Below are 144,179 nucleotides of genomic sequence, written 5' to 3'. Positions count from 1 at the left end.
TATCCCAGGTGTATTAATGATACAGTTATGCCATTATCCCAGGTTTATTAATGTTACCTTTACGCCATTATCTCAGGTGTATTAATGTTACCTGTACGCCATTATTTTCTAACATTCTAAAAATATATTTACATAGGAAAAGACTCGAGTTAAAAAATATTATTTTAGAATTACAACTTCACAGCTGTGAGGGGGGGGGGGGGTGGAGGGGGTATGTTTATAATGAAACCAAACATCTTAAAGCGATTCATCATGTGATGAAAAAAAAAGAAACAATTAAAAAATTTATTTGTTTACATAGACCACAACGAGTGTGTCATTCTGAGTATCCCATAATTTCAGCGCACTTACCCGATTGTTACATAGACGTAGTTAACACACCATTGTATGTCAGCGTGTACGTGATTATTTTAATGGGTCATACAGTGGCGTGTCTGTGTCACATTGCCCCCCCCCCCAAACTAACGATGACATCATCACTACATGTACACATGTTCTGTATGACGTCATCTGGCTGGTTTCTGCAGTAACTGTCGTCTGGCTGTAGTTGGGCAGCACGTGACACATCTGACCCCTGCTAGCACGTGACACACCTGACCCCTGCTAGCTCATGACACATCTGACCCCTGCTAGCACGTGACACACATGATCCCTGCTAGCACGTGACACACCTGACCCCTGCTAGCACGTGACACACCTGACCCCAGCTAGCACGTGACACACCTGACCCCTGCTAGCACATGACCCCTGCTAGCACGTGACTCACATGACCCCTGCTAGCACGTGACACACCTGACCCCTGCAAGCACGTAACACACATGACCCCTGCAAGCACGTGACACACCTGACCCCTGCTAGCACGTGCATCTTACGTACTTTCATCAGCACGTGGGGGTACTCAACCACTGATCGGGCATATGATGAAAGCTCGAGCAAGAAACACGTGACCCCGAGGTTAAGGAAGAAACGAGTTCTCACGTTTGATTTAAAAGTAATTAAAATTATTTTTCATAAAGTCAGGCCATTTCTTTCGTTGACCCCCCCCCCCTGCACACCCTGGCTACACCACTTCCCATATTTCCTGTACGTTTTTATCAATGACCTTTTGAAGGTCACCGTACGATGTTTTGATAAAGTAATTGAAAATAAACAAATCTCAACCTTAACAATGTGGTGAGTTTTTATTGTGACGTCATCAGTGGTGAGAGTGGACGTCTCACCTGGCGGTAATTACAGCAGGTAGACAGCGTTAGCTGATTACATCTCTGTAATGATTACATCATGTTAGCTGATTACATCTCTGTAATGATTACATCATATTAGCTGATTACATCTCTGTAATGATTACATCATATTAGCTGATTACATATCTGTAATGATTACATCATATTAGCTGATTACATCTCTGTAATGATTACAACATCTAATCCTACACCTCAGACCAGATGGTCAAAATATACAGGCGTGAGTGAGTTGTGTGTGTGTGTGTGTGTGTAAATGTGTGTGTGTGTGTGGGGGGGAGGGGTACTGTGACACCAATCAGAGAAAAAATGATAACATCCAGGATTTTAACACGTCGTTGATGGGAGGACATGGTAGGACATGGGGGACATGGGGGACATGGTAGGACATGGTAGGACATGGTAGGACGTGGGGGACATGGGAGGACGTGGGGGACTGAAGAACAAACAGGTTAGGCTATAGGGGTGTAGGGTAAGGCAGTTTGAAGGGAGGGACTGGGGGAGGAATGCAAGTTGATGGCTGTGGGGGGGGGGGGGGGGGGGGGGCTTAAGTTGAAGGAAGGATGCAGGTGCACGCTGCATCCAACAAGGGAAATCATCATTGTTATCTTAAAATCATCATTGTTATCTTAAAATCATCAAAATGGCGCCGTTCTCATTGCCAGCGAGTAGATGTGTTGATGTGAAAATAGATGGCAAAATGGACGAGTGCCCGGCATGTTCGTGGAAGGGGGGGGGGGGGTCACGTGGTGGTGTTTGAGGGGGGGGGGGGACTCATGGGGGTCAACAAATACATCCTGGTTGAAAGTAAATGTGAAAAAAAAACGCTTAGCATTTGACGATTTATTTGGGCTGCGGTCCGAAAAATCCGATGAGAGAAGTCGAGAAAGAGAAAGCTCTAGAAAAAGATGATTTATTTTTGTAATCAGCGCAATCCCCTCCCCCCCCCCCCGTCTCTTCAAATGTTTGCTGATGTAGGCAGCGTCAAGCAGCGTCGGCGTTCAGCAGGTCCTGGGTAGGTCCTGGGTAGGTCCAGGGTAGGTCATGGGTAGGTCCCGGGTAGGTCCCGGGTAGGTCCTGGGTAGGTCCAGGGTAGGTCATGAGTAGGTCATGGGTAGGGCATGGGTAGGTCCTCGGTAGGTCCAGGGTAGGTCCTGGGTAGGTCCTGGGTAGGTCCCGGGTAGGTCATGGGTAGGGCATGGGTAGGTCCCGGGTAGGTCCTGGGTAGGTCATGGGTAGGTCATGGGTAGGTCCAGGGTAGGTCATGGGTAGGTCCAGGGTAGGTCATGGGTAGGTCCTGGGTAGGTCCCGGGTAGGTCCTGGGTAGATCATGGGTAGGTCCCGGGTAGGTCCAGGGTAGGTCATGAGTAGGTCATGGGTAGGGCATGGGTAGGTCCTCGGTAGGTCCCGGGTAGGTCATAACAATGGCTTAACAAACCCAATGGCTTACACAAAAGTTTAAAGTCAGTTTTTTAAATGAAGTATAAAAGTAATTTAGACAGTGTTGAATACGCCATGAAGGAATAATTGCAGTCAAACGTGTCAAAGTCATGTTTTAAAGTCACCCTCACGCTATCTAAAAGCTTCCTCCAACTTTGTGTGACCTTTGGTGACCTTTAATGATGTCACGAACAGGGAAATAATCGGACGGTTAATTGGATCAATCTTCTGACACCTTAACCAACGGTCGTTATTTTCTCTGGAACTAGATCACTCTAAGACAGGAACCAGGTAAGTATAGAACCGGGTAAGTATAGAACCAGGTAAGTATAGAACCAGGTAAGTATAGAACCAGGTAAGTATAGAACCAGGTAAGTATAGAACCAGGTAAGTATAGAACCAGGTAAGGGTAGAACCAGGTAAGTATAGAACCATGTAAGGGTAGAACCAGGTAAGTATAGAACCAGGTAAGTATAGAACCAGGTAAGTATAGAACCAGGTAAGTATAGAACCAGGTAAGTATACAACCAGGTAAGTATAGAACCAGATAAGTATAGAACCAAGTAAGTATAGAACCAGGTAAGTATAGAACCAGGTAAGGGTAGAACCAGGCCTCCGTAAGATTGAAACGTACCCACAATTCCATTCAAAAAAACATTAAAAAATACAAGATGGCGGCTGAATGCTTACGGCAGACGTGTAGTCCTCCCCCCCCCTACTGCAGGTGGTACACGTGACTCCAGAAACAGGCTGTGCAGGTAATGGCAGGTATGCAGTGAGTATGCACACTTTTACTTTTTAAAGCTGGTAACCGTCGAATACTTGAACCAGACGAGAGATTTGACGAATTTTGGCTGGAGGGCGGTGTTCACAATGTTTCAATAAAATCACATTCAGGGAGTGTTCACAATGTTTCAATAAAATCACATTCAGGGAGCGTTCACAATGTTTCAATAAAATCACATTCAGGGAGTGTTCACAATGGTTCAATAAAATCACATTCAGGGAGTGTTCACAATGGTTCAATAAAATCACATTCAGGGAGCGTTCACAATGGTTCAATAAAATCACATTCAGGGAGCGTTCACAATGTTTCAATAAAATCACATTCAGGGAGTGTTCACAATGGTTCAATAAAATCACATTCAGGGAGCGTTCACAATGTTTCAATAAAATCACATTCAGGGAGTGTTCACAATGTTTCAATAAAATCACATTCAGGGAGCTTTCACAATGCTTCAATAAAATCACATAGAGGGAGTGTTCACAATGGTTCAATAAAATCACATTCAGTGAGTGTTCACAATGGTTCAATAAAATCACATTCAGGGAGTGTTCACAATGTTTCAATAAAATCACATTCAGGGAGCGTTCACAATGTTTCAATAAAATTACATTCAGGGAGCGTTCACAATGTTTCAATAAAATCACATTCAGGGAGCGTTCACAATGTTTCAATAAAATCACATTCAGGGAGCGTTCACAATGTTTCAATAAAATCACATTCAGGGAGTGTTCACAATGTTTCAATAAAATCACATTGAGAAAGTGAAGTGGTCAAATAGTCTCAATAATATTACATTTAGGGAGTGTTTAAATACAATCTGATTAAAGGAGTGTTTATAATGTTTAAATTTTGCAATGTTTAAAAAACAAGTTAATTAAAAAAGTCTAGTGACATTTGTGCGCAATTTCCTTATGTTATCTAAAAATAGCTCTGACGTATAATGTTGGGGTGCGTTCAAGCTAGAAGAACAATCGGTTTGTAGGTGTTTATGTAATTTTAAAATTTGTGACCGAACGAGAGAATATTTTTGAAAACTTTCTTCGGCAATATTGTTCTAAATTATGACAGGAATCGATTGGTACATGTTTCAAGTCGCTAAGTGGTCTGGTTGCCGAGATATGGGCCAAAAACTGCTTTTTTTCGAGATTTTTTGGCTTTTCTGGGAAATCCATGAAAGAAACCCGGAATTTTTATGGCCTATGTTCATCCTCGTAACTTGCTTAACATAATTGCTTTTGGAACTAGTCATCGATATTGCTTCGTTGAGGAGGAGATACGACTTAAAGCTGCGGACACACATTCATCCATCCATCCATCCATCCATCCAGAAATGACGGGTTAATAAACGCAATTCTCCAGAATGGAAATTGCGCTAAAAAGGTGTTTTGAAAAAGTGTAACCTCCATCAATTCTATATATACCTTTCCCAGAGGCGTTGCGTGTGTGTGTGGGGGGGGGGGGGGGCTGGGGATGCGGACAGCACCGGGTGACACCATTTAGGGGGATGGGTGACACCATGGCAAAAATTGCAAAATGTACAGAAGAAAAATGCTTTTTTGCCATTAATGATTAATTAAAGTTAAATAGTCATTAAAGCACAAATCGACAATTACTACAAGAGAGTGTGAGTGACGCCATGACGTAAACGTGCTAACTATAGAGAAAAACAATGCTACATCCAACTGTATTATAAACTGACTAAAGATAAACATCGTTACTATACAGTCTGCAGTGATAAAAGCTTATACGCATACATGTACATGTATGTGGCCTATATTTAAAATATAGGCCTATTTAGACCGACACAGACACACACACACACACACACACACACACACACACACACACACACACACACACACATATATATATATATATATATATATATATATATATATATATATATATATATATATATATATATATATATATATATATATATATATATATATATATATATATTACGTCCACAGGGGTGTCTATATTTGCGCAAGTCAAAGCACAGACTGATTTGTTTGAAACAGGTGTTGTGTGTGTCTGTGTGCGTGTGTGTGTGGTGTGTGTGTGTACGTGTGTGTGTGGTGTCTGTGTGTCTGTGCGCGTGTGTGTGTCTGTATGCGTGTGTGTGTGGTGTGTATGTCTGTGTGCGTGTGTGTGGTGCGTGTGTGTGTTGGTTAATACACTTGAAAACCCCAGAAATGGCAAATGGCTGCAGCTACACAACACGTTTGTAAGGGGTGGAGGGGATAAGGGATAGCTGTATGGCTGTTTGCTGTCTGGCTGTTTGCTGTCATGGCTAAGATAATGGAGAGTTGTATGGCTGTTTGCTGTCTGGCTGTTTGCTGTCTGGGTTAAGACAGCTGTTGTTATCCCGAGTCAACTGTTTGATGTACTAGACCTGGTGCAGAGAACATAAATCGGTGCTGTTCGAATGATGATTACCCCTGTTAATTATTTTTTCTGGTAAATTAAGAACAATAATTAGCGATAAGACACCAGGTAGCGATGGTTTCCGTGTGTTTAATTAAGGCTTAATGATTTTTTAAATACCCGTGTCATGCAGCAATGGACCCTGATTAAAAAAAAATAGTTTGTAAATTTTTTTAAAATTTAGAAATTCGTCGACTGAAAAAAAAATTAAAATCTACTAATTAATGAAAAAATAATCTGCTAATTAATGTAAATAAAAATAGAATCCACAAATTTATGAAAAAAGAAATATAATCTACTAATGAATGAAAAAAATGAGAATCAACTATTTAATGAAGAAAGTATTCTTGTAGTGGAGAAAAGCAAGCTATTTATAGCAGACGTATGCTGTATGGCCAGGTAACGTTTGAAAGATGCCAGACCGACAGGAACCAAGAAGCAGTTATTTCCCCTGTGATAAGCCAGCAGACGGTAGATACAAGCAGACGGCAGTTGCAGCAGACGGAGGAAACCCGAGCCAGTGTATCCGCTCGTAGTCCCAATATAACCCAAACCTTCACGTTATATGCAATTAAAATGTTCGCGGGATCTTCACGTCGTTTGGAGTTCCTAGTCACGTGATTTGATGCTCGAGTAATTGGGTCAAGACTCCACCTACACGTCGTAATTTGTAAGTGACGTCATCTCATCAGGTGACCAAGCATTAATGGACACAGTCAGCAAGTGTGTCCATCGTTGAACACAGTCGCTACACACTACACGCTTGACCGGAAGTCGTTTGTGTGTTAGTCAAAGGTCACAATGAGTTGATGACCGTTTTGGTTTGATATTGTGTTAGAGCTTCTCCGCCCACCCTGGTACCAGTCCCCCTGTCCCCCACTCTGGTACAATTCCCACAGTCCCCCACCCTGGTACAAGTCCCCCAGTCCCCCACCCTGGTACATGTCCCCCACCCTGGTACAAGTCCCCCAGTCCCCCACCCTGGTACAAGTCCCCCAGTCCCCCACCCTGGTACAAGTCCCCCAGTCCCCCACCCTGGTACAAGTCCCCCAGTCCCCCACCCTGGTACAAGTCCCCCAGTCCCCCACCCTGGTACAAGTCCCCCACCCTGGTACAAGTCCCCCAGTCCCCCACCCTGGTACAAGTCCCCCACCCTGGTACAAGTCCCCCAGTCCCCCACCCTGGTACAAGTCCCCCACCCTGGTACAAGTCCCCCACCCTGGTACAAGTCCCCCACCCTGGTACAAGTCCCCCAGTCCCCCACCCTGGTACAAGTCCCCCAGTCCCCCACCCTGGTACAAGTCCCCCAGTCCCCCACCCTGGTACAAGTCCCCCAGTCCCCCACCCTGGTACAAGTCCCCCAGTCCCCCACCCTGGTACAAGTCCCCCAGTCCCCCACCCTGGTACAAGTCCCCCAGTCCCCCACCCTGGTACAAGTCCCCCACCCTGGTACAAGTCCCCCAGTCCCCCACCCTGGTACAAGTCCCCCAGTCCCCCACCCTGGTACAAGTCCCCCAGTCCCCCACCCTGGTACAAGTCCCCCAGTCCCCCACCCTGGTACAAGTCCCCCAGTCCCCCACCCTGGTACAAGTCCCCCAGTCCCCCACCCTGGTACAAGTCCCCCAGTCCCCCACCCTGGTACAAGTCCCCCAGTCCCCCACCCTGGTACAAGTCCCCCAGTCCCCCACCCTGGTACAAGTCCCCCACCCTGGTACAAGTCCCCCAGTCCCCCACCCTGGTACAAGTCCCCCACCCTGGTACAAGTCCCCCAGTCCCCCACCCTGGTACAAGTCCCCCAGTCCCCCACCCTGGTACAAGTCCCCCAGTCCCCCACCCTGGTACAAGTCCCCCAGTCCCCCACCCTGGTACAAGTCCCCCACCCTGGTACAAGTCCCCCAGTCCCCCACCCTGGTACAAGTCCCCCACCCTGGTACAAGTCCCCCAGTCCCCCACCCTGGTACAAGTCCCCCACCCTGGTACAAGTCCCCCACCCTGGTACAAGTCCCCTACCCTGGTACAAGTCCCCCAGTCCCCCCACCCTGGTACAAGTCCCCCAGTCCCCCACCCTGGTACAAGTCCCCCAGTCCCCCACCCTGGTACAAGTCCCCCAGTCCCCCACCCTGGTACAAGTCCCCCAGTCCCCCACCCTGGTACAAGTCCCCCAGTCCCCCACCCTGGTACAAGTCCCCCAGTCCCCCACCCTGGTACAAGTCCCCCACCCTGGTACAAGTCCCCCAGTCCCCCACCCTGGTACAAGTCCCCCAGTCCCCCACCCTGGTACAAGTCCCCCAGTCCCCCACCCTGGTACAAGTCCCCCAGTCCCCCACCCTGGTACAAGTCCCCCAGTCCCCCACCCTGGTACAAGTCCCCCACCCTGGTACAAGTCCCCCAGTCCCCCACCCTGGTACAAGTCCCCCAGTCCCCCACCCTGGTACAAGTCCCCCACCTTGGTACAAGTCCCCCAGTCCCCCACCCTGGTACAAGTCCCCCAGTCCCCCACCCTGGTACAAGTCCCCCAGTCCCCCACCCTGGTACAAGTCCCCCACCCTGGTACAAGTCCCCCACCCTGGTACAAGTCCCCCACCCTGGTACAAGTCCCCCACCCTGGTACAAGTCCCCCAGTCCCCCACCCTGGTACAAGTCCCCCACCCTGGTACAAGTCCCCCAGTCCCCCACTCTGGTACAAGTCCCCCTGTCCCCCACCCTGGTACAAGTCCCCCAGTCCCCCACCCTGGTACAAGTCCCCCAGTCCCCCACCCTGGTACAAGTCCCCCACCCTGGTACAAGTCCCCCAGTCCCCCACCCTGGTACAAGTCCCCCACCTTGGTACAAGTCCCCCACCTTGGTACAAGTCCCCCGCCCTGGTACAAGTCCCCCACCCTGGTACAAGTCCCCCACCCTGTTACAAGTCCCCCACCCTGGTACAAGTCCCCCTGTCCCCCACCCTGGTACAAGTCCCCCACCCTGGTACAAGTCCCCCACCCTGGTACAAGTCCCTCAGTCCCCCACCCTGGTACAAGTCCCCCACCCTGGTACAAGTCCCTCAGTCCCCCACCCTGGTACAAGTCCCCCACCCTGGTACAAGTCCCCCAGTCCCCCACCCTGGTACAAGTCCCCCAGTCCCCCACCCTGGTACAAGTCCCCCACCCTGGTACAAGTCCCCCAGTCCCCCACCCTGGTACAAGTCCCCCAGTCCCCCACCCTGGTACAAGTCCCCCACACTGGTACAAGTCCCCCACCCTGGTACAAGTCCCCCACCCTGGTACAAGTCCCCCAGTCCCCCACCCTGGTACAAGTCCCCCAGTCCCCCACCCTGGTACAAGTCCCCCAGTCCCCCACCCTGGTACAAGTCCCCCTGTCCCCCACCCTGGTACAAGTCCCCCACCCTGGTACAAGTCCCCCACCCTGGTACAAGTCCCCCACCCTGGTACAAGTCCCCCACCCTGGTACAAGTCCCCCTGTCCCCCACCCTGGTACAAGTCCCCCACCCTGGTACAAGTCCCCCAGTCCCCCACCCTGGTACAAGTCCCCCAGTCCCCCACCCTGGTACAAGTCCCCCACCCTGGTACAAGTCCCCCTGTCCCCCACCCTGGTACAAGTCCCCCAGTCCCCCACCCTGGTACAAGTCCCCCAGTCCCCCACCCTGGTACAAGTCCCCCACCCTGGTACAAGTCCCCCACCCTGGTACAAGTCCCCCAGTCCCCCACCCTGGTACAAGTCCCCCAGTCCCCCACCCTGGTACAAGTCCCCCACCCTGGTACAAGTCCCCCACTCTGGTACAAGTCCCCCACCCTGGTACAAGTCCCCCACCCTGGTACAAGTCCCCCGCCCTGGTACAAGTCCCCCACCCTGGTACAAGTCCCCCACCCTGGTACAAGTCCCCCTGTCCCCCACCCTGGTACAAGTCCCCCACCCTGGTACAAGTCCCCCACCCTGGTACAAGTCCCGCAGTCCCCCACCCTGGTACAAGTCCCCCACCCTGGTACAAGTCCCTCAGTCCCCCACCCTGGTACAAGTCCCCCAGTCCCCCACCCTGGTACAAGTCCCCCACCTTGGTACAAGTCCCCCACCTTGGTACAAGTCCCCCGCCCTGGTACAAGTCCCCCACCCTGGTACAAGTCCCCCACCCTGGTACAAGTCCCCCACCCTGGTACAAGTCCCCCACCCTGGTACAAGTCCCCCTGTCCCCCACCCTGGTACAAGTCCCCCACCCTGGTACAAGTCCCCCACCCTGGTACAAGTCCCTCAGTCCCCCACCCTGGTACAAGTCCCCCAGTCCCCCACCCTGGTACAAGTCCCCCTGTCCCCCACCCTGGTACAAGTCCCCCTGTCCCCCACTCTGGTACAAGTCCCCCAGTCCCCCACCCTGGTACAAGTCCCCCACCCTGGTACAAGTCCCCCACCCTGGTACAAGTCCCCCTATCCCCCAGCCTGGTACAAGTCCCCCAGTCCCCCACCCTGGTACAAGTCCCCCAGTCCCCCACCCTGGTACAAGTCCCCCACCCTGGTACAAGTCCCCCACCCTGGTACAAGTCCCCCAGTCCCCCGCCCTGGTACAAGTCCCCCAGTCCCCCACCCTGGTACAAGTCCCCCAGTCCCCCACCCTGGTACAAGTCCCCCAGTCCCCCACCCTGGTACAAGTCCCCCAGTCCCCCACCCTGGTACAAGTCCCCCACCCTGGTACAAGTCCCCCTGTCCCCCACCCTGGTACAAGTCCCCCACCCTGGTACAAGTCCCCCACCCTGGTACAAGTCCCCCACCCTGGTACAAGTCCCCCAGTCCCCCACCCTGGTACAAGTCCCCCAGTCCCCCACCCTGGTACAAGTCCCCCACCCTGGTACAAGTCCCCCACCCTGGTACAAGTCCCCCACCCTGGTACAAGTCCCCCACCCTGGTACAAGTCCCCCACCCTGGTACAAGTCCCCCAGTCCCCCACCCTGGTACAAGTCCCCCAGTCCCCCACCCTGGTACAAGTCCCCCAGTCCCCCACCCTGGTACAAGTCCCCCACCCTGGTACAAGTCCCCCACCCTGGTACAAGTCCCCCAGTCCCCCACCCTGGTACAAGTCCCCCAGTCCCCCACCCTGGTACAAGTCCCCCACCCTGGTACAAGTCCCCCACCCTGGTACAAGTCCCCCACCCTGGTACAAGTCCCCCACCCTGGTACAAGTCCCCCAGTCCCCCACCCTGGTACAAGTCCCCCAGTCCCCCACCTTGGTACAAGTCCCCCAGTCCCCCACCCTGGTACAAGTCCCCCACCCTGGTACAAGTCCCCCACCCTGGTACAAGTCCCCCACCCTGGTACAAGTCCCCCACCCTGGTACAAGTCCCCCACCCTGGTACAAGTCCCCCAGTCCCCCACCCTGGTACAAGTCCCCCAGTCCCCCACCCTGGTACAAGTCCCCCAGTCCCCCACCCTGGTACAAGTCCCCCAGTCCCCCACCCTGGTACAAGTCCCCCAGTCCCCCACCCTGGTACAAGTCCCCCACCCTGGTACAAGTCCCCCACCCTGGTACAAGTCCCCCACCCTGGTACAAGTCCCCCAGTCCCCCACCCTGGTACAAGTCCCCCAGTCCCCCACCCTGGTACAAGTCCCCCACCCTGGTACAAGTCCCCCACCCTGGTACAAGTCCCCCAGTCCCCCACCCTGGTACAGGTTCCCCACCCTGGTACGAATTCCCCACCCTCTGTTGCTGCCAGTTGCAACTGTTCTAGAATGTTCTCTTGGCTGAACCTTGTAAAAAATGACGTCATCCCCCTAATTTCGAATGAACCCTACACAACTGCATGCGCTTAAGTTTTTCCCACAATTCATCTTTCTTTTCTTTTGTTTTTTGCAATTTCGGGATTTGTCTGTCTGTTTGTCTGTCTGTTTGTCTGTTGATGGGTGGTTGAGCATGTGGTCGCATCAAATAAGTTTCAAGAAATTTTAAAATAACAAGATTTTTAATGCAGGAAAAATAGGAAAATAAAAATCACCAAAACATTAAACTTAAAAATGTTGGTCTTACAGTATAGTGAAAAAAGCAATCAAATTATTTATACTTGTTTATGTGCTATAGAAGTATAGAAAGTATAGAAAGTATAGAAGGTATAGAAAGTATAGGAAGTACAGAAAGTATAGAAATTATAGAAAGTATAGGAAGTACAGAAAGTATAGAAAGTATAGAAAGTATAGAAATATAGAAAGTAAAGAAAGTATAGAAGGTATAGAAAGTATAGGAAGTACAGAAAGTATAGAAAGTATAGAAAGTATAGAAATATAGAAAGTAAAGAAAGTATAGAAGGTATAGAAAGTATAGGAAGTACAGAAAGTATAGAAAGTATAGAAAAGAAATGAAAACACAACAGCGTTAACTCGACAAACTTGACCTTCTGGCTACTTTATATCTCTCAATGGTATCCTCTGTTTGTTATGTAGTGTTGACTGACCCCCCCCCCAACCGGCCCACCCCCCATTTCCCAGCAAAAGAGACCCTCCCCCCCCCCCCTCCCCCCAACACACACTCCAATAAAAACAAATTTAACTTTAGCACTTGCCGGGATAAACCTAAAACTTTGTGGGTAAAGATAAAACTATCTCAGGCGTTTTGTTTCGCAGGATAAAACCTTCCTAAATTTAACAACAATCTCAAACTTTTTTTGTTTAGGGGTGGGGGTGGGGTGGGGGTCGGGGGTTGGGTGGGGGGGGGGGAGATAACCCTTCCTAAATTTAACGCCGATGAGAGTTGCGTGGAGAAACAAAAAGCCAGAAACAAAATTTTATGGCTTTTGTAAAGCCATGATTGGCTAAACGTGAGACCGCTACAACAGCAAAGACCGTGGTCTTAAGTGGAAGCAAATGTTATCTCAGGTAGGTAGACTGTCCAACAAAAGATGCATGTTAGACCTAGTCCAACAAAAGATGCATGTTAGACCTAGTCCAACAAAAGATGCATGTTAGACCTAGTCCAACAAAAGATGCATGTTAGACCTATTCCAACAAAAGATGCATGTTAGACCTATTCCAACAAAAGATGCATGTTAGACCTAGTCCAACAAAAGATGCATGTTAGACCTATTCCAACAAAAGATGCATGTTAGACCTATTCCAACAAAAGATGCATGTTAGACCTAGTCCAACAAAAGATGCATGTTAGACCTAGTCCAACAAAAGATGCATGTTAGACCTAGTCCAACAAAAGATGAATGTTAGACCTAGTCCAACAAAAGATTAATGTTAGACCTAGTCCAACAAAAGATGCATGTTAGACCTAGTCCAACAAAAGATGCATGTTAGACCTAGTCCAACAAAAGATGAATGTTAGACCTAGTCAAACAAAAGATGCATGTTAGACCTAGTCCAACAAAAGATGCATGTTAGACCTATTCCAACAAAAGATGCATGTTAGACCTATTCCAACAAAAGATGCATGTTAGACCTAGTCCAACAAAAGATGCATGTTAGACCTAGTCCAACAAAAGATGCATGTTAGACCTAGTCCAACAAAAGATGCATGTTAGACCTAGTCCAACAAAAGATTAATGTTAGACCTAGTCCAACAAAAGATGCATGTTAGACCTAGTCCAACAAAAGATGAATGTTAGACATTGTCCAACAAAAGATGCATGTTAGACCTAGTCCAACAAAAGATGAATGTTAGACCTAGTCAAACAAAAGATGCATGTTAGACCTAGTCCAACAAAAGATGCATGTTAGACCTAGTCCAACAAAAGATGCATGTTAGACCTAGTCAAACAAAAGATGCATGTTAGACCTAGTCCAACAAAAGATGCATGTTAGACCTATTCCAACAAAAGATGCATGTTAGACCTATTCCAACAAAAGATGCATGTTAGACCTAGTCCAACTAAAGATGAATGTTAGACCTAGTCCAACAAAAGATGCATGTTCAACTGCAGATTGTTAATGTATAAAATCACACCACACTTTTCAGAGTTCTACTTTTTACACCCTGACTTGGGAGGGCGGGCGGGTGTGTGTGTATGTGTGGTGGGGGGGGGGGGGGTGTATGAAGCAAAGGAGGGGGAGGGGGGACATGTGTGCCAAGTAAAAAAAACCTTAAAAATAAATTCTTATCCGTCAGGCAAGCCAACAATAATTGAAAAGGGGAGATAACCTTAGAACACTCCAAATATCAGGGAAGACAACACCACGTGATGCAGAAATCTAGCGATGGAAATTAATTTCCTTTTTTTTTTCTTCAAGAAATGCGCTCAATGTGGTGAACACCCATCAGGTTTAAACCGCAACCTATAGGTTTTATAACAGCTCGGTCGATCAGGTAGACTAATGAGGTTGGCAGCGAGGGTGGTTGCATTGGCTGGTTGTTACTCCACACTTGATTGGTTGGTTGTTACCCCACACATGATTGGTTGGTTGGTACCCCACACTTGATTGGTTGGTTGTTACCCCACACATGATTGGTTGGTTGGTACCCCACACTTGATTGGTTGGTTGTTACCCCACACATGATTGGTTGGTTGGTACCCCACACTTGATTGGTTGGTTGTTACCCCACACATGATTGGTTGGTTGGTACCCCACACACAATTGCCCACCACACGATAGCCTCGCCCACTGACCACTGTCCAGCCCGAACCGACAATGTGTTGATTCACCTGAGTACGTACAAATGTCACGTGATTCACCGTGTAACTCCACATAATATTAGATGGTCAAGTAGCACCCTCTGGGTACCCCAAACACCCCTACTTCCAGTGGGTTCCCCAAACCACCTTACCTACGGAACCAGCTTAAAACGACCCACCTACTGGTGCGAACACCGTACCCGTCCTGAAACAAAGTTGCTAAGTGTAAAACCTTGTTCAGGAGATAAATGGTAATTAGAGCTATTAATCACAAGTAATTATTAGTTAACGTTCGCTGGGATATATCTCTTTGATAGTTCGTATGTGAGGGGTAGGGCTGATTTGGTCCATCGTGACAGGATACAGTCTATAGTGGTTATTGGGTGGTTATTGGGTGGTTATGGGGTGGTTATGGACTGGTTATAGGGTGGTTATTGGGTGGTTATGGACTGGTTATAGGGTGGTTATTGGGTGGTTATGGGGTGGTTATGGACTGGTTATTGGGTGGTTATTGGGTGGTAGGGGTAGGTTTAGATCACACTGTTTATCTATTTCTTATAGAACTCAATACGGCTGTTGGGTGTAGTGATCTAGATGTAATGACGACATTGATCTGATTTAGAAATCCAAGTATCCCATGATGCAACACAAAACAATTAAAGGAATCCATAGACCCACCTGACCGACCTGTATAGACCCCCTCCCCTCCCCTCCTCGCACCCCCACCCCCACCCCCACCCCCATCCTCTGCAACAACTAGTGTGAGTGACTGAGCTTCTGGGTGGTCCGTGCAACCAATGAACCAATCACACGCGGGTTAGCGCCGCGTGGGATAAGATTAATTGGCCGGTGATTGGTGGGGTACCGTCGAGTGACTTTCTACGTGGTGGGGGGGGGGGGGGGGTAGGGGGAATCCTGAGTCTGTGGCTCACATCTATTGTTGTCACCCCCCCCCCCACCCCCGACCTAGTGTCACTGAAATCAATCGAGAATTAGAGGATGGTATCATTACACATAATGATAAGAAACTGATGGTATCAATTCATCAAATGATAAGAAACTGATGGTATCAATTCATCAAATGATAAGAAACTGATGGTATCAATTCATCAAATGATAAGAAACTGATGGTATCAATTCATCAAATGATAAGAAACTGATGGTATCAATTCATCAAATGATAAGAAACTGATGGTATCATTTCATCAAATGATAAGAAACTGATGGTATCATTTCATCAAATGATAAGAAACTGATGGTATCAATTCATCAAATGACAATCAAATGATGACAGTAATACACAACAGGTTAACTAATGTTGGCCTTCACGCTTCATCCATCATACACCCCCCCCCCCCCCACCTCACCTGTTACAACAACACAAACGTAACACACCATTGATTCTATTGTCTTGTCTGTAAAAACACACACCGACAAAACACCCAGAAAAAACCCCTGAATTCTCCCCAGTAAAAGCGTGAGGCGGCAACACAGTTTTATGAGGCTTGGGGTGGGAGCGGTGCCAGCCCACTTTAAACCCCTGTGTTTTTGTTCCCATACCACAGGCTGGGGAACTTTCATCAGAGCAAAGTTTGAAGTCTTCTCCGTTTTTCTGCTCGAGAGAATAGACCTATAAGCCAATCACTTTTTAAAAAAAATATCAGCCTAAGTCAGTTTATGTAGGTTTTTTTACTTTCTCGTATACAGAGTATAGAGGAAGTATTGTAATCGTGCACAAAAGTCACATGAAATTTTGACAGTTTACATAGTTTTACACCTCAGTATTTCATCATATACGGAGTATAGGGGACTTAATTTAATCGGGCAAAAATAATAAATACAGATTTTTCAAAATTTCGTCGCTCTATGCGTTATTCAGTCGAAAAAACTGGGCTGTGTAATTCTGTCCATATGTCTGTGTATGTGTATGTGTCTGTAAACAAGTACCATTACAGCAAGGTTGATGAAATAATTTCATATATAAGTATTATATCAAATTTGTAGATCCATATAAACTTTTCAGCAATATCCGATAACCGGAAGTGGAACATATTCTACTTTAAATTTTTCAAAAGCCTATAACTTGAGTACTATTTCAGAAAGATAGATCTTAATGAAATTTCAACTGTAAGTCAAATTTTGAGTCATTTCCGTTGACTGGAAGTAGTAATTTACGCTATTTCCAATTTTCAAAAAAAAAACGCATGTGAATTTATAAAGTACTAATAATCGTTCGCACTATTATACACATATTGTTTGGCGTTCACACGGTAAGCAGTTCTTTTTTTCTACGAGAATCTATTCTACTTTAAAAAGTTTAAATAATTAAAATGGATTAAAAATATTGTCTATATGCCGAGTTGCCATCCCCCGTAATATTATATAAGAATATTCGAGAAAGTTTAGGGGAGATCACTCACGGTTTATTTTGTATCTAATCTACACGCAGGATGCCACAGATATTATGGGTGGATGTATTTGTTTGTCTTTAAGGCTGTATTGACATTCATTCTGTGGGACCTACACAGATAGTATGTGGGACCTACACAGACAAGCTGTTTGACCTACACAGGCAGTCTGTGAGACCTACACAAACAGCCTGTGAGACCTACACAGGCAGTCTGTGGGACCTACACAGGCAATCAAGAGACAAGGATCAAATCATAGGAGGAAAGAGAGGGTTTGGCGGAAAAATCACTGGACATCAAACCTACGCAAATGCTTGTCTATATGACTACATGAATATCTTTCTATTTGACTGCCTGTCTACATGACTGCGTGTCTACATGACTACCTGTCTACATGACTATCTGTCTATTTGACTGCCTGTCTACATGACTGCCTGTCTACATGACTGCGTGTCTACATGAGTGCCTGTCTACATGACTATCTGTCTATTTGACTGCCTGTCTACATGACTGCGTGTCTACATGACTGCGTGTCCACATGACTACCTGTCTACATGACTGCGTGTCTACATGACTACCTGTCTACATGACTGTCTGTCTACATGACTGCCTGTCTACATGACTGCGTGTCTACATGACTGCGTGTCCACATGACTACCTGTCTACATGACTGCGTGTCTACATGAGTGCCTGTCTACATGACTATCTGTCTATTTGACTGCCTGTCTACATGACTGCGTGTCTACATGACTGCGTGTCCACATGACTACCTGTCTACATGACTGCCTGTCTACATGACTGCGTGTCTACATGACTACCTGTCTACATGACTGTCTGTCTACATGACTGCCTGTCTACATGACTGCGTGTCTACATGACTGCGTGTCCACATGACTACCTGTCTACATGACTGCGTGTCTACATGACTGCCTGTCTACATGACTGCGTGTCTACATGAGTGCCTGTCTACATGACTATCTGTCTATTTGACTGCCTGTCTACATGACTGCGTGTCTACATGACTACCTGTCTACATGACTGTCTGTCTACATGACTGCCTGTCTACATGACTGCGTGTCTACATGACTACCTGTCTACATGACTGCGTGTCTACATGACTGCCTGTCTATTTGACAGTTTCTAGCAGCTTCCGGCAACAATCATCTAAAACATGACTTCCGGTTTCAAAAAGCACACATCTTTCAAGTCTTTGATGCCAATTACATCATGCAACATTCTCCATCGTTCTAACTGCGCTCGTCTTTGATCTAACAGTTAGACAAGACATTCACTACAGCATGCTGGATGGGGGTGGGGGAGGGGGAGGGGGGGAGGGAGGTACAATTACGGTTTAACATTAGCAGCCAGTTAGAGACGATGGTTTAACATTAGGAGAAAGTTAAAGCTGATGGTTTAACAGGAGAAAGTTAAACTTGATATTTTTGTATTGGCATCGTGTAGCCAGCTGGGGCGGGGAGGGACTGGTATTGTCTGAATGCTTGTACACACAGTACAGCACACATGTGTACATTAAGATGTGTACAAAACACACGTGTACATTGCAGAGATGTACCAGTGCAACATCAGACATCATCATAACATCACACAGCTGATAGTCAGATATGTTGTCAAACAGCACGATTTTCTGCCTTCTGGAACATCAGCACAACACCACTGTAACACAAACCACAACACCACTGTAACACAAACCACAACACTACTATAACACAAACTACAACACCACTGTAACACAAACCACAACACCACACAAACCACAACACCACTGTAACACAAACCACAACACCACACAAACCACAACACCACTGCAACACAAACCACAACACCACACAAACCACAACACCACTGTAACACAAACCACAACACCACTGTAACACAAACCACAACACCACTGTAACACAAACCACAACACCACTGTAACACAAACCACAACACCACACAAACCACAACACCACTGTAACACAAACCACAACACCACACAAACCACAACACCACTGTAACACAAACCACAACACCACTGTAACACAAACCACAACACCACTGTAACACATACAACAACACCACTGTAACACAAACCACAACACCACACAAGCCACAACACCACTGTAACACAAACCACAACACCACTTTAACACAAACCACAACACCACTGTAACACAAACCACAACACCACACAAACCACAACACCACTGTAACACAAACCACAACACCACACAAACCACAACACCACTGTAACACCAGCACAACACCACTGTAACACAAACCACAACACCACTGTAACACAAACCACAACACCACACAAACCACAACACCACTGTAACACAAACCACAACACAACTGTAACACAAACCACAACACCACTGTAACACAAACCACAACACCACTGTAACACAAACCACAACACCACACAAACCACAACACCACTGTAACACAAACCACAACACCACTGTTACACAAACCACAACACCACACAAACCACAACACCACTGTAACACAAACCACAACACCACACAAACCACAACACCACTGTAACACAAACCACAACACCACACAAACCACAACACCACTGTAACACAAACCACAACACCACACAAACCACAACACCACTGTAACACCAGCACAACACCACTGTAACACAAACCACAACACCACTGTAACACAAGCCACAACACCACTGTAACACAAACCACAACACCACACAAACCACAACACCACTGTAACACAAACCACAACACCACACAAACCACAAACCACAACACCACTGTAACACAAACCACAACACCACTGTAACACAAACCACAACACCACTGTAACACAAACCACAACACCACTGTAACACAACAACAACACCACTGTCACATAAACCACAACACCACACACCACGTGCCATACTACTTCATATTGTAGACGGAAGTGACGTCAGCTAAACCACTATATGCAGCATTCTATGGCTGATAACCTAATCTAATTAATCTAATTAATGCAGGCAGTTCCTCTCCACCCTGCATCTATTTGGTATGTTAATGAGCCGCTAATTTCTACCTGGACAGTTTTACCTGTCGCAGGTGTTTACCTGTCGCAGGATTTTACCTGTCGCAGGTGTAAAAAAACTTTCCCGTGGATGTTATTTTTAACGTAAACAAGTGGCATTAAACACAGTGAACACCTTGGCCACCACCCCAACACCTTGAAGACACCAACAAGATATTTTAAGTTGGGCCATTCAGTCGTGGCGCTAAAAATAACAGACTTTCTTCAGTAAATGATCTAATATTTCATGACATAATTGGCAAACATTGAACTAATGAGTCGACTTTCAATGAACCCCCTATCATTAACATCAAACTAAGCGGTGTGGAAGCGTCCAGAATGCTAGAAGATTGATTGTGAGGTGTACTTTCTCCCCCCCCCCACCCCCTACTTATAGACTTCCTGCTGTTTTCTCTCCTACCCACCCCTACTTACAGACTTCCTGCTGTTTTCTCTCCTACCCACATAACGTCTACTGTCACGTGACCCAAGTCCAGATGCCAGAGACATGTGAGTACCAGTTAGGTCTGGGTCGCTCACCCCATAGCACATCTTGACCCCCCCTCCCATCCTCACCCCACAGCCCATCTTGTCCCCCCTCCCATCCTCACCCCATAGCACATCTTGACCACCCCCTCCCATCCTCACCCCATAGCCCATCTTGACCCCCCCCCCCCTCCCATCCTCACCCCACAGCACATCTTAACCCCCCCTCCCATCCTCACCCCATAGCACATCTTAACCCCCCCTCCCATCCTCACCCCATGAAACATCTTGACCCCCCCGTCTCCCATCCTCACCCCATAGTACATCTTGACCCCCCTCCCATTCTCACCCCACAGCACATCTTGTCCCCCCTCCCATCCTCACCCCACAGCACATCTTGTCCCCCCTCCCATCCTCACCCCACAGCACATCTTGTCCCCCCTCCCATCCTCACCCCATAGCACATCTTGACCCCCCTCCCATCCTCACCCCATGAAACATCTTGACCCCCCCGTCTCCCATCCTCACCCCATAGTACATCTTGACCCCCCTCCCATCCTCACCCCACAGCACATCTTGTCCCCCCTCCCATCCTCACCCCACAGCACATCTTGTCCCCCCTCCCATCCTCACCCCATAGTACATCTTGTCCCCCCTCCCATCCTCACCCCACAGCACATCTTGACCACCCCCTCCCATCCTCACCCCATAGCACATCTTGACCACCCCCTCCCTTCCTCATCCCATAGCACATCTTGACCACCCCCTCCCATCCTCACCCCATAGCACATCTTGACCACCCCCTCCCATCCTCACCCCATAGCACATCTTGACCACCCCCTCCCATCCTCATCCCATAGCACATCTTGACCACCCCCTCCCATCCTCACCCCATAGCACATCTTGACCCCCCTCTCCCATCCTCACCCCACAGCACATCTTGACCACCCCCTCCCATCCTCACCCCATAGCAGATCTTGACCACCCCCTCCCATCCTCACCCCATAGCACATCTTGACCACCCCCTCCCATCCTCACCCCATGAAACATCTTGACCACCCCCTCCCATCCTCACCCCATAGCACACATTGATTCCCCCTCCCATCCTCATCCCATAGCACATCTTGACTACCCCCTCCCATCCTCACCCATAGCACATCTTGACCCCCCGTCTCCCGTCCTTACCCCATAGCACATCTTGTCCCCCCCCTCCCATCCTCACCCCACGGGTCTAAAATGAAGCGAGACAACGGGAGGTAAACACGAAAACACCACATTCCTCCCGTCTGCCTCCCCCCTGCAAGGAGCAGGAAATATTTGTTTTGGCGGATTTGTGTTGATCCTGAGCCCGACCCCCAAACCCGCCCCACCCTACTCCCTCGGTGAAATATCTTTGTCTGATTAGCAATGTTTTCTTGCCAAAGCGGTGCTCGTGTTTTGTACGGGTCAAGGGTCGGGCGAGTCAAGGGTCGGGCGTGAGTGGATTGGGGGGGGGGGGGGGGGGTTGTGAGTCGGGTGGCTCTGCCCAAGAGTGTGTTCACCGGACTAAACCCGAACCCTGGGGTTTGTTGAGATCTTCACCTCAGCCTTAACAGGTACCCATCATTAAGGTTGTCATAACGCATCAAACTACAGCTTCCTCCGCACATTTCACTTGACAGCCCCTCCACACAATCGCCTGACGCCCCCCCCCCCCCCCAGCCTTACAGTACATCGTGAAGTCTGGATTGATGTGTGCATAAATCAAATAGTTGCTCACAGAATGGGCTAGGACTGGCGAAATCGCTCACCAAACTGCTGATCGCGATAACAGACGTAGCACGTGCACCGCTCGAGTCATCGCTAGACACGCGCGCTTGAACGTGAGTCACACACAGGAATTTCTGGGGCCGCATCATTCGGTGTCTTGGATGTCTTGGCCGCAGCGGGTCTAGGCCGCACTGGGCCGCACTGGGCCGCACTGGGTCTAGGCCGCACTGGGCCACACTGGGCCGCACTGGGTCTAGGCCGCACTGGGCCGCAACATGCCGCATGGGCCGCACTGGGTCTAGGCCGCACTGGGCCGTACTGGGCCACACTCGTCCGCAACATGCCGCATGGGCCGCATTGGGCCGCGTTGAGCCGCACAGTGTCTAGGCTGCATCAGGCCGCACTTGACCACACCGGGCCGCACTGAAGCCGTCACCACCATCAGCTTGAGACGCCGACATTTCGCCTAACACAACAGCTACCAACCAACAGAAACAGTGTGGTGTGGATACACTTGGACAAACACAAACTGAACTGCCCTCCACACATTTACCGAATTCCTTTTGTTTTTGAAACTTTTAAAATTAATAATCCCTCCCACGCCAACTTTCGTTTCATGATTTTTTTTAGTTGCATTTTTTTATGACTACGCATCCGTTGCGGATTGGTGTGCTTTCATTAAGGTGAGTGTGTAGCTATATAGTTGGTGTGTTCGCTTTCAGGTATGTAGCTATAGGCTTGGTGTGTTCAACCTATAGTAGGGTTAGCGACGCGATAAACGTTGATCTTTCAGAGCTTGCTATAAACATGTCGCATTGACAAGATTTTTTTTAGATTTTAGGATCGTCACTAGCTGTCTAATTCATCAGACAAGACAGGGGCTAAAGACAGGCAAGACACATATTGTCCCCTCAGTATTATCTTGTTCTAACTACAAATTTTGTTTTTTTCGAAAAACTCGACCCTATGATGTAGAAAAGCACTACGTTCAATCTCCACTTATCTACGTGACTCTAAGTCATCTGCTTCCTACCAAACTTTTCAATTTCACATTGTTCTAACTACAAGTTGATGCATTTGGCCAGTATAATCTTGTTCTATGTCAATTTTATAATATGATTCTGTTCTAACAGTATATATATTATATGTGCATATTTCCGAGTTAGTCTCAGTGTATGTGTTTGTGAATGTGTCAGTGTATGTGTTGTAAAGGTGAATGTGAAAGTTTAACATTGTGAGGTGGGTATGTCACGGTGACATTAAATTAAGACACCAATCAGGAGATGTTAATTACAAACAAAAATAAAATCTGACTTTCCAACACACAAATAGCACTATGACGTCAGCCGTCTGCCAAACGTTTGAAACGATGTCAGGTGAAACGTGCAGGCTCTAAAGATCAAGGTCATGCACACTGTAAACATACAGGAACCAACACGCATTTTTTTTTACGTTTCCAGAAGTTTCCAGAGATACGGCGTTACGGTTGGGTGAGCTGGTATCACTCGTTATGTTCTGACGTCACCCGTCATTGAAGGCACGTGCTGGGATGTACTCACTCTGGATAATCTTGACTACTGACGGTGGTGGCTCAACCTGACCACTGACGGTGGTGGCTCAACCTGACCAAAGTAGGGGCCCACCGTCAAATGAAACTGTTGGTCGTTGGTCAACTTGACCACCGTCAAATGACGGGTCAGCTTAACTGTTGGTGATTGGTCAACGGTCAGTACTAGCGTCTTGGTTGACCCCTGAGTACTGGCTCACCTGACTGTTCCACCAATATCTAATTGTCTCCCATATTATTGCACATTATAATCCTGAAAACGATTTTTAATAACTAATTCAAAATCTAATTAGACAAGTGATAAATTGATGCGCTCTCATTAGAGATGCAATAATCTGGTAAACAATTCGCTCAAGTAAAATTGGATTAGAATTGGGTTCTAAGATTTGACCACAGCCAAACAACTGGACAACCCAAAAAAAACCCGGTTAACTAAACAAGCCGGTAAAACTTGACCTTGACCTTAGTGAGAGTTCCATTCAAATATCCGCCATGTTTTAACCAGCTCTGGAAGCTGCGACCCCTGACCCCGCCACTGACTACAAACGTCCCATGACCCCTGACCCCGCCACCCACTGACTACAAACGTCCAAACGTCCTATTGAAAGTTCCAGAAAGTCACAGCGTCTGTCACAGGATCTGTCACGTGATCGACCTATTGTTTACTCACGTCGCCGTTGATTGGAAACGTCTGCTGAAGTCACGCCCCCTCCCCTAACTTGCCCAACTTTCTTGACAGGAGACGGTTGCGTAATATGGCGGGTTACTGCACGTGGTTTGTTCGCGATTTCAGTTATTTCAAAGGTCACTAATCTATTTATAGATGCACGAAAAGAGAATGCTCTAGACCACTGGTCTGATCGCTGGGTGGACTTCATGTAGGTAGACCAACGGCTTGATCGCTAGGTGGACCTCGTGTAGACCAACGGTTTGATCGCTAGGAGGACCTACTGCGTGTTGCCAATAATCCAGACAATCAGCGTGATGCCAGAAAATCCGTGGATTGTATCAAAGCGCCAATTATCCTAGCGGCGCCCCCAGTTTGCCTGTCTATATATCTACCTGAGTGTCAAGTCAATGAACTTCAGGGAAGTCAATATAACCTGCTTGCGTCATAAGCTAAATAAAAAATACCCCCCCCCCTCCGGCATTCTACCAATAAGTAGAAATGTTTTTTTCTTAGAACTGTTTTTGAGGAATGTTGCTGTTATATGTGTGTGGGAGGTGTGTGGTGGTTTTGTGTGGGTGTTGTATGAGCATTGTGTTGGTTTTGTGTGGGTGTTGTGTGAGTGTTGTGTGGGTGGTGTGTGAGTGTTGTGTTGTGTTGGTTTTGTGTGGGTGTTGTGTGGGTGCTGTGTGAGCGTTGTGTGAGTGTTGTGTGGGTGGGTGGTGTGTGAGTGTTGTGTGGGTGGGTGGTGTGTGAAATGGGTGCTACCACAACACCACTCCCCAAACAAAATCACCAAAAGTTTTTGTCTTTGAGTAACGTGGGCATGTTGTGTCTGGGAAATGTGAAGTGCCAGATAAATTTGTGGGTTAATTGCCACGTGACCACAGCAGAGTGTCAGAGTTCAAACACACAGCTTGACAACACAGTAGACGGCCAACACGCCATACGCCTGATGGACGGCCATCATGACGGATCGACGGCCAACATGACGGAAGGACGGCCAAACAACGCTAGGACGGCCAACATGACGGAAGGACGGCCAACACGCCATACGATGCCTAGTTAAACGGCCTGCAACTTCTCTACCTACAACTAATATTGGACCATGGCCGTCTAGTGTTGTGACAGAACTTGACGCTTCTGATTGGCCCCTCCCAACACCCACCTCCATCACTCTAGTAGACCATAACAGCAATGGAGGCTGGAACCCAACCCTCTTGTCGGTAGACCTTAGGTCTAATACTACACCATCAACCTGCAGGAGATGTAGTTAGGTGGGGGGGGGGGGGGGGGTAGAGCGGCGGACCTGATGACCCCGGCACCACGTGACAGAGGAAGACAAAAACTGTTTGTGGAGTGACTCACGTATCGTCTGCCGGGCAAGATCAGACGACTTAGAAACTTCTAGAAATCTTAGACCAACATTGTTTCAATTTCCACATCCCAGAGGAGCCCTGGATGTGTGAGTACATACAGTGTTGGTGTCATGCGCGTGAGTACTCTCTCAGGTGAGGATTAGAGAGACTTCCGGGGTGAGCAGGTCGAGGGTTAGATTTGTCATAGGGAGGGTCTGTGAACTCTTTGACCTCGACCTAATGATGTGGGGAACAACATCGTGATGTGGAGAACAACATCGTGATGTGGAGAACATCGTGGTGTCGAGAACAACGTGAAATCAAGAATGGGGGACTGCCTCAAGATGTAGGTACACACCCAGTTGCTACAAAAAACAAGACCACTGTTTTGTGACCATTAGTTTGCTACCCTGCTTACACTAAGCACTATTGTAAGCCACACACTATACATTATATTATATATTACACACTACACAAACACACCAGACATCACACACTACACAAACACACTACACATCACACATCACACACTACACAAACACACTACACATCACACATCACACACTACACAAACACACTACACATCACACACTACACAAACACACTACACATCACACACTACACATTACAGTCTACATTTTGTCAGCTACAGGGCTGTCATCACGTGACTCCCGCACGTGTCTTCTGATGGCTGGAATGTCTCGCGGTGCCAGACAGCTGATGCCATCGTCTGCTGTCTATGCAGACGATCAGAGTGCTAATTCCTGCTTGATGGCGCGCCAAATTCTATGTGGCACCTTAGAAGTGGTTGGATACAGGTGATACATATGGTGAGGTGGTGTGTTGTGGTGTTGAGGTGAGGTGGTGTGGTGTGGAGTTGAGGGTGTGTGGTGTGTTGGTGTGGTGGCGTGGTGGTGTGGTGTGGAGGTGTGGTGGTGTGGTGTGGAGGTTAGGTTGTGTGGTGGGGTGTTGTGGTGTGGTGGTGTGGGGAGGTAGGTGTGATGAGGTGGTGTTGTGTGTGGTTGCGTGGTGGTGTGGAGATGTGATGTGGTGTGGTGTGTTGTGTGTGGTGGTGTGGTGGTGTGGGGAGGTGGTGTGGTGCGATGGTCTGGTGGTGTGGTGTGGGTAAAAATAGAAAGCAATGTTTTGTCTAGCACACAAGGTAGCGACGACCTGGATGAACAATGTGACATTTGAACACACCAGGGACAAGGACTTTTGTAGGCCAGGGTTCATGGACTCAACCCAAGGTCAAGGTCGATTGACATCAAGTGCAAGGACAATCGCTGCTATGAGCGTAAATTATTTTCATGAGTCTTTCAGCAAGAATTGACTGAGAAATGTGAAGTGACTGAGGAATGTGAATTGACTGAGAAATGTGAAGTGACTGAGAAATGTGAAGTGACTGAAAAATGTGAAGTGACTTGCAGATTAATATGAGGTGTCTAGGGAGAAAATACGACGCGACAGAATGGCGATTGATTAAGTCAGAAAACGTTAAGAGACGGAGAAATGTGAAATGTTTCACAGAGAAATGTTTGGTGTCTACAAGTACCTCGCCTAACTAGACCCCAGTATCTTTAGACTATCTTTTTTGTTCTTTCAAAATTCGACTTTTTAAGGCAAACACACGAAACTACATAACGTGTATTTTGTTAATAAAACACCAACCACATCTTCCGGTATATAAATATGAACAAATCCTCATCAGATAACAATCAACACCCCCACAACACCCCCACAACACCCCCACACCACCCCCACACATCCCCATCACCTAGCAGATAACCATCACACCCCCACACCACCCCCACACCACCCCCCACACATCCCCATCACCTAGCAGATAACCATCACACCCCCCACACCACCCCGCACCACCCCTGTTACCCGCCCCTATCACCTCTTGCATAATCAACCAGCAGTCATAAATCAGGGAAGTTCACTCTAAACAGATAGTTAGCCTAGATGCTTATCTCCTCTACCCAGTCTTACGACACATAAATAGCCGACTGGGGCTGTGCTTGTGGGTTCCTGTTGTAGATCCTCGCGAGAAGTTTCAATCAAGTTTTTGAGCTAATTAAGTCATAATGAGCTAAGGACTGACCCAAGAAAAATATCGTCATGATCATGTCGGTTTTCTCTTGTGTTATTTGATGTAAGTTTTCTCTTCTGTTATTCGATTACATCTTCTGTAAAACGACTTAGAAATACCTGACGTAGACAGAACTCTGTTACATAACGATAAAAATGTCAGCCTTAGTAAGCTCTGGAAAAATATATTTAAAAAAAACACCAATAAAAATAACAAAACGTTGTAAACAGTAAGAAAAAATTTGGCTTGAAATCACAGGAACTTTTTTTGGGTGAAATCTGTGGGGGGGGGGGGGGGGGAAGAAGGGGGAGAAGGTGGGGGAGGGATCGGGGTGTGGATGTGCTGCCACAGCAGGGTCAAAGGTTGTTACAGCAGTACTGGGTGGTGACACCATAGGGTGTTCTGACACCATATGTGTGGTGACACCTGGTAGAATGTTGGCACTCTATAATATGTGACTCCCAGATGTCAACACATCTAGCCCTTCCAGATGACAATAGATCTAGCCAATCAAGATGTCAACAAAGTAACAATATGGTTTTAGTTTGCTCTTGTAGTGTTACATCCCTTTATTTTTCCCTTTCCTTAACACCAATGTAGCCTTAGACCCGGCCTTTAAGAAGGAACTTCTTGATTTGTGCAGACGACACGAGCGCCCAGCAAACAACGGTGCCATTAGCCCAGATGCCGCAGCCTGACGATAAGAGTGCGATGTTTACCAGGAGATGGCGCAACGCTTCCAGCCGGCTCTGCCAAAGTACGTCGTTAGCCGTGAGTTGCCGGTACCGGCGAACTAAACAGGTAATTCTAGAGATCTATCTCCGCCCGGCTGTTTGGTTAACTCGCGCCACGGAGTGCGCTGGGGGGTGGGGGCCCTAATTTAACCATTTAGTCACTAGGAGTAGGGAGGGGTGGGGGGGGGGGCTACAACAACAGTTGACCCTTTGAGGGAGTATCGATAATGGGGTTTAACTCGCGGGTGTAGGGTGTTTCTGTGGAGGTGTTGTCGAGAAGGTGTTATTGTGAGATAGCCAACACCCCTGATGTAGCCAACACCCTGATATAGCCAACACCCCCGATGTAGCCAACACCCCCTGATGTAGCCAACACCCCCGATGTAGCCAGCTTTACTTCGTACCAATAATTCAGGCCGTATATCCACAAATTCGGATTTAAAAAATGCGATTTTAAAAGAAAAAAAATCTGTAATATCGTAATCAAACAAGATTAACCGCTGTCTCACCCGACAACACTGTGATACATCCCATACACACCCCAACCACATCCCAACCACATCACAACCACATCCCAACCACATCCCATACACACCCATACACACCCATACACATCCCATACACATCCCATACACATCCCATACACATCCCATACACATCCCATACACATTTCTCCACAGCTTCTACTAGTCTTCTATATGTGGACTGTCCACATTTTCATGTAACCATGGTTACAGTGAGCTACAGGCCGTGGTTGTATAAGCTAGAGAACATTCCAGTACAACATACCCTCCCAAACTATAACCATATGGTAGTACAGATGGTGTGGTTGATTTGATTAGTTTAATTACTGACGTCACAACAATTAATTACTTTAAAAGTCACTGAAATGTTGCCTTCTGATCACATTTTAATACCGTATCTATATTTCACATTTAAATATCACATGCAAGTATAGATGTTGAATATAACATTGAAATAAAAGATTTAAATAACACTCTTATATATTTCATTTAGAAAACGCAGTTTCCTTAAAGATACATAGGCCTACAGGGATGGCATTTAATGAATCGGGACTTTTTCAAACGTTGCGTGTTCGAGGCTTTGACACAAACAAATGGAGGTATGGGGGAGCTAACTCTCTCAGCTAGCAACTACCCAAGTACAGGGAGCTAACTCTTCTAGATAACAACTGTCCAAATATGCCCTTATGTCTTGTGCATTTCGGAGAAACAAAATCCTAACCCCAAATAGTCAAACAAAACCCGAACTCCAACACAGACACACACACACACAGGCGAAGACCGTCAAACTGGAAATGAAAAACGCGCTTTCCACCGCATGACTAACGAAACATTTCTCAAAATTCACCTTTTTCAAAAATTTGATTCACGAGATTTGTTTGACAAGGTGATGACCATCCTTTATTAATTAAATTTTTTTTCTAACCGGATGGCGTTCTAAAAATTAGGCAGGCAATATCAAACGAAAAGAGTAAAAAAAATTGTAAACGATTGAAACAATTAAATAACAAACAAACTTTCATAATCAAGTTAGAATTTTTTTATATTTGTTAGTTTTTAGAGCCGGAAAATTCCGGCGAAAGTAATCTTACCTTGAGGCCGAAGTTTTTCCAAGTTTTGCAGAAACAGACAAAGCTGAATCAGTTTTGTAGACAGACAGACAGACAGACGCAGTGGAAATGTGTAGGACTGGCTAGCGGTGCTGCTTCCAGGTACGTCTCTCGCCTCGCCTGGTTCCAGAGAGCTGCAGCTGACAGGCCAGGTAAGCCAGGTAGGCCAGGTAGGCCTCGTTGGCCAGATTTTTACGCAATAAATGGAATCTCGAGATGCGAATGGAAACATTAGGACTTGATTGAAAACACTGAAAGATCGGCCTGTTTAATATATATGTATCATTGCTGATGGGGGAGGGGGTGTTGTATGTGGGGGGAGGTCATTTTGGAGGGGAATCATTTTTTAGGTTCACTGTAGAAGATTATTGGGTGTGGGGGGGGTAGCTAAGGGGAATCAGCCTTGTAAACAGAACAATTAAAGTAGCATGTAGTTTGAGCAAAATTGGTCGGTAGGTCAATTCAAGATTGATGAAAAGGGGCAAAGGTGACCTGTGTAAGACAACAGGCAAGCTAGACAGCTGACAAGTCGGACAACAGGCAAGTCAGACAACAGGCAAGTCAGACAACAGGCAAGTCAGACAACAGGCAAGTCAGACAACAGGCAAGTCAGACAACAGGCAAGTCAGACAACAGGCAAGTCGGCAACAAGTAACAGGACTAGGCAACTCACTTGAAAACATTAGAGGAAGGTTGAATTGTTTGCTGGGTGGAGCGGGGTGGGGCGGAGTGGGAGCGTGTAGGCAGGTAAACTGAAGGGCAGGGGGCAGAGGGGTGTTCTGCTGAGGTAAAAACCTGGGGTCGAGCAGGGAGGAGGGTTGGGCCAGGGGGGTGAGTCAAGGCAGAGTTTTGTTTGAGGGTATTGCCAGTCTGGGCGGTTGAGATGAAATAAAATGGGAAAGATAATTTTGTGAGGCTGGGAAGAATGGGGCATTGGGATGTAGTTTTTGGGTGGAATTCTGGGTACAACTTTAGGAGGATACAATATTAGGATACAATCTTAGGATACAATCTAAGAAAAATACAATCTTAAAATAAAATAGGATATAATTGTCTAATTAGTGTTGTACATCACAGCTTTGGAAATACACCAAACATACATAGTTATGGGCGAATTTATTCTCCCATTTTTTCCGAGTGAACTCGCGCTCAGCATTGCTGGAGGTAATTGGGTGTTAAATGAAATGTTTATAAACTGTCCAGATGTAAACACAAGCAGCAAGAAGAAAACAAGACATTTGAATTGACAGTCCGTGCTAAGGATGTATAAGAAATGGAAGTTGATTTGGCAATGAAACAGTAGTACCTGATCTGCAGTACTGGTGTGTTCGCCAAAGCTGCATTCAAAGAGGAACTGGAAATCAACTGGAAAGAATTTAGAGGGGTGTGTGGGAGGGGTGTTGGTCACTGTGTGTGGGAGGGGTGTTGGTCACTATGTGTGGGAGGGGTGTTGGTCACTGTGTGTGGGAGGGGTGTTGGTAACTGCGTGTGGGGTGTAACGGGGAGGAATTTTTGTAGCTGTGTGGGGTGTAATGGGAAATGGTGTTGTTGGTTGTTTAGGAGTGTGGAATGGGGGAGGGGTGTAAGTTTATGTGTGGGGGTGTGGAATGGGGAGGAGTGTTTGTGGCTGTTTGTGGAATTGAATGGGGAGGGGTGTTTGTAGCTGTGTGGGGGAGTGGAAGGGGAAGTGGTGTTAGTAGTAGTACGGTTGTTAAAACGTGAGCTTTCACCCTGACAGAGCCTCAACGCTCATGGTATGTGTGTATGGTTAAGTTGATACATGAAGATTTACCCCGACAGAGCCCCAACACTTAAGAAAACGTGAAAGTTTTGAGCCGATGGGTAGGTATGTCGGGGGGGGGGGGGGGAATGGCAGGAGATAAGACAGTGGGGTGGGGACTGCATGTGTGAAGGAATATGTGTGTGAGTGTAGCATGTGTTGCGTGTGTGTATGTGAGCGGTGTGTACGTGTTGGCCTGTCGACGGTACACAAAATAAAATGCAACAGAAAATAAACCGGGAGTGATCTTCCCTAAACTTTCTCGAATATTTTTATATAAAATAACAGGGGATGGGAACTCGGGCTATAGACATGATTTTTAATCCATTTTAAATACTTAAAGTTTTAAAAATAGAATAAAATCTCGTAGACAAATTAATTGCACACCAAGTGAACGCGAAATAAAAAAGCGCATAATAGTGCGCAATATTATTAGTACTTTTAAAATTTACATTAGTTTTTTGAGAAATCGGAAGTGGCGTAAATTACTACTTCCAGTCAACGGAAATTACTCAAAATTTAACAGAAGGTAGAGAATTAGATCTTTTACTTACATGTGAAATTTCATTTATCTATCTGAAATAGTACTCAAGTTATAGGCTTTTAAAAAATTCAAAGTAGGAAAAGTACCACTTCCGGTTATCGGAAATCGCTCAAAAGTTGATACGGATCTACGATTTTGATGAAATACTTATATATGAAATTTCATCAACCTAGCTGTAACGGTACTCAAGTTATCGTGTTTACACACGGACAGACAGACAGACACACACACACACAGACATACGGACAGAATTGCAACGCCCAGTTTTTCAAACTGGATTACGCATAAAACCTCTTAATTTTGATAAATCTGGATTGATAATTTTTGCCCGATTAAAATAAGTCCTCTATACTTCGGATGTGATGAAGGACTGAGGTGTAATACGGTAAAAATTGTTAAAATTTCAATTGATTTTTGTGCACGATTACAATACTTTCTCTATACTTCGTATATACGAGAAAGTAAAAATTGAGAGAAAATAAAAATAGTTTTCGCAACAGCTAACATGCATGATGATATACGAGCCTGAAGGCAGGGGGGGGGGGGGGAGAATGATGAAATGAACTCACGACTTCAATAATCTTGTGATGTAGATGTTTACTGGTGGGTCTACCGTAGGGTGGGGTGGGGGTGGGGTGGGAGGGTTTGTAAAACAACGGATTGAGTTACCGCGAGAAGTAAACAAAATATATTGTGCTGGTTTGATGTTCAATAGGTCATACACATTGTGTGAGGTCATGTACCTCATGGAACCTCAGGTATCCTGTAAGGTCATCTATCATGTGAAAGGTCATTACCGGTATGCACTAGTCTGACACGCATAAGGTCACATACTGTGTATGAAGGGACCGGAGATGACTGGAATTCTCGATATGGTCACAAGTAGGTCATGGCTTGGATCAACTGAAGGTCAACGGTTAAAGGCCTTAGATCCACGCAAGGTCAAGGCTTGTGACCTTAGATCCGCAGAACCTTTTTTAAAAAGTTTCCCCACGAGTTATCTCTTCCTTGCTGGTGTACCGGAAGTACTGACCAATTAGTCACCGGCAGGAGGTCACGTGGGTGTGGCCATTGGTGAACTGCGCAGCATCCCGTGCGCATATCAACAGACAAATAACATTGTTGATCTATATCTGACCATCAGGTTTGTTATATCAATGAATGGACATTACTATAGCTGCGATAATATCAAACTTAGACAGTAAGTAGAGTGTGGTGCGATCGAAATAAGATCATACAATTCACGGTACTAGCTCTCCTAGTCCCCACCCCCAAAGCCCACCCCACCCCTCACTAAAATGTTCTTCTTTAAAATCGATCATTAATTTTCACAATGAAATAAATAAAGTTTAAACTGTTACCAGAAAGCGACACGTCAAAATATTCTTTCTTACCGTCCAGGTTTTTAGTTAATGAGTCCCGATAACCTAATTAAAATATGTTGCATCATACGACTGTTTTTTTTAGGGACACCCCACCACAAGTCTAAGTATTAAACATTCAAAAACTGTATTAGTTGTTTTTATTTCACTTTAATACAGATCTAGATCTACCTTTTAATATTTTAATTAAATTCAACTTTAACGAGGTCGAGGTTTCAGCCATTCAAGTTCAATGTGGTTTTTTTAATGAGAAGATCAAAACAGTTCTTTTATAAAAATAAATAAATAAATAAACAAAACTTTAATTAATTTAGCCTAATTCCAAAAATACACACATGAAACACTCATTAGTGTATAATTAGATGTGTGATTATTCGGTTCTAAAATAAACCGGGAGTGATCTCCCCTAAACTTTCTCGAAAATTCTTATATAACACAACGGGGGATGGCAACTCGGGATATCGACAATATTTTAAATCCATTTTAATAACTTAAACTTTTAAAATAGAATAGAATCTCGTAGAAAAAAGAATTGCATACCAAGTGAACGCCAAATAAAACGTGTATAATAGTGCGGAATATTATTAGTACTTTATAAATTCACATGCATTTTTTTGAGAAATCGGAAATAACATAAATTAACACTTCCGGTCAACGGAAGTTACTCAAAATTTGATAGAAGTTAGAGAATTAGATCTTTTACTTATATGTGAAACTTCATGTAACTATCTGAAATGGTACTAAAAAATTGAAAGTAGAAAAAGTTCCACTTCCGGTTATCGGAAATCGCTCAAAAGTTGATACGGATCTACAAATTTGATATAATACTTATATATAAAATTTCATCAACCTGTGAAATTCTTTTTTCTAGGAGATTCTATTCTATTTTAAAAAGTTTAAGTAATTAAATATGATTAACTATTGTGTCTGTATCCCGAGTTGCCATCCCCGGTAGTGTTACATAAGAATATTCGAGAAAGTTTAGGGGAGATCACTCCCGGTTTATTTTGTTAAACAAATGTATTTTGTATATAATTTCGCGATATTATCTAACAATATTTTTGTAGTGTTATCCCAAAAGTTTCTTGAATAGATGGGAGACTTCCGTTGTTTAATACTGTTTGACTTTCGTTGAGGTAATATTGACATTTACCACTTTCAAGTTCTTTTCTTTAGTTTAATATCCGGACTCAACTCGTAGCAAGAATCTGTTTAAAAATTCTAAGTTTACGTGGGTTGCATTTCACTTCGCTAAGTAAATTAGACAGCAAGTAAATATTTTCGTTCTTTTAATTCTGGAATTCTTTGATAGCAGACACTGGTCTAACAACAGATACATATTTTGTCTAACTGCAGCAGAAATTGTTGGGACCCCTTTCAAAAGTTTTTAGAACATCCCAAACAATCTCACAGCAGAGGAGATCAGATGTTGCAACACATCAGTTTCACGACATGTTGCAACACATCAGTTTCACGACATTGAAACCTGCAGTTTTAAACAGAATTAACCATAGCAATGGGTGTAGTGGGAGGGAGGGGGGAGAAGGGTTGTTGCACGTAATTAGCATGACGTCATTATGGACGACCTCCAAGGGTTCACGTAGCATGTTCGCAACATAATACATACTTATATGTCATCATACATGCTCATATATCATCATACCCATCTTATGCCATTAAGTTTTAGAACAGATTCCGCCAGGTCAATACAAAACTGACCAGGTAATTGGATGAATCAGGTATTGATTGAAATTAATGATGGGTCTCAACTTTCATGACATAGACTGAGACAGTCATGACGTAGACTGAGATAGTCATGACTTAAATTGAGACAGTTATGACATAGATTGAGAAATTTATGACGTAGATTGAGACAGCCTGATCTAAGAGTGGCAGACGTCAAATGTGTTCTCTGAAGAGACGTGAATCTCTGAAGAGACGTGAATCTGGTATTGTTCCAGCCCACCCCACCCCACCCCCACCACTACAGGAGATGGAAGAAGAGATGGAACACCAGGTTCTGATTAAAAACATCCGCTTTCAAAATCTCTCGCGTTGTCTTAGGAATATTCCCTGGCTGTTTGCCAGTGCTGGTAGCATTAATGTTGCCTCTCACGTGATGACCGTGTTGGCTGTCACGTCATGATGGTGTGGTTGTCACGTCATGATGGTGTTGTTGGCTGTCACGTCATGATGACGTGACTGTCACGTCACGTGATGATGGTGTGGCTGTCACGTCATGATGGTGTTGTCGACTGTCACGTTGTGATGGTGTAGCTGTCACGTCATGATGATGTGGCTATCACGTCATGATGGTGTTGTCGGTTGTCACGTTGTGATGGTGTTGTTGGCTGTCAAGTCATGATGGTGTGGCTGTCACGTCATGATGGTGTGGTTGTCACGTCATGATGGTTTGGCTGTCACGTCGTGATCGTGTGGCTGTCACGTCAGGCCATAGTAATGTGGCTGTCACGTGATGACCGTGTTGGCTGTCACGTCATAATGGTGTTTGATGTCACGTTATGATGTTGCTGTCACGTCACGTCATGATACTGTGGCTGTCACGTCACCTCATGATGGTGTGATTGTCACGACATGATGATGTTTCTGTCACGCCATGATACTGTGGTTGTCACGTCACGTCATAATGGTGTGGCTGGCACGTGACGTGATGACTGTGTGGCTGTCATGACATGATGGTGTGGCTGTCATGACATGATGGTGTGGCTGTCATGACATGATGGTGTGGCTGTCATGTACCAACAATGTTGATATCTGTTGATGCATGTGGGTACATATGTACCAACACTGTTGATATATGTTGATGTATGTGTGTACATATGTACCAACACTGTTGATATATGTTGATGTATGTGTGTACATATGTACCAACAATGTTGATATTTGTTGATGTATGTGTGTACATATGTACCAACAATGTTGATATCTGTTGATGTATGTGTGTACATATGTACCAACAATGTTGATATCTGTTGATGTATGTGTGTACATATGTACCAACAATGTTGATATCTGTTGATGCATGTGGGTACATATGTACCAACACTGTTGATATATGTTGATGTATGTGTGTACATATGTACCAACACTGTTGATATATGTTGATGTATGTGTGTACATATGTACCAACAATGTTGATATTTGTTGATGTATGTGTGTACATATGTACCAACAATGTTGATATCTGTTGATGTATGTGTGTACATATGTACCAACAATGTTGATATCTGTTGATGTATGTGTGTACATATGTACCAACAATGTTGATATTTGTTGATGTATGTGTGTAAATATGTACCAACAATGTTGATATTTGTTGATGTATGTGTGTACAAATGTAGCAACAATGTTGATATCTGTTGATGTATGTGTGTACATATGTACCAACAATGTTGATATCTGCACCTTACAGTTTCCCCGTCATGACGCATGTAGTGACGTCACAGCTCCACGTATTGAGCAAACCTGCTTGTGTTACAGTTAAAAAACTGAAACATAAATTGTTTAAGGATGGAATTTATCAAACACTTGCAAATAATCTGTTCAGGTAGCGAGGTGCTGGCTGAGGGTGAGGGGGAGGCTTGTGTAATTATCGCTTAATTTAATCCGGAAAGATGCTAATCATCGATTAAAAAATATTTATTTCAAAAAATAAAATATTTATGTAGCGTTCTTTGCGAAAACGAAACTGGCTAGATCAGTGTGGAGAAAATATTGCCAACAAAAGCTACCGTTACATAACAATGTGTCGTTTACTTACGCTGGTATATATATATATATATATATATATATATATATATATATATATATATATATATATATATATATATATATATATATATATATATGTATATATATATATATATATATATATATATATATATATATATATATATATATATATATATATATAATTTATTATAAATATTTACCTGGTGAAATAAATAATTTATCTAAAGATGATGAAAAAGTCAGTTTTTCCATTAACTGCTACTCACTGTATTTTATTTAATTTTGAAAAAAATGTTTGCCTTGCTGATCTGGTCTCGGTACAGGTTATGATAAGGTACAGGAGATTCTGGAAGATTCGACTTGCTGTTCGCTGTCAGAATTTTTATCTCAAGATATTTATAAGCTAGGCTTGCGTGTGTGTGTTGGTGTATATATATACACTAGCGTACCCGTCCCCGGTAAGTCTGACGGAATATATAATACGGGTTTCATCAAAGCGTCACCAATCCTATGTTCTAAGACACTTGCCCGAATGCCGTTTGCCCGAAGCCCGATTTCCCGAATGGACACTTGCCCGAATGCGACATATGCCCGAATGGACACTTGCCCGAATGCGACAAATGCCCGAATGGACACTTGCTCGAATGCGACAAATGCCCGAATGGGTCAAGACATGAAGACAATGCAATCTGAAATTAAATTTGACTTAATTGGATGCCTAATTAATTTTTTATGAATTAATTAAAATTTGGACCGAATTAGTAGGCATGTCTATCCAACCACACCACACGCGTCATCACGTTCAATAGCTTCGCCATCAGGTTCCATAGCTGCGCCATCACGTTCAATAGACGCGCAATGGTTTTAGTCATGTAACTCTATTGTAAAAAAAACGTAAATTACTGGGAAAAAATTCGGAAAAAACGTTTTATGTACTAATACACTAAAAAGTAGAAAATAAATTATACACTACTATTTAAATTACTATAAATAAAAGCGGTAAACTCTGAGGTAACATCCATATCCGCACAGTATCGAAGCGCGCAGCGCGGTAAACTCTGAGGATACCAACACCCGTGCGCAGCGAGGTGGGCTAAAAAATATTCACCCCAATGCGGGGACCTCAATTCGAGGTAATATTTATATCCATATGCGCTGAAGGAATATTCGCCCCAATGCAGGGATCCGCACCCGCGCGCATCGCGGTAAACTCTGAGGAAATATCCATTTTCACACTGTGGCGAATCACAGGTATACGCGGCGCTAAAGGAATAAAATGATTCACCTTGGCGGAACACGGGTATGCAGCTAGTATATATATATATATATATATATATATATATATATATATATATATATATATATATATATATATATATATATATATATATATATATATATATATATATATATATATATATATATATATACGGTACGCGGTGCTTTGACCTAAGGGTGTTTGACCGCAGATGTCGAAAGCGGTGATTTGACAACAGTTGTTTTGTTCACAGTGGGTCTTGGACCATTTAGAAATGGAAACTATTGGAGCTATTTAAGGTGATGAGTTTCGTTTTAGTCTTTACAAAGTCAATTTACCTAGGTATTAAATGTTAATTATCTTTTTTTCACTACCTATGACACCCCGCTAGTTTCCAATTATGAATAGATTTTGTAGTTAAATACACATTTCAAGAATAAATCGTAAGCACTGTAACGTAACTTTGGGGACAGAGTTGGAAAAAAAATTGTAAGTGACAGAAAAGTGCGGAAGGATGTTGTAGTGGAAGGGTGTTGTGGTGGAAGGGTGTTGTAAATAGACTATGTTCCATTGCGAATTGAAAAAGCCATAGAGGAGGGAGAAGTTAACTTTAACAGCCAATCCCCAACCTGTTTTTCTCCGCCCCACCCTTTACATATTGTATAGTGTAAGGGCAGCAACTTATGACTGCCTTGGTGGGTCGTGAAATGGATGTAAAGAAAAAGCGTCTAAATACTGAATTCCAAGAAACCATTACAAAATACTTGCCTACCGCGAAAATGTGGTCACCTAAGTGTGGGTAAGAAGGTTGAACGAAGAAAGAAATAGTCATCAAGAAACGTGTTGTCTTGCGGGGGTGAACTGGCCCGCCGGTTTACCGGGAAAAATCCCGGTAGGCCCCCAGGAAAAATCTCGGTGGGCATCAAGAAAGGCGCTGAAATAATCCTATTGTGTGTCGTTATCATTATTTTGATAGTGTGCATCACTGATCCTTTGAACAATAATTTAGTATTTATTTGAATACAAAATATTCTAAACTTCAAGCTTGTATTATTATTTTATTATGTAGATTACGAAAGTTTGTAAAATTAAGGTGAAGTCTGCTAAAACAAGTTAATAAAAAGTCTAGTGACAATTTAAGCGCAATTTCCTTAATTAATTTTTTGTGACCGAACGGAAGGATATTTTTGAAAACTTTCTTCGGCAATATTGTTCTAAATTATGGCAGGAATCTATTGGTAAATGTTTCAAGTCGCTAAGTTGTCTGGTTGCATTTTTTCGAGGTTTTTTTTTCCAGGAAGGAATTCCGGGAATTTTTTAGGCCCACAATCATCCTCGGAACTTGCTTAACATATTTGCTTTTGGAACTAGTCCTCGATATTGCTTCGTTGAGGAGGAGATACGACTTAAAGCTGCGGACACACATCCATCCTTGACGAGTTAATAATCGCAATAGTCCGTATGGAAATTGCGCTAAAAACCTGAACTGGAGATAATGAAAGTAGAGTCTAGATCTACAAAATTCTAAATGATGCAATGTGATGTGTAGGTCTAGTAGAGGTTTCATTGCAAACAACCGTAATAAGAACATGATGCAATCTGAATCTACATTACGCACTCTTTTGTCCTCCAAAGTAGATATCTACATCTAGAGGCTTGTAGGCCTACCAAATTTTATTTTCATCCCTGTGAACTTCTGATGTTTTGATCTGACGACTTTTGTGACACTTTTACATTTGGCTTTTGTCAGTAATCTATCGTTTTAGGTACGTAAAATCGCCCGCAACTAGTAATGTTAAAAACAGGTGACTCCTTAAATTTTAATAATTACTTCACATTTTGAGGAGGATTTATGTTTTGAAAAATACAAAAATGTTTCCTTGTTTCATATATGTACCTGTTTTTAAATAATTGAATTAAAACTTTTCAGTAATAAATGAAGATTAGCGATGTTTCCAACAGATGCAACCATGCTCATTTACTATAGCAGCCATCTTGTTTAAGTTTTTTTTAAACTTATAGAGCGAGATTCAGGGGAAGCCACTTTATTTTACAAATGGCTGCTGTTTATATAGCAAATCATGCTCACAAACACCGCTGTTTAATGTTAATTTCTGGCCTATATTGATATATTTAGCTATTGATTTTGGTTTATTATTCATTTATCTATAATATTTGACACAAATATATCACAATATACTTCTATTAAAAAGTATTAAAGCCTTGACAATGAGGTAACTTTTTCGTACATGTCTATCCGCGGGCGATTTTTACGTACCTAAAACGATTGATTACCATTTTATTCAGGCAAATGCCATGCTTTTGTGTAACTAATACTTCTGGAGTAATACAAGATCTAATACTATTTAAATAGTAGTATTAAAGTATTACGTAATATAATTATAAATATAAATATAAGTAATAGTAATAATAATTTTTAATAAGTCTTTTTATAAGTTAATAATACAACTAAGTAGGCCCAATTAGTAATTAGTAATAGTAATAGTATTTAAGTAGTTATAGTAAGTAAAAGTGTGTCGAACTAATAATTTAATAAACCCTCCACCTTCAAGAGTGTTTGAACCTTAGTGGCGCTTTAAGGGTGTATCTAGATCTGGAGATAAAATTAATCAAGTCTAGTTTCCATTTGTTTTAGCCGAATTGATAACAAATTAGTTGTTTAGTTTTCCAAGAAGTGTGGGTGTATACTTGTGTTACGGGTCATTGTGAGGTCAGATTAGAATAGGTTAGAATAGTCTCGAACTTAGGGGAGAGTGCGTGTGTGTGTTGAGCTCACACCCTACTGTGTAGTAACCCCGGTGTGTTTTTTGTATTGTGATCCCACGGTCGAATGCGGGTCAGAGTTTCTTCCAGGCATCTCTTCGGGGGCCTATACTATACAACATACACTGCTTTTATACTTTCGACATGTAGGCCTATACTATACAACATACACTGCTTTTATACTTTCGACATGTAGGCCTATACTTATACTATACAACATGGCTAGGAAAAAACTGTATAGTTTGTTTTTTCTAGATGTGTATAGTAAATATTTTGCAAGTGTACAAGTGTAAACATGGTATAACATTGTACTCACAAGGAGAGTGTAACTTTGTGACGTCACTATAGCCCATATATGAAGGGAAGATGGGTAAAAATCTTGTTACACTTTGCTGCTGTCATTTAAGGACAATCCTGTCCGGTTAATTGATAATTGGTGGTTGAAGTATCATTTTGGAATGATCGGGTTGAGAGTTGTAAGATGCTATTATAAACCTTAAAGTTTAGGGATACCTAACCAGTTGTGGAAAGTTGAGTAAGGGCAGCTTAGTGCTGACATTAGAAGTCAAAGGAACAGAAGCACTCTTTAACAATTTCTAATGACCCATCAGACCTGAAAGAATTTTTTACTTTTTTATTAGTTCAGGGATATGACTTTTCCGAATTTTATCGGAAATCCGATTTTTCCGTTTCAGCTGCAATTTTCCTCCGATGATTTCATTTTCGCCGAATTTTTCCGCCAATTTTCGATTTTTGCATAATATTTTGTACGAAGTTTTAAAAATTAGGAAAAAAAAAACGGAAACGACCTCTACGGAAAAGGCCGGCGTGCGCTTTCCACATGGTCGTATTTAAATCGAGACTTACAGTAACTTTCAGTACATAGGTCTAACAGACACTCGAATATGCGCTGTGTGACTGGTGTGATCATCCTAGATTAAAATGAAATGTAGATCTAGGTCAAGATTCAGAGTTTCGGCGGATTTACTAATTTTTCAGAACGCAAATTTTCCGCTGATATTGTCAGTTAAATATTTATTAAAAAAAAAAAAACACGGGAAAAAGTACTCTAAAATAATGCTGTTCTTCAAATGAAACTTACATCGCCCAAGCCTGGTAATCTAGCTATTGATGTAGCATAATTTATCTATCGGTATTTTAACCACCCCAAATCTAGTGTCTCTCTGATTCTATTTTATTTTGTTATTTCAAATTAATATTGTAATCCTTGCAAAAGTTGACTATGACCATGAGGACAAGACTAACCCGCCCCACCTCGTAGCAATGGTGGCTCTTGTGACCTCACCATGACCCAGAGTTACGTGTTTGGTGCTGCTTGTGGGTGGGGGGGGGGGGGGGAGAAACAGTGTTTCTTCCAGACTTTTTTCTCCGGGGGGGGGGGGGGCACTTGAAATTTTCGGGGGGGGGGCGGTAGACTTTCTTCGGGGGGGGGGGGGGGCGGACACTGTTAAAAGTATTTATTTTCTATATAAATTATATAAATTTCATTTCGTTCGGGGGAGGGGGGGGGGGGGAGGGGGGGGGCGGCAAAAAAAATTCGGGGGTGCCCACCCCCCGACCCCCCCCCCTCCTCCCCCCCCCCCGAAGAGATGCCTGGAAGAAACTCTGGGGGGGGGGGGGAATGACGTCACAGCCGATTTCAAATAGCTATAGGCCAACAGATTAAAAAAAAACTTAACCCAACACGTTTCCATAAATAACGTCACACTCGTAGGTAGGGGGGGGGGGAGGAGTTTAGATTGTGTGACGTCATAATTTTATTTTTATGTATTTTAAAAAAGTAATGTTAGAAACTGAATTTTAGTCGCAGTAACGCGTTTTAGAAAACTGTTTTTAAAAAAGTTTAATAGAAATTTTTATTAAAATACCCTATGGGGTCGTCCATAAATGACGTCTCACTCGTAGGGGGAGGGGTTCAGATGGTGCGACGTCACACTTTTGCATTATAAAAAAACAATGTTAGAAAACGAATTTTAGACGTTATTTTGCGTTTTAGAAAACTGATTTAATTAATTGTAATAACAATTGATTTAAATACTCTATTTTGACAGAGTTCAGACAAGATTTTTGAAAAATATAGGTGTTTAAAAAAAATTCAACTGCAATTTTGAGGAAGGGGGGGGGGTCATTTTAGGGGGGGTCTGGCTTTTTTGTGACGACGTGTGACGGAGGGGAGGGGGGGGGGGGTAAAAATCGTCCAAAAAAAGCGTGACGTCAGTTATAGATGACCCCTATGTTGGTCGAGCTCAGTTAATATGTTAGGAAAAAAATCGGTCATTAAAAAATTCAAATTCAATCTTGAGGAGGGGTGAGGTGTAGCGGTTGTTGGCTGAGTTGTGTGTCATTTTAGGGGGGGGGGGTCTGTCTTTTGTGATGGAGCATAGAGGGGAGGTAAAAATCGGCAAAAAAAAAACGTGACGTCATTTATAGATGACCCCTAACGATGTACAGCTATTCCAAAAACATAAATAACGATGTGGTTTGGCTATTAAAATGGTTTCAACTAATATGGTCAATTTCATTTTCCATCACATGAACCTAAAACTTTCAAATTATAATTAATCTAAATCTAGGCTGTTTACTGTTGAAGACAAACATTTTTACCATGCCAATCTTTAAAAGAATATAAGGCATAATTTAAAATTGAAAATAAGTGTACAACTTCACTAGATAAGTACAGTTTAAATTAGCTAAATGTTAAAATAAAATTGTAAATTTTTTTAAAGGTTGTTTATAAGGTAAACATTAAATTGCAATCAGACAAGACTTTCATTGTTATGTTAGAGTGTAAGAGTAACATCAACTCCTTTTATTTAAAATATTAGCTTCATTAAACATTTAATTAGTACAGTAACGATGTGAGACTATTATAGTTTAATTTTTAAGTTTAAAGTTTCTGTTAAGCATCTAGCACATAATTTGAAAGAATGTATGGAATATTTTGACTTATTTTAAATATTCACAGCTGATGTATGACACCCAAAGCTTGCCACGCATCCATTGGTGATATCTCAATGCGTTTCATTCTTCTCCACCTTAGAAGGTATAGTCCATCAGCAACATCTCTTCCTAAAAAAATGGTTAGAGTTTTGAATGTTGCTGAGAAAAATGATGCTGCTAAATCTTTAGCGAATGTTCTTTCACATGGTCAATGTAGAAAGGTATGTTTTTTTTTCTTGAGTTTCATGTTTTTTTTTATTTCAAAAAGAAATACTAGAGGTTTTAGCTTTGTGTTCTGGATTAAAATACTGACATTGTCCTAGTGAATTGTGTACTAGTTGAAGTAGTAGATGAAATAGCCATACCCACATAAAACAGGCATACCATACTCCATATGCTTTATCAACTAATACATAATTGAAAAATGATTTTCCATTTATTTTCTAATAATGCTTTTTTTTATACATTATATGTCTAAAGCGTGAAGGGTTCTCAAGGTTCAACAAAATTTATGAATTTGAGTATAAATTAATGAATGAAGATGTGACTATGACAATGACCTCAGTTTCTGGACATCTGCTTGGGCTAGAGTTTACTGGGTCATTTAAAAAGTGGTATGTTATTTCCATTGTTTTTTTTTCTTCATGTTTTCTCATTAAAAGATGTGTTTCATTTAAAGTGGTTGATTAAATATATTTCTCTTTACTATATATCAGGGGAGCCTGTAATCCTGTTGATTTGTTCAGTGCTCCAGTCATGAAGCATTGCCCCCAAGATTACAATGATATCAAGGTACATTTTATATGATGTGAAGATTCATTGGAGAACTTGAGTAACTGGAAGTAAATGATAATGGCTATGTAGAATATGTATTGTTTACCCTACATTAAGTTCTTGAAAAATCCTTTTTTATACTGTCAGAGAACCTTAGAACAAGAGATCAGAGGCTGTCAATCTTTAATTATTTGGACTGATTGTGATCGTGAAGGAGAAAATATAGGCTTTGAAATAATTCATGTTTGTCAAGCAGGTAAAAATTGTAATGTTAATTATTAAGTCACGTGATCAGAAAACTACTCATATGTATTGACTATCTTGTCTTAATAATTTTGGTTTTAATGATTGTGTAAAGTGAAAATGTTTTTTACATTTGTTTAAATATTGACTGGGACTTAGTGAAATAATATATTTTACCGCCACTGATTTTAAGTTGTTTCATTAATTATTTATTGTCACTCAGTGAAACCGAACATTAAAGTTTATAGAGCCAAGTTCTCAGAGATTACACCTCAGTAAGTATGACTCAAGTTTTTAGAAGAAAATTAAAATTATAACTGGTTTATACTCAAATTATAATCACACTTTACTCTCTGTTTGTGCCCTCATTCTAAACATTGATTTTGTTTTTTATTTGTCTTATTATTTGAAAACTTTTTTTACATTTAATATAGAGCTATTACCAGAGCCATCAATAATTTAGCTGCCCCTGATGCCAGAATTAATGATGCAGTTGATGTTCGCCAAGAATTAGATCTACGTATAGGTGAATCAATTATTTTTTGTTGTAATGAAAACCATGCAATATTGCAGAAATCTGTCTTTGTTAATGAGTAACAATTACTTTTTACATAATTTCATGCACTGTCATAAACATTGCTCATTACTTGCTTCAACAATGATTTTGTTTTGTTTATTTAGGAGCAGCTTTTACAAGATTTCAAACTCTGAGGCTGCGAAAAACTTTCCCTCAGGCATTATCTGAGCAGCTGATCAGTTACGGGAGTTGTCAGTTTCCTACTTTGGGATTTGTTGTAGAGAGATACAAACAAGCACAGGCATTTGTTCCTCAACCATTCTCGAACATAAGGGGTCATTTTAAAATATTGATATTTGAGTAAAATCAAATCATTTTAATAAAATAATTTATATTATAATTAATAATTCACAGTATTAAACGTAAAACAGTATCCTCGCTTGATCACTGTGAAAGTAACATAATTCTGTAAATTGCTAGGTACTTAAATAGCTTTTTTTTTTAAAAAAAAATAAAGGTTTTATGAAAAGTATTTTAGTTGTTGATGCGACTCATCAATTTTCTTCTCCTATTAGTGTTACATCAACATGATGAGGTTAAAGCAGATTTTAGTTGGCAAAGGTTAGTAAATTTAAGTCTCTGAGATCCATACAAAAGAAATTTTCTTTGCATCAATAGTATAATTTTCTACTATTAAAAAAAGTATGTAGGACCTATTTTAAAAGATTGATATTATTTTTTTATCTCAGCCATTGATATTTTACATGCACATTCTTTTAACAATGTGAAATTTAAAATCCATCGTACCTTGCTTTTTTTCAGGAATCGATTGTGTGAAGATTTATATAACTGTTGCCTTGAAGTAAGAAATATAATCTAAGTAAAAAATGTAAAGTAAATTTGCAATTATTATTTAATACAGAGTAAAAAAATAAATTTTGTCTGTTATAATAAACTTATTTTTATTAAAGTTATCGCTTTTATTTAGAGCTAATAATTTTTCAATTGTGACTACTAAACTTATGATGTTGTATAGTTAACTAGCCATATTAGGAAAATTATAATTAAAACGTTTTCAACTTTCCCAACAAATTTTTTTTATACTTTTAATCAGAATCCTGTAGCCACTGTAATTGATATAAAAAGTAAGAGCAAAAGCAAATGGCGACCACAGGCATTGGATACAGTTGTAAGAGATATTACTATACATTTGAGATTTGTAAATCCTTTTGTAGCTTGTACTCTAACTTAAAAATATATGTGTTTAATTTTTTAAAAACGTTTTAATGATAAAAGTGTACTTTGAATAACATTTTGTATGTTTTGTTACCATTTTTTTTATAAAGGAATTAGAAAAATTAGCATCAAGTAAGCTAAAGATTAATGCCAAGGAAACAATGAAAATAGCAGAACATCTCTACACACAAGGTTTCATTAGTTATCCACGTACTGAAACAAACATTTTCCCCAAAGAAATGGATTTGGCAGCTCTAGTATCTGAACAAACAAGAGACCCAGATTGGGGAGGTAATTTGATGAATGTTGATATATTTGTTTGTATTTAGCTTGTTTCTTATTTTTCACTTGTACTGCTTTAAATGAATACTTATGCCCAATTATGTGGTATTATTTGCTTCTCTTATTCTTCATGTACATCACATAATTGAAACTCCTATTGACTTTCTAATTTCCTATTGATATCTATATCAATGGAAAACATGTTTTGTTTTTTCTTGATTTGTCTGAAACATTTTTTTTCCAAACTATTAATTTAGTGTATTTTGCTTTTTCCTAGAGTTTGCCCAGCAAGTTTTAAAAAATGGGATAAATCCTAGAAATGGTACCAAAACTGATCAAGCTCATCCACCTATTCACCCATTGAAGTATACTGCTACCCTACAGGTGAACTTTCAAAATTCTTGGTTGCAGTATTTTTTTATTTAATTATTCATGGTATATACTTTGCTGATATCATTTCATGGTTTTACTGATCAAAATTAAACATGATTGTTCTAATGTGTAAATGTGTACAGTTTATTTGCAGCAATTTTAACAAACACTTTGTAAAGCATTTCTAAAAAGTAAAATGAGTTTTTAAAACTTAAATATTTTAAATCGGTTGTCTTTCTTTTTCACTTTTTTTTTAATATAAAAAAATATTAATTTTCATATTTAAAATGTATTTTACTGTGTTCTTATTTTCTATTTAGGCTTGAAGTTTTTGATTTTAAAAAATCTGTTGATTTAAGAACACTATCTCTGTTGGGTTCCTACTTCATCTAAAATTTTGAAGAATTATTTTTACAAAATGATAATATTAAGTCAAATAAATATTTTAATGATCCAGTACTTTATTTTGTTTAGGGTAATGATAAGAAGGTGTATGAATTTATAGTGCGGCACTTTTTGGCTTGTGTATCTCAAGATGCCCAGGGACATGAAACTATAGTAGATATCAACATTGCAGATGAAATAGTAAGCACTGTTTTTTAGACAATCTGTATTTGAGTTTTGTAATGGAATAAAAGCTTTTGTACCTAGATTAACCTGTTACTAAAATTATAGTTTTCAGCACAAGGTTTAGTGATTCTAGCCAAAAACTTCCTAGATGTATATCCTTATGATAGATGGAATGCTAAAGTAAGTTAAAATATACAGATGCTACCTCATTTTTTCATAACAATCTTTACCTTAATTATTAATTAAAAACTTGAATGTAGTCATGTATGAACTTTAGTTGTTTTGATCCATGAGTTTCTCTAAACTAAACAGGAAATTCCACTCTATAGACAGGGAGATCAGTTTGAGCCAAACTCAATTGAGGTAATTAAGATTTCTACATAGTTACCTTCAGCTGTATGGCTTATTTATACTTATGTTGATAACTTCAGTAATTTCGATATTCATAACCGATAATAATTTAAAATTTATAAATATTGTGTGCTGACTTTTTCTAATTCTGCAGATAGTTCCTGCAGAAACAAGTGCGCCACTTCTACTTACTGAAGCTGATCTCATCTCCTTGATGGAGAAACATGGCATTGGTAAAGATTTTAACCACAAAGTATTTTATACATTTGAATAAACCATAAAAATAGGGTTCTATACTTGTACGGCTAAATTTTATTGGAAAACATTTTGTTATAACCAACAGGTACTGATGCAACTCATGCTGACCATATTGAGACGGTTAAGGCTCGTAAGTATGTAGGTCTAAGACCTGATGGTAGATTTGTACCTGGCCAATTAGGCATGGGATTAGTTGAAGGTAGGCTATTTTTATTATTTTGATAATTAAATGCACATAAGTGTGGGCTAGATTGTTTGAATCAAATTAGGGTTTAATTTTTCCAGTTGGTATTGTTTTTCATCACCTGTTTTAGGTTATGAAAGTATGGGTTATGAAATGTCCAAACCAAATTTAAGAGCAGAGTTAGAAGCAGACCTAAAATTGTAAGTATCCACATTTTACTTTACTTTTTTTTAAATTTTTAGGACACTTTATATTTAAGGCATTAGAAAATGTATACTGTATTAAAAACTAATTTGGGCCAATTATTTTTAAGTTAAAAACAGCTGTTTCACTGGTTATGTGATGTTTTTTCAATAACTTTCCCCTTTTGTTTATTTCATACAGAATATGTGAAGGGAGAAAAACAAAAGAAGGTAATGTAGGATAAACATAGGTGCTGGATAATTTACTAGCTTTAACTTAGTTAAATTAAAACGTTTCTATAAGAGATGTCTTAAATTTAGCTATTTGTGACAATATGGTTTACACCAGGTTTTAAGTATGTTGTTACATGAATAGTTTTGTAGGTGTATGTTATGGTAAATTAAATGCAAATTTCTTAATTTGAATCAGAGGTCTTAAGTGTCCAGATACAGAAATACAAGGAAGTGTTTATTGAAGCTTGTAATAAGGTATGCCAACAACTTGGAGATAAACATTACTCTCAAATAACTGCTTAAAATGAATACTTTCGAATTGTATGCCCCAGTTTTAAGTTAATTGAATTGGTTTAGCTTTTGATGTGTATTTTTGTAGATTTTAAACCATTATTTCTTGTTATTCTAGTGAAGATCTACTATTAAATTGTCCTTGGTTTTGTTTATTTGTGCTGTTCTTATGATTTGTTTGCCTGACACTTAGTGCAGCTTCTGTTGTTTTATTATTACTAGGCACAGAAACTTGACGAAGCTTTGTCACAATATCTGGGTGAGGTGCAGGAAACTCCCCAGACTGCAGGTAACACTAGAGCAATTTTTTTGTAATCAATTCACATTTCCCATTGAACTTTTTTATGCTATTGACACTGCATACTCTGTAAACTAATTTTTGAATCTTTAGGTGAAGTAGCTACAACTACATCAGTTGTAATGACTTGTTCAAAATGTGGAAGTCCAATGACATTACGCACAGAGAAAGATAATAAAGGGTAATGTTACAAGTAGCAAAATTATTTTTCATATAAATTTATTTTCTTAGCTGTTTGTATGATTGTACATAGCCATGGCTTACAACAATCTATATATATAATTCTCCTCTGGGAGCCGCTAGAAAACAAGCTGTAAACGCGCTCCCTACCTCCCCACCCCTACATGGTTTTAGTGAGCTGTGTTCACTCTAAATGTTTACAAGCAGAGCCAACGATTTTAAACGTAGGGGGGGGGGGGGGGGGTTATGGTCCTAAACGAGCTACTTATAGTGTTTTAAAGAAATATTTTCAGTGGCAGCGTTGGTACTGTCGAATTCACAAATTATGAATTACTGAAAAGTAGAAAATAAAACAACTAAATAGCGGCGTATGTTATGCCGCGGGCCGGCTCGTATAGTTTAACAATAATCTGTTTGTGCTTTTTTTCTGTGAGCTTTTTTTCCCAATGCCTTCTTTCTGGTCACCATGCAATTACCCCAACAGTCTAGTGAGCTGTGGTTCACGAGAATGTTTACAATTGAGAGACGGCGATCTAATGAAGCCTATAAGCGGCAGATAATACAACTTGCACGTTTGTAAAATATGGTCACGGACAGCTGCTTTCACTGGGCAGATAATTGTATTTCAGATATGGTGGTGTTACTGATGGTGTTTTAAAGCAAATATTTTCAGTCATGTCGACTTCATAAATTAGAAATCACTAAAAAGTAGAAAATAAAAAAAATTAAAAAAAAAAAACTTTATAGCAACAAGCTTTTAAGTGCACTGAAAATAAGAAAATAAAACTTATCTTTCATTATTGCTTTGGTTGCTAACTTATGTAGATCTCATGAGCGACTAAAGCTTTTATGAAAGATTAGTTTTATTTTCAGTGCATTTTTAAAGCTTATTGATGTAAAGTTGTTTTTTTATATATGTTTTATTACCACTTAGCTTGTGGTTTCTTTTATGTATACAACATACAGTTGCTGATAATTCTAAAACTTTTTCTATTATTCTCAGTTCATAGAAAACCCAAACCCAAATGTCCAGAGAGAAATGAAGAATGTTGAAAAAAATTAAAACAGAAAGTACTGTGATAAATTTGTTAAAAATGTAAATAGATGTTCATGTCAGATAATCATTTAAAATTTAAAGCAATAAAAACATGTACATTTTTTATGTATTCCGATGTTCAATTACAAGTCTCATGTGCTGTCTATACAAATTAAGAGCTTACAATTTAACTTTCATAACATTCAAACACCACAGGAAGAAAAACGAAACGTATAAACATTCTTTATTACACATATAAAGATATTTATAACATTATATACATATGTACTTATGTACACTGACAACTTTTCTCTGCAGTTGTCGCAATATTCACAAAATACATCACTCACCAATACTAAAGAAATAAAGTCCATCTTTTAAAAAAATATTTTTGGAAACTAAATGTATCACTATAAACCTATATAACTTATCAAATGTAAGGAAACAAGAATGCAAAAAAAAAATGTTTGTTAAGATTTTGGTTTAAGTCAGTACTAACAACACTAAATTTGTAATGTGGTATTGAAGATTATGCCATCTAAATATTTTAAACAACTTTATACAGTCATTTAAGTTAATAGATTTTATAACTATATCAGTAATTTTCTAGCAAACCGTCCATGTATACATCTCTTAGATCCCTCACAAAAGTTAGGAAAAAATAGACAACCAAATCAGCGTTTCTTAGACAATTTTGTTTCTCTCAACTGTTTGAGTACATTCTCATGAAAGTGTGAAACTGTTTCTCTCAACTGTTTGAGTTCATTCTCATGAAAGTGTGAAACTGTTTCTCTCAACTGTTTGAGTTCATTCTCATGAAAGTGTGAAACTGCCGATGTTTCTGCAAGCTGGGAAGGAAAATATTGTTAAACCATTTGAATTGAGATTTGATTTATTTTCTATAACAACAATTTGTGAATCAACATGTGCTTTATCAACATAATTGATGGTTTAAAGATGTTTAATTTTGTATGGATACTGTTATCGTTAGGTCATAAACAATGCTGTAAAATTTAATTTAAAAAAAATGGCTTATAATTTCCACTATCTTGGCAGTAATAAGAAAAATAAAGGTTGAAGTATGTCAGATACATTTTTTAACTACATACCATGTCTAACAGGATGTCAATCTTAAGCTTCAATAAGTTGTTTTCTTCATGCAACGTTTGATTGGCTTTTCTTAGTTTCATAACCTCCTTGTGGAACCACCTCCAGCTGTTTCTGAAGTAACAACAATTACTTTTACTTACTTAAGGCACAATCGTAGGACTAAAAAGCTTTTATGTGTAAAGCTCTAAACTCAAAGTAGGAGAACAATTATAATAGAATAAATACTTACCATTTATCCAAAGACCATTTTCAAATGCAACTTCATGGCCACCAAAACTGACTTCTACTGTACCATAATCTAGACTAAACTCTGCTTTTGATTCAGTTGCATCCAACCGAAGATTTGACAATGACTGTGCACGTCTTGGTGGAATTTTTTTTGGCGATAATTTTTTTCCAAATAAACCTAGCGGCATGATGCTGTTAGGTGGGTGGTAATAATGTATTGCAACACTCCCCCCCCCCCAACACCCCCGTAGTTTTCTGACAGTGTACATGAGTAGTAGGATCAACTGTTGCATGTGTGAAAGTGTCGGATGTTGTATGTGTGAAAGTGTCGGATGTTGTATGTTTGTTACTGTCTGATGTTGTATGTTTGTTACTGTCTGATGTTGTATGTTTGTTACTGTCTGATGTTGTATGTTTGTTACTGTCTGATGTTGTATGTTTGTTACTGTCTGATGTTGTATGTTTGTTACTGTCTGATGTTGTATGTTTGTTACTGTCTGATGTTGTATGTGTGAAAGAGTCTGATATTGTATGTTTGTTACTGTCTGATGTTGTATGTTTGTTACTGTCTGATGTTGTATGTTTGTTACTGTCTGATGTTGTATGTTTGTTACTGTCTGATGTTGTATGTTTGTTACTGTCTGATATTGTATGTTTGTTACTGTCTGATGTTGTATGATTGTTACTGTCTGATGTTGTATGTTTGTTACTGTCTGATGTTGTATGCTTGTTACTGTCTGATGTTGTATGTTTGTTACTGTCTGATGTTGTATGTTTGTTACTGTCTGATGTTGTATGTTTGTTACTGTCTGATGTTGTATGTTTGTTACTGTCTGATGTTGTATGTGTGAAAGAGTCTGATGTTGTATGTTTGTTATTGTCTGATGTTGTATGTTTGTTACTGTCTGATGTTGTATGATTGTTACTGACTGATGTTGTATGTTTGTTACTGTCTGATGTTGTATGTTTGTTACTGTCTGATGTTGTATGTTTGTTACTGTCTGATATTGTATGTTTGTTATTGTCTGATGTTGTATGTTTGTTAATGTCTGATGTTGTATGTTTGTTACTGTCTGATATTGTATGTTTGTTACTGTCTGATGTTGTATGTTTGTTACTGTCTGATGTTGTATGTTTGTTACTGTCTGATGTTGTATGTTTGTTATTGTCTGATGTTGTATGTTTGTTACTGTCTGATGTTGTATGTTTGTTACTGTCTGATGTTGTATGTTTGTTACTGTCTGATGTTGTATGTTTGTTACTGTCTGATGTTGTATGTTTGTTATTGTCTGATGTTGCATGTTTGTTACTGCCTGATGTTGCATGTTTGTTACTGTCTGATGTTGTATGTGTGAAAGAGTCAGATATTGTATGTTTGTTACTGTCTGATGTTGTATGTTTGTTACTGTCTGATGTTGTATGTTTGTTACTGTCTGATGTTGTATGTTTGTTACTGTCTGATGTTGTATGTTTGTTACTGTCTGATGTTGTATGTTTGTTACTGTCTGATGTTGTATGTTTGTTACTGTCTGATGTTGTATGTTTGTTACTGTCTGATGTTGTATGTTTGTTACTGTCTGATGTTGTATGTTTGTTACTGTCTGATATTGTATGTTTGTTATTGTCTGATGTTGTATGTTTGTTACTGTCTGATGTTGTATGTTTGTTACTGTCTGATGTTGTATGTTTGTTATTGTCTGATGTTGCATGTTTGTTACTGCCTGATGTTGCATGTTTGTTACTGTCTGATGTTGTATGTGTGAAAGAGTCTGATATTGTATGTTTGTTACTGTCTGATGTTGTATGTTTGTTATTGTCTGATGTTGCATGTTTGTTACTGCCTGATGTTGCATGTTTGTTACTGTCTGATGTTGTATGTGTGAAAGAGTCTGATATTGTATGTTTGTTACTGTCTGATGTTGTATGTTTGTTACTGTCTGATGTTGTATGTTTGTTACTGTCTGATGTTGTATGTTTGTTACTGTCTGATGTTGTATGTTTGTTACTGTCTGATGTTGTATGTTTGTTACTGTCTGATGTTGTATGTTTGTTACTGTCTGATGTTGTATGTTTGTTACTGTCTGATATTGTATGTTTGTTATTGTCTGATGTTGTATGTTTGTTACTGTCTGATGTTGTATGTTTGTTACTGTCTGATGTTGTATGTTTTTTAATGTCTGATGTTGTATGTTTGTTACTGTCTGATGTTGTATGTTTGTTATTGTCTGATGTTGCATGTTTGTTACTGCCTGATGTTGCATGTTTGTTACTGTCTGATGTTGTATGTGTGAAAGAGTCTGATGTTGTATGTTTGTTACTGTCTGATGTTGTATGTTTGTTACTGTCTGATGTTGTATGTTTGTTACTGTGTGATGTTGTATGTTTGTTACTGTCTGATGTTGTATGTTTGTTACTGTCTGATGTTGTATGTTTGTTACTGTCTGATGTTGTATGTTTGTTACTGTCTGATGTTGCATGTTTGTTACTGTCTGATGTTGTATGTTTGTTACTGTCTGATGTTGTATGTTTGTTACTATCTGATGTTGTATGTTTGTTACTGTCTGATGTTGTATGTTTGTTACTGTGTGATGTTGTATGTTTGTTACTGTCTGATATTGTATGTTTGTTATTGTCTGATGTTGTATGTTTGTTAATGTCTGATGTTGTATGTTTGTTACTGTCTGATATCGTATGTTTGTTACTGTCTGATGTTGTATATTTGTTACTGTCTGATGTTGTATGTTTTTTAATGTCTGATGTTGTATGTTTATTACTGTCTGATGTTGTATGTGTGAAAGAGTCTGATGTTGTATGTTTGTTATTGTCTGATGTTGTATGTTTGTTACTGTCTGATGTTGTATGTTTATTACTGTCTGATGTTGTATGTTTGTTAATGTCTGATGTTTTATGTTACTGTCTGATGTTGTATGTTACTGTCTGATGTTGTATGTTTGTTACTGTCTGATGTTGTATGTTTGTTATTGTCTGATGTTGTATTTTTGTTACTGTCTGATGTTGTATGTTTGTTACTGTCTGATGTTGTATGTGTGAAAGAGTCTGATATTGTATGTTTGTTACTGTCTGATGTTGTATGTTTGTTACTGTCTGATGTATGTTTGTTACTGTCTGATGTATGTTTGTTACTGTCTGATGTTGTATGTTTGTTACTGTCTGATGTTGTATGTTTGTTACTGTCTGATGTTGTATGTTTGTTACTGTCTGATGTTGTATGTTTGTTACCGTCTGATGTTGTATGTGTTTCTGACAGATAATTGCAAGTCAATGAAGCAGAAATCTTCTACTTGTCATTAATTTACCATCTTTAAACACTTTCATGCTTTGAGATCTTCAGCAGAAATCTCCGCATGTTTTCCCGAAATGATTTTAAAAATTCCCCCAAAAGAAACAGGTGCGAATGAACCAAATGACCTTGAGCTGAAATCTGAAGCAAATGTTGAAATGAATTTAAAACCAGCGCTCGTGTGACATTGTGCAATAGACGGGGATGAGGGTCGGGTGCCTGGCGAACCCAGCATGTCCTGACTCAGATGGAGAATTTCAACACATTTTCTCCAGTCATCTCGCGTACCTGGCAACCTTGGAGATGAAACAGAAAAGGGGGAGAATCGCATGGAGGTTGTGTTTGGTTGCTTCCCTTTTAATCAAAGGGAGGAAACCTGTTTTTTAAAAAAAGAGCTGTATTTGGATTTTGAAAAAAACTGATCAGAAAAGGTGAGTTGTTCCGTTCTTGGCCTCAACTATTGTTACCTGTGGTCAAGACAGCACAACCAGGTGTGGGGCAGGGGGTGGGGGTGGGGGAGCTGAGTTGATTACATCCACATGTTCAATTTTCTAACGCAACTGTTATGATGTAATGTCCCCTGAGATGGAAGCTGTGTTGTACTACCTGGCAAACCGTATGAATAAAAACCTGGCCAGCCACTGACACGTGACACGTGATGGTAAAATATGATCTGGCACACAACACCACGCGTCTGCACAATGTCATCTTTATGTCTCACACTCGGCTCGCTAACTGCATGACGGGTAGTGGGGGCCACTTAACGGATATGTGCGTGCAGTGTGTCATACAAGTAGGGGGTGAGCAGTGGTGTGAGCACACACGTGCATTTATCCGGGGATTTCCCAAAGTGGCGCGTGCTTGTCAAGTAAATAGACGCGTGACGTCACTTCCGGTGAGGTCACTAAAAAATAACGTTAATACATACAGACATGGTGACATCATCAGATGCTGGTTGATGCCAACAATTTGTGTTGTCCAAACCCTCACCTGGACAGCAAGTCACCTGGACAGCCAGTCACTCTCACCTGGACAGCCAGACACTCTCATCTGGACAGCCAGTCACTCTCACCTGGACAGCAAGTCACCTGGACAGCCAGTCACTCTCACCTGGACAGCAAGTCACCTGGACAGCCAGTCACTCTCACCTGGACAGCCAGACACTCTCATCTGGACAGCCAGTCACTCTCACCTGGACAGCCAGACACTCTCACCTGGACAGCCAGACACTCTCACCTGGACAGCCAGACACTCTCACCTGGACAGCCAGACACTCTCACCTGGACAGCCAGACACTCTCACCTGGACAGCCAGACACTCTCACCTGGACAGCCAGACACTCTCACCTGGACACTCTCACCTGGACAGCCAGACACTCTCATCTGGACAGCCAGTCACTCTCACCTGGACAGCCAGACACTCTCACCAGGACAGCCGGACACTCTCACCTGGACAGCCAGACACTCTCACCTGGACAGTGTGACCTACTTAGGTCCAGTAATGTTTTATTTTGACATTGTATAATACCTTATATGGATTGATGGTGCAACTACCGGGGTTTTTCCACTGTCTTATTAAGGGTGTCTAAGACTAAGAAATTTTCCACCAAGATCTGATTGATTGATTCTGATCAGATGACCATCCCAACCAATGGCTACATGAGTTGAGGATGACCTCCCCTGTGGCCTAAGTCTTTAACTAGAGGACACACACACAGGACACGAGGCAGTCTACCTTGATCAAGCCGTCCATTTTGTCCGGCAATAGATTCTGACCATTTGAACGTGAGAGAACTTAAGTCCTGTGTGTGCTATGCATTCCTAAGTTGTTTTAGTCTTCTAGTGTAATATTACTTGTCGCCAAGTGATTCTTGAAGCTATAGCAGTGTTGTGTGACCTGTGGCTATTTTTATACAGTGTTAAAATCTGTGATAGTGTTTTTTCTTACGCTTTGTAAGTTGGGTTTTATTATTTTCTAAATTAAATATTTTATCTCGTTTAACCTAGTGTTCTGCCACAACTGTGTTCGCTTATTAAAGGTTGTATGCAGATTGGATGAGTGTTAACTTCAATAGTATCACTAGTTTTCCCTAGACGTCAAATTCGAGCCCTAGTGTGTTGTTGAGTTAGTATTCATTCATTTAGGCTGTAAGTCATTTGCATATAACCCCGAAAAAAGAATCCGGGGACGTTCACCATCTATCTGGCTGATGGATAGGTAAACGTTACAAAGTGGGGTCTCGCCGAGATTTAATCTGTCGTTCCAGTTGTTGGTTATATCAGTTAAACACTAAGTTTAGTTTGATTTAGTTGTTTTTCTATCCAGTGGCGGCGTGTTCTTACAACGCGCGCAAGGCTAGAAGTATCTAGGTCAAAAGCCAGACGTGTCACGATAGGAGGTCAAGTACACGGCCCAACGCTCCGTGTTAATTTAGAGAACCTAGGTTTGTTGTGATTTTGAAAGTTAGTGTTATGGAATCTTTTTTGGCTAATCCCACTTTTGAGGAGGTAGAGAAGTTGAGTAGAAAAGTTTTGATTAGTGTTGTTAAGGAATTGAAATTGGATTATTCTGTTACGCAGAAGTCAGAAGTGTTGAGAGATAAAATTGTTGTTCATTTTATTAATGAAGGGGTATTTGATGAAAGTTTGTTGGCTGGTGTGTTACTCCGTGAGGAGAAACCTCTAGAAGAGAGGGAGCTTTTATTAAAAGAAAAGGAGTTAGAGGCTAAAATTGCTTTAGATAAGAGGAGGTTGGAATTAGAATTTGGTCAAGTCAGTGATGTTACTTCTCTGGTATATCCAAAAAAGTTGTCGGTGGGGCAAGTGATTGCCAAATTTGGGAAATTAGTTCCTAAATTTGATGAAACAGATTTGGTCGTTTTCTTTAACTCATTTGAGAGTTTAGCGAAGACATGTGAATGGCCCGAAACTTCCATTACTGGTTTATTGAGCTCGGTCCTTACTGGGAAAGCTGCAAAAACATACCAGGCACTGTAACGTCCCCTATCTATCAGCCAAATAGACGGTGAACGTCCCCGGATTCTTTTTTCGGGGTCATATGCAAATGCCTTACGGCCTAAGTGGATGAACACTAACACAACGACACACTAGTGCTCGAAATCAATGTCTAGGGAAGCTAGTGATATTATTGTAATTAACACTCATCCAATCTACATACGACCTTTAATCAGCGAACACAGTTGTGGCAGAACACAAGGTTGAACTAGATAAAATATTTAATGTATAAAATATCAAAACACAACTTACAAAATGTAGGAAAAACACTATCACAGATTTCTACACTGTCTAAAAATAGCCACAGGCCACACAACACTGCAATAGCTTCAGAATTACTCGGCGACAAGTAATATTATACTCGAAGACTAAATCAACTTAAGAAAGCAAGGCACACACAGGACTTAAGTTCTCTCACGTTCAAATGGTCAGAATCTGTTGCCGGACAATATGGACGGCAATGGTCTTAATAAACTGTTTGATCAAGGTAGACGGCCTGACCAAGGTAAAATCGCCCTGTAGACTGCCACGTGTTGCGAGTGTGCGGGGCAATTAAAGACTTCTGCAACAGGGGAGATTATCCTCAACTCATGTAGCCATTGGTTGGGATAGTCATCTGACCAGAATCATTCAATCAGATCTTAATGGAAAATTTCTATGTCTTAGACCCCTTAATAAGTCAGTGGAAATTTTCCGGTTGTTGCACAATCACTCCATATAAGGTATTATACAATGTCAAAATAAAAATAGAACCTGACTCGACGTTCAAAATAACTATAGTTTGGTCAAGACTGCCATTTTGAAGGCCTACGAACTGACGCCCGTGGCCTATCGGATAAAATTCCGAGCACTCCGCAAGTTACCCACTCAATCATATGTGGAATTTCTCTTTGAAAAGGAGAAAATATTCTCAAGGTGGCTACACTCTGAAGAAGTTTCTGAGTTTGAGAAACTCAGGTCACTTATCCTAAGGGAAGAATTCCTAACGACCCTGCCTGAAGACATACGACTTCACATACTGGATAACAAGATAATTGACATCCAGAAGGCTGCTGAGTCGGCTGACACATATATGTTGGTGCATAAGAAACCACCAGTGTCAGGAAACCGCCTCAACCCCGTGCTTCCCCTTTTTGGCAGCAATCCTCCTGTTGGCCAACACTTGAAGGCATCACAGTCCAGAGAGAAACCAAGATCAACTCTCAATCGTCGAGCAGTATGCCAGTTCTGCAAAAGACCTGGTCATCTTGTCAAGGACTGTTACAAACGTCGTCAATATAACAGAGAGGTGGTGCGTACTTCTGCGCACTATGCTCTATCACCTCAAGCAGCCAGTTCAACTATGAACTCTAGAATTCTAAAGGACTCTAACCCTAAGTGTCCGCAAGAAGGTAGTCAAGTTTCCACACATTATGTGCAGTCACATTTTGACTGTTCACGCCACCATCCAGTTTTTTCCGAGTCTACCGATCTCGAGGGATCGAGAAAAGTTGACTTTTCATCTTTCATTGCCGAAGCTATCATTAGCAAACCAGGTGATCCGTTGTCGCAGAAGAATATCACCGTCCTAAGAGACACAGGAGCGTCACAATCTCTTCTTTTGAAAAGTTCAATGGACATTACACCAGAGACGAACACCGGAAATATTTCCATTATCCAGGGAGTGGGGACAAAATCTACTGTCGTCCCTCTACACAAGTTTGCCCTGAAACATCATCTCGTCGAAGGTGAAGTCATTGTAGGTGTGATAGATAGTATTCCTGTCCCAGGAGTACACCTACTTCTAGGGAATGACCTTGCGGGAAGCAAAGTATACCCCTGTACGGTTTCAGACCCTTTGTCAACAGTTCCAGATAATGATAATGAACTGTATCCTGCATGCGCGGTGACAAGAAGCCAAACCAAACAATTGGGTGACACAACGTCTGAACCACACCTACCATCATCGTCAAGAAATTCGACTCCCAAACTGGAGTCTATGCTTCCAGAGAACACAAGCCTGGGTTTACCCCTGAGGATATCTCAGGAAGACATCATTAAAGCTCAACAAGTCGACGCGGAACTCAAAGCAATGGTCGAAAAATCTCTCTCATCTGACGATGGGGAATATTTCTCCGAGAACGGCCTCTTCTTTCGTCGCTCTCTACCAGTGAATGCCTCACCAGCCGAACCATGGTTGGGTAAAAACCAGCTGTGGGTCCCTCCACCTTATCGGCATGGAATACTTAAGCTGGCACATGACCATCCAATGCCAGCGCACCCAGGAGTCACTAAAACGACGGCGAAGATCAAAGAACTGTTCTTTTGGCCCAAAATGAGAAATGATGTGTCGAGTTACTGTAAAAGTTGCACAAACTGTCAGTTGGCCGGAAAGCCAAACCAGAAAATTCCTAAGGCCCCTTTGAGTCCGATTCCCGTATTAGAAGAACCCTTTTCTAAAATCGTCATGGACTGTGTAGGTCCCTTGCCTAAAACCAAGGCGGGCAACGAGTACCTACTTACCTTTATGTGTTCAAGTACCCGTTTTCCCGAGGCGATTCCCTTACGGAACATTAAGGCAAAGACTGTAGTCAGAGCCATGACCCGGTTCTTCACTACCTTTGGATTACCTAGAATCGTGCAAACAGATCAAGGCAGCAACTTCACCAGTCACCATTTTCAGGAAGCACTAGCCAAGCTAGGCGTTACCCACATCACCAGCTCAGCCTACCACCCTCAGTCTCAAGGCGTACTTGAGAGGTTCCACCAAACCCTCAAAACCATGCTAAGAACGTTCGCTAACAGTAACACCCAATGGGATGAGACTGTTCCTTGGATTATTTTCGCCGCGAGGGACTGTGTCCAGGACTCTTTAGGCTACTCTCCTTTTCAACTGGTGTTTGGACATTCTGTCCGTGGTCCCCTGAAGCTGATCCACGAACGTTGGACAGGTACCAGTGATCATCCAGTGGAAAACTTTGACGATTTTCACGTTCGACTGAAAGCCGTGTGCGAAATGGCTCACAAGAACTTAAGAAAGGCCCAAGTGAGAATGAAAGGACTGTATGATAAGAGTTCTCGTAAACGAACATTCAATCCAGGCGAGAAAGTTCTTGTGCTAGTGCCTAATCTGAACAATGCGCTATCCTTGAGATATTGTGGACCCTTTACTGTGCATTCAAAATTAAGTGATTTGAACTATGTTGTCAATACGCCTGACAGAAGAAAGAAACAGACAGTGTATCATGTTAACTCACTGAAAAAGTATTATGATAATTGTAACAATTTTCACTCCACAGCTAAAATTACTTTACCTGTATGTTCAAATGTTTCTGATGATGTGATACATGATAAATTGAAACCCCCAAAATTGGTAAATTCTTCCTTTTTAGATAATTTGAATGTCCACCTTATGCATTTGTCCACTGAGGAAAGCCATAGATTGTCTCAGTTATTTGAGACATTTCCCTCTATTTTTGGGGATGTCCCCAAAGAAGCGAAGGTTCCACCTCATGATGTAGACGTAGGTGACGCAAAACCCATCAAACAACACCCCTATAGAGTTAACCCGGAAAAAGCTGCTTTGATAAAAGATGAAATTGATTATATGCTCAAGAATGATATCATTGAGCCCAGTTTCAGCAACTGGAGTTCCCCATGTCTCCTAGTCCCGAAAGACGGTGGATCTTTCAGGTTTGTGACCGACTTTAGGAAGGTAAATGCGCTCACCAAAGCTGATTCCTATCCTTTACCTCGAATAGAAGACGTTATTGATAAAGTTGGTCAGGCTAAGATAATTTCCAAAATTGATTTACTTTCAGGATACTGGCAAATCCCCTTATCTGACCGTGCAAAAGAAATATCTGCTTTTGTAACCCCTAATGGTTTTTATAGATACAAACGTATGCCCTTTGGTATGCGAAATGCTGGTCAAACTTTCCAGAGGGTCATTAACTCTGTCATTGCTAACATAGACCAATGTGAGGCCTCCATAGATGATATAGTTGTATTTTCTAATACCTTTGAAGAACATATTGTTCAGTTGACTAACCTTTTTAGAAAATTGTCTGAAGTGAATTTTACTGTAAACTTGCATAAAAGTGATTTCTGTAAAGGTTCAATTACCTATTTGGGTTATCAAGTGGGAACGAACCAAGTTCGGCCCATTGAAGCTAAAGTAGATGCTATTGTAAGGTTACCTCCTCCCTAAAATTGTAAAGAAATCAAAAAGTTCCTTGGGATGGCTGGTTACTATAGGCGGTTCTGTCAAAACTTTTCAGCTATTGCTGAACCTCTTACTGCATTATTGAAAAAGGGTGTTGAGTTTGAATGGTCAAATAAATGTCAAGAAGCTTTTTTAACCATTAAGTCATTTTTATCTAATGCTCCTGTTATGGCTGCACCAGATTTCAGCAAGCCCTTTAAACTTGCCATTGATGCTAGCAACTTAGCCATTGGCTCAGTCCTATTTCAAGAAGATAACATGGGGATTGACCATCCCATTGCTTTTTTTTCCAGGAAGTTAAATGAGAACCAAAAGAATTACTCTACTATTGAAAAAGAAGCTTTAGCTTTGGTTTTGTCCTTACAACATTTTGAAGTCTATGTCTCTTCTTCAACCAATCCAGTCAGAGTGTTTTCTGACCATGATCCCCTGAAATTTACCTCTAAGTTAGGACAGACAAATCAAAGAATATTGAGATGGTGCTTATATTTCCAAAATTTTAATCTGGAAATTTCACACATTAAGGGTAGTGATAATGTTGTGGCTGATTGTTTGTCAAGGTTGTAAAATCTTATTACGCACATTGATCATGTGACATGTTTTGTGGTTCATTAGGACCATACACAAGTTTTGTTTGGGTGACGCTCACAGGAATGTGAGTGGTATGAGTTTTGAATTTTTCAAAATTTCAATCCTGTTACAAATTTTGTTTATTTTCAGGTGAACCTTAATTAAAGGTGGGTTTTGATTATATGTAATCTTCTATGATAATATGTCTCACATGGCTCAGTTGATATTGTAGCTAGTCATTGAAATAAAGGTCTTACCCTGGCGGGTTTACCACTTTTAATATCCTCATGGAAATATTGTAATACCCCTTTTTTGAGGGATTTTGATGTATAATTATTTTTTGAAGGGTTACTCCCCTTTCACCAATTGTAAAAGTTTGAGTTACTTCCCTTTTATGTTCAGGGATATTTTCATCTGGTATTATGATTTTGATTGACTACATTTGTAAAACATTTTTTTTATTTCATTGCCAGATTGGTTCCTTATGTATGTTTTTGTGGAACCTATCTGTCACTTCCAAAAAGGGAGGGGATGTGACCTACTTAGGTCCAGTAATGTTTTATTTTGACATTGTATAATACCTTATATGGATTGATGGTGCAACTACCGGGGTTTTTCCACTGTCTTATTAAGGGTGTCTAAGACTAAGAAATTTTCCACCAAGATCTGATTGATTGATTCTGATCAGATGACCATCCCAACCAATGGCTACATGAGTTGAGGATGACCTCCCCTGTGGCCTAAGTCTTTAACTAGAGGACACACATACAGGACACGAGGCAGTCTACCTTGATCAAGCCGTCCATTTTGTCCGGCAATAGATTCTGACCATTTGAACGTGAGAGAACTTAAGTCCTGTGTGTGCTATGCATTCCTAAGTTGTTTTAGTCTTCTAGTGTAATATTACTTGTCGCCAAGTGATTCTTGAAGCTATAGCAGTGTTGTGTGACCTGTGGCTATTTTTATACAGTGTTAAAATCTGTGATAGTGTTTTTTCTTACGCTTTGTAAGTTGGGTTTTATTATTTTCTAAATTAAATATTTTATCTCGTTTAACCTAGTGTTCTGCCACAACTGTGTTCGCTTATTAAAGGTTGTATGCAGATTGGATGAGTGTTAACTTCAATAGTATCACTAGTTTTCCCTAGACGTCGAATTCGAGCCCTAGTGTGTTGTTGAGTTAGTATTCATTCATTTAGGCTGTAAGTCATTTGCATATAACCCCGAAAAAAGAATCCGGGGACGTTCACCATCTATCTGGCTGATGGATAGGTAAACGTTACAACAGCTAGTCACTCTCACCTGGACAGCCAGTCACTCTCACCTGGACAGCCAGACACTCTCACCTGGACACTCTCACCTGGACAGCCAGACACTCTCACCTGGACACTCTCACCTGGACACTCTCACCTGAACAGCCAGACACTCTCACCTGGACAGCCAGACACTCTCACCTGGACAGCCAGACACTCTCACCTGGACAGCCAGACACTCTCACCTGGACACTCTCACCTAGACAGCCAGACACTCTCACCTGGACAGCCAGTCACCTGGACAGCCAGTCACTCTCACCTGGACAGCCAGACACTCTCACCTGGACACTCTCACCTGGACACTCTCACCTGGACAGCCAGACACTCTCACCTGGACACTCTCACCTGGACAGCCAGACACTCTCACCTGGACAGCCAGACACTCTCACCTGGACAGCCAGACACTCTCACCTGGACACTCTCACCTAGACAGCCAGACACTCTCACCTGGACAGCCAGTCACCTGGACAGCCAGTCACTCTCACCTGGACAGCAAGTCACCTGGACAGCCAGTCACTCTCACCTGGACACTCTCACCTGGACAGCCAGACACTCTCACCTGGACAGCCAGACACTCTCACCTGGACAGCCAGACACTCTCACCTGGACACTCTCACCTGGACAGCCAGTCACTCTCACCTGGACAGCCAGTCACTCTCACCTGGACAGCCAGACACTCTCACCTGGACACTCTCACCTGGACACTCTCACCTGGACAGCCAGACACTCTCACCTGGACACTCTCACCTGGACAGCCAGTCACTCTCCTGACCACACTCCAGTTCTAGAAAATCAGAGAAAACAAAAACTATTTAAAAAGAAAACTTACGTCAAAGAGCTTAACTTTTTGAGAAACATTGCACTCCAAACCTTCAGTCTCACACTCGTATCAAGAGAAATAACCATATTATTGTGGATCTCTTATATACTGAAAGAGTTATCCTCTAGTCGCTATTTTAAAGACCAGACAGCTCAAAATAATTCTAATATTAATTTGTTCTTTTTATATAATTTGTTCTATGGTAGGTTTTTATAATTTGTTCTATGTTAGGTTTGTATAATTTATTCTATGGTGGGTTTCTATAATTTATTCTATGGTGGGTTTGCATATTTCATTTGTGGTAGGTTTGTATAATTTATCCTAAGGTAGGTTTATATAAATTATGTATAGGTTTGTATACTTTACTCCATGGTAGACTGACTACATTAGTGTCACGGTAGACTGACTACCAGAGGTCCGTCCCCCCCCCCCATATGAAACCCGGCCTGTATCCGGGTCCTATTTCCCAACGATTGACTTAGCACACGTCGACTCAATCAATTGATCGACTGGCTGTTATTTATCGAAGTTTATTACCCAGTCCATCAGTCATGCCTCGGTGATTCCAGTAGTAGGCTCAATTCTCGACCTCCCCCCTCCAACTTGTTACACATAACCTCTCATTAAAAAGCTATTTCAACATACACACCCTCATGAGGTTTTTTAATGCAAGTCACAGTTGGGTCTAGCGGCAACAAGGTGGCCTTCCATTTGATGGCCATGGCGGTGTGTTCAGTGTTAGCTGGAGAGGCCAACTGTACATGGCCAGGTGTTGATGGCCAACTGTACATGGCCAACTGTACATGGCCAGGCGTTGATAGCCAACTGTACATGGCCAACTGTACATGGCCAACTGTACATGGCCAACTGTACATGGCCAACTGTACATGGCCAACTGTACATGGCCAACTGTACATGGCCAACTGTATATGGCCAGGTGTTAATGAACACCTGTTGACGATCTAAATTAGGATGACATAGGCCTCTAGCATAAGGGCCATAAATCCCTAAACATAAGGGCCATACAATCCCTAAACATAAGGGCCATACAATCCCTAAACATAAGGGCCATACAATCCCTAAACATAAGGGCCATACAGTCCCTAACATAAGGGCCATACAATCCCTAAACATAAGGGCCATACAGTCCCTAACATAAGGGCCATACAATCCCTAACATAAGGGCCATACAATCCCTAACATAAGGGCCATACAATCCCTAACATAAGGGCCATACAATCCCTAACATAAGGGCCATACAATCCCTAACTTAAGGGCAATACGATCCCTAAAGTCTACAGTAGCCCTAACATAAGGGCCACACAATCCCTAACATAAGGGCTACACAATCCCTAACATAAGGGCTATACAATCCCTAACATAAGGGCCACACAATCCGTAACATAGGTCCATGAAGTGCCACAACACCCGCACTAAATTAGCAGGTACAGATCTACGTCACGAAATAATCTCCCAATGTTTGACCAGATTAACGGAATAAGACAAGCTATCAAAAGACAAGGGGATCTAACTACATGACAAGGGAGATAAGATCAAACTAATGAAGACAGAGTTAATGGGCTGGTTGTCGAGGCCTTCTAAACCTGTCCCTACACTCGTGTGCATATAAGCCCCCCCCCCCCCAGCCTGCTGTAAATAGGGTTGGATTACTTGATTGGGGTGGTGTGTTGTGTGTAGATAGGGTTGGATAGGGTTGGATTACTTGATTGGGGTGGTGTGTTGTGTGTAGATAAGGTTGGATTACTTGATTGGGGTGGTGTGTTGTGTGTAGATAAGGTTGGATTACTTAATTGGGGTGGTGTGTTGTGTGTAGATAGGGTGGTGACAGAAGACGTCCTCAGTGTGACAAAGACGTCATTCTGACACGAGGCAGTGGGTGACAATATACGTCATCAATGTAAACGTACAGCTGAGACCAAACTTGGTTTCATACATCATCCAACATGTTTTACATACGTCATACAACATCGTACAACATTTAAAAATCATCTCATTTCTAATCGAATCTCCATTTTCTTCCCTATATCTGGATTCGGTGACTACGCTATAAAAACCTCTGTAAGCCTAGGTTTATGATAAGCGTAGTTTTACGTTCGGATACTTGTCTAGGTTTTAGCTTAGGGTTTGAGCTAGGGTTTTGGCTCGTTTGAAGTAGCGTTGAGACATATGTATATGGTTAAGGTTAAGGTTAAAGGTTCACGTATCAACAGCCTCACGACGATGTGAGTACGGCTAACCGACTTGTGGCGACACCCCAGAACACGGCACTCGTCGTTTCCCCTAGCGGCGTTGACTTAATTAGATGTGACGTCACTACTTGACGGGTCAGTGAGCAGCCATTCATTAGCGCCCCCAAACGTCGCGACCAGCAGAAACGTCCTTTGTTCTGTCAGACGTTTAACCCTAGCACACGACGCCCGCTCGGTTCTGTGTCGCCCATGGCAACCAGAATTGGGCACCTCGCGATCTGTCGCAAGGGTTAACAGTTCCGTCTCGCCGTGGAAGGGTTAATCTCAGGTAGTTTGTTGATTTTAACGCTCGTCGCGGGGATGTCTAGTAGCTGATCGCGTTAGGAGCGGATTTGGTTTTGGTGGGATTTAATTCCTGGGGACTCTATAAGCCGTGAATACAGCTGGGGACCACAGCTGGGGACCACGGCTAGGGACTAGAACGGATTCTATTTTCTTATAACAACAACCAACATACCAGCTTCATTCCTAATCGTAAGTAATGCTAGATTAGCGTGAATACGGTAAAACTTCTAAAATTGCTGTACCTTAGCTTGAATACGGTAAGACTTCTAAAAATTCTGTAGATGAGTACTCGAGCCAGCAGATAATTGTTGCACGTGTCAGTCACGTGCTTCTTATTCCAATACAAAGTTTTACTGAACACAGAGTTAATGAGGTAATTTAATGAACACGGACAGAGTTAGTGACGTAAATTAATTAACACAGACATATTTAGTGACGTCATGTAATGAACACACACAGAGTTAGTGACGTCATTTAATAAACACAGACAGAGTTAATGACGTAACAAATTAAAGACAGTTCAAACTACCGAGACATGAGTTTGGATTAGACTAATCTAAACCAAACGAAGAATAAAGCAGGTGAATATCGTCGGCTGACCACATCGTGTCCACATCATCATTTCCAAACACCGGGCGACATCAGCTTTAAAACCTTATTATAGATTTTAGGACCTGAACACACTGACCCACACCCACGCTTACACCCACACACACATACCCACACTCACACACCCTCACACACACTTACACCCTCACACACACTTACACACACTTACACCCCCACCCCACACCCACACCCATACTCACACTCTTATATAAACCATGACATACAATCTCCTACACTCACATAACCTCACACATACACACACTTAGCCTAACACACATAACCTCACACATACACACTTAGCCTCACACACATAACCTCACATAATCTCACACACACACGCCCCCAGACACACACATACAAAATTAAACACATCCCGTACAAAAGAAATGTGTCAGTAAAATTTTTCAAGAAACAAATATTATCATAACCAACCATATTCGCCAGACTAATGTTTACGTCGTTATGTTTCTATTTGATGTCGAGCTTGACATGTTATTTGACACTTATGTGACACGTTTTGTGACACGTTTTGTGCTCTTTATTTCTTTACTCGTTCGGTGTCAACTCTTTCATAGCTCAGTGTTAGCATTATCCTATTTTAACAGTTCGTAGCTCAGTGTTAGCATAATCCTATTTTAACTGTTTGTAGCTTAGTGTTAACATTATCCTATTTTAACAGTTCGTAGCTCAGTGTTAGCATTATCATATTTTAACAGTTCGTAGCTCAGTGTTAGTATAATCCTATTTTAACAGTTCAATTAGAATACAATCCAATTTTAAGACTTTAATTTAAATGCAATGTCATTTATCACAATCCCTTTTTAAGTTTTATTTAAGCACAATGCCATTTTACTCAATCTCGTTTTAGTACAATCCCATTTTAACAATCCCATTTCAACAATCCCATTTTAGCACAATCCCATTTTAACAATCCCATTTTAGCACAATCCCATTTTAACACAATCCTTATTTTAAGACATTTCCCATTTAATATTACGGCCCCATATATGTGAACGACTTTTTGTGCCTAGGTGCATGCGTGCAAAGTGTAAACTGCTTCTGCGCATGTCCCAATAGAACTTCCGGTAGATGCGCGTGATACAAGATGTTAATTTCAGACAGTCCCTGCTAGTGACGTAACCGGACATTATGAACAAGAAACAGGAAGTCGTTAACTGCGCATGTCCAGAAGTGAATCAAAAATGGGGACCACAACACAAGAAAATTATGGTTCAGTAGTTAACTAGGGTTTAATTGAGGCTTTCACCAGTCAGGGTTTAAAGGGTTTACAGGGTTGGGTTGTCTTTGTTTGAAATACATTTGTGTGTGTGTGTCTAAGCGAATATGTCAATCTTTAGTTCAGTTGTTAACACGCTTCACTGAGCAGAATAGAGAATTTACAAGCGTAATAGTAGAGTATAATAAAAGGTAGAAAGGCATCAAAATGGTTTTAAGAAAGAATAAACAGAAGAATACGTAAGAGAATACTATAGGGATAGATACTAGAATACGTAGCGAATAGATAAACAAATAAATTATATAGAAATTAGCTTTATATATATATATATATATATATATATATATATATATATATATATATATATATATATATATATATATGGGGGTAATAGAATCCACCGTTGACGTTGAGGTAACAAAAATCACTCAGCCGTGAAATAACAGTTCACCCGATGACAGCCACCTATAAAAATGATCGCTAGTATTAAATCTCGTTGTCTCCCCTTTTGTTACTGAATTTAGGAATTTTTAATAACTTTGTTATGACTAACCGAATGCCTTATTCGATTAAAAACAGATCCAAATATTATTGCTTTGTAACCAAATAGCTGCATTAGAATTGGGTCAAAATTAAGTTACAGGATTTGCCACATCTATCAAATAAACAAATAAACAAACAAATAAAAACAGACATTGTGAACTAAATGAAAGCTTTTAACTAATCTAAAAGCCCTTTTTGTCCGTGGTCGACACTCTGGCGAGAAGTAAACACTGACAAGATTTGTAATTTTCAAGCTTTATGAGAAGTTTTGTAATTTTCTAGCTTTGTGACAAGTCTTGTAATTTTCTAACTTTTGACAAGATTTGTAATTTTCTAGCTTTGTGACCAGTTTTGTAATCTCTAACTTTTGACAAGTTTTGTAATTTTCTAACTTCTGACAAGTCTTGTAATTTTCTAACACATTATGGCTGCAGTCTCCGGACTAGTTAACATTAGCTGTAGCTGTATGAAGTGGTGCCAATCTGCGACCAATCAACTAAAACCACCCCCAAACAAACATTGAGGAAAATATTTTCTAGTAGACAAATAATCGCAGACAATTTTTTCAAAATATATTTTTGTTAAACTCTGCTTTGTCTACACTTCGAGCAAGTGAAAATTTAAATTGTAAAACACAGCTAATTAAAAGCGATCTAACTTTATATTAATAGAAAATAAATAATGAATAAGTTATTCAACTGAAGGCAAAATGTTACCAAACTGGAGGGGTCGTTGATGGGGGGGGGGGGGGGGGGGGGGATAATTGAGGTCTGAATTTTAATGGATTTATCGCCATTTAACGCACAACGTCAGGTCCTAAGTCCTAATTTTAACGTTTCTATCACAATGGGGGTTTTTAATTTTAACGTTTCTATCACCATGATGTCCTAATTTTAACGTTTCTATCACCATGATGTCCTAATTTTAACGTTTCTATCACCATGGAGTCCTAATTTTAACGTTTCTATCACCATGATGTCCTAATTTTAACGTTTCTATCACCATGGAGTCCTAATTTTAACGTTTCTATCACCATGGAGTCCTAATTAGATGACCAAGTTCACGGACCTGTACTTGGGGTTGTTCGTGACGTCAATAATTAAAAATGGACGTAAAAAGTGAAAACACGGTCAAATGGGACTCAAGAAGAAAGGATGCGCTCGAGCGAATTCAAGGGATAGAGGAGGGGAGGGGATGGGGGGGGGGGGGTCAAGGGTGGGGGTATTGGGTATGATAGTAGGCCTACTATGCTGGAAAGACTTGCCGCCTGATTAGACTCAACGGGTGAGGGGGGGGGGGGAGGGAGCTAGGTCTTTGGCCAATTATTTACAATTTTAATGGCGTGTTCAGTAACACGGGTTCAGTCAAGCGTAGCAGGTAAATGACGCGTCGAGGTGGAGTTTGATGGCTTTTTAACGTGTATGGTTGTATTTGTTTTTTAAACTTACTAATGGCTAATTAATGAGCCGGCCATTAGTCTCTAGCCAGTAGCAACTAGCCTCTAGTATACATGCATACAGCATACAGCCTACAGCATATAGCTACTGGCACTAGCCAATAGCCAATAGACCCTAACTTGTCGATATTATCAACTGTCCTCTAGCCAATATTCACTATCCAATAGCCACTAACCAAACCATTCACTGTTTATATCAGACTTTCTTCTCCTTAAGGGAGGGGGCACTTGAAATTTTTGGGTGGGCGGAATAAATTTTCCTGGGGATCGAACACTGGTAAAAGTAAGTTTTTTTCTATTTTGTTCAGGGGGCGGGGGCGGTATACGTTCTTCGGAGGAGGATGGGGGTTCTGTTCTCCCCCCCCCCCCCGTATCCCCCGAAGAGATGCCTGGAAGAAACTCTGAAAATATTCAACCAGTGTTTCTTTCAGACTTGTTTCTCCCGAACGAGGGACGGGGCACACGATATTTTCGGGGGTACGGGAACGGAGACGGGGTGGGGAGGGGGTGTTCGGGGGACGGACACTGGTAAAAGTAAACATTTTCTATATAAATTCCATTTCTATATAAATTCATGGAGGCCCCCCCCCATCGAAGATATGCCTAAAAGAAACTCTGCATTCAACCAGCGCAAGACGAGGGAGTTGGTGGGTTTCGATCCTACAATTTTGGCCACACTGCAAGTTAAAGTTAGATTTAAAGCTTAGTTTCAGCACGCATTTAGCAATGTATACTAGTGTGGACGGCCATCTTCATTAACACCACCATGGACGGTCACCTTCACTGACACCATCACGGACGGCCACCATTGGCACCACCATGGACGGTCACCTTCATTGACACCACCATGGACGGCCACCATTGACACCATCATGGACGGCCGCCATTGACACCACCATGGACGGTCACCTTCATTGACACCACCATGGACGGCCACCATTGACACCACCATGGACGGCCACGATTGACACCATCACGGACGGCCGCCATTGACACCACCATGGACGGTCACCTTCATTGACACCACCATGGACGGCCACCATTGACACCATCATGGACGGCCACGTCCATTGACTAGCCCTTAAACACCCTCCATTGACCGTTTAACCTCCCCCCCCCATTTATCTGTCCCCAGGTCAAGTCATGTCCCAGGTTGCCAACCAAAGACCCCCCAGCCAGATGAAGGTGGGCGTCACCCTACCGGAGATCAAACATCCCCTCAGTCAGATGGGTGACCTTGACCTTGGGGCCATGGACGTGAGGGGTGTGTCCAGAGGCGGCATCCCACGCCCGACCATCAGGTCATCCTACTCGGGCAGGCCGCTGGTCAGTGAGGAGACGCCGGCAGTACGGAAAAGTTTCAGGTAACAGGTGTCATGTCACATGTGACATGTCATATCAAATGACATGTCACATGTCACATGTCAAGGTTTCGTGTTTACCTGTTGCAGGTTTGTTTTCCTGCCGCAGGTTTGTTGTCTACCTACCGCAGGTTTGTTGTCTACCTGCCGCAGGTTTGTTGTCTACCTGCCGCAGGTTTGTTGACTACCTGCCGCAGGTTTGTTGTCTACCTGCCGTAGGTTTGTTGACTACCTGCCGCAGGTTTGTTGTCTACCTGCCGTAGGTTTGTTGCCTACCTGCCGCAGGTAAGCTGTTCCTGCAGGAACCGCCTTTAAAATCAAGTAAATTATTTGTAGCTGATCTTTTCTAAAAGTCATTCAACCGTGGTGAAGGGTACCTGTCCATTGATTTTTGTGAATTAATCGATCTATAACAACGAGGTTTGCCTTCGATTGAAAACTTAATGATATTTGATTTAATGTCTGCAAGGTTTTAACCATGTTGGGTGGGAGACCTATTCAAAATGTGTGTTGGTGGGGTGGGGGCACTTGTGTGTGTTGGTGGGGTGGGGGTACTTGTGGGGGATGCTGGAATAATGGGGAAAGAGAATTAAGCGCGTGATAAAAAAAAACTGTTTGAAGGTTTACTGTTTAAAAGATGGCTCATTGGCAGCCCGGGGACTATTGTCAACACCAACCGGAAAAAACCGGTTACAGCTACATGTTGATAGTCACGTAGGAAAATTTTTAAACAAAGCTTACAGCGATTACATTTCTAGCTAAACCGGCCCTTCCTTACATGTTGACATTGTTGCTCCTTACACTTCTAGTTAGATGAATATCACGCGTTCCCTTCGTCTTAACTCGTCATCAAATTCCTTGCTTTTAAAAAATGAACCTCTAACCACAATGTTCTATTCCACAAAGCTCCCCATTCTTTTCTAAGCTCCCAATCCTAAACTCCCTGTACTAAGCCTCCACCTATAAGCTCGGTGACTAAAGCTCCCTGCTGTAAGCTCACACCTTTAAGCTCCCAACCCTAAACTCTCTGCGATGAGTTTTCACCTCCAATCTCCAACCTCTAAGCTCTCATTCTAAGCTTCCACCTCTAAGCTCCCACACTTAAGCTCCCAGCCATAAGCTCCCACCTTTTAGCTAACACCTCTAAGCTCCAAGCCCTAAGCTCCTAGCCCTAAGCTCCCAGCCCTAAGTTCCCAGTCCTAAGCTCCCACCTTTCAGTTCCCACCTTTCAGCTCCCAGTCCTAAGCTCCCAGTCCTAAGCTCTCAGCCCTAAGCTCCCAGCCCTAAGCTCCCAACCCTAAGCTCCCACATCTAAGCTCCCAGCCCTACGTTCCCAGCCCTAAGCTCCCACCTTTTACCTCTAAGCTCCCAGCCTTAGCTCACTGTCCCTGACAATTGTTACCTTCGACTTTTCATCTTTTGCTGACGTCAGGGAAAAAAAGTTTCTATGCCAAGATCGAGATCGTTTTTATCAATGTGGTATCGATCTCTTAAATAAAACAATACTAGTATGAAGAGTTAAAGAAAGAAATCGATTACGGATAGTCGTTTCCCCTATACGCGGGATCGGCCGCTCCAGCAACAATGGCCGAATAAATATGTAAATACGGTGCAGCGCTGCACACGACGCTGGCTGCACACAAAACGCACTTGAGCGTCAGAAAACTTACATCTTGTTTCTTGCAGTGCGACCGGCCGAGAGAGCAGGACGAGCCGGGCCAGCCAGAGGAACAAGGAGAACAGGGCCAACCCTCTGACTGTCAGCATACCCGAGGGGGTGGAGGTCAAGCTAGGGGACCCAAACGCCACACGACTTCCGGTTTTTGGTGAGTTTGTTTTTACTTTTTTTCACCCCACCCCCTCCCCACCCCCAACAACCACCCTGATATTTGTCTACGTTTGTCGGAAATTGCCTAGATCTGTCTGCTGGTATCCTGTTAAGGTCAAGGTTAGAGAAAGCTAGGATTAGAGTCAGCGCTAGAGAAGCTTGACGTTATAGAACTAGGTCTATGTATTTAGGTGCACGTCATGGTGCAGTGATTACACACAGTTTCTAACTGGAACTCAGTTTGATGATCAATGCATACCAAACGTCACAGATTCTATCGTAACGTCCCAGGTTGGTGTATGGCCCCATCTTAACGTCCCAGGTTGGTGTATGGTCAAATCTTAACATCCCAGGTTGGTGCATGGTCCCATCTTAAGGTCCCAGATTGGTGTATGGTCCCATCTTAATGTCCCAGGTTGGTGCATGGTCCCAGGTTGGTGCATGGTGCCATCTTAATGTACCAGGTTGGTGCATGGTCCCATCTTAATGTCCCAGGTTGGTGTATGGTCCCAGATTGGTGCATGGTCCCATCTTAATGTCCCAGGTTGGTGTATGGTCCCAGGTTGGTGCATGGTCCCATCTTAACGTCCCAGGTTGGCACATGGTTCCAGGTTGGTACATGGTCCCAGGTTGGTGCATGGTCCCATCTTAATGTACCAGGTTGGTGCATGGTCCCAGGTTGGTGCATGGTCCCATCTTAAGGTCCCAGGTTGATGTATGGTCCCATCTTAACGTCCCAGGTTGGTGCATGGTCCCATGTTTAGGTCCTAGGTTGGTGCATGGTCTGATGTTAAGGTCCCAGGTTGGTGCATGGTCCCATCTTAACGTCCCAGGTTTAACTTCATCTTTACAGGTATTATAACACAAACTAAACCACACCAAAATAAAAGGTCAATATTCTTTGTGTGATGGTGAAACAAACCTACTCGACAGACCAATAGCATGATGAACAGACAGACCGACCAACAGATGGACAGAATTACCTTACAACACAACATTGACAGTTTTGAGATTATACCGTGTGCGATCATCACAACATTAAACAAATGTGTATTTTTTCTTTAAACTCGTCATATATCATATCAAACTGCTCATTTGTGCACTCATTAAATTAACACCACCACCCACCCGCACCATTCCGGCACCACCGCCATATTCGTTTCCAATAATTCAATGTCTGGTTGTCGCAAGCCTCACGCCGGCATACAGAGCCGGCTTCCGGCTTCCGGTTTCACAAAGAAAGTCAATACCAACAATCTAGTGCATAATTCTGGCACGCTTTTTGGACCGGTTCGTCATTTGCATCTCATTTGCATATTTCTTATACCCGATTAAATATCGATTTCAATAACTAGAAATCTGCAGTCATGTCTCTGAGAGTTACAGGCATGAAGTGGGTAGATCTACACATTGAGTGGGCAGAGTTTCTTCCAGGCATCTCGTCTACCACCCCTCCCCCGAACAAAATGGAATTTATATATAAAATATATACTTTTAACAGTGTCCCCCCCCCCCCCCGAAAGTGTTGTCAGTCCCCCCCCCCCCCCCGAAATGTCAAGTGCACCCCCGGAGAAAAAAGTCTGGAAGAAACACTGTGAGTGGGTAGGTCTATGCGTAGAGTGGGTAGGTCTATGCGTAGAGTGGGTAGGTCTATGCGTAGAGTGGGTAGGTCTATGCATAAAGCGGGTAGGTCTATAGAGTGGGTAGGTCTATAGAGTGGGTAGATTTATTGTGGATAGGTCTACAAATACAGTGGGTAGGTCTATACATAGTGTAGACATGTCTATACATTGAGGTGGTAGACCTACATTGGCTAGGTCTATACATGTATGTTCAGAGCCATATCCATTACCTAGGTTCTTTGGTTGGCAGTACTTTGGTTGGCAGTACTTTGGTCCCGTGGCTTGAACAAAAAATTGTCTGTTTTAAAAAAAAAATCTTATACAGTATTTCAGATATGTAAATTTCTTTTATAAACACGACTTCCGCCTTTCTATAGACCGGATGTTTTGCTTTAGGCTGTCACCTACATTAGCGCCCCCTCCACCCCCACCAGAGATGAAAGATTCGCGTTTAATTGCAGTGTTTGATAAATTAAATTACGTCACTTGAAAACAGCATTGATGCCATCGGACTGCCCACTATGCGACTGGAGATCAAAGGAAAACCTTTTAAATCCTCGGGATATTGAAAGAGCATGACGTCATCACTGGATTAGCTGGCGAGTTTCTGAAAATCTTTTCAATTATTTGTCTTTGTGTGGCATCTAGAATTTCGCGGAAATAATCTTCAACTAGAGAAAAGATGAAATGGATTAATGCATTCCTTTCAAATCTCGTGAATCGAACTCATGCAACACCGCAGGGTCGATCGTCTGCTCTAGACGTCATAATGTCATATTGTCTGTGACGTTACAATTCTACGTTACAGACAATTGCTTTTGTCGCGCAGACAATGACGATCTTAGCGGGTCAAAGGTCAGCAAACATAATCCACTGCACAGATAAAACCCAACACACCAAGCAGCAGAACCTGCAATAGGTCCAATTACAACTCTCTGTTAGGGTAGGCGAAGTAGAGTTAGCAGTTTTGGATTTTGTGTTCAGGGTATGCAGTCGTTCTACTCCCCCACCATCTTGACCACTTCACCACACAACATCTTGACCACTGCACCACCAACATCTTGACCACTGCACCACCAACATCTTGACCACTGCACCACCAACATCTTGACCACTGCACCACCAACATCTTGACCACTGCACCACCAACATCTTGACCAGACACCATCTTGACCACTGCACCACCAACATCTTGACCACTGCACCACCAACATCTTGACCACTGCACACCCACCATCTTGACCACTGCACCACCCTACATCTTGACCACTGCACCACCAACATCTTGACCACCACCAAAAATCTTGACCACTACACCACCCAACATCTTGACCACCACCAAAAATCTTGACCACTACACCACCCAACATCTTGACCACACACCATCTTGACCACTGCACCACCAACATCTTGACCACTGCACCACCAACATCTTGACCACTGCACCACCCACCATCTTGACCACTGCACCACCCACCATCTTGACCACTGCACCCCCCACCATCTTGACCACTGCACCATCCACCATCTTGACCACTGCACCACCAAACATCTTGACCACTGCACCACCCTACATTAACCACCACATGTGGTGACACATGATGGGTGCTGGACGTAACATTTCACTAGAAACATATGACCTGGACTATGTTTGACGACCGTATGTTGAGATCTGTATGTCTGTATGGGGTGATGTCACAAGCTCGCCATAACTTTATGGTACTAGTGCCCGGGGGTCGAGACAGGGTATACCCACCCTCCCACCTAGTTCCCGGGGGTCGAGACAGGGTATACCCTCCCTCCCATCTAGTGCCCGGGGGTCGAGACAGGCCGTATGTCTACACAGGGTATACCCTCCCTCCCATCTAGTGCCCGGGGGTCGAGACAGGCCGTATGTCTACACAGGCTATACCCTCCCTCCCACCTAGTGCCCGGGGGTCGAGACAGGGTATACCCACCGTCCCATCTAGTGCCCGGGGGTCGAAACAGGCCGTATGTCTACACAGGGTATACCCACCCTCCCACCTAGTGCCCGGGGGTCGAGGCAGGAAGTATGTCTACATAAAGTATACCCTCCCTCTCATCTAGTGCCCGGGGGTCGAGGCCGACCGTGTCTACACACGATATCTCGCCCATCGTATCAATCCCACCTTGCCAGTTATATCGTAGCTTAGCATCCATAATTAAAGCTCATTAATTAAGGACTTCATTAATGAAGCTGGTACGTAGAAGATCAGGCGTTTAGAATGATCGATCTTGCCGATAGATCAATTGATCGCTTCATTCTTTGATCGGGTCACGTGACTGACCACATCAAAGACTGTGTTGGTGGTGTGTGGTTGAGGTAGTGGTGTGGGTGCTAGTGTGGGGGTGTGGGGGTGTGGGCTGGTAGTGTGGGGTGGCAGAGTGGGGGTGTGTTGGTGTGTGGTTGAGGTAGTGGTGTGGGGTGGTAGTGTGGGGGTGTGGGGTGGTAGTGTTGGTGGTGTGTGGTTGAGGTAGTGGTGTGGGGTGGTAGTGTGGGGGTGTGGGGGTGTGGGCTGGTAGTGTGGGGTGGCAGAGTGGGGGTGTGTTGGTGTGTGGTTGAGGTAGTGGTGTGGGGTGGTAGTGTGGGGTGGTAGTGTTGGTGGTGTGTGGTTGAGGTAGTGGTGTGGGGTGGTAGTGTGGGGGTGTGGGGGTGTGGGCTGGTAGTGTGGGGTGGCAGAGTGGGGGTGTGTTGGTGTGTGGTTGAGGTAGTGGTGTGGGGTGGTAGTGTGGGGTGGTAGTGTTGGTGGTGTGTGGTTGAGGTAGTGGTGTGGGGTGGTAGTGTGGGGGTGTGGGGGTGTGGGCTGGTAGTGTGGGGTAGCAGAGTGGGGGTGTGGTGGTGTGTGGTTTAGGTAGTGGTGTGGGGTGGGGTGTGGGCTGGTAGTGTGGGGTGGCAGTGTGGGGGTGTGGGGTGGTAGTGGTGGGGGGTGTGGTGGTGTGTGGTTTAGGTAGTGGTGTGGGGTGGGGTGTGGGCTGGTAGTGTGGGGTGGCAGTGTGGGGGTGTGGGGTGGTAGTGGTGGGGGGTGTGGTAGTAGTGTGGGATGGCAGTGTTTTTGGGCATGTTATTTGGTTTGGAAGCACATGTATGATTGATGACGGAATTTAAAGAGTGATTTATCAACCACAATTAATACATCACCAAAATTAAAACACATAACACCAATACAACTACACATAATACAACAGTAATATGTAACACCAACAGAATCACACATGTAACACCAATAGAATCACACATATTACACCAGTAATACAATTACATATACAACAATACCCCCCCAATAACAATCACCATGCAGCTTACTTGGGATTATCAAACGTATTGATAGATTATCGATACCAGACTGTAAACTGTAAACACTTGCACTTCGATTCCAAAGGTTATAGAACAACCCCCCACCTCAGACATTTTTACATTTACCCCCATCCCCCACCCCCACCCCCCTCACGTATAGACTTGGGACAACTGTTTATACGTTACACCTGACGGAGGCAGGTAAAAACAGGTTCGATATGTTTCTTCAGCCTTAACTAAGCTGCTTTTGTTCGTGTTCCACTCTAAAAAAATTATAATAACAGATCAATGAAAAAACTATAATAACAGATCAATGTAAAAACTATAATAACAGACCAATGTACGCTATGAAAATAGGGAGAATTGGAGGGGTGGGGTGTCGGATATTGTATTACAAGCTGATGGGTGGACGGGTGGGGTGGGGGGGGGGGTGTCGGAAGTTGTATGACAAGCTGATGGGTGAGTATTTTCAACAGTAGATGTGAGTTAATTTAAGTCGTGCATAAGGTCATGATTTTGTGGTTCATTGCGCTTTTCTACTTTATCGTGCTTTTCTACTTCATCATGCTTGTGTACTTCATCATGCCTGTTTGCTTCATCATGCTTGTCTACTTCAAACATTTAAAGATCAATAAGTAAGTTCAGCGGTCTTCAAAACCTGTAACCTAGGTTATCCACCCCCCCCCCCCCCCCCCGGACCCTCCACTCTTGCCGCCCCAACTCTACCCGGTCAAATTTAAAAAAAAATTATTTCTTAATCGCTTTCTTTAAACTTATTGAGTTTTTCGTCCAATGATCCGTTTGATAGAATGGCTGATTATTCCGTGGTTGGGCATTTGATAGGTTTCAACAGCTTTTATAGGGGGGGGGGGGGGGGGGGGTAAGGGGGTGGGGAGTCGACACATTTGCCGGTACGAAGGACGGGGAATTAATGCGCGAGTTGAAGCAAGAAACAAAAATAATCCCTTTAATAGAGTCCGTTCTTGTCTTTTGTGTGGAGCTAAGAAATGTTTTGTGTGTAAGACATTCGGGATTGTATCATAGCAAGCCCCGGGTGGGCTTCGGTGGGGCTTTGATGTGGCTGTGGCTGAATGAGGCTTTGGTGTGGCGGCGTGGCTGTGTGACTGAATGAAAGGTTTGAGCCGGCCAGTGAAAAGTTTGTAGTGGTGTTGGTAGCGGTGTTTGTTTGTATCGGTGTGATGAAGTGGAAAAAATGAACGAATGATTGACACACCGGTGTTACTAAATTGGTGGTTAATTATTTCTCGGGTAATTGGTTCGGTTCTTGACAGCGGTATAAGTTTTCGTTTCAACTGTTGAAACTTGGGGGCGGTTGACTGGCATGTGTTGATATATCATGTGTTGATATAGGCATGTGTTGATATAGGCTTGTGTTGATATAGGCATGTATTGATATAGGCATGTGTTGATATAGGCATGTTGATATAGGCATGTTGATGTAGGCATGTGTTGATATAGACATGTGTTGAAACCAGTGTTGATACACATCTATATGCGCATGTTGAGCTGATAGTTGCCCAGTCGAGTCTGGCGAGCTGTATCAGATCACAGAGTTCGATAGTTGCGTTCACATGCACTAATCGATATTTGTAAATCGTGACATTTCATTGTGACATTGTGATTTCGACGTGTCATGTGACATCTATATATCTACATGTCATGTGACATGTGACCTATTATGTCATTGTGTCACCCCCAGAAGTGCTTAGAGTGCGGCCAAAGTCTGTCATAAAAAACAAACAATGTCTGTCCAACCACGCTACAAGAAAAGTGCTCGATCACTTGAATCAATCGATGGACTCGAGGTTCGATCTCAGCAATCGATCACTAGGTAGCTGGGGTAACCAGTGTACCACTTACACGTTTGTTGAGTCAAGGGCTGGGTTCGCTCAGCACCGTGCAAGTTCTGGCATTAACGGCAGAGAGGAATTCCAACAGTTGACTCTCCCCCCCCCCCCCTCTAATATTACTCTCTTTCCTTGTGTTCCGCACCATTTCTCCCAACCTTTCTTCTCCCCTACGACAACCCCACCCACACCCACCCCTCCCCACAACTGACGTCACAAATGATGACGTCACGACCATACGACCTCTTTAATTACAAGTTTAACTAGAATGATCTAGAGTCAACAAGGAAAGAAAAAATTCTGTACCTAACATGACATGAGCCAACATTCTCAACCGCTTGTCACAATAAAATCGAACTGTGCACCGTCTGACTGCAGTCACCGCTTATTGATAGGCAATAAAAGAGTTTTTGTTTTTCATGCAGATCCCAGGGGGGATAAAACTGCTTCAAGTTCACTTCAAGCTGCCGCGGAAATCACAACGCTTCTCCCCCTTTGTTTATATTTACACGCAAAGGGCCATTACTCTCAGTGATTGGCAGAGTGAGTTGTGTCACGCTTGGCTCACCTGAGCCAATAGTGACACGTTGTTTCAGTGGCGTAGCTAGGTGGGGTGGAGGGGGGTGTACGCCCCGGGTAGAACATACCATGGCCGATATAATAACCAGATGGGCTGTTAGAAATGGGGTCCAACATCCGCTGTGGTGTATTTATTGCACCCTCCTCCTCACGGCATCCACACACCCACACCACACAATAGTTCACCCCTCCCCTAATATTCCACTATTGTCGTTACCTGCAAGCCTTGCTTGAAGAATTGCGGCGAGAAATATATTCAAGTGTAGAAAAGATCTACACCTTTGTTATTGTAGGTATACTTTACCAGTTAGAAAGAAAATATTACACTCCTCAACTGATTCATCAATTTTATTTTAAAATTGAAATATTTTATAAAACAAGAAAAAACCTTCAGTTTGTACAGATTTTATCAGCTTCCATATATATATATATATATATATATATATATATATATATATATATATATATATATATATATATATATATATATATATATATATATATATATATATATATATATACATACATACATACATACATACATAGATATGTGTGTAGATGTGTTTGTGTGTGATGACCTGCCATACTTGTGTAGCGTCATTACAGATATTGACATCGACAATGGAACGTTTTATATTTCACAACCAGTCTAAACAAAACACAACTTGCTTTAGTTATCTACCCTGACGATGTCGTTTTGTTTAGACTGACAGACAAAAGAATGTGGGGACGTGATAGAACGACCAGGTGAGAACCCCTACCTGTGCACAGTGCCAGGCTTAAGGCACACGTTAAGAGACGTTCATGTCCCTATTCTGTCCACGACACGACATTAAAAGCAGGCAGAAATACGACGCTATCTGTCGATTGAAATATAAATCATTCTATTGTCTGGCACTCTTTGTGTCTGGAGAAGACACTAAGGTGCCATGTACATATCTGCGGGGGCGGGGTGGGGGGGGGGGGGATCGGGTGCCGTATAGATATCTGCGGGGGGGGGGGTGTCTTAAGGGTTTTTGATAGGCGACACGTCAAGCATGATTGGAACAGTAAACAGTACTAAACAATCATGTGGTCTGACAATTTGGGGGAGTTCCCTACACCTCCCTACACCTCCCTACACCTCCTGTCATCCCCACCAGTGTTTCTTTCAGACTTTTTTCTCTGGTGATGGGGTGCACTTGATATTGGGGGGGGGGGGGGTATGGACTAAATTTTCGGGGGGTGGTGGGGGTGGGGGCAAGAGATGCCTGGAAGTAACTCTGATCCCCAGCTGTGAATGAGGGTGCTTGTCAATCAAAAGTCAAGCGCTGGTACCCTCACTCGCTGCCTCAGTCCAACACACCAGTTCAGTACACACGCCCCGATAGGGTGGCTTGTCCACACAAATACCTGAGAACATTCTAGTCAATAGAACGATAATACACCTGTCACCTCTAATCTTACCTGCCCTGGGGATGTGACGTCATGGCGGGAAAGAATGTTTCCACTCACCACCTACCTCCACCGCCAACACAGAATGACCCCTAGAACTCAACCCCCCCCCCCAGCTCACAGTGACCCCCAGCACCGATTGACCCCCCCCCCCCCCCCCCCCAGCACCGATTGACCGCTCTCCTCTTGTTACAGGGAGCCGGGCCAGCGTGTCAGAGAAAGATGGCGTCAGCAGGGTCTCCAGCCGTATGTCACGTGCTTCCGGTCAGGCGAGATTGGAGATAGACGAGGTAAGCTATGAACTTTAACCTCTGCCATCGACCTTGACCTATCGACCACACAAACCATTAAGCTCAATCACACACAACTTATCTGTCACAGGATAGAAGGACAGTCAGTGTCATGTCACAAAACAATGTCATGCCAACTCCGTCAGCTGACGACTATCCTACCGTCTGATTGGTTAAGCTCAGGGTTTTTCACTGGCTGTTCCAACAGTTCGATTAACCAATCACATCTAATGTACTTGCGTCAATTTGCATATCTGTGGCTCATGCGGCCCAGCGTGCTAAAGTTGGTGGAGCCTTATCGGTTGTTTGTGGGCCACTTCAGAGCCACTCGACACTCCAGGACCACTCCACACACCACACTCCACCAGACCGTCTGCCTGGAATGTTGTTTAACCCTCTAGCGACGCGACACGGCTATGTGGGGTTAAATGATCGGTTCGTGATTTTCAAGGTCACAGTTTTATCCACAACTGAATTGTTGCGAGAAGAATTTCTACCATGACATAAACGTATGAAACATACATATTTACTACATACGTTCACGGTACTACAATAGTTGGACATACATACACGACACATATATATACATGACACACACTTAGCACGCCAGTCTTTAAGGGCACTTAAAGAAGGTTTTACTTGGAGAGCGGGCTGCATGTTAAACTGACGTCGCTCTAGAGTGGTTTTGTGTGTGTTGGGGAGGGGGGGGGGGGAGGTAGTTGTTTTAGCTCTTCATAAGATTATCGTTAAACATGGATTTCAGCACGCTTAATCTATAGGAATACATTTGCATCTGATTACATCGACTTTCTGAGCACAGTATCGATTGTTTGACTACTTACATCGACCGTTTGACCACTTACATCGACCATTGACCACTTACATCGACCATCAACCACTTACATCGACCATTGACCACTTACATCGACCATTGACCACTTACATCGACCATCAACCACTTACATCGACCATTGATCACTTACATAGACCATTGATCACTTACATAGACCATTGACCACTTACATCGACCATCAACCACTTACATCGACCATTGCCCACTCTTGTCGTTACAGCTGGAAGCTTGTCTGAAAGACAAGATGAAGACGGGCTACTACGAGGTCAGGAAGAAGTTCAAGGACAATGACCCCGAGGGACGCGGGAACGTCACCAGGTAAACCTTTTGTCAGACGACTTTTGTCAGACGACTTTTGTCAGACGACTTTTGTCAGACGACTTTTGTCAGACGACTTTTGTCAGACGACTTTTGTCAGACGACAACTAAACACCAACCACGACTTTGTGAGTTGTGTACCAACTTGAAGACAGGCCCAGATGCCATGTAGATGGAGCTTGGGTTGACCTAGTGATGCTGTCTCTAAGTTTATCAATCGTCCCTGTCCATATACCCCAATCAGCTGTTTAATTAGCAATCGTGGACGCGCTACTAATTAGAGTGACATCACAATACGACGCGATAGCCAGCTGACTAAATCAATCAAGTCATCAGAACTCTGCCGTACCCAAAGACTGCACATAGTAATCGTCGCCTAGCTGATGCGCCATCTATCAATAAACACTGTTGAGGAAAGATGGCAATCTATCAATAAACACTGCTGGGGAAAGATGGCAATCTATCAATAAACACCGTGTGATCGAACTCGATCGGCTAATCACCTTCAAGTGGTGTTTAATTATTCCAACCCGCTCGCAAGCAATCAATATTGGTAATCAAGTCCTCGTAGGATAAATAAATCGTGCGATGTAAAACACTTTATGTACATTGTGTGTTGATTTTTGTGATGGTTGCTCAAAGCTATATGCACAATCACAAAAATCTATACACAATCTGCATAGAGGGGGAGGTGGGGTAGACAGAGTAAAGAGAAAACAAATAAATCGGGCGACGAAGAGTGGGTTGGTAGAGGAAAGAGAAAACAAATCAATCGATCATTAACCTTTCAGGACTGTGATTGGCAAACGGGTCTATGACAGTAAACAGCCCGGGGGTCATGTCGGTGTGCAGGGGTCGGGGATGGTTTAAAATCATAGCTTTAGTGGGTGGTGGGGGGAGAAATAGGTTTAAAAAGTTGAGCTTAAATGGGTGGGCTGGGAAGGGGGCGGTCAGGTGAAAACCTCTCAAACAAGAAGCTATGTTTCGGGTCTAAAATGTTTCGTTTACCTGGGTGATATGATGTCATCGTGACTCCACTTACCTGGGTGATATGACGTCATCGTGGCACCTGGGTGATATGACGTCATCGTGTCCCCACAGGGAGGCGCTAACAAGGATCCTGGTCACTCTCCTGGGTCGTTCTCTGACGTCACAACAAACCCAACGTCTGCTGGACCGTTTGGGCTTCTCAGAGAGACAAATCATACCTTTCACTGAGTTCTTTGCCTACTTCAGGTAAGATCATACCTTTCACTGAGTTCTTTGTCTACTTCAGGTAAGATCATACCTTTCACTGAGTTCTTTGCCTACTTCAGTTAAGATCATACCTTTCACTGTTCGCCTACTTCAGGTAAGATCATACCTTTCACTGTTCGCCTACTTCAGGTAAGATCATACTTTTCACTGTTCGCCTACTTCAGGTAAGATCATACCTTTCACTGTTCGCCTACTTCAGGTAAGATCATACCTTTCACTGAGCTCTACACAAAAGCTTAACTCTTGACGTCTTGACTTCTTACAACTCTCTACAAAAGTTGAACTCTTGACGTCTAGACTTCTTACAACTTTCTACAAAAGTTGAACTCTTGACGTCTAGACTTCTTACAACTCTCTACAAAAGTTGAACTCTTGACGTCTAGACTTCTTACAACTCTCTACAAAAGTTGAACTCTTGACGTCTAGACTTCTTACAACTTTCTACAAAAGTTGAACTCTTGACGTCTAGACTTCTTACAACTCTCTACAAAAATTGAACTCTTGACGTCTAGACTTCTTACAACTTTCTACAAAAGTTGAACTCTTGACGTCTATACTTCTTACAACTCTCTACAAAAGTTGAACTCTTGACGTCTAGACTTCTTACAACTCTCTACAAAAGTTGAACTCTTGACGTCTAGACTTCTTACAACTTTCTACAAAAGTTGAACTCTTGACGTCTAGACTTCTTACAACTCTCTACAAAAGTTGAACTCTTGACGTCTAGACTTCTTACAACTCTCTACAAAAGTTGAACTCTTGACGTCTAGACTTCTAACAACTCTCTACAAAAGTTGAACTCTTGACGTCTAGACTTCTTACAACTCTCTACAAAAGTTGAACTCTTGACGTCTAGACTTCTAACAACTCTCTACAAAAGTTGAACACTTGACGTCTAGACTTCTTACAACTCTCTACAAAAGTTGAACTCTGTATAAACTTGTGTACCTCCCCAGACACGCCTCTGAGTCGTCCTACCCCCTGTGGATGGACCCCGTACAGAGGGGCGGGCAGCAGGACAGGGTCATCATGGGCAGCATCCAGGTACACGCCCACCTGAGGGAGAAGGCCAGACAGAGGTTAGTGACCTGCACGTGAAGTCTCTCTGTGTGGCCGTGGGTCGTGTGGTTGTATGTCGTGTGGTTGTGTGGTTGTATGTCGTGTGGTTGTGTGGTTGTATGTCGTGTGGTTGTGTGGTTGTATGTCGTGTGGTTGTATGTCGTGTGGTTGTATGTCGTGTGGTTGTATGTCGTGTGGCTGTATGTCGTGTGGTTGTGTGGTTGTATGTCGTGTGGCTGTATGTCGTGTGGTTGTATGTCGTGTGGCTGTATGTCGTGTGATTGTGTGGTTGTATGTCGTGTGGTTTTGTGGTAGTGTGGTTGTGTGGTTGTATGTCGTGTGGTTGTGTGTCGTGTGGCTGTATGTCGTGTGGTTGTGTGGTTGTATGTCGTGTGGTCGTGAGGTAGTTTCCCCTGTGGTTGTGTGTCCGCCATCTTGTACACCATAATCCCCCCCCCCCCCTCATGTTGTTCCAGGTTCCTGAGTCTGGCTGACATGATCCCACAGATGAACCCCGGGGGGTCGGGCATCGTGACGAGGGCAGAGTTCAGGCAGATGCTCAACTCTATGAGCTTTTACATGGACGAGGCGGAGTTTGATAAGCTCTGGCTCAGGTGTGTGGGCTGACGGGAGTCACGTGATTGGGTGGTTTGGTGATGTGGGGGCTGGTTTGGTGATGTGTGTGGTGGTTTGGTGATTTGGGAGGGGGGATGGTTTGGTGATTTGGGGGGGGGGGTGGTTTGGTGATTTTGGGGGGGGGTGGTTTGGTGATTTGTGGGGTGGTTTGGTGATTTGTGGGGTGGTTTGGTGATTTGGGAGGGGGGTGGTTTGGTGATGTGTGGAGTGGTCTGGTGATTTGGGGGGGGGGGGGGTGGTTTGGTGATGTGTGGGGTGGTCTGGTGATTTGGGGGGGGGGGGGGTGGTTAGGTGATTTGTGGGGTGGTTTGGTGGTTTGGTGATTTGGGAGGGGGTGGTTTGGTGATTTGTTTGGTGATGTGTGTGGGGGTTTGGTGATTGGGGGGGAGGGGGTGTAGTTTGGTGAGATTGCCTCTGGAAACGTCCCCAGGATTTAGGTTTTACATGATTCCATATTTAACGAGGGCACAATAACCAAGGTACATCTGACCTAGCAGGTATGACCCGGCCAATGAAGGGGTCATCACGGGTCAGCGACTGCTGAATGTGCTGGGGATTGAGTGGAGGAGGACGTCAGGGGACCCCGGGCACCGCTCGCTGCCAGAACACGTCAACAACAGGGACACAGTCTCAGCTGGCACTTCCGGTAAGTTTGGCCGCAGATGGTCAGCGTCTTAAAACAACAGTTTGGCCACAGTCTCGCTATGGTCAGCGTCTTAAATCAACAGATTCAATGTTTAACAAATTATGAATCGTTAGCAAATCGGATTACTTTTCGGTGCTTGTAGAATATCGATGTATAATGTATACACTAGATTCTAGATGAATGATTTATACATTGAGTAGGTCACCATATTGGTGTGCATGCTGTACGATCTAAATGTGGCTTTGATCTGCTTCAGAGCGGGAATCTCCGGGCAAACGAACGCCGAGGAAAAAAGAGATAGAAAGACAGCAGCAGTTGAACATTGAGAACTGGCTCAAGAACAAGTTCAGGGAGGGATTCTTCAACATGAGGGAGGCGTTTGAGGATAAGGACCCGGAGAGGAAGGGGCTGGTAGGTTTATCTGGGGATGGTAGGTTTATCTGGGGATGGTAGGTTTATCTGGGGATAGTAGGCTTGTCTAGGGATGGTAGGTTTATCTGGGGGTGGTAGGTTTGTCATGTTTGGGGCAAGTAGGTTTGTCTGAGGCTGGTAGGTTTAACTGACGTCTCCAGATATACCCTATAAGAATGTGTAACCCACGTTTGCACTCTCACTAACCCTAACTGGACCAAACCAACAGACCGTGTCCACGTCTTCCCCAGGTCAGCTTCGATGACTTCATCGATGTCCTGACCAGCTTCGGCCTGAAGCTGGAGAAGAACCTGCTCTCGGCGTTCCTCAGCCGGTGCTCAGTGAAGCCGGTTCCGGCTGGTGTGCCGTACCGTGAGTTCCTGCACCGGTTCCAGGACAGGGGGGAGAGTGGCATCACACACAATGTGCTGACTGACGTCAAACACAGGTACACACACACACACACACACACACACACAATGTGCTCACTGACGTCAAACACAGGTACACACACACAATGTGCTCACTGACGTCAAACACAGGTACACACACACACACACACACATACACACACACACCGTACTGACTAACGTCAGACACAGGTAGATACACACACAATGTGACGTCATACACAGGTACACACACACACACACACACAATGTGCTCACTGACGTCAAACACAGGTACACACACACAATGTGCTCACTGACGTCAAACACAGGTACACACACACAATGTGCTCACTGACGTCAAACACAGGTACACACACACACACACACATACACACACACACCGTACTGACTAACGTCAGACACAGGTAGATACACACACAATGTGACGTCATACACAGGTACACACACACACACACACAATGTGCTCACTGACGTCAAACACAGGTACACACACACACACACACACACACAATGTGCTCACTGACGTCAAACACAGGTACACACACACAATGTGCTCACTGACGTCAAACACAGGTACACACACACACACATACACACACACACCGTACTGACTAACGTCAGACACAGGTAGGTACACACACAATGTGACGTCATACACAGGTACACACAATGTGACGTCATACACAGGTACACACACAATGTGACGTCATACACAGGTACACACACACACAATGTGCTCACTGACGTCAAACACAGGTACACACACACACACATACACACACAATGTGCTCACTGACGTCAAACACAGGTACACACACACAATGTGCTCACTGACGTCAAACACAGGTACACACACACACACATACACACACTGTGCTGACTGACGTCAAACACAGGTACACACATACACACACACACCGTACTGACTAACGTCAGACACAGGTAGGTACACACACAATGTGACGTCAGACACTGGTAAACACACAATGTAGATATCTGCTTAAAATTGTCGGTCAATTTATTCAAACAATCTCGCATAATAAACATATTTGTTTTAATTTTCAACATTTGTTTTCATATTGTTGGCTGGTGTAATTAAGTGCTGGTTATATGACTTAATATTTTATAACGTGTGTCCTAAAATGTCCTCCATGACTGGTTATGTGCCCTAACATATAACGTATGTCCTAAAATGTCCTCCTGATAGGTTTAACAACAGATCCAAAAGTCCTGAGGCCGACTCGACACTTAGCGCTATGGAGACCCAGCTCACGACAATGTTTCAGCGTGACTTTCTGGCATTGTTGGGCATGTTTAGGTAATTAGTGACACCTACATGTTTAGGTAATTAGTGACACCTACATGTTTAGGTAATTAGTGACACCTACATGTTTAGGTAATTAGTGATACCTACATGTTTAGGTAATTAGTGGCACATGTTTAGGTAATTAGTGACACATGTTTAGGTAATTAGTGGCACCTGTGTGTTTAGGTAATTAGTGACACCTACATGTTTAGGTAATTAGTGACACCTACATTTTTAGGTAATTAGTGACACCTACATGTTTAGGTTATTAGTGACACTTACATGTTTAGGTAATTAGTGACACATGTTTAGGTAATTAGTGACACTTACATGTTTAGGTAATTAGTGACACTTACATGTTTAGGTAATTAGTGACACCTACATGTTTAGGTAATTAGTGACACCTGTGTTTTTAGGTAATTAGTGACACCTACATGTTTAGGTAATTAGTGACACCTACATGTTTAGGTTGTGTGTTGTGAAATGTCCTCCCAAAGTTGGGTGTTGTGAAATGTCCTCCCAAAGTTGGGTGTTGTGAAATGTCCTCCCAAAGTTGGGTGTTGTGAAATGTCCTCCCAAACTTGAGTGTTGTGAAATGTCCTCCCAAAGTTGGGTGTTGTGAAATGTCCTCCCAAAGTTGGGTGTTGTGAAATGTCCTCCCAAAGTTGTTGCGAAATGTCCTCCCAAAGTTGGGTGTTGTGAAATGTCCTCCCAAAGTTGGGTGTTGTGAAATGTCCTCCCAAAGTTGTGTGTTGTAAGATGTCCTCCCAAAGTTGGGTGTTGTGAAATGTCCTCCCAAAGTTGGGTGTTGTGAAATGTCCTCCCAAAGTTGGGTGTTGTGAAATGTCCTCCCTAAGTTGGGTGTTGTGAAATGTCATCCCAAAGTTGGGTGTTGTGAAATGTCCTCCCAAAGTTGTTGCGAAATGTCCTCCCAAAGTTGGGTGTTGTGAAATGTCCTCCCAAAGTTGGGTGTTGTGAAATGTCCTCCCAAAGTTGTGTGTTGTAAGATGTCCTCCCAAAGTTGGGTGTTGTGAAATGTCCTCCCAAAGTTGGGTGTTGTGAAATGTCCTCCCAAAGTTGGGTGTTGTGAAATGTCCTCCCAAAGTTGGGTGTTGTGAAATGTCCTCCCAAAGTTGGGTGTTGTGAAATGTCCTAACCCTTGAGGACATTGTTGCCAGAAAAATTGACCACCTCGGTACAGACGTGATCAGCCAGGAAGAGTTCAGGGCGGCCATCGAGTCCAGGTTCAGCTGGGAGCTGACGGACGAGCAGTTTACGGCTTTCATTGACCGGCTCCCGCTAGACGAGGACGGGAATGTCATGTACACCAAGTTCATGCAGCAGTTTGATGCCAGGTGAGGTGGCATTTAGATGTCAGGTGAGCTGTCATTTAGATGTCAGGTGACATTTAGATGTCAGGTGAGCTGACATTTAGATGTCAGGTGAGGTGGCATTTAGATGGCAGGTGAGGTGAAACTCATGTCAGATGTATGACATTTAGATGTCAGATGAGTGAAATGTCAGGTAAAACGACACTTATGTAATTAGGTCAGATGTAATGAACTATCCAATGAACTGTTCCAGGGGTCAAGCGCCCAGCCTATTCGGACCACGGCCCACAGTTCCAGAGAAGATCGTCCTTGAGCCAGTCGAGAACACACAGGGTGACCTTGGCAGTGGAGGGGAGGGGGTGGTGGGGCAGATGCCAAAACACAGGACAAGCCAAGAACTTTTCAAGGTAAACATCAAAACTCAGCACATTTGATTTTTGCTTTTATCAGCTATTCCGTGATGTTCCATAAGTTTAAACGAATACACTATCGATGTGCCCATCAAACAATAGCTTGAGACACGTGTACCAGACCGTCTTTGTGTTCTTGCAGCTGATCAAAGACCTGATGAGTCGACGGTTCCAGGAAGTTGAGCAGACGTTCTACAAGCTTGACGAGACCAACACCAGACGACTGAGTCAGGAGACGATGTACCAGCTGCTGCATGGGTCAGTTGGTTACAACATCAGATGGTGGTTACAACTACAGCAACATTAGGTGGTGGTTACAACATTAGGTGGTGGTTACAACTACAGCAACATTAGGTGGTGGTTACAGCTACAGCAACATTAGGTGGTGGTTACAGCTACAGCAACATTAGATGGTGGTTACAACTACAGCAACATTAGATGGTGGTTACAACTACAGCAACATTAGATGGTGGTTACAACATTAGGTGGTGGTTACAACTACAGCAACATTAGGTGGTGGTTACAACTACAGCAACATTAGGTGGTGGTTACAACATTAGGTGGTGGTTACAGCTACAGCAACATTAGGTGGTGGTTACAACTACAGCAACATTAGATGGTGGTTACAACTACAGCAACATTAGGTGGTGGTTACAACATCAGATGGTGGTTACAACTACAGCAATATTAGGTGGTGGTTACAACTACAGCAACATCAGATGGTGATTACAACTACAACATTAAATGGTGGTTACAACTACAACATTAGATGGTGGTGTTTATAGCATTAGATGGTGGTTATAGCATTAGATGGTGGTTACAACTACAGCAACAATAGGTGGTGGTTACAACTAGTCAGACAACATATTGAAACAAACCCAATCTCGTTTTATCTCGTCCAGGTTCGACATCAAGCCCGAGATATCTCGTGGTGAGATACGAGATTTGTGGCGCACGTTCATCACAAACTCGGACAAGACGCTGGACTATCTACAGGTGAGATTATCTTAAACTTATCCTTAAATTATATTAAATGTATCCCTAAATTTTAATTATCTCACTTATCTAAAACTTATCTTAAATTACCTTAACTTGTTTTGAAACTTTCACAATGGGGGTTAAAAATCCTACAAAAAATCTTTAATTTTCCAAGCTTATATTCACCATATTTTAAGATTATCTAAAGCACGAATGAAATGTAAAAGTTTAAATTTTCTCTTGCAGTTTGTCCGCCACTTCGGGTTTTCCCTGAGGTCCGCCGCCTTCCCTAACGCCAAGATCGTGCCACCCAGGCGAGGGGACGCGGACTTCATGATAAGGTCAAGGAAACTCAACTGTGCTGCAGACATGCTACAAGACAACCTAAGGTCAAAGGTAAGATCTGAATTAGACATGCGCGTAAGGTCAAAGTTTAGATCTGGATTACACATGCGCAAGGAAGATGAAACTGTGTGGCAAAAATGTGGAAGTGAATACAATTTAGCGAAATTAAGTAGGCTATACATTCAAGTAAAAGAAAGATTCAAATTGTTATTTTTTCAAAATCTGCTGTTGCATGAGAAATGTAATGAAATTATCTATTTGATGACTATGTATTGTAATGGCTAAACTTGGACACGATATTTACATTGTGTGTGGTTGATGTGTGTGTGGTTGATGAATTCCTCTAATTCTGATGTGTGTGAACGTCCCGTCCCAGGTGGACTACCTGTGGGACGACCTGAGGCTGGAGTTCACCAACATGGACCCCTACAACACCGGCTACGTCACCAAGGAGGAGTTCAGGGAGGTCCTCACGGAGCTGTGCGTCAACCTCAGCAACGTGGAGCTCGAACAGCTGATTGGCAAGTTTCAGGTCAAGGACGATGGCAGGTACGTCTGTAGTAGGGGGGAGAGGGGTGTCTTTTGGAGGGGAGGCAACGGCTTTTGTAGGGGAGACAACCCATTTAAACACTTCTTTCAAAGAACATAACGTAGTATGTTCGACGATGAATTCCTGGTAAAATTTACTTATGGGGAATAACTCTAAGCGTCAACACCTTTTGATTCAATAATAACATACAGACCTAGTTCTCCTATCACACAAACCAGCCATGTCTAACATACAAACCCACTCTACTTCCCCTATAACACACACCAGCCATGTCTAACATACAGACCCACCTACTTCCCCTACACACCAGCCATGTCTAACATACAGACCCACCTACTTCCCCTACACACCAGCCATGCCTAACATACAGACCCACTCTACTTCCCCTATACCACTGATGTATCGACAGAGTGTCCTACCTGGAGTTCCTGAGACCGTTCGCCCTGAGGAAGCAGGTCTGGCGCCATGGCAACAACATGCTGAGCCTGCTGCAGCACTCACAGGCTGAGCTGCCCGTGTCTGACGTGGTGGACCCCCCACACAAGGGGCTCCAGGCTATCACCTCCAGGCTCAGGCAAAAGGTCAGGGTCAAGGTTAGATAAGGGTAACTAGGGCGGTCGAGGTATTAGATCTGGATTAAGGGAATAATATAGATAGACGTATCACATTCAAATGGTGTCACAAGGTAAGAAATAGGTCACGGTACCACATTCAAGCCTAGTTTCAGGACATTTAAAGACATCGAACCAAATGCCTTAAGGTAAGGATATGTCCCATTACAACATTCAAGCCTAGTTTCAGGACATGTAAGGACATCGAACTTTGTCTTAAGGTAAGGATATGTCCCAGATATTACATTAAGCTTACTGCAAAAACTTTGTTACAGTTAGAGATTCTCTATATAATGAGAAATTCCCGTAACACTGTGACACTCCCGTAACAATGTGACACTCCCGTAACAATGTGACACTCCCGTAACACTGTGACACTCCCGTAACAATGTAACTCGTTTTTCCAGCTGTCCGGAGAATGGAAGCACCTCCGTAAAGCGTTCCGTAAAATGGACGCCAATGGCACCGGCTACCTGTCCCTGCCTGAGTTCCGGTCAGTGCTGAAACTGGCCAACGTGCTGATGGACGAGGACGAGGTGTACCACGTGATGGCCGAGTTTGACCGTGACCTCACGGGGCAGATCAGCTACGAGAAGTTTCTGGAGGAGACCTTCAAGCCAGGGACCCGACACAACGGCAAACCCAAGTAAACACTCGGTCACGTGATCGGCACGCCCAGCCAACCAATCGCTGGCTTAGGGGTCACGTGAGGAACATATCCAACCACCACATCTAGAGATTAAGCTCTATAAGTGTGATCGTGATTTAAAGTTATTCAGTCGATCCTTTGTAAATTCATCTTTAAACAACATGGGTTTAGCGAGCTCATTCAAATTTTGTTTTTGTAACGATATGGTGTTTTTGTAATGACAATTTTTTTTACACATTTCAAATATCATATGATTAAACTGTGATATATATTTATATTTACTTGTAATATACATTTACATTTTTGTGATAAATATTTTAACTTTTGTGACATATATTTTATGTGACACCCATTAAAATATCATGGCTTAATTTTAAAATGTGTGATAATTTTTGTGATACATTTTTTATCTTTAGATATTTGTAAATGCAGGTGCCCACATATTTATTACATTTTAAAACAATACTTTGTTATTCTGGCATCAATCTGTTTGTACATATTTTGTGTACAAAAAGCCTGAAGATGTACACAATGTGTCTGCTGGCTGTACACTGTATGTACTGTGATATTTTTTTATTGCATTATTTTAACATGTACGTACATTGACGTGTGATCCAATAATTGATGAATGGTTTTTACCTATGTATTGTTCTACCTGTGTTATTCATGATAAATGATCTTTGCCTTTTTATTGATCTATCTTGATTACTTTTTCCTGCCTTGCTCTACCGATTATCCTGTATTTTATACACCAGAATGGTATACATTATAGGCAAGTATAGTGTATATGTATGTCGTACCTGTATGTCGTACCTGCATGTTGTACCGATATTTTGTATGTACTTATATGCTGTATGTACCTGTATGTTGTACCTGTATGTTGTATGTACCTGTATTTTGTACCTGTATGTTATACCTGTATGTTGTACCTGTATGTTGTACCTATGTGTTGTACCTGTATGTTGTATGTACATGTATGTTGTACCTGTATTTTGTACCTGTATGATGTACCTGTATGTTGTACCTGTATGTTGTACATGTATGTTGTACCTGTATGTTGTACCTGTATGTTGTACCTGTATGTTGTACCTGTATGTTGTACCTGTATGTTGTATTTACATGTATATTGTACCTGTATGTTGTATGTACCTGTATGTTGTACCTGTATGTTGTACCTGTATGTTGTACCTGTATGTTGTTCTGACAGCTATGATAGATACCAGGGGGTGAACCTGTCTCAAGATTTTTCCCGCCTCTGTTTAACACGTTACTCGCGAGTAATTACAAGATCCACCAATCAACAATTTAGGTTAATTTAATTAATGGATTCAGAAAATAAAACAAACAAACGTAACTTGACAGTAGGAAAAATGTATCAGCTAACATAGGCTGTATGGACGGGTCAGGGGTTGGGGAGTGGGTCAGGGGTTGGGGTATGGGTCAGGGGTTGGGGTGTGGGTCAGGGGTTGGGGTGTGGGTCAGGGGTTGGCGTGTGGGTCAGGGGTTGGGGAGTGGGTCAGGGGTTGGGGTGTAGGTCAGGGGTTGGGGTGTGGGTCAGGGGTTGGCGTGTGGGTCAGGGGTTGGGGAGTGGGTCAGGGGTTGGGGTGTAGGTCAGGGGTTGGGGTGTGGGTTGGGGTGTGGGTCAGGGTTTGAGCCAAGTTGAGCTCAAAAGACAACTTTTTTTCCCCCTCTGATTAAGATTTTGTTGAGTTTTCTGTAGTTTTTAAGTGAAAGCTTACGCCACACATTTTCACAGCAGTAATCTCTGGCACCTTAGACTGCATCACGTGTAATATAGTTTTTATTTTTCTTGTCCAATGCAATTTTTTCTCTCCGCGTAAATTATCTCCCTTCTCAGCAAGTTAGAAGCTTGCAAACATCGGCCGAATAGTCATTACACTGTATCTAAAGCGAAAAAAATTCGTGTGTTTTACTGAGCGTGACCAAGTTGTGTGAGTTGTTTATAAATTATTTCTTTTACTTTTTCGATGCTTCTCGTACGCTATAAATTATTGACTAGCATTAAAGATGTTTTGAAAAGATTTTGTGATTAAAAATAAAATGATGTGACACCGTCCTTAAGTTTGTTATGTTTTCTTAGAGTTGTGTTTCTGTGTGGTATTCACATTTTAATCGTGGTAAAATCTTGTTGAAGAAAAACAAAATAATTCACAAATTTAGTAGGCCTAATCAAAATAGTTTTTTTTTTTAGAAATATTATCATTAAAGTTTCTCTGGCCATTGAAATCTCTTGTTATTTACATTTTGTTGAAAACATTTAAAGAAAGAGAACCGTGAAAATTAAGCTATACTTGAATATTTTCTGAATTACTTCCCTTTGAACACTTCTAACCGGAGCTTGGCGACATTGCGAGTGTGTTGTTTTCATGAGCTGTCAAATGTGTTGTGTCTTAACGTAAACGTTAACTTCCGTGTACTCAAGTAGGAGCTAAGGTTGTGTGACGTCAATTGGTCTGACGTCACGTCACCAAGTGCTCAGGAAAGAGAACTCCATTCAAGCATGAATAAACGTGTTTTGAGCACGATATTCAGTGGGGATACGGATCAGTGATTTCTGTCATTACTGGTTTATATGCCGTTTTAGTAAGGACATTTTGGAGAAACGTATAAGTGTCTGGGGGGGGGGGGGAGTCTGTATATCTACGTTAAGTTGTTTTTTTTACAATAGTTTTCATTGTAAAGTCAAATAGTCAAAGATGCTCTGAACTTTTCAGTAGAAAAATATTTCGAACATGGAGTAGGGGTACGGGGACGGATACACCACAAGTACACAACGTATCATTTATTTTCAATGTACACCAAGACATGTACACCCACGTACACAATATCCTGCCTGCTGACGACACTCCACCAGCTGGTAGATGCCAGGGGCTAGCAGACCTAGCGTGGTCAGCTTTTGGAACTTGTGACAGCTCTATGCTTTTGGTCAGCTTTTGGAACTTGTGACAGCTGAATGCTTTCAAAGAGACATCAATATATAGTTTTGTGTCAGTTAAATACTTTGAAATAGACATCAATATGATTTTTTAAATATAGTTTTACTAGTCATGATTAGGCCGTGTGCTAGATGTAGTCGCTGGCATGTGATTGGTCAGCTGATAGCACGTGACGGTCTTGTCGTCTGCTAATGGGATGTTAAACCAGTGATCGTCTGCTGATTGCATCATTCCACTCACTACTGACCCACTATCAGCAGAAGTCAAACAATCACTGGAAGATTAATGGTCGTCTGCACTCAGGAGAGTGGGCTGTTCACGTCTGCTGAATGCATGGGGTCAGTGTGCTAGAGGTCAGTATAAGGTGGGGGTCAGTGTGCTAGAGGTCAGTGGAAGGTGGGGGTCAGTGTGCTAGAGGTCAGTGGAAGGTGGGGGTCAGTGTGCTAAATGTCAGTGGAAGGTGGGGGTCAGTGTGCTAGAGGTCAGTGGAAGGTGGGGGTCAGTGTGCTAGAGGTCAGTGGAAGGTGGGGGTCAGTGTGCTAGAGGTCAGTGGAAGGTGGGGGTCAGTGTGCTAGAGGTCAGTGGAAGGTGGGGGTCAGTGTGCTAGAGGTCAGTGGAAGGTAGGGGTCATGGGATCACTAAGTAGGTTGGGTTTATGCTATCACTGGTAGGTTGGGGTCGTGCTATCGCTGGTAGCAGTGGTAGGTTGGGGTCGTTGGATCACTGGTAGGTTGGGGTCGTTGGATCACTGGTAGGTTGGGGTCGTTGGATCACTGGTAGGTTGGGGTCGTTGGATCAGTGGTAGGTTGGGGTCGTTGGACCACTTGCAGGTTGGGGTCGTTGGATCAATTGTAGGTTGGGGTCGTTGGATCACTGGTAGGTTGGGGTCGTTGGATCACTTGTAGGTTGGGGTCGTTGGATCACTGGTAGGTTGGGGTCGTTGGATCAGTGGTAGGTTGGGGTCGTTGGACCACTTGCAGGTTGGGGTCGTTGGATCACTGGTAGGTTAAGGTCATGCCATCTCTTACAGTTTTGGCGTCATTTGCGGGTGTTGTAAGCAAATCAGACACAATTACATCTGTAGGACCACGCTAAATGTAGGACTAAAATTGTAGGACCACACTCAATGTAGGACTAAAATTGTAGGACCACACTCAATGTAGGACTAAAATTGTAGGACCACGCTAAATGTAGGACTAAAATTGTAGGACCACGCTAAATGTAGGACTAAAATTGTAGGGCCACGCTATATGTAGGACTAAAATTGTAGGACCCACTAAAATTGTAGGACCCACTAAAATTGTAGGAACTACTAAAAACTGTAGGACCCACTAAAATTTTAGGACTAAAATGTTGACCCTGCTAAAATTGCAGGACCACAGTCAAACTGTGGACCCAATAAAATGAAGGATACTGATAAAATTGTAGGACCACAACACACCGAATTGGCTGTGGAGTTTATAAAAAATATTCTTTAAAAAATTAGTGAACATTTTTACTTTACAGGAACACGTCTAGAATTACTGTAAAACACCCATAAAACCTCTAACTTCTTAGATCTGATATCTAATCTAAATTTAAATCAAACTCAACGGACCCGCGCTGCTCCGGGTCACGTGGTTGTTGGAAGGTGTCACGGAAATCGGTCGCCTGTTTACATGTCGCTGCCCTAGAGCCATACTGTTCTAACTGCATTTTTTAATGTTTTGAGATTCATCCACCGGTGTCACCGTTGTGTTCTAAATCCACCAGGGTATCATGACTAAAGATATCGTAGCCGTATCTCAACACATTTATTTCGCCTTAACATAAAAATTTTAAGGAAACAAAACCTAAAAGCCTTGTTATGAACGTTTTTGAAAAGTATAGTTAGATTAGTCCGGTTCTAGGGACGCAAATAGTGTGTCACGTGCTTTCTCTAAATATAGCACTGCGGTGGTTTGTCTTTGTAAATAAATGAAACAGGGGTGGGTCGGTGGGTCCAGTGTTTCTTTAAGACATTTTTCTTCGGGGGCGGGGTGGGGGCAATTGTAATTTTTGGGGAGGAGGAGGGGAACGCTGGTTAAAATTAGCATTTTCTCTGAGTGGGTTGTCTATAAATGACGTCACACACACAGGGAATGGGCGGGGCTTATTGTGATGGTGTGCGGCGATGAGTGGCAGGGAGAGGGGTGGGGTTCAGATAGTGACCCGCTACACTTTTGCGTTAAAAAATAAAATAAACTGCGACCGAATTTTCGCGATTAAGCCTATATTGCACTTTTTCCTGAGGTCTAAAAATAAAAATGTATAACATGTAAACAGTGTTTGTGGTTCATTGATTCTACCAGTGTCCGATAATGGACTCTTCTAATTACAGGTGTGACAGGTTGTAGGTAGTATTGTAATAGGAGGATTCATGTTAGTCAGTAATTAGGGTCAGTGTTTCTTCCAGACTTTTTTCTCCGGGGGGGGGGGGGGGGGGGGGCACTTGAAATTTTCGGGGGGGGGGGGGCGGTAGACTTTCTTTGGGGGGAGGGGGCGGACACTGTTAAAAGTATATATTATTTATCTATATAAATTATATAAATTTCATTTCGTTCCCCCCCCCCGAAGAGATGCCTGGAAGAAACTCTGATTAGGGTTAGGGCTATCGCATGATTAGGGTTAAAGTAAGGGTCATGGCTACGGTATGACTAGGGTTAGTTTTCGCCTTAGTAATAGAGTTAGCATGAACATTAGCAAGATATGCGGGAATTGAGTTTATTACTGTAACTTAAAACCCCATTATCATGGTTTCAATATTTGAATGACAATTAATGACACTCTACTTTATTGAGAGCAAGTATCAGGTGGATTATGGGCCTTTGATCAGCCCTACGAATAAGGTTAGCTTTACCGAGTTCTGCCGATTGTAGGAAAAAAAAAAGTCACAGGAAAAAAGTCACAAATGTGTATTTACATGGATGTTGTTAATACATGTATGTATTAAATATTCAGAAATTGCAAATCAACTGACGATAAATTAAATGCAATGTAAACATTTTAGATATAGGTTCTATGTGCGCATGTTACATACGTATTGTAATATTTATAACACATGTAAAAATATTTAGTATGAAGTAAGTAGGTTTTAATTCCGTTATAGATATAATATTTAATAGAATTTAATAGAATGTTTAAACTGTCTCAATTTTAATCCGTTTTTTTTTAAATAGTAACTTTAAAATAGCCTGAAATAGCAGAAAGACGTATTGTTGATATGACTTGCTGCCCTCAACTCATCGCAACAACAATTCAACCACCTTTATCACGCTCATTACATAATTAAGCATAGGATCAAAACAGAAAGCCGACACGATAAAAAGGCTGCTGTTGACAAAAAAAACACGTTAACAACACACAATATGGACTGACAAGGTAGACTGAGAAGAAGCAGACAGAGAAAAGGCCTATGGCAAAAAAAAAACATATGCAATCCACAAAAATGTGCTTTTTTAAAATTTATTTTATTTTTTCTACCGAGTATTTAACTACATACGCAACAACGTTGAGGTTGCTGTGTAAATTATCTTATTGTTTTTTTACTTATCAAACATAATGCTATTAAAGTTTATAAATATGCTACAAAAAAACAACAACAAACAACAACACCCACATTGATAAACAACAACAAAATTTACAATTTACAGAAATTAAATAAATTCTTAAAAGATTTCTGTGACTTTATTTCCTGGCAAAAACTGACTTTTTTCTGTTTTTTTTTTCATGCGAGTGATACCCTTTTGTCCCGTCTCTTTATCCCACCCCCCCCCCTCACCCCACCTACCTGCAACCAGCTTGTGGACTGCTAACACTTGACACTTACCTTAACATTAGAATGTGTAGCTTTAAAAACACTAAACACAGTTTTCTCGTTTTGTATCTGTGTGATGTGGTTTATGGTAGTTGTGTGATGTGTAGTTGTGTGGTGTGTAGTTATGTGGTGTGTAGTTATGTGGTGTGTCGTGTGTGGTGTGTCGTTGTGTAGTGTGTAGTTGTGTGATGTGTAGTTGTGTGGTGCTTAGTTATGTGGTGTGTCGTGTGTGGTGTGTCGTTGTGTAGTGTGTAGTTGTGTGATGTGTAGTTGTGTGGTGCTTAGTTATGTGGTGTGTCGTGTGTGGTGTGTCGTTGTGTAGTGTGTAGTTGTGTGATGTGTAGTTGTGTGGTGCTTAGTTATGTGGTGTGTCGTGTGTGGTGTGTCGTTGTGTAGTGTGTAGTTGTGTGGTGTGTAGTTGTGTGGTGGATGTTTGATGGTTGTGTGGTGTTACGGTGTTGTCTTGTATTGTGTGGTGTTTTGTAGTGTGTGGTGTTGTATAAATGGTGTGATGTGATATTTATGCGGGTGCTGTGTGTTGTGTTTAGTATATCCGGTGTGTTGACCTGTGAAGATGGCTATGACTGGTGTTGTGTTCATTCATGTGTTCCGACATTTTCCATTTGCTGAAACTATTCTGGAAGCGTTTCCTTGTAGAGTTGGTTCATTTGAGAGCTCCGTGTAGTTGGTTGTTTTTAGTGAATGTTATATTTTTATATAGTTTATGTTACCGTTAATAAACGGCAACATAATATAAGCCTGTAATGTTATTGTCATAAACAGGGACATAAGATAGGCCTGTAATGTTATTGTGATAAAAAGAGACATAAGATAGGCCTGTAATGTTATTGTGATAAACAGAGACATAAGATAGGCCTGTAATGTTATTGTGATAAAAAGAGGCATAAGATAGGCCTGTAATGTTATTGTGATAAAAAGAGACATAAGATAGGCCTGTAATGTTATTGTGATAAAAAGAGGCATAAGATAGGCCTGTAATGTTATTGTGATAAAAAGAGACATAAGATAGGCCTGTAATGTTATTGTGATAAAAAGAGACATAAGATAGGCCTGTAATGTTATTGTGATAAAAAGAGACATAAGATAGGCCTGTAATGTTATTGTGATAAAAAGAGACATCAGATAGGCCTGTAATGTTATTGTGATAAAAAGCGACATATGATAGGCCTGTAATGTTATTGAGAATCCTTATCAGTTGATGAATCTCAGGCCATAAAAATTCCCTTTCATTTTTAACACGTTTTTCTTAACTCAGCTTCGCGTTTGTGGATTTGTTTGTTTGTTGTTAAAATTGACATCGAAAATTAGCCCACTTCTGATTGCTCTACAGATCTGAAATTTGGCATACAGGCTACTTTCGCCTAACAATTTCAGATGCAATCATAAAAACTAGCAATTAGAGACCGTAATTAGCTTAATTTAATTACGCCCTAAGGACCATAAAATTGAGGACATGATTTCTAAAGATACCGACAAGACTGGAGGCTTATTGCCACAGTTACTTCGGCCCCAATCGATGTGAGCGCGCTGGCCGTGATCGTATAGTGGTTAGTACTTCGCGTTGTGGCCGCGACAACCCAGGTTCGAATCCTGGTCGCTCAAGATTTTTTTAGTCCGTGTATTTATAAACACTTAGTCAAGTCATACTTAATCAAGTCATTAGATAAAGTAGAAAATAAACTATATAAAAAACTTTTTTTAAAAACCACGTTTTTCATGTGTAGCAACGGACTAAAAAGGAGAAAATAAAATACTTAAAAAAAACTTTTTAAAAAACCACGTTTTTCTTGTGGACTAAAAAGTAGAAAATAAATTTTTCTTTTGTGCTTCCTCGAGCTGTGCAGGTTCTTGTGATGACTGACAAAAAACGTGGGTCGGGCAGATGGGTCGGGAAATTTGATGGTGAACGTACCCACGTTTTTTGTCAGTCATCACAAGAACCTGCACAGCTCGAGGAAGCACAAAAGAAAAATTTATTTTCTACTTTTTAGTCCACAAGAAAAACGTGGTTTTTTAAAAAGTTTTTTTAAAGTATTTTATTTATAGTTTAAAGCGTTTAGTCTAAAGCGACTTGTTTTTTTAAGGTCAGGTTTTAAGTGTAAACATACATGAAGGTCAAGGTCTAGTAGGTATTCACATCTGGAGCTAAGCTAGACGATCAAGCCGTCACGTGACTCTAGACCTAACCTGGAGCTAAGTTAGACGGCATAGCTGTCCCTTTTCTATTTGGTGTCTTACTGTATGGTGTTACTACTGTATGGTGTTACTACTGTATGATGTTACTGTATAATATTACTACTGTATGGTGTTACTGTATGATGTTACTGTATGATCTATGCATGTGCTACGAATTGAACTTTCACGTCCCTTAAAGTTGTCACATTTACGTCTTTGATGGTGGGTTCGTAAATTAATAAAGACATATTAGTTCACACAGATAAATTGTAATGAGTTAGCACAATTGTAATTAGGTAATGACATTTTTCTTAAATATAACGCGCTAATATTGTTACCGTTATTAATTAGTATTGTGGCAATTATCAGTTAATATCGTCATCAGTTAATTGACCTTGTGGCTCAAGGGGGGGGGGGGGGGAGATCTCACAGATCACAGACCGCTGAGTGACGTTTTTATGGTAGCACTTATGGTGTGGCTAAAGTAGGATCTGGGGATGGGGGGCGGGGGGGGGGGGGGAGATCAAGGAATGTTGAGTGGGGTGAGGGGGGAGCTGTCATAGGTTCTGTGTGGTGTGTGGACAGGCTCTGTGAGAGGTGTGGGGTGTGGACCAGATGCGTAGGCAGAGGGGGTTAGGGGGGGTCATAACCCCCCATAGACCCCTCGGTATATATATATAAAGTTTGAGGGGAGTGCAAACCAAAAGTTTGAGGGAGGGGGTGCAAATCGAAAGTTTGAGGGGGGGGGGGGTGCAAATCGAAAGTCTGAGGTGGGGGTGCTAATCAAAAGTTTGTCCCCGGGTAAAAGTTGGAACCCCCCCCCCCCTTGAGACGATCCTGGCTACGCCACTGGTGTGGACAGGCTCTGTGGGGTGTGTGGACGGGCTCTGTGGGGTGTGGACGGGCTCTGTGGGGTGTGGTGGGTGTTGACAGGCTGTATGGGGTGTCTTGTTTGATGATTTTGTTTTTGTTAACAATTTAAACGTTATAAAACTTAATTTTGATGGTAAAATATTCAGGCTTATGTATGACAGCTCAATATGTAAATTTATTTTAAATAGCCTCTATGAATTGAAGTATAAGAGCAACTACACCATCCTTCAGACTTGAGGTCTGATGCATCCAGCGTGGTCAAGATCATGATGTCACCACCAGCTGTCACATCCTCCAACATCGTGATGTCACCACCAGCTGTCACATCCACCACACTTGATGTCTGATACATCCAACATCGTGATGCCACTAGCAAGTGTCACATCCTCCACTCTTGATGTCACCTGCAGCTGTCACATCCACCACACTTGATGTCTAAAACATCCAACATCGTGATGTCAGTAGTGTCACACCCAGCCTCTAGCTTGGCACCGATGGTGGACATGAGATCAACTTGACCTGGCCAAAACCTGACACCTGCCACCTGTTTGACTTGATCTACACACTTCAAACAAAAGCGTGGCTAATTACATTTCATTGGAATATGGTGGGGCTTAATGGTTCAATTAGGAAAAATGAGTTAATTAGAATTTTTTATACGGTTCAGCGGATTAAATATGTGCTTAAAAAAAGATGTGTATATTGATGCGAATGTGGATGAGCCAGTATATTGACGTGAATTTGGATGAGCCAGTATATTGACGTGACTTTGGATGGCCCACCCAGGAATATGAAAACATGACTCGAAGTACGATCGATGTCTCGAAGTTCGAACAGTGGCTTAGGTACGAGGGGTTTGGGGGGGGGGTATATCTAGGGTGGTACGATAAACGATAGGAGTGTAAGGAGAGCAAAGACTAGGACACCCCTCTTGGACCCCCCAAAAAGGTGTCTCATGTTGTTAGGGGTCATTAATATATGATGTCCACGAAAATTTAGAACTTCAGGACCCCCCCCCCCCCCACGCTTCACGTGTTTACAGTTTTGATTGCTTTTGATTGTTATGATCACTTGAAGACTTACAATATTTTACTTCGATGGTAAAGCAAAATGTTTATAGCTTTCTTCATCCGATCTTAAGGTCATTGAACCTGTAACCATGGCAACGCCGTTCGTTATCTGAATCAATGTGAGCCACATTTGGTGGAAAATTTCCTGCCACTGCTAGGTTTAGGGCTAGCTCTAACCGGTTGACTGCTGCTGGTTCAAAGTTTCACATTAGTTTTCTTACGGTTCTCATAAAACTTGTTTCATTACGGTTCTCATAAAACTTGTTTCATTACGGTTCTCATAAAACTTGTAGTTTTAATAATTACCAATTATGATAATTGATCCAATTAGTAGTCTGACAAAAGTATAGGTTTGAAGACAGAAAAGCCAGAGAGTTTACTTAATGTCCCTCTCTTATCTAACATCAGATGGATCAAGTTTTCTATCAATCCGAAAACAAGTTATTTTTTTGTGATTCCAAGATAAGCATACAACTATTACTCAGGCTAGTCATGAAAAAAATGACTTAACCTACAAGATAAGAAAGATAAAGTTTTACATGGCGTAATTTGGTCATGGGAATAAACTTGGTCGACATTCCAAAGGACGAAATAAGTAGGTTATTTTATTTTTTGTGTGAAACGTTGGTAAAAACATGTTTCCTGTGGTGTAGACTTTGTGTGTGTGTGTGTGTGTGTGTGTGTGTGTGCGTGTGAGAGTGTTTCTTCCACCACATGCATCCATTTGTCAACCACACCACATCCCCCCACATGTGTCCAATGTCCGCCACACCACATCCCCCACATGCGTCCAGTGTCAGCCACACCACATCCCCCCACATGCGTCCATTTGTCAACCACACCACATCACACCCCCCACATGCGTACATTGTCAACCACACCACATCCCCCCACATGCGTCCAGTGTCAGCCACACCACATCCCCCCACATGCGTCCAGTGTCAGCCACACCACATCCCCCCACATGCGTCCAATGTCAGCCACACAAGAGGCGTCCATTTAGTGGGCCTCATCCACCACATGTGACCATTACCCACTACACCATTTTGACCTCCAACAACGTGTATGACCTTGCTGCCGCTCACTCTAAATAAATCAATAAATGATGAACAATAGTAGAACCCCCCCCCTCCCCAAATCATATATGTCTGTATATTATTTTACTTTTTACTTTAAATACGTGTGTATGTATTACTCTTGCAATATTTAGCTTGGCAAACAATGCTTGAAAAATCTGGCAATAAATTTACATCTACATGCCAGAAAACAAAACTTAAGCCATAACAGTAAATTGTTTTAAAAAATTGTTAAAACTATTACGGTCCTCCAATGTTAGCTGGTGGTTGTAAAATGTCCAAGTAAAATGTCCTAGTAAAATGTCCTAGTAAAATCTTTATATGTCGGTGTTGGGCGGCCGATAAGTCATGACCTTATACTTATGATCATTTATGTACTGGACAGTCGTCCAGACAGTGGTGGAGACAGTGGTGCAGACAGCTAGGTAGACTTGTATCATGCCATCGCACTGACCAAGTGTTCCACTGATATTTAAAGATGGCAGTGACAACATTCTTACTTTATGCGATATTGAGATCAGTGACCTTTGACCCGTGAGAGCATCGGCTTACCTAGATCAAACAAAAAAAATGGCCTGACAATCAAGAGGTCAGTAAGTGCAAAGTTGACCTATAGTGAGCTAGGGTTAGGTTAGCTATTGGTAATGTGAGCTTAACCTAAAACACAAAGATGTGTTGTAAAACTACACAAATCAAACAAACTTTGCAGGGGTTAATCTATATGCATAATTCTGTAATTCGGAAAATGGCCTTTTAATTATTTTTTTTACCCATATGGCGCCCCCGTAGAATTGGTGCTAGGGGTATACTGAGGTAGAGATACCCCCCACACACACACACAAAAGCTACCCTGAGGTAGAGATACCCCCCACATAAGCTACCCTGAGGTAGAGATACCCCCCACATAAGCTACCCTGAGGTAGAGATACCCCCCACATAAGCTACCCTGAGGTAGAGATACCCCCCACATAAGCTACCCTGAGGTAGAGATACCCCCCACATAAGCTACCCTGAGGTAGAGATACCCCCCACATAAGCTACCCTGAGGTAGAGATACCCCCCCCCCCACATAAGTTACCCTGAGGTTGAGATAACCCCCCCCCCCACATAAGTTACCCTGAGGTAGAGATACCCCCCACATAAGCTACCCTGAGGTTGAGATACCCCCCCCCCCCACATAAGCTACCCTGAGGTTGAGATAACCCCCCCCCCCCACATAAGTTACCCTGAGGTTGAGATAACCCCCCCCCACATAAGCTACCCTGAAGTAGAAATACCCCCCCCCCTTTATAATCTACCCTGAGGTAGAAATAACCCCCCCCCCCCCCCACATAAGCTACCCTGAGGTAGAGATACCCCCCCACATAAGCTACCCTGAGGTTGAGATAACCCCCCCCCCACATAAGCTACCCTGAGGTTGAGATAACCCCCCCCCCCCCCACATAAGCTACCCTGAGGTTGAGATAACCCCCCCCCACATAAGCTACCCTGAGGTTGAGATACCCCCCCCCCACATAACCTACCCTGAGGTTGAGATAACCCCCCCCCCCCCCCCACATAAGCTACCCTGAGGTTGAGATAACCCCCCCCCCCCACATAAGTTACCCTGAAGTAGAAATAACCCCCCCCCCCTTATAAGCTACCCTGAGGTTGAGATAACCCCCCCCCACCTAAGCTATTCTGAGGTTGAGATAACACCTCCCCCCACATATAGGGTACCCTGAGATAGAGATACCCCCCCCACACACACACACACATAAGCTACCCTGCAGTAGATGTAACCCGTCCCCCCCCCCCCCCACCACATAAGATTACCTGAGGTAGAGATAATCCCCGCCTATGCTACCCAGAGGTAGAGATAATCCTCCCCCCCCCGTCTTATCAGTCGTCTGACAACCAGGTCAGCCTTGACCTTGAGTGTCGTGAACAATGTGGTCTGTTTCATTGACCTATATACAAACCACGGCAATTTTACACTCAGGCTATCTTCTTTTTCTTGAACTTTTAAAATTAATTTTAAAAAAATTAAACGGCCTATAAATTAGATCACTGAAGCTCAGTTTAGCTTGCCATATATATATATATATATATATATATATATATATATATATATATATATATATATATATATATATATATATATATATATATATATATATATATATATATATATATATATAGGGGCATATATATATATATATATATATATATATATATATATATATATATATATACATATATATATATATATATATATATATATATATATATATATATATATATCATATCACGGCCCCCCAACCCTAATCAACAAGTCACAGTCTTTAAAGTTGGTCAGTTTGTCACAGTACCTAACCTTGGTAAATATCTCTGTAGGGCTAAAAATAAAAACAAAAAAAAACATGTCTTCCCATCAATAAAACACACGTTTAAAACTTAGTTTTAGAAAGTTGGTTGAGAGTTAGATAACCTAAAATCTAGTTGTAGAAAGTTGGTACAGAGTTAGATAACCTAAAATCTATTTGTAGAAAGTTGGTACAGAGTTAGATAACCTAAAATCTAGTTGTAGAAAGTTGGTACAGAGTTAGATAACCTAAAATCTATTTGTAGAAAGTTGGTACAGAGTTAGATAACCTAAAATCTAGTTGTAGAAAGTTGGTACAGAGTTAGATAACCTAAAATCTAGTTGTAGAAAGTTGGTACAGAGTTAGATAATTTACCAACCAATGTCTCGGGCTTGGAGTGACGCCATGACCCCCTGCTATTGTTTACAGTGTAAAGGTTAGAGGTTACACCATCGTCACTTGACAGCGCGAGAAGTGTCCCGCGCACATCATTTCCAAACACTTTTCACATCTTCTAACCATAAATCTTTTCTAGATGTTTATAGAGTGGAGATTACCCACTCTACACCATAATAGAGTGGAGATTACCCCATCTACACCCAAAAGAGTGGAGATTACCCACTCTACACCCCAATAGAGTGATAAATTAAATGTAGAGTACCCCCTTCCCCAATGACAACATAATTTGTGGCTTGATCTTAATCTCACAGTAAAACGGGCGGCAAGGACAACAACCAACTGAGTGAAGAACAACATGCAACAGGTGAATAGAAGCAGACGATCTAGTTACCTCCCATACATACACAGGTCTTGCTGAATAGGCCTAATATTGTAATAATAATTTATGAATTAAAAAATAGAGGGTGAAAAACTACCCCCCCCCCCCCCCCGATCATATTCACAGTTCAAGCAATCGATGACAGTTTGTGTCGTGCACTTCCATATACTGTCTTGTTAACATAAAAGCATTATTTCATCACTAGCTCACATAATAACAAAAGACATGACAAATCGATAAAACAACACATCACAACAAAACAAACCATCATAGCACCAACATCATGTTGACAAAATCATCACCAAGCTAATCGTTCTTAAAATTAAATGTTTTTCCCCAATCTACCACGACCACCGTTATAGCTAATAACTCATTAAGTCAAAACAAAAACAGCTAATTAGTAATTATTGACAGTATAGTTCGACTCAGTTAAAAAAAAGTCTTGATTTCCCAGTTATCCATGGTCTGACCCATTTCTCTGGGTTACTCATGTGATCCTACAGAACTAAGTCATTTAAAAAAAAATTAATGTCATTATCAAAAACTCATTTTGTGACCAGATGGTACTACCTGACAGGTGGGTGAAGGCTCTTGTGGCAGGTGGGTCTGACAGGTCCCCAGCGACAGACAGGAGTTTATGTTTGTGCTGAACTATTTGTTGCCTCTCTCACATAGTGGTGTTTTCTCTCACAACATTCAATATTTTATCAAACACACCACTGTCCCCTAGAATCCAATCTATTCCCTCACACCAACCACTGTCCCCTCACACCAACCAGTCCCCCCAAACGACCTCCGTCCCCTCACACCAACCATGAAATGATTAAATCAAAATAAATTGAAGTATACATGGAGTGAAATAGTTTTTATTTTTAGCCATAAAAGTATTGCCTAGTATCACAATAACCACAGCCATCACAATACTATGCTACTGCTACATGTTCAGACATTTTTTTCTAGTTATTTGGTCTCAATTTCAAGTAGAATTCTTAGACTGCTTTCACAAAAGTTCTGAAAATTTCCAAATAATGTATCTACCCAGATGAGAATGAGGCCATGCAAACATGTAAACACCACACACACAGATGAGAATGAGGCCAAGCAAACATGTAAACACCAAACACAAAGATGAGAATGAGGCCAAACAAACATGTAAACACCACACACACAGGTGAGAATGAGGCCAAGCAAACATGTAAACACCAAACACACATGAGAATGAGGCCAAGCAAACATGTAAACACCAAACACACAGATGAGAATGAGGCCAAGCAAACATGTAAACACCAAACACAAAGATGAGAATGAGGCCAAACAAACATGTAAACACCACACACACAGGTGAGAATGAGGCCAAGCAAACATGTAAACACCAAACACACAGATGAGAATGAGGCCAAGCAAACATGTAAACACCAAACACACAGGTGAGAATGAGGCCATGCAAACACCAAACACACAGATGAGAATGAGGCCAAACAAACATGTAAACACCACACACACAGGTGAGAATGAGGCCATGCAAACACCAAACACACAGATGAGAATGAGGCCAAACAAACATGTAAACACCACACACACAGGTGAGAATGAGGCCATGCAAACACCAAACACACAGATGAGAATGAGGCCATGCAAACATGTAAACACCAAACACACAGATGATCAAAGACATGGAGTGGTAAACAGGTTTCCAGCCACACTCAACTTTTAAAAAAATAAGTTTCAGTTTGTGGTTTACCACATTGAGCAGCCTATTGACAATCACATTCCCCACAAATATACAATTTTTATTTCTGTAATATTAAATTTGGTTTTTTAAGTTAAACTTTGTAGTTTGAGTATAGTGTGTGTTCAAAAATTAGGTTTGATTACAGCATTCAAAAATTAGGTTTGATTACAGTGTGTTCAAAAATTAGGTTTGATTACAGTGTGTTCAAAAATTAGGTTTGATTACAGTGTGTTCAAAAATTAAGTTTGATTTTAGTGTATTCAAAAATTAAGTTTGATTACAGTGTATTCAAAAATTAGGTTTGATTACAGCGTGTTCAAAAATTAGGTTTGATTACAGCGTGTTCAAAAGAATTCAGCAGTAATGGTAAAATCAAATTTACAAACATAAAAACAAATATAAAAAACTATAATTTAATTCCAAGCTTTGTTACATAAGAAAATGAAACAAACTTGCTTTCTTTAATAAAAGCATTGGTGCAAAAATATGTAAGAGACGAATGCTTTTATTAAAGAAAACAAGTCTGTTTTAGTTAAAAGCTTATAATTATGATTTAAAGGTATTTTATATTTTTTAATTTTCTACTATAATAGGTTCTTCATGAAGTCGGCACCACTAAAAATATTGTCTTTAAAACCGACCATCTCGCAACTTCTGTAAGGCAATTATCTTGTTAACAGCCCGGTCCAGATGGCTAATTTATCTAATTATATTAAAATAGATATTCTTGTGCTGCTATCTAAGGTGAACATATCTGTATGAACAAAATCACCACATTAGAAGTGGTTCAAAATTTGCCATCTTGCCCACCTAATAAACAGTGTGAACTAATTGAAAGCTTATCAAATAGGCAATCACCACAAAAATTTGATGTTTACACAAGATGGATGAAATGCAGATCCTTTAAAATGGGATTAATAAAGTATTATGCATGACAAAAATATTGGCTGAATAGATGACCTTATAATCAAACCCCAAAGAAATACATGTACATTGCAATGAAGATTTAAATATTCAAAACGAAAAATTCTAGAACAGTAGTTTGATATTTTTGCATTCATACATTTTGATTGAAAACAAAAGTAAATAAATGTATGAAAACAACTTAAGATGTAATTGCACTTTATTTAGTCCCCTAGTCTAAACTACTTCAGATGTTATTGCACTTGATTTAGTGCCTAGTCTAAACTACTTCAAATGTAATTGCACTTGATTTAGTGCCCTAGTCTAAACTACTTCAAATGTAATTGCACTTGATTTAGTGCCTAGTCTAAACTACTTCAAATGTAATTGCACTTGATTTAGTGCCCTAGTCTAAACTACTTCAAATGTAATTGCACTTGATTTAGTGCCCTAGTCTAAACTACTTCAAATGTAATTGCACTTGATTTAGTGCCCTAGTCTAAACTACTTCAAATGTAATTGCACTTGATTTAGTGCCTAGTCTAAACTACTTCAAATGTAATTGCACTTGATTTAGTGCCCTAGTCTAAACTACTTCAGATGTAATTGACCTTGATTTAACTCCTAGTCTCTCTCTTCTATGTTGAGGACAACTTTTTTCTGGAACTTGAAATCTCTGAGACAAGCCTGGGGGTCCTGTAGAACTCGGCGCGGGTAGGATGTGGCTACAGTGTAGGTTCTCTGACTGAAGCCTTCAACTGTTATAAAATCTAGGAGAACCTAGGGAAAGATGTGTTCTTTTTAATGTAACTTTTGATTGGTGGGAAAATTTTAAAATATCCCAGAAATATGAAAACCTTACAATAAAGTATGATCCCACCATTACATGAATTTGATCACTTGTGTTAAATATTATATTCTAGAAATATGAAAACCTTACAACAAAATATTATCCCAACATTACCTGAACTTGATCACTTGCGTTAAACCGACGTTGGCAAATAGTACCAATAGGAGTGCGGAAGATTATTGTAATTGTGTCAGCATCATTGGAGTCGGGCTCTTCAGGCAGAGTGATGACCTGGTATAATTTTAGAATAATCAACTTGAGCTAATACATATAGGGTTATTTTAGAAAACTACAACAATTATTTTAGAACAATCAACTTGAGCTAATACATATAGGGTTATTTTAGAAAACTACAACTAATATTTTAGTAAATAACTACAACACTTGCTTAAAATATATGCTAATTAAATTAGTTAAAAAATTTAATTTTAGCATCCAATCATGGTGAAGTGGTATATTTGTGTTAGTGGATCTAATTGTTAGTTCACTAGATTCATTTAAACACTGTGTTTGTCTGATGTAGTATTTAAACACTGTGTTTATCTAATGTAGCCTAGTAGTTGAACACTGTGTTTATCTGATATAATATTTGAACACTGTGTTTATGAAATAACTTCCTTCACTACCACCAGCTGTAAACGAGATGAAAAAAGTGGCCAACCAACTTTCTTTGGCCGCCTGGCTACAGCAGCAGCATGAGCAGCAGCATCAGCCACTTGCTGGTTGATGTCCTCTAGAACTCTTCTATGCTGGGCAGCAGTTTGTCCAGCTGATGCACTGGGGCCTTCAGGGGCAGCAGATAGCACACTCTCACCCTGAAACCAGAGACAGATCAACCGTCACATAAGATTGTTACACACAACAAAGACAACATGACTCAGTGATTTAGACATTCTGAACATTTTCATTGATAATACCCTGTAGATTCTCTGTCAGTTGCTTTTCTTAGACAACTAGCTTCATCACAGAGCGAACTGACCAGCAGCTTTAATCATTTAAATAACATCATTTCATTATTATTTTAACCAACCAATCAAAAATGACATTACACCCAGCGCATGTCCTTGACCCTTCCATGAAGGCCCAGAAAATTTCAAGAACTCTTCCTCTTTCTTTTTCCTCTTACTCTCTTCTCTGGGCAGCAGAACTCTCTCTTTATAGCTTTCAGCCTGGTGGAAAATGTAAAATACATCTGTAATTATATGGCTGAAATTACATGTAAAATATACCTGTTTTAAACAAACAAAACCATAGCAACAGTGACCAGTAAGCCAGGGATAAGGGAGGCAGACATGTTTAAAGATGAAAGACATCTTACCTGGGTTTCATACTGCCTCTGTAGCTGTTGCTTCCAGTCTGACTCTTGGGTTTTACATTGTTCAGTGTAGGACGAAGTGATTTCCCTCTGTTTACCTGGTCCAGATCAAATTCATTGTTTTAACTTAAATGCATCCTGGTACTAGCATAATAAAAAATTATACTTCTTCAATAAAACAAACAGGCTTTTAATTGTATTGTACATCAATACCTCACTTAGCCCTAAACCAAAGGCAACAAACAGACCATAACCAAATTACTTAACCAAATGTAAATTTAAACATATGAAACCAAACATAATGCTAATACTTTACATAAAAACTGACATCATTTGAAAGTCTTTGTTTTCTATTGAAACCCCTTCAAAAAATAATCTACGTCCTATGTTAAAATAAACGAAAGATTTTCAAATTTTAAACTTACTTACCCTCTGTCCTCCTAGCACTATGAAATTTGATGAACTTGGTGACCAACCAGTTGAGAAATAATGCAACCACTGCCGTCAGGAAGAATCCTTGACAAGCAATATAAATAACTAGACAGATACAAAAGATTTCCATTACAATATGCATCTTAAGCTTAAGCACAATTTATAGGATACTAGCACTAAATTTAGGCAAAGTATTTTCATGTTATGAGTAAAACTATTAAATTATGCTGCTTTTAAAATTACACATTAGCTGGGGGTAAAAATATTTTCTACAAAAACTAGCACCACAATAAAGTTCACTTAACTCACATCTAGCCCAAGAACTTTATAGGTTAGTCAACACCCTAGCCCAAAATATCAACCTAGTTATTTCCTGTCTTTACAAATATGTATCTCTAACAATTGATTTAAAATACTGCAATAATGTAGCTTATCAATCAGTGGGTTAGGGTATCTTTAAATGACAGGGTTTTTAAATTATTTTTTATTCCCACACCTTTATCAGCAACTGAGCAATTAGATATTCAACCTAGTGATTCTTCAGAGCATTCTAATGACTAGGGCCAAACTGTTTAACACAGCATATATCCTAGGCCTCTGTGGTGGCTCTTCAGAGCGCTAACCACTGCCCCTGGCACCTGGGTGGCTGCTGATGTGTGTTTGACTCACTATTAAGAAGGTTGATAACATACACACAAGGCTTTCATAATCATATAGCATGCCCCAACAACTATGATCCAAGAATATAGCACCTGCTTTGTTTACATTTATTTAAAGTACATGATGAAATTGTTATAACATACTGTGTCAGCCCACGGCTGACACGTACGCTAGTCTAAAACTAAAACCATGCAATATAAAAAATGCACTTGTGGGTTATTGTGAGTTTATACAAGCTTAAGAGCCTAGCCTATGGGCCTACTAGTAGTACTACCATGCATTCGAGAATAGCATTAAAGAAATCTGGGCTAGGAAATGGAATTCATAGCTAATTTTCCTTTACGGCACAGCAGTTTTATTCTGTGTACTTAACTATCATACTACAAATTTGAGTATAAATAAGTAATAAGTAGATGTCTATTGTCTAGACTAGTGATCTAATTCTTACAATTTCTGATATCCTTGGTGTCAATCATCCTTGTTTAGTTATACGTGGTTACTGTTAGACTTAAGTCTTAGTTTCCACCTTAGATCTAGATCTATAAAATAATATTTGAATACATTAGAATCTAGATCTAGTCATTATTTTAGTCTTGCCTGTATGTATTAGCACTAGCCCTACTACTACTAGTACAGTACAGTAGTAACTAGTACAGTAGTAACTAGTAGTCCTACAACTACTTTTAGACTACTGTACATAGTGTGTAGACTCTACACTGTAGATCTAGAGCAGGGGTTCCCAACCTTTTTTTTACTCTAGAGCACATTTTAAAATATCGGTAGGGTGGCGGGCACCACTTATTTTAAATCGACAAACTCCTTCCATAACTTGTCATTTCCCATAATTTATTTTCTTATTTTCTTATAGTCATAATCAGTGGCGTAGCGAGGTCGAGGTGACACCTGATGCAGCACTTTCCCGGGGACAAACTTTGAATTTTCGATTTGCACCCCCACCCCCCTCAAATTCTTCTCTATATATATAAATGGTGTCACCCGGTGCGGTCCGCCCCTCCCCCCCCCCCCCCCCCCTACGCCTCTGGTCATAATGTATTAATAAATAATAAAAAAGATGTTTCAAAATAATAAAATTATTTGGCATTTTTTTCAAATTGCATACACACAGAGAAATGTATTTACAAAACGTAAATAGTGCAGTCTGGCTCGCCGCTAGACAAGTTGGGACAAGTATCAAACATATTTAATAAACCTAGGCAGTCAAAACAAAATTAAAACTGTAACAAATGAATAAAAATAAATCATATTTAAACTAATGTTTATGAAAAAAATTCTGTCTCTGTCGAATAGTGAGAGGCGGGCACATACGAATCGTTCAGCGGGCGCCATGGCGCCTGCGGGCACATGGTTGGGAACCCCTGATCTAGAATCCAGAGTGTAGAGTAGTGTCTGTGGTAGTCACACTACTCAGTGACTACTCACTCAGTGTGTAGTAGTACTAGATTCTTAGATCTAGATCTATCATCTAGCACTAGTAGATCTAGATATAGTAGTAGTTAGATCTAGATCTAGTAAGTAGACCGACAAAAGTTTTGAGTAGTTTTGACTTTTTTTTTTTTTTTAACTTTTTTTTTAACACTTTTTTTTTACTAGAGTCTAGAATACAGAATAGATCTAAAATCTAGATCTAGAATTCTAGGCCTATTTTTTAAAGTATTTTACTAAATAACAAAATCTAGGCCTAATGACTTTGCATTTGTTTCATAGATCTCTATGATTTTATTGGTAATTTAAAATTTATACAACGATGTTGATTGTTTTGCCATTTGATTCTCTAACTACGGCAAAACTATACAGATCTGGTTTACTGATGCAATGTAAACAAAACAAAAAGGTTATACTATTTACCGAGTTTGCCTGAATAACATATGAAAACAAATTGAAAACAAAAAGTTGAAATTATAATCATTTTAATTTCATATACCTATATAGATGCGTAATTATTAAAGATTTTAAAATTAACAGTTCGCCCCGGGCCCCGGAATAGGTCGCTACGCCTCTGATATAGTCCATTTTGGGCCCTTCACCTACCCAAGCAACTTCATATTATAGGCCAATAACATTTCGATATACTACCCCCCCCCCCCCACACACACACAGGCTAGCCTTTTAACAAATTGCACTCAAACAATAATGAACAACAGGTTTTCAGAGGCGTAGCGACCCTTCCCGGCGCCCGGGGACAAACTTTTTGATTTGCACCCCCCCCCCCTCGAGATTTCGATTTGCACCCCCCCCTCAAACTTTCGATTTGCCCCCCCCCCCCCTCGAGATTTCGATTTGCACCCCCCCTCAAACTTTCGATTTGCACCCCCCATTTTGCACCGCTCAACCCATTTTGGCGCCCCCTACGGTCGGCGCCCGGGGACATATGTCCCCCCCCCCCTCGCTACGCTACTGCAGGTTTTGGAGTACTTTATATTAAATAACTGCTACTACATATGGGGCTTATTAATTGTGAAATATTTTTTAGCGCAATTTCCATTCTGGAGAATTGCGTTTATTAACTCGTCATTTCTGGGAATGGATGGATGGATGGATGAATGAATGGATGAATGTGTGTCCGGGCTTTAAGTCGTATCTCCTCCTCAACGAAGCAATATCGATGACTAGTTCCAAAAGCAATTATGTTAAGCAAGTTACGAGAATGAGCATAGGCCATAAAAATTCCGGGTTTCTTTCATGTATTTCCCGTAAAAGCCAAAAAAACTCGAAAAAAAAAGCAGTTTTTGGCCCATATCTAGGCAACCAGACCACTTAGCGACTTGAAACATGTACCAATCGATTCCTGCCATAATTTAGAACAATATTGCCGAAGAAAGTTTTCAAAAATATCCTCTCGTTCGGTCACAAATTTTAAAATTACATAAACACCTACAAACCGATCGCTCTTCTAGCTTGAACGCACCCCATCATTATACGTCAGAGCTATTTTTAGATAACATAAGGAAATTGCGCATAAATGTCACTAGACTTTTTTAATTAACTTGCGCGCCTACTGAACGTGATGGCGCAGCCATGGAACGCGATGACGCATCTATTGAACGTGATGACGCGTGTGGTGTGGTTGTATATACATGCCGGAAGTAGAGATCTATCATCTTAATGATTATCATGTTGATAATCAAGTTCAACTAACCAATGGTTTTAATAACCCTGCTCTTGATTTCAAGGTGCTTAGTTTAGTTAGTAGTTAGGTTTATTTATAAAAAACGTTTTAATAACTAACCAATGGTTTTACTAACCCTGCTCTTGATTTACGCTACGACAGAGCTATTTTTAGATAACATAAGGAAATTGCGCTAAAATTGTCACTAGACTTTTTAATTAACTTGTTTAAATATATTGGGCTATTGATCAGTGTTTCTCAAAGTGGGCAAATGTGTGTGTGTGTGTGTGGGGGGGGGGGGTTAGAAGCTTTGTATGCAATTTGGGAAGGGGGGAGGGCGTTGGAGACAAAACGGAGAAAGTGGTGAAAGCTCCCAAAATGGATAGAACGTCGACGAGATCAAACAATTTTCGGAGCTTCCACGACAAATTGAAGATTAGAAAGTCTTCTTAAATAGCCGTGAATATTACGTTGAACAAAGCAAAAAGCTTAAATTTCAAATTGTCTGCTGTACTTGTTGCTGATCAAAATACAAAGCAAATTAAATAGAGACTTGTATATTAATATTACAGATAAGCTTACATATTATGTCTTCTATATCTCTGAACGTAGCTGGATATTTTCTAGCTTGTTCCTCTGTGTAGAAGTTGTTATCATTCAATAGTTGATTGGTGGGATTGTTCTGTGCGCTAACAATCAAGGACGATGCATAACGGGCTAACGAGGTAAATTTAATCGCTTGCTGTACAAGTGTATAGAAAAACACCGTGGCCCTGGTAAAGGCGTTTAATGCAATAAACACTTTTTTTTTTGTATTTGTCGATAGAAATAAAATATAGATCTAAGAAAAGTAGAAGTAGTGTATTATTAACCAATCATTTTCCAATGTGCTTAGGATTATTTCCCTTTATGCAGCTGGGCCATCAACGCTGGTTAAAAGAGAAAAAGAAACACTTTACATGTTCAACGTTGCATGTTCGCTTAATGATTAGAAAGTATATATATATATATATATATATATATATATATATATATATATATATATATATATATATATATTCATTTATTTATATGGGTGTGTCTTTATATAAGCTCTTCCTTATCACTGTGTACGAATATAGCTATCTATATCATATGTACATGCATTTGTACATTTATGTATGTTCTGGTAAATGCTCATAATATTGTTGTTTATTTATGTACAAGTATTTGTATATTTAATAATGTATGTATCCTATTTGATTATTTGCGGTTGGTTATATGAACATGCACATGTATAATATGTATAAATGTAGGTGTCAATATAATATTTTAAATATTCACTAATGCAGTTTCTGACCAAGAATTTACGGTTTGATAAACTCGTTTGATCTGCAGTTCACTTTCATTCTTTTTCTACTGAGGTTGTTGAAGTAATTCTCGCTAACCGCTCCTTCAGACCTAAGATCTAAACCTCTCTAAACAATTAAACATGTGAACCATAGAAGCACTGAATATAAAATACATATATTTGCATCTAATTATATTAAATAATTCGGGTAATATATGCCAGCGACCCGCTCAGAAAGTGCGGCGACACTTTTTTGGATTTTAAAAGGAAGTGAAGGAATCGGCATTTTTGCTTTTATTTCGTGTTTTTTTACTTTCTCGTATATACGAAGTATTAGTATAGAGAAAGTCTTGTAATCGTGCAAAAAAAAAAAATCGAGATTTTTACAAATCTCGACGTTTTACATCTCACTGATACGGAAAAACATAATTTTGCAATCTTGTCCGTATGTCTGTGTGTCTGTGTGTGTGTGTGTGTGTGTGTGTGTGCGTGTGTGTGTAAACACGATAACTTGAGTACCGTTACAGCTAGGTTGATGAAATTTCATATATAAGTATTTTATCAAAATCGTAGATCCGTATCAACTTTTGAGCGATTTCCGATCACCGGAAGTGGTACTTTTTCTACTTTGAATTTTTCAAAAGCCTATAACTTGAGTACTATTTCAGATAGATAAATGAAATTTCACATGTAAGTATAACATCTAATTCTCTACCATCTGTCAAATTTTGAGTAATTTCCGTTGACGGGAAGTACTAATTTACGCTATTTCCGATTTCTCAAAAACGCATCTAAATTTATAAAGTACTAATAATATTGCGCACCATTATGAACATCTTTATTCGGCGTTCGCTTGGTGTGCAATACTTTTTCTATGAGATTCTATTTTATTTTTAAAAGTTTATGTATTTAAAATGGATTAAAAATCATGTCTATAGCCCGAGTTCCCATCCCATGTTGTTTTATATAAGAATATTCGAGAAAGTTTAGGGGAGATCACTCCCGGTTTATTTAAGTGTGTAAACTGAAATTTAAATGAATTTATCAATGAAATTATTTACATAAAATCCAGTTAGCCCATTTAGGACGTTGTAAGTGGACTACACAACCAGTTTGTTATCAGTTTATTTAAACTTTTAAAAGCAGAAATCTGATTTCCTTAGCTGTTTCTGATTGTTATTTTTATCCTTGTTTGGTGTGAGGAATAGAGTTGATGGCTATGAGCTAAACGCTTTGACCAGATGCTCTTAAGACAATGTCTTTGGACGGTAGAAATTTAGTTAAAGTCCATGTTATAGCCCACTCATTCGCTAATGTATCGATAGAGTCTTGAGATTGTTTTTGTTAAATATAATTTGAGATAGAAACCTTGTTTCGCTTAAATGAAGCGCCGCCTAAACCCCTTCCCCTTTCACCCAGAGTTTCTTTCAGGCATATCTTCGGGGGGAGGGGGTAGTAGGCCCCCCCACCCGAAGAAAGTCTACCCCCCCCCCGAACGAAAGAGATTTTATATACTTATACCCCTCCCCCCCGGAAAATGTTGCCCCCTCCCCCCCGAAAGCTTCAAGTTCCCACCCCCCGGAGAAAAAAAGTCTGGATGAAATACTGCTTTCACCATTTCAAAGATAATGTAAACAGGAAGTGGATCTTACATAATGATACCCTCAATGATACATGAGAAAAAAGGAGAGGGGGGGGGGTGAGTTCTCAATATTAAAAAAAAAAATGTTTTCAAATCTCTAACGCAGTTTCAAATTATTATTTTTATGCTTTACCAATAGGGATACAGGTCAACCACAACACCATTTTCCATACATGGAGTGCATTTTTTGTACAAAAATCTTGAGGTTGTGTCTGAAAGGGATATATATATATATATATATATATATATATATATATATATATATATTATATATATATATATATATATATATATATATATATATATATATATATATATATATATATATATATATATATATATGTGTGTGTGTGTGTGTGTTTGTGTGTGCGTGTGTGTGTGTCACCCCCCCCCCCCCCCCCGAGGCGTAGCGACCCTTCCAGGGAACAAACTTTCAAACTTTCGATTTGCACCCCATCCCCCCCAAACTTTCGATTTGCACACCCCACCCCCCCCCCCCCCCCCCCCCCCCCCGTCAAATTTTTCTCTATAAATGAAGCGCACACCTAGCATAATATGACAATACGTCTACGCTTCTTTCTTCTGCTCATCAAAAATTAAATTACAGTAGTTTTATTGAGATGAGCTGGCGTTTGTCATCAACGACGGACTAGCCTACCTCCCATTAAAAGTTGGCGTTGTGTGAAATTTGTTTAATGTGGCGGTAGGCTGAACAAGTTAGGGAACCACTGCAGTGCTATCTAGCTGCAGTTGCTTTAAGTCTTCGGAGTTGGTTTAGAGAGATTATAGATTACAGGGAACCACTGCAGTGCTATCTAGCTGCAGTTGCTTTAAGTCTTCGGAGTTGGTTTAGAGAGATTATAGAGTACTAGGCATACTGCCTAGCTTAGCTTAGGTTTTTCAAACACATTTGAGAATTTGAATACTTAATTATTTAGAGATGGCTGAGCAGTAGCATAACGGGGGGGGGGGGGGGGGGGGGGGGTGGACATATGTCCCCGGGCGCCGACTTTAGGGGGCGCCAAAATGGGTTGGAAAAATAAATTGAAAGGTTGAGGGGGTGCAAATCGAAAGTTTGAGGGGGGGGGTGCAAATCGTAAGTTTGAGGGGGGTGCAAATCGAAATCTCGAGGGGGGTTGCAATCGAAAAGTTTGTCCCCGGGAAGGGTCGCTACGCCTCTGTGGCTGAGGTGTGGAGTGCTTACATTTAAACAGTATTGCTAATTTTAGAGAAAATATTGTTGTTGTTAGGTGTTTAAAGTCCGTTTTCAGAGAAAATATTGGAAAGTTCGCAAAGTATGTTCCACGAACAGTATATCTCATAGGCGTTCTCCTACCACCTCACAAAATTTCAAGGGGGTCGTCGGGCAAACTTTTTTTTTCGTAAATAAGCTCATATAAAGAGAATTTCACTCTCGGTCACTTTTTAGCCCTCGTCGAGGGCTTTGACTGAAACAGACAGGTTTGCCCTACGGCCTAGCCATTTACCTAAGAGCATGCCAAAAATTAGCCTGATGTACAGAAGGTAAGTACCCTGAAATTTTTGTTGAAATTACCGTGTTTTTCCCATAAAATACAAAGATTATATAGGGAAATACAACTGGTCAGTTTTGACCCATTTCCAGATTTTTCCCGGACATGGCGATTTTTTTGTGACAACCCTAGGCGTTCTCCTACCACCTCACAAAATTTCAAGGGGGGTCGTCGGGCAAAAGTTTTTTTTTCGTAATATAGCCCATATAAGGCGCCGGTCAGTCGAGGTCAGTTTTGACCCCCTCTACGTGGACTTGTTGGCCAACCGACACCGGCTCTCGTGTTGTAACGCCCTAAGGCAGACTTATGCCAAATTTGAAGCGCCTGCGGCGCCGGGATGTTCCCTATCGGGCACCTGACAACTTTGCTTTGTATATATAGATAGTAGGTCTAGAATAAACATAACTTTACCGCCATATTCGTGAAGCTCCGCCACTGCTTAGCATTAGATCGAAATAAAAAAAAATAACGAGTAGATTTATACCTACAACGATATTTTTAGTCAAGTTATAAAGATCATAACGTTTACGCCCAAATAGTAATAAATAACGGGGGTCTAGCATTTAGGACTTAGCCTAAGCTACGACTTAGGCCTATTGTAAGTATGTGAGACGACAGAAAAGATGAATAAATTAACATCAGACTAGTCTATATTATTTGACACCCCTTTTAGATTAGTCTATTTCTTCCAATGAGCTGGCAGAATGCTTTACCACGTGACTAAGCGAAACCTATAAAATGAAAACAGCCATATCATTCGGTCTCTTTTCCACCACAACAGAAAGGGAATACTAGAAAGAATAAAATGTCTATTAACGGTGTCGCCAACGGGAATGGTAATCATTACAAGGAATTAAATGACCATTATGCAGAAGAATGCAGCCAAGATGATATTGGGACATTTCTATTCACATCCGAATCTGTGGGAGAGGGACATCCTGGTAATGGGAAAAAAAATATTTAGACTAGGCCTGATAAATTAACTAACACAATGAAAACTAAACTCGGTCTCTGGATCTAGACCTAGACTCAAGCTAGAGTCTAGACATAGATCTAGGATCTAGAGTCCAGGACTAGACTAGAGATCCTAGTTTAGAATTAGATCATATCATATCTAGATCTTAATGAGATCTAGATCTAGATCTAGTAACTAGATTCTAAAATCTAGAAAAGAATAAATTTATAATATAATTCTAACCTAGGACCTAGACTGTAGGTAGAATAGGGCGAATAGGGTCGAGTAAATGTGTAGTTTTCAGTGTTTGCAGTTGAAATCACGTGTTGACATACTATTTTAAACTTTCGTTTTATCGTTTTTGTCATTTATCATTGCCTCACGCTGATTTTCTAGTTTTAAAATTACCTAGATCTGGCAAATAAATAAATAGATCTAGAAGTAACTTAAATCTTACTTGCTTTCAGTTGTAACAACTAACAATTAAACACCAAGTTTATAATTATAATTTAGACTAAATCTAGATCTAGATCTAGAGTATAGAATAGATAGTCTCAATGTAACAAGTAAGCCTAACCAACCACTGAACCAGGCATCATAATAATTCTCATGTAGATCTAGATCTAGATTCTAGATCCAGTAATCTCAGTAATGTAGTGTAGGTTATAGATTCTAGATCTTGCTAGATTTATGTTTTATTTTTTAGGTCTAGACTTCTTGCTGAATTTCTTGATGGTTTTTGTTATTTTATTAGGTTCCTAAGGATCTAGATCTAGAATCTATTTTATTATTTTTAGTTGGTCTAAATCTAATAGCCTGATTGTCAATCAAGATAAAAAATAAAGCTAAACTGTGTAGGCCTCTAAGTTCTGTACCTATTTAACTATCAGGCCACTAGATCTAGATTCAAATTGTGTTTGATATCCAAAGAATCAATAATTTTAAAACCTGAGCAAATTAAATTTGTTACAATTGATGTGCAGCAGTTTGTTTACTACTGTGCTATGTTGAAATAATTTTTAAGTTTTATAACACCTTTGTTTTTCATGGCTATATTTCTTGTCTTCAGATAAGATCTGTGACCAAATTAGTGATGCAATTTTAGATGCACACTTGAGACAGGACCCAAGTGCCATGGTTGCATGTGAGACTGTGACAAAAACAGGCATGGTATTGGTTGCTGGGGAGATTTCATCTAAAGCAAATGTTGATTATCAGAAAGTCATCCGTGAAACGATCAAACAAATTGGATATGATGACTCCTCTAAAGGTAAAGTACCACTCATTGAATGACTAATTGATCTGTAAGACAGCGTTCTATTGCAATATTTAACACTAGGGTGGTGTTACGTCCTGGTTAGTTTCAACTCAAGAACGACTTGTGTTTACATTCAATACTTTTATTTGGTCTCAAATATTCACATTCCAGAGTAGCCCTCGTCCTAAGTGCTACCAACTAACCCGCTGACCTCCCACAATCGTTCACTCGCCCTTTTATATCCGCATTCGACAGTGGGATCACAATACATAAGCATACCGGGGTTATTACACAGTAGGGTGAACTGAACTTACACACGCACTCTCCCCCAAGTTGGAGACTATTTTAACCTATTCTAATCTGACCGCACAATGACCCGTTACAGGTGGTATGTTAGGTGTTACAGTAGTTAATGCCACAAGTTATCATCTGTTAAATGTTGGTATTTTAGTTATCAAGAAAAGCAAAGAGAATTTCTCTTACTATTGTCAATCTAGTGTCTGACTGGGCTCTTCCAAACATGTTTGCTAGTTGTTAGTAAGAAGTAGTAACTTTGTAGTCATTGCTTTGGCAGGACTTGGGCTATATTTTTGTTTAGCACTGACATTAGCCAGTTATATTAGTTGAATACCAGTAATTTTAACTCTTTAAGATTCTGATATTATCAGAAATGCAAATTAGGAGGCTTACATTTTTAGCCTCAATAGGACACCCTTGTGCAAGTGGACTAGTAAAACAAAGTATTTAATGCAGACTCTATAAGAGATTTGTTCTTGACATCCCTAAACTCCAGTCATTTCTTGATTACCTGGCTAATCAATTAAAAAAAACAACCTTTTAATTATTTGCCCTAATTTTCTGAGAGGGTACTTAGAGCAATTACCATCTTATGCAGGCATTGTTTTGAAAGTAACATTTTACATGTTTGCTACACACATTTTAAACGTAAAAACTTTTTCTACTTTATTAAATAAAGTAAATATAACATTTTTAATATTGATGAATTGCAAAGTTTCTTTCACCACTTTCAGGTTTTGACTACAAAACTTGCAATGTTTTGATTGCGCTGGAGGAACAGAGCCCTGATATTGCACAGGGTGTGCATGAAAAAAGTGGCAAAGATTCTGATGATATCGGTGCAGGTGACCAGGGATTGATGTTTGGATATGCCACAGATGAGACAGAAGAGTGTATGCCTCTTACTGTAGTCCTCTCTCATCAGCTAAATGCTAAAATTGCAGAACTGAGACGTAATGGAGTGCTACCTTGGGCTAGACCAGATTCAAAGACACAGGTAAAAAAGTTAAATGAAGCTCATTGTGTGAACAAATTTCCAGTTAAATGCTGGAATAGTCAGTACTAAACAAGTGCTTGTCTTTCAGGTTACAGTAGAATACAAGTACGTAAATGGAGCAGCTGTTCCACAGCGAGTACACACAGTCGTAATCTCAGTGCAGCATGATGAAAATGTTACTCTAGAACAACTGAGGAAAGATTTAAAGGAAAAGGTCATCTCTGCTGTTATCCCCTCAAAATACATAGACGACAGTACAGTTTATCATTTGCAGCCCTCTGGCAAATTCATTATTGGAGGACCACAGGTATGTTTCATTCACAAGATGTATAGTAGCAAGTACTTTGTTTTCAGCAAACATGTTTTGTATCATGGCTTGACTTTGTATATCTCTCTCAGGGTGATGCAGGTCTAACTGGACGAAAGATTATTGTTGATACCTATGGAGGATGGGGTGCTCATGGTGGTGGTGCATTTTCTGGTAAAGATTTCTCTAAAGTTGACAGATCTGCTGCTTATGCCTGCCGTTGGGTGGCAAAGTCTTTGGTCAAGGCTGGTCTATGTAAAAGAGTGCTGGTCCAGGTAATAGTCTTATTTAAAACTGAAAATCTAATAATACATAGTGTTTAGCAGATGCAAACAAGCAATTTCACAAGTAAAATGGATTGTTTATTCATGACAAAAATACTTTTATAGGTCTCGTATGCCATTGGAATTGCTGAGCCATTGTCTATAACCGTGTTCAGCTATGGCACATCAAAGAAATCAGAGAAACAACTGCTTGAAATTGTAAAGAACAATTTTGACCTTCGACCTGGCAGAATTGTCAAGTAAGGATTTTTTGTTATAATTTTTTGAATTAACTCCGAAGTAGATCTGGACTGTAAAATATCTACGTTATATTTCTAAAGCCAAGATTAAAAAGAATTTCATGTTCCCATGGATTTATCTGTACGAATTATTCTCATTGCTTCCTGTCTCCTTCACCATTAATTTTCTCTCTACCAGTTTATTACCTGTTCCTTCATGTTCCCATAGAAAATTGCTTGTTTTGAACAGGGTAACCGGGAATTTAAAAATTTAATTTCCTGGTCGGGAAAACCTTGAATTTCCATGAATAGCCAGGAAATATCTTTAAAATCTGGGAGATTTTTCGGGTATCGAAGGATTTAGACCGGGGTATAGGCCTATCCAATCGCTAGTCTCACTGCGCCTCGTGAACTAGTTTTGGCGCACAAAACTAGTCCTGCCGGTTCTCGTGGTGCCTTTTTACTGTTGATCTGTTTTCTGTCCAGTTTAATGGTACATCTACTGCTATGCTAGCTTAGGGTTACCCAACATTGGTGTGACGTCGTGTTTTTCATTTTTTTTTTTCAGGATTGGTTTAAAATTAAGTTTAGGCTACATATTTTTTTGTGTGGCTTATTTAAACTCGCAGTGTAGTCTAGAGATGGACCTAAATAAAATTTGTTAAAGGACTAGGATAGCGCGAGTACAGTCTTGTTTAATATTATTACCTATTTTAAGGATAACTGTTCTAGCAGACTATTTTATGGTTAGCCACTGATACTAAATTTGAGTGAAACACAGAGTAAAAAATTTTTTGTGTGCAAAAAACAGCTAATGTCACCAAAAATGTCATTTGCATATGGGTCAACTACAATTATTTCATGGGAGGGGAGATAAAAATTGTAACAACTGGAGTAAATAGGGCTTTCTTGAACCCTCTGTGACCCCAAGTAGGCCCACGCTTTCATACAGCATAGTATTTTTTGGGGGGAGGGGAGATAAAGTGATGTAGTCATCTGCGTTGTCGGTCGGGGTGGGGGGGATGCCATAACGTCAATTTTTAATAGCAGGCCAAGCTTTTTTGAAAAGCATACATATTGTGTTTACCATTTTCATAAGATTAGGTCTGCTTGGCTTAGATGGGTTTTTTAAATGGATAAAAATAACTTTTTTAAACCCTGAAACTTGATATTGCATCAGAAATTTTTAAAAATAAAAGTTGACAATACTTACTTACTTTTCAAGACATTTGATTCATATAATTTTTTGGATTGAAGTTTAGGATATGATTCACTTTAAAAATTAGTGGCACCTCTAAAAAAATGTCTGCTTTTTTTAGTTTACTTAAATTTAATTTGGCAAGTTTATGTTCAATGGTTATGCGTGTTGAAATTTATATGAAAATAGCAGGGGATTTTTTTTTTAATAGCTTGAAATTTATACTTGGAATAGCAGGGAATTTTCTGTCAAAAAAATTTGTGGGAACCCTGTATGAATTTATGACATCTATATGGTTTTAGCTTTTGTGTTGCGATTTTATTGATTGATATGGTCATTTTATACTTATATTGCCCAGCTTCCATTGTATTTTCATTATGTCGGGAAATCAAATTCTAGACTTTATTGCCCCTAAATCTTGTTAAAATCATCATTTTCTTACATTAAAAGAAAATATTAGCACGTTATATTTTTTAGATATTTAAATTATAGGGGCCATTATTTTGACTGTAAGTGCATTTGTCCAGGGTTAAATTGTTAAATCTGATTTAGGTCTTCTTACTGTGATGCTGGTATATATAATGTATCATCTGTCAAGGGTGAAAGTGTTAAATCTGTTCTGGTGGGTACTTAGATGAATAAAATTTTATTTTTTTTCTTCAGGGAACTGGACCTCCGCAAGCCCATTTATCAGAACACAGCTTGTTATGGACATTTTGGTAGAAATGACTTCACCTGGGAGCAGCCTAAGAAACTGATCTTTTAATTTGATTATGTGCATTCTCATCTCATTTCATTTGTTGTGGGTTTTTAAATTAAGCTTTTGAAAATATGCTACGGTAATTTACTACATACCTTTGTTGCACACAATTTTGAGAGTTGGCATACAAAGTGTGTAATAAATCACCTAGTGTCTATGTACAAATTTTCACAAGCCATTTATAAGCAGGCATAATTGTTAAACATAATTATGAGAGCAAGCATTCCTGTTGTTGAATCAAAAGTTAAGATGTGCAAATGAATGGATGGATGCGTGGTCACTGTAAGCTGTAACTGCCATGTTTGTGTTCTTTTATAATGAAAACATTTGAATTATGTAGGTGGACTTGGGATTTCGGGGCTTTTAGCCCTGTAGGCCACAGTAATTAGAAGGATAGGCTGACGTGGACGACATGCTGTTTGTTTTTGTAAATCAATGTAGTTGTGTTGCCTGGGGTATCAACACAATTTTACAGTTTCAAAATCGCTTTGACTCAAATTCTAATTATGTATTTTGGCATGGTTGTCTGCCTTGGCTTTGTTGCTGCCCTCTAGTTATTGCAAATGTGCATTCATTTTTTTTTTTTTTGTGACCCTGCGCACATTTGTCTTGTGTTTATGAAAATTCATGGAAAAGAGCACTATTTATAAACACTCGGGCCTACATCCCAATGACTCTACATTTTTTAAAAAGTGGGTTTTTTTTAACTATGTATTATTAATACGTTTATTTTGGGTGCATATTTTCATGTTCGTTTTTCTACTAATATTTTTAGAACTTTTTGTCATTATCAATAGTTAGACTGTAACTTGCCCATCACATGCTAAACCATGTTATTGTTAAGCCTAATTTCATTGTGCACATCAGTTCATACATTTTTTTCAACAATTTTATTTAAGTTATGGTTTAATGCCATAGCTATACTAGCCAGCACTCTGAGGGCAATTTTTATCAAGTTAATTGTGTATACACTTTTTATCTGACTAAATGAGATTATCTAAATAAAATGAAATTGACCATACTTTGTGCCTGTTAATTTTTTCACACATGCCTTTTTTACAAATGAAGTCCCTTATTTTTTCATAATCCTTTATTTAAAAAAAAATCTTTGCAACAAATCACCACATCTAACTTAAAAAGTTACAGGAATAAAAATGTTCACTGTAATTAGTTAGGGAAACTATTAAGTAAGCAAAAGCTCACTTGTGTAGATTAGCATCAGTAGTTTCTTAATCCAAATCCATATGAAACATCTTAAACAATTGTACAAATAATGTAATTTCCAAGGCAATGTAAAAGTATTCTTGTAATATGTAGTTTGAGGGGCTGATCATCTACAGAACTTACTAAACAAATTTAAACAATTATCAAATCAAATGTTGAACAACTGAATTCCCAGAATCAAAAGATTACAAAATCGATCATCTTTTTACAAGTCACTGACAATGTTAGTTATGAAGATATTTTAATTTTTTTCAGTAATCAATTTAAAAACAAATTATCTAAAAAATGAAAAACTTGTATTGAAGGTTTCAGGAACATTTTGTCTGTATGAAGGTTGGTGGTCTAAGGGAAAGTTGTACATCATTATTTGGGATATGTGGTGTTTAAAAAGGGTTTTAATAGTTTTATGTTTGATTTATAATAGGTGCTGGATACCTAACATTAAAATGTAAACTGAACACTAAACCAACATAAAGTCTAATCCAAACCATTACCCAGCATCATAATAATATTAAAATTAGCAACGAATTGTGAAATACTATACATATTATAAAGTAAGAAAAATTAGACATGGTTAAATACAATAGATTGACAGATATAAATGTAATACTGACTCTGTGACTTCAAATGAGACGTAAGAAAAAATAATAAAAATATTTATATTATAAAAACATTTATTTAGATGCCATTAAATTCAGTTTCAACTACCCAAAATCAGTTTGTTCATATGATTTGAGTTGGAAAAAAAAACCAACCCAGCTTTTGTTTAACAAAACATATCTAATAAAGTATTTGTTTGCACTAGTTTATCAAATCAATTGTTGCATCCTGTTCTGAGAGAGTTAATAAAATATTTTTCTTCACTTTTATAATAGCATTCAAATTATTCTGTGTAACCCAGTGGGAAAGTCTGTTGCATAATTATCAAACAAAGCAAAATCTGAAGTGTGAATAAATATAAAAAAACAAACCAAACAACTGAAATGTAGTTGTGTTAAAGATATTGACTGTCCTACACACAATTAGTACAATTAGTTTTCTTTAACCATTTATAACTTAAAATAAAGTACAAAACCACAAAGAAGCAGTGTTGATCAATTCATAAGGTAGGTTATCTTAAATGTCCACGCCCACTTGCAAGGCAAATCATTGAAATTGATGGGTGGAATGAATACAGATATTCCTGTAGGTGACAACGGCTTCCATTGGAATGGTGGGCCTTTGTATCCAACCAGGGACACTTCTGTCTGCTCAGATGGAACTGGGGCTCCCAAATTTAACTGATTTGAGTCTGGCCAAGATAGAGCTATGGCATACACAACTGCAGGGCTGACTTTATTGTTCTGGGTGTACCTGATATAAGAATAAATATGGTTTAATTCATAAGAGTTTTATCTGGCAATAATAACAGAGCTAGGGAAAGAAAAAAATCACAAAAACAAATATCTTACCAGACTCCACTTGTCAATGTGTCATTTTGAAACTTCCATGGCCTTGAGCCATAAATAGCCTCACCATTCACCTTCAGCCAAGATCCCATTTGCAGAAGACGTTCCTGGTAAATTGGAGTAATCTCTCCATAGCTAGTGGGACCAACATTCATAAGCATGTTTCCATTACAGCTGTAGGATATTGAAAGTTCAAGGTTACAAGTACTCATTACCCCACATACTCTGTATCCAGATCTATAGTTCTCCCCCCCCCCCCCCCCCCCCCAAGGGATGCCTATAAGAAACTGGTGGCATGCTGGAGTTGGGTTTTTAGTGCCTCATTTTGCCCCTAATAATGATGCCCCTTTATCGTCTTTTCACATGAGGCAGATTAAGATAAGTTCATCTGTTTTGATGACCTCAGCTTAAAATGGGATAATGTGGTCAGTTCTATGCCCAACTGCCTTAGTTTTCTCTAACATGAATCAAGTACCCATCAGAGCAGGGTGGGATCATGGACACCCTACAGACTAGAGTCCAGGATGTAAACTCGAGACTGTGGTTAGCAGCTCACACAAACTCACGATGCACATTTGTAGTCCCAATAGTGATTTTATTTGAGTTTTAAAGGCTTTTTCTTCTAAATTTCATCCACTAAAATTATAATTTTTTGACATATGAGAGATTTTTTACTGACTTTAATCATTCCAATATCAGTTTATGTAGGTAATTCCACACCATAAAAAAAAATTATCAAATAATTACAAAAAGCAGAGAACTTTAGGTAAAATTTCCCATGGCAATGATTGCTATGACCATTTTTAAAATATTTATTGGGGCCCACATTTCTAGTGAATGATTTTTTAAAGAATGTAAGGTTTAAAATATCAAGTAGTGTTGAGTGTTGTTTGGTGTATAAGTAATTGTGTAGCAGAAGATTTTTGCATAGCACATGGTGAGAATTTTTTGTCAGTCTGTCAGTCAATCTCATCTTGGTTGTATAAGAATTGTAGTCCTGTCATGTTATCTTGTCTTTATTTTGTTGAAGTAGTACATGTGTTATTTATAAATCAATTTTGGATTCATCATTTCATTTTTAAGAGTTCATATACATATTGATTGCCATTGGTCATATGGCTCACTCATTGGTTGATGACCTCCCACAGATAGCTGGGTAAATCAAACAATCAAGACATCTAAACACATATCATACATTATTTTGGGTTTTAACAACCACTATATTATAAATAATTACCACAAGTTTAGGAAAGTTAAAATTCCTTATTTAGTTTAGGTTATCCTTTGGTAACCAACATAATATCAAAATTATTGTTGCATTTTTTAAAATTGAAGAGCTCTGTCAATTATTATTTTAATCATAAAAAAGCACAAGTCTACTCAAATGACGGATTAGTTTATGATCAGAATAAATATTCATTTTATATTGTAATCACAGACTGCTGTTTATAAGTAGCTCTCAATAGATAGCTGCTTTGTGCATGCTTGTACATAAAATAATTTATTTTATTATAGACAAAAATGCTACAAAAAATAAACAACAAAATATGTATGATCTAGCATTATCATAATCTAAAACTATGATACATAATTTCACTTCCACAAAACAATGGAGTAGATATTCAACGCTGAGAGTCATTCAGAGCTAAGAATTCATCTTCTTACCTGAGTGGATAAAGAATTGTTATGTCACATGACGTACCTTACAGTTGATACCAACTGCTTCAATAGTTCCTCTATGGAAAGGATGTCAGCCAAATCAGCATTTCTCCTGAAGCCCCAGGATTGGCCATCTATTGTCATTGCATTTTCCCATTTATGTGATACCAGGTAACCTTTAAAGTTAAGTTAAATTTCAAATTTAATTTCTTTATGAAACAAATAAATACATAAGTGTTTCTGAAACTGAACTGCTCACCTGGATTATACCTGTCAGTGCAGGTGTAAAAACCACCATGGTGGCACATTACTGACTGGCCCCATCTGTCATTTGTCACTACGGTGTCCTTAACTGGGCTAGAGATTTTGTACAACAGGACGCAGGTCAGTGATAAAAGATTGATTGGAATGTCATTAACGTCAACATTTAATTAGGAATTGAAATGTATAGATCTAAATATTATAAGAAACAATTATTGATGAATTCCTAGCTTTACAGTTTTAAAATATGAGAATGAAAAATGTAATGATGAACAACTGAAAGACGAGAGAGGCAACAATAAAATGGAAACAAACTGTGATGTGACTCACCTGCTGTTATACAACCAGGCAATAAACTCAGTGGATTTCCAATACTTGTCTGGGGCCTCCCAGTCCCCATCTGACCACACAACATCAGGTTTGTAAGTGTTGACCAGTTCGTACAACTCGGGCAGTGTTTTACTCTGCACATTGGAAATATTTTCATTTTACTCACATCCAGCCCAAAATAAATTATTTTTTTTATAATTAATACAATTAGATGTTTTATAAAAACAAATATTACTGCTAGTGTCTTAACAATTTACTCATTTACTTGTGTATTATTGTCTTAACAATTTACTCATTTACTTGTGTATTATTGTCTTAACAATTTACACATTTACTTGTGTATTATTGTCTTAACAATTTACTCATTTACTTGTGTATTATTGTCTTAACAATTTACTCATTTACTTGTGTATTATTGTCTTAACAATTTACTCATTTACTTGTGTATTATTGTCTTAACAATTTACTAATTTACTTGGGTATTATTGTCTTAACAATTTACTCATTTACTTGGGTATTATTGTCTTAACAATTTACTCATTTACTTGTGTATTATTGTCTTAACAATTTACTCATTTACTTGTGTATTATTGTCTTAACAATTTACTCATTTACTTGTGTATTATTAGATAAGACAAATAGCTATAGAGCTTGTAATTGAAAAATGTTAAAACAATATTTGATGAATAAAGAAAGATGATTACATTAACAAAATCTTGAGTAGTAAAATTGTTGTTCTTATCCTGTAGGTATAGTGGATGAAACCATTCAAACAAAGAATGATACAAGCCAAAGTGGAGGTTAGTGTGGTTCTTGATGGCATCAGCAAGTTCACCTGTGTTATTTTAAACAACTTCATCAAAAACTGTATTCATAACATTAAAGTTAAACAAATAAACAGGTAATTACTGCTATTGTACGAGTACTTAGAAATTAACAGTGTGTTTTTAAATTGAACACTATATTCTATAATACAGTGTAAACAGTACTTGCCAACTATGTCTCTATTGGGACCCGTGTCTTTGGAGTTCCATGTCCATGAATACTTGGAAGGCCAGTTAGTAAAGCCCTCGTGATGCTTGCTGACAAAAACTATGTACCTAATTAAGCAAAATGTAAACAAAAAGTAAAATAAAATACAGTAAGATTGAAAAAGTGATTGACACTTCTGGGTTTCTTTTAATACCACAATACTGCTACAAGGGTTGTGATTCAGAACAAGATATCTATCTCAATTACACTCAAGTAAGTTCATGTATTTTTAAATGAGGCCCATACTTAGCTCCAGCATTTTGGAAGAGTTGTGCCCACTCTAGGGCATTGAAGAATTCAGCTGTGAATTGTTTGCCGAAGTCTGCATATGTAAAGCCTGGTGGGTAATTTTTTTCCATAAACTCAACAGTGTCCATGTACTTCGCCCCCTGCCAGTCCCACCAAAACCATTCCGACCGAAAGCTAGGAACTAATAGGAAAAACAAAAAAGTTTACAAAAATAATTTAATAAATGGTTATAGGGCTTGTATGAGGGTGGGGGTAACCAGCAACACCACCACATGTGAGAGTGGGGGGGGGGGGGGGTGATGAAGATGATGAAAAGATCCAACACACAGTTCCAGTCCAAATATAATGTTCTTTATTAACATTTGTACACAATCAACTTCCTACCTACTAAACTACACTGTACTACTACCACTACTATCTAACTGTATCTAGCTCTACATATGTCCGACTGTCTTTACCTTGCTCTCATTTCTCTACCTAACTCTGACCGTTCTCTTTGCTAGCTAATTATCATCTGCGCCGCTGATCTAACTACTGACCCACGCCTCAGTGGTCAGCTGACCGTCCCATGTGACCGGTCAGCTCCTGCACTTTCATTTGTCTCTCTAACCAACTCGCTAGTCTGTTTCTGCTAACCTCTATCTGCTTGACCTACCCTTGACGTAACCTTGCGTCATCACAATGAGCATCTCAATGAATACTTTACTAAACCAGTAATTTCAGAAATCTTTTTAATACAATAAAGCCATTATTAAGCAAAAAAGGCTTTTACTATTATAGCTAAAGATAATTATGTTATGTGCAGGTATTGTCTTTTTCTATTTAGGAGGTATTGTAAAAATATAAAAACAGAACAAAATTAAAGTTTTAAAACAACTTATGGTCTCCAATCTGAATTGATTGTTATCAAGTTGCCATCCAAACTTGAACATGATCAGTCATTTACTATATACAATGTCTATAATTTTCTGAATGAATAAAGGGTATTATTTGCCTTTTTACTTTCTCGTATACAAAGTATAGAGGAAGTATTGAAATCGTGAAAAAAATCAAAATCGTGATTTTCACAAATGTCGCGATTTTACACCTCCCTGAGTCGGAAAAACATATTTTTGCAATTTTTTCCATGTCCTAGTGTGTGTGTATGTCTGAGAACATGATACCTTGAGTACTGTTAGAGCTAGGTTGATAAAATTTCATATATAGGTATTATATCAAATTTGTAGTTCTGTATCAATTTTTCAGCGATTTCCGATAACCATAAGTGGAACTTATTCTACTTTGATTTTTGAAAAGCCTGTAGCTTGAATACTGTTTCAGACAGATTAATGAAATTTCATATATAAGTAGAGTCAAATTTTGAGTAATTTCCGTTGACCGAAAGTAGTGCTTTATGCTATTTCCGATTTGTCAAAAAAATTTATAAAGTACTAGTATGCCGCACTATTATACAAATTATTTGCTGTTCACATAGTGTGCATTTCTTTTTTCTACGAGATTCTATGTAAAAACTGATTAAAAATCATTTCTATATCTTGAAAATATTTGATAAAGTTTAGGGGAGATCACTCCAGCTATATTACTTTTAGAATGTCTTACCTACAAGAAATGTAAACAATTGTGAACATTCACCTGATTGATTGGTTTACCACATGCTATCTAGTTACCTCCCTTGGTTAACTGAATATAGACATCTTTAAATTTATTTTTAACAACCAATTTAAAATCTAATTAGAATTAATATTAAATATTTTTGAATTGTCTTCAGAAAAGCACATACTTCCTATGTTTGCAAAAATTGCGCCATAAGGATTAGCTCTACTCTGAGCTACAATATTTGATCATAAACCAACCACCGACATATAGGCAGTTTAACTTAAAAAATGCTTGCACAGTGGTACCTTGGTACAGTGGTACATTTGGCAATTTTGATATGAGCAGTCAAGCGAGCAATGTAGTACTTTAAGTTACAAGCAAAATTTAAGATATGAGGAAACGGCTGTGCTTGTTTCAAAGTTCATGCAAAAAAAAAAAAAAAAAAACCAAAAAAGTTGCAACTGATCAAGCAATGCAGAAATTGAATAACACTTGTTTAACTCATTTCAGCAACAATCAGAAAGTGAAGAGAAAAACAGTCATGAAAAAAAGCAAAAGTAATAAGAAATTACCACAGAGCAACCTTCAGTGAATTTTAGTTAAGTTCCATTAAGTTTAAGGATAAAGTGTAGCCTTAAAACTGTAACAAGTAAGTGATTTAAAGTAACAGAAAGAGTTAAGCATTAACAGTGTAGAGAGTAAGTAAATGAAGTAAAGGTTATCCGCCTATCTTCTCCGCCCTACACCTTCACCAACATTTTTAGTAAGCTCAAGTCAGCCGGTTGATTTCTTTACATTCTCCTTTTTTATCTTTTTAAACAACATGTATTATTTATAAACACATTTTTCTTATTAAATATACGTAACAAAAACAAACTGGAGTGGTATTTTGGTGGCTAAAATGGATTAATGGCATTTCATATTGATTCAATGGAGTGCTTTGTTATAAGAGCAATGTAACAGAAAAATTTTAATTCAGTGTTTTTTTTTTCTTTAGCTAGGCATAGTGTGGTACATTTATGCTTTTTCATTGAGCAATATACAATACAAAGTATATAGAAAATGCAATTTATCAGGCTGGTTTAAGTTTAAGAAACCATTCAAATCAGTCATCAACTCATCAAGGTTGAACAATTTTTGCTCTTAATTGTGAGTCTAAACAGCATCAATCAAACCATAATCATTTAACTATTATTTTATTACTAGTAATATGTTTTTATGTAGTAGGCCAAAGTATTAGGCAGATGAAGTAGAGTTCATTTTTCTTGACCTCAGGATAGGAAGGGATAATGTGGTTAGCACTATGTTCAGCCCCCTTCGCTTTCCCTACTAATGTGAGTTAGGTACCCATCGGAGCTAGGTGGACTCAGTGACATTTGACTGACTTGAACTCAGATTCAAACTTTGGGTTATTTCTTTCAGGTTTATAGTCTGGTGCTCTACCGTTAGGCCATGCTGTCCCCTAATACTAGTAATATGTAGTAGGTAACTTAAAATAAATCTACAACTAGAATTTACTAGTAAATTACTAGAGTTAACTAGATCTAGATCAAGAGACAAGAGCAGGTTGGGCAAGTCAGGACATGTTGATCACTCAGTACTGACATTCATTAATAATAATTAATTAGTGATTAATGAATCTCAATGATGAACAACTAAAATAGACTAATTACCTGAAAATACCCCCCAATGAATGAATATGCCCAACTTTGCATCGTCATACCAATCTGGGAGTGGGCGTTTATCCAAAGAATCCCAGTTTGGTGTGTATTGAGAGGAAGCTAATGAAATAGCAACAGCAAAAACACTCAATCGTATCCTAAATTTGTCTATGTAATACGCCATTTTGAAAGTCACATGACAAAAGTCACGTGAGGTCAATCATTGGATGTAGTAGCCTATGATCTGTTGACCCATGGAAGTTAGCCTTATTAATTCTCAGAATGGAGAAAAGTAAAGTTATAGAATCTAGTAGATTTCAACGTAAAATATGATATATTTTACACATCATTCATAATAACTCAAAATAAATAAATGCTTTATAAAAATTAAGGAAGACTAGGGGTCACAAGACGATTGGGTTTTAGTACATCTGGTTGCTTTCTCTAGCAGTAGCGGCGAGTAGCCTGCTTAAAGTGTAGAATTTACACACGAACTAGATTTCTAGATCTAGATCTACTAGATCTAGATTTACCTGTGATGCTTGCTAAATCTACTCATAGATCATTTAATTACCTGCATATACACCCCAAGTAATGAAAATACCCAACTTTGCGTCATCGTACCATTCTGGAAGCGGTCTTTTATCTAACGAGTCCCAATTTGGTGCGTATTGTGAAGAAACTAACAAACAGTATGCAATGAAATAACTAAGCCGCAGCCAAACTTTGATAGCATGACTAGATCTATTAATCGCCATTTTAAAGTCACAATCACATGACCAAAAAGAAATTGCGGGTGTGATAAATATTAAAATGTGAAACATTGAAACGACGAGGCGCCAAATGAAAAGAAAGGATGCGGGCCTAAGACCGCAGATATTTCTTGCAATTTCTTGTCGCATTTTACTCAAAAATTGAGTCCAACAAACTAAGAGATCTAGAATCTAGATCTAGTGAGATCTAGAAGAATCTACTGCCTCAGAGTTTATCAACTAGAAGCTAGACTTTGTTTTTACTACATTAATTACAAATATTGATATAAAAGCGCAAAGTCCCCGTAAGGTAATTTAGCAAAATAGAATGAAATGTTTTGGCACAAAAAAAAAAAAAAAAAAATCCAAGTCCAGTTTAAAAATGTATCATTGAGTTATTTGAAAGGAGAGCTAGCTAACAGTTTCAGTTTGTGATGTAGTTGATTGAAGTGAGAGATAACTATGCAAGATAACAGATATTAGACCTAGACCTATATGATTATCTATTAATCATAGGGTTGCCAGGTGTCAAGTTTTGAACTGGACAGTCCAGTATTTGAGCAGACTGTCCAGGATAAAATAAATATAAATACTGGACAAGTATATGTTTTACCCCCCTTCTTCTGCTTTGCGGCATACCTGAGAAGGGAAGGATGGAAAGGTGTCCAGTATTTTCGGAAAAGGTATCTGGCAACCCTAATTAATCAACTTTTAGACACTTTGCTCGGGGGGGGGGGGTGTTTCTATATGTTTCCTATTTAAATCCCCCCTCCCCATGTGAAAGGCCTACATCGAAATAAAACATTGAGGATAATATAAACAAATCTAGACATACTTAATTTTCACTAGGTAAGCCTATGTTTTTGCCATGAGTTAAGTGGAACACAAATGACTCATGAGGACATTTTTAATCCTATAGGCTACATTAACTCATTGACAAGAGGTGGTCCATAAATGACGTGACACTGCCGTAGGGGAAGGGGTCGGATTTTTTTTTAATGAGTTTATTTTCTAAACTGTATTTCAGTTATTTTACATTTTAAAATCAATTATTTTTGACAAAATTATTTGTCAAAATTGTCACTATTAATAGTGATTTACGATTTAAAAAAATTCAAGTAATTTAAGTTGAGCCAGAATTTTCCTTGCGAAAGGGAAACAACTCAAGGAATACCTTCTGCAAAATCAAGCTAGAGTGACCATGTCCCCTCACAGAAAATATAAACTTTTATTGAATAAGTGATGCAGGGGGCTACGATTTTTCCCATGTAGTTTTGAATTTTACAGAAATAAAACAAATGCCAAGCCACTTTTCTTCAACCTGACTCCGCCCACCCCAAAGTATTTTACCAAGGATGTTTAATATCTAAATTAAAAAATAAATTTATTAAAAATAAAATGCTTAAACAAAACAAAAATAAAGCAAACAAATAGAGGATAAATAATTTATTCAATATTTTAGAGGATCAATAATTTATTCAACATTTATCAATCACTTTAAAACAATTCAATGGTCCCAGACACAATAAAAAAGAACAAGTTTTACTTAACACACAGCGGAGCAGGTCATTGCTGACATCCAGTCGGTTAAGGAAAGGTAAAGGAGTTTCCCTTTTCAGTCCTGTATTGTCTATCCAATTTGAAATTTTACTTACAATCTAAACTTTCAAAAGTAATTTGAATGAAAAATAAAGTTTTAAATTATTATGTCAACTATTATATTCAAAACCAAATTCTTATTGGAAGGTATTAATTGGTTTTGATTGGTAAAGTGCTAATCATAATGCAAACAGTCTTCAAATTGCTGGACATGTCACTCTAAGTTGGTAAATGTACCTAATTTCACTGGCATTCTCTACTTAAAAAGTTAAACAAAGGTGTAACATTTATTTCAATATGATTTTTAAAAATATGAAGTCTCATAAATAAAATTTAAATTTCAATGTAGGCCTTTAATTTAAATACTTTTCTAAAAATAATTTTCAGAATATATTTTTACCTAAAACGTGTGAGGCACCCCTAATCTAAGCTGACCTTTAGAAACAAATATAATAAACAAAAGGGGCTGAAGAGTCTGGTTTATTGTGGTCACGTATGCTTTATAAACTTACAATAGAAAGTACAAATAAAATGAATCGCACCAATAGAAAGATTTCTCTCATTCGTCAAAGGAAATGATACCCTGTTGAAAGTACTCTAAGCATGAACACATGAAAGACAATGTCAGTAAAACATGGACATTAAACGAGTTATTAGAGCAGTTGGTCACAACCTTTGGGCCCAAGCATTTTAGTTACTCACATTAC

General features: G+C 40.8%; 6 protein-coding genes and 1 pseudogene across 12 annotated transcripts in view; 3 read left to right on the top strand and 4 right to left on the bottom strand.

The window, feature by feature from the left end:
• LOC131949653 (filamin-A) overlaps positions 1 to 30,373 on the bottom strand; it is a gene marked incomplete at its 3' end in the record, with an annotated part of 60,425 nt that extends 30,052 nt beyond the window's left edge. Inside the window, 1 exon segment of the mRNA XM_059311499.1 lies at positions 30,217 to 30,373.
• An 8,560-nt stretch (positions 30,374 to 38,933) lies between these two features.
• Positions 38,934 to 51,720, top strand: LOC131949666 (DNA topoisomerase 3-alpha). 4 transcript variants are annotated; one of them, XM_059311521.1, is made up of 24 exons: positions 38,934 to 38,993; positions 44,722 to 44,917; positions 45,177 to 45,310; positions 45,413 to 45,488; positions 45,618 to 45,726; positions 45,937 to 45,988; positions 46,148 to 46,239; positions 46,401 to 46,565; positions 46,806 to 46,851; positions 47,053 to 47,092; positions 47,345 to 47,419; positions 47,577 to 47,757; positions 48,026 to 48,132; positions 48,595 to 48,705; positions 48,796 to 48,870; positions 49,003 to 49,053; positions 49,196 to 49,274; positions 49,385 to 49,498; positions 49,614 to 49,683; positions 49,868 to 49,896; positions 50,096 to 50,154; positions 50,413 to 50,479; positions 50,582 to 50,669; positions 51,672 to 51,720. In XM_059311521.1, exons 2-24 carry the CDS (start codon positions 44,729 to 44,731, stop codon positions 51,676 to 51,678), a joined length of 2,016 nt encoding a protein of 671 aa, XP_059167504.1. In that variant the 5' UTR covers positions 38,934 to 38,993; positions 44,722 to 44,728; the 3' UTR covers positions 51,679 to 51,720. The 4 variants fall into 4 exon arrangements, with proteins under 4 accessions (XP_059167504.1, XP_059167505.1, XP_059167502.1 ...); XM_059311522.1 differs by having other exon boundaries at positions 46,395 to 46,469; XM_059311519.1 differs by having other exon boundaries at positions 46,395 to 46,565.
• A 658-nt stretch (positions 51,721 to 52,378) lies between these two features.
• Positions 52,379 to 53,230, bottom strand: LOC131949691 (protein chibby homolog 1-like; annotated as a pseudogene).
• A 15,456-nt stretch (positions 53,231 to 68,686) lies between these two features.
• On the top strand, positions 68,687 to 98,136 carry LOC131949673 (EF-hand calcium-binding domain-containing protein 6-like). Its single transcript, XM_059311531.1, has 20 exons — positions 68,687 to 69,007; positions 73,799 to 74,027; positions 75,711 to 75,850; positions 84,867 to 84,961; positions 86,035 to 86,132; positions 87,234 to 87,368; positions 88,346 to 88,468; positions 88,925 to 89,062; positions 89,582 to 89,730; positions 89,987 to 90,141; positions 90,393 to 90,589; positions 91,762 to 91,872; positions 93,039 to 93,215; positions 93,445 to 93,598; positions 93,744 to 93,859; positions 94,504 to 94,597; positions 94,826 to 94,975; positions 95,301 to 95,473; positions 95,884 to 96,055; positions 96,493 to 98,136. The coding sequence occupies exons 2-20, from the start codon at positions 73,807 to 73,809 to the stop codon at positions 96,733 to 96,735; spliced, it is 2,841 nt and encodes a 946-aa protein (XP_059167514.1). The 5' UTR covers positions 68,687 to 69,007; positions 73,799 to 73,806; the 3' UTR covers positions 96,736 to 98,136.
• Positions 98,137 to 113,625: 15,489 nt separating this feature from the next.
• On the bottom strand, positions 113,626 to 125,976 carry LOC131949667 (UBX domain-containing protein 8). Of its 4 annotated transcripts, none has more exons than XM_059311526.1 (8): positions 125,876 to 125,976; positions 118,205 to 118,295; positions 117,094 to 117,201; positions 116,668 to 116,762; positions 116,399 to 116,518; positions 116,015 to 116,164; positions 115,464 to 115,580; positions 113,626 to 115,279 (listed from the first exon to the last, which is right to left on the bottom strand). In XM_059311526.1, exons 2-8 carry the CDS (start codon positions 118,230 to 118,232, stop codon positions 115,124 to 115,126), a joined length of 774 nt encoding a protein of 257 aa, XP_059167509.1. In that variant the 5' UTR covers positions 118,233 to 118,295; positions 125,876 to 125,976; the 3' UTR covers positions 113,626 to 115,123. The 4 variants fall into 4 exon arrangements, with proteins under 4 accessions (XP_059167509.1, XP_059167508.1, XP_059167506.1 ...); XM_059311525.1 differs by having other exon boundaries at positions 125,799 to 125,884; XM_059311523.1 differs by lacking the exon at positions 125,876 to 125,976 and adding an exon at positions 119,464 to 119,597.
• A 168-nt stretch (positions 125,977 to 126,144) lies between these two features.
• On the top strand, positions 126,145 to 132,680 carry LOC131949665 (S-adenosylmethionine synthase-like). The gene is made up of 7 exons (XM_059311517.1): positions 126,145 to 126,328; positions 127,412 to 127,612; positions 128,632 to 128,894; positions 128,983 to 129,201; positions 129,294 to 129,476; positions 129,591 to 129,724; positions 131,565 to 132,680. The coding sequence occupies exons 1-7, from the start codon at positions 126,193 to 126,195 to the stop codon at positions 131,665 to 131,667; spliced, it is 1,239 nt and encodes a 412-aa protein (XP_059167500.1). The 5' UTR covers positions 126,145 to 126,192; the 3' UTR covers positions 131,668 to 132,680.
• Positions 132,681 to 133,541: 861 nt separating this feature from the next.
• LOC131949664 (alpha-L-fucosidase) lies at positions 133,542 to 141,311 on the bottom strand. The gene is made up of 9 exons (XM_059311516.1): positions 141,134 to 141,311; positions 137,862 to 138,045; positions 137,577 to 137,683; positions 137,288 to 137,418; positions 136,584 to 136,717; positions 136,252 to 136,349; positions 136,036 to 136,168; positions 134,337 to 134,507; positions 133,542 to 134,238 (listed from the first exon to the last, which is right to left on the bottom strand). Exons 1-9 carry the CDS (start codon positions 141,303 to 141,305, stop codon positions 133,980 to 133,982), a joined length of 1,389 nt encoding a protein of 462 aa, XP_059167499.1. The 5' UTR covers positions 141,306 to 141,311; the 3' UTR covers positions 133,542 to 133,979.
• Positions 141,312 to 144,179: the final 2,868 nt, after the last annotated feature.

This window comes from Physella acuta, unplaced genomic scaffold, assembly GCF_028476545.2.
Source record: "Physella acuta isolate Inbredline_101_S28 unplaced genomic scaffold, ASM2847654v3 ptg000709l, whole genome shotgun sequence".
Lineage (NCBI taxonomy): Eukaryota > Metazoa > Mollusca > Gastropoda > Physidae > Physella > Physella acuta.
This window is presented reverse-complemented; position numbering and strand designations above follow the sequence as displayed.

Coding starts and splice junctions, on each gene's coding strand:
- LOC131949665 (XM_059311517.1), top strand. CDS start 126,193: ATGTCTATTAACGGTGTCGCCAACGGGAATGGTAATCATTACAAGGAA. Junction 127,613..128,631: donor ATATGATGACTCCTCTAAAG/GTAAAGTACCAC, acceptor CACCACTTTCAG/GTTTTGACTACAAAACTTGC. Junction 129,202..129,293: donor TCATTATTGGAGGACCACAG/GTATGTTTCATT, acceptor TATCTCTCTCAG/GGTGATGCAGGTCTAACTGG.
- LOC131949667 (XM_059311526.1), bottom strand. CDS start 118,232: ATGATTGACACCAAGGATATCAGAAATT. Junction 116,519..116,667: donor AGAGGCAGTATGAAACCCAG/GTAAGATGTCTT, acceptor ATTTTCCACCAG/GCTGAAAGCTATAAAGAGAG. Junction 115,280..115,463: donor ACGCAAGTGATCAAGTTCAG/GTAATGTTGGGA, acceptor ATCTTTCCCTAG/GTTCTCCTAGATTTTATAAC.
- LOC131949664 (XM_059311516.1), bottom strand. CDS start 141,305: ATGGCGTATTACATAGACAAATTTAGGATACGATTGAGTGTTTTTGCT. Junction 137,419..137,576: donor TCCCAATAGAGACATAGTTG/GCAAGTACTGTT, acceptor AAAATAACACAG/GTGAACTTGCTGATGCCATC. Junction 136,718..137,287: donor CTACTCAAGATTTTGTTAAT/GTAATCATCTTT, acceptor TCCAATGTGCAG/AGTAAAACACTGCCCGAGTT.
- LOC131949673 (XM_059311531.1), top strand. CDS start 73,807: ATGTCCCAGGTTGCCAACCAAAGACCCCCCAGCCAGATGAAGGTGGGC. Junction 75,851..84,866: donor CACACGACTTCCGGTTTTTG/GTGAGTTTGTTT, acceptor CTCTTGTTACAG/GGAGCCGGGCCAGCGTGTCA. Junction 91,873..93,038: donor GCATTGTTGGGCATGTTTAG/GTAATTAGTGAC, acceptor CATTGTTGCCAG/AAAAATTGACCACCTCGGTA.
- LOC131949666 (XM_059311519.1), top strand. CDS start 44,729: ATGACACCCAAAGCTTGCCACGCATCCATTGGTGATATCTCAATGCGT. Junction 46,566..46,805: donor ACCATTCTCGAACATAAGGG/GTCATTTTAAAA, acceptor TTCTCCTATTAG/TGTTACATCAACATGATGAG. Junction 47,093..47,344: donor TATATAACTGTTGCCTTGAA/GTAAGAAATATA, acceptor ACTTTTAATCAG/AATCCTGTAGCCACTGTAAT.